This window comes from Fusarium poae, chromosome 1 (assembly GCF_019609905.1).
Source record: "Fusarium poae strain DAOMC 252244 chromosome 1, whole genome shotgun sequence".
Lineage (NCBI taxonomy): Eukaryota > Fungi > Ascomycota > Sordariomycetes > Hypocreales > Nectriaceae > Fusarium > Fusarium poae.
This window is the reverse complement of record NC_058399.1, coordinates 1145823-1258921: the sequence shown is the minus strand read 5'-3', so window position 1 is coordinate 1258921 and position 113099 is coordinate 1145823. Positions and strand designations below refer to the sequence as shown.

The 113099-nt window shown below is 46.4% G+C and overlaps 34 protein-coding genes across 34 annotated transcripts; 14 read left to right on the top strand and 20 right to left on the bottom strand.

Moving 5' to 3' along the window:
- Positions 1-1938: 1938 nt before the first annotated feature.
- FPOAC1_000434 (uncharacterized protein) lies at positions 1939-3457 on the top strand (the record flags this gene model as incomplete). Its single annotated transcript, XM_044845049.1, has 2 exons — positions 1939-2897; positions 2950-3457. 2 exons carry the CDS (start codon positions 1939-1941, stop codon positions 3455-3457), a joined length of 1467 nt encoding a protein of 488 aa, XP_044710965.1.
- Positions 3458-3771: 314 nt separating this feature from the next.
- FPOAC1_000433 (uncharacterized protein) lies at positions 3772-5952 on the bottom strand (the record flags this gene model as incomplete). The annotated part of the gene is made up of 9 exons (XM_044845048.1): positions 3772-4095; positions 4147-4369; positions 4425-4525; positions 4580-4682; positions 4740-4905; positions 5034-5103; positions 5149-5193; positions 5246-5819; positions 5894-5952. 9 exons carry the CDS (start codon positions 5950-5952, stop codon positions 3772-3774), a joined length of 1665 nt encoding a protein of 554 aa, XP_044710964.1.
- A 696-nt stretch (positions 5953-6648) lies between these two features.
- FPOAC1_000432 (uncharacterized protein) lies at positions 6649-7923 on the top strand (the record flags this gene model as incomplete). Its single annotated transcript, XM_044845047.1, has 3 exons — positions 6649-7222; positions 7272-7742; positions 7802-7923. The coding sequence occupies 3 exons, from the start codon at positions 6649-6651 to the stop codon at positions 7921-7923; spliced, it is 1167 nt and encodes a 388-aa protein (XP_044710963.1).
- A 344-nt stretch (positions 7924-8267) lies between these two features.
- Positions 8268-9977, bottom strand: FPOAC1_000431 (uncharacterized protein; the record flags this gene model as incomplete). The annotated part of the gene is made up of 2 exons (XM_044845046.1): positions 8268-9842; positions 9894-9977. The coding sequence occupies 2 exons, from the start codon at positions 9975-9977 to the stop codon at positions 8268-8270; spliced, it is 1659 nt and encodes a 552-aa protein (XP_044710962.1).
- A 1142-nt stretch (positions 9978-11119) lies between these two features.
- Positions 11120-12145, bottom strand: FPOAC1_000430 (uncharacterized protein; the record flags this gene model as incomplete). The annotated part of the gene is made up of 1 exon (XM_044845045.1): positions 11120-12145. The coding sequence occupies one exon, from the start codon at positions 12143-12145 to the stop codon at positions 11120-11122; it is 1026 nt and encodes a 341-aa protein (XP_044710961.1).
- A 3431-nt stretch (positions 12146-15576) lies between these two features.
- Positions 15577-16219, bottom strand: FPOAC1_000429 (uncharacterized protein; the record flags this gene model as incomplete). The annotated part of the gene is made up of 3 exons (XM_044845044.1): positions 15577-15639; positions 15693-15774; positions 15867-16219. 3 exons carry the CDS (start codon positions 16217-16219, stop codon positions 15577-15579), a joined length of 498 nt encoding a protein of 165 aa, XP_044710960.1.
- A 631-nt stretch (positions 16220-16850) lies between these two features.
- On the bottom strand, positions 16851-20927 carry FPOAC1_000428 (uncharacterized protein; the record flags this gene model as incomplete). Its single annotated transcript, XM_044845043.1, has 2 exons — positions 16851-17395; positions 17447-20927. 2 exons carry the CDS (start codon positions 20925-20927, stop codon positions 16851-16853), a joined length of 4026 nt encoding a protein of 1341 aa, XP_044710959.1.
- An 8054-nt stretch (positions 20928-28981) lies between these two features.
- Positions 28982-30078, top strand: FPOAC1_000427 (uncharacterized protein; the record flags this gene model as incomplete). Its single annotated transcript, XM_044845042.1, has 4 exons — positions 28982-29036; positions 29097-29290; positions 29345-29409; positions 29469-30078. 4 exons carry the CDS (start codon positions 28982-28984, stop codon positions 30076-30078), a joined length of 924 nt encoding a protein of 307 aa, XP_044710958.1.
- A 9290-nt stretch (positions 30079-39368) lies between these two features.
- On the top strand, positions 39369-40843 carry FPOAC1_000426 (uncharacterized protein; the record flags this gene model as incomplete). The annotated part of the gene is made up of 2 exons (XM_044845041.1): positions 39369-39996; positions 40050-40843. The coding sequence occupies 2 exons, from the start codon at positions 39369-39371 to the stop codon at positions 40841-40843; spliced, it is 1422 nt and encodes a 473-aa protein (XP_044710957.1).
- Positions 40844-41094: 251 nt separating this feature from the next.
- Positions 41095-43070, bottom strand: FPOAC1_000425 (uncharacterized protein; the record flags this gene model as incomplete). The annotated part of the gene is made up of 5 exons (XM_044845040.1): positions 41095-41165; positions 41220-41387; positions 41438-42770; positions 42824-42924; positions 43025-43070. 5 exons carry the CDS (start codon positions 43068-43070, stop codon positions 41095-41097), a joined length of 1719 nt encoding a protein of 572 aa, XP_044710956.1.
- A 4196-nt stretch (positions 43071-47266) lies between these two features.
- Positions 47267-49977, top strand: FPOAC1_000424 (uncharacterized protein; the record flags this gene model as incomplete). Its single annotated transcript, XM_044845039.1, has 7 exons — positions 47267-47356; positions 47630-47742; positions 47868-48729; positions 48780-48835; positions 48891-48965; positions 49013-49209; positions 49265-49977. 7 exons carry the CDS (start codon positions 47267-47269, stop codon positions 49975-49977), a joined length of 2106 nt encoding a protein of 701 aa, XP_044710955.1.
- Positions 49978-51716: 1739 nt separating this feature from the next.
- On the bottom strand, positions 51717-54617 carry FPOAC1_000423 (uncharacterized protein; the record flags this gene model as incomplete). The annotated part of the gene is made up of 4 exons (XM_044845038.1): positions 51717-52224; positions 52276-53846; positions 53893-54459; positions 54519-54617. 4 exons carry the CDS (start codon positions 54615-54617, stop codon positions 51717-51719), a joined length of 2745 nt encoding a protein of 914 aa, XP_044710954.1.
- Positions 54618-55741: 1124 nt separating this feature from the next.
- On the bottom strand, positions 55742-56839 carry FPOAC1_000422 (uncharacterized protein; the record flags this gene model as incomplete). Its single annotated transcript, XM_044845037.1, has 1 exon — positions 55742-56839. One exon carries the CDS (start codon positions 56837-56839, stop codon positions 55742-55744), a length of 1098 nt encoding a protein of 365 aa, XP_044710953.1.
- A 1500-nt stretch (positions 56840-58339) lies between these two features.
- Positions 58340-60721, bottom strand: FPOAC1_000421 (uncharacterized protein; the record flags this gene model as incomplete). Its single annotated transcript, XM_044845036.1, has 5 exons — positions 58340-58464; positions 58528-59927; positions 59988-60115; positions 60165-60330; positions 60387-60721. 5 exons carry the CDS (start codon positions 60719-60721, stop codon positions 58340-58342), a joined length of 2154 nt encoding a protein of 717 aa, XP_044710952.1.
- A 606-nt stretch (positions 60722-61327) lies between these two features.
- On the top strand, positions 61328-61660 carry FPOAC1_000420 (uncharacterized protein; the record flags this gene model as incomplete). The annotated part of the gene is made up of 3 exons (XM_044845035.1): positions 61328-61338; positions 61402-61526; positions 61575-61660. The coding sequence occupies 3 exons, from the start codon at positions 61328-61330 to the stop codon at positions 61658-61660; spliced, it is 222 nt and encodes a 73-aa protein (XP_044710951.1).
- Positions 61661-62163: 503 nt separating this feature from the next.
- On the bottom strand, positions 62164-64251 carry FPOAC1_000419 (uncharacterized protein; the record flags this gene model as incomplete). Its single annotated transcript, XM_044845034.1, has 4 exons — positions 62164-62568; positions 62622-63105; positions 63152-63221; positions 63273-64251. 4 exons carry the CDS (start codon positions 64249-64251, stop codon positions 62164-62166), a joined length of 1938 nt encoding a protein of 645 aa, XP_044710950.1.
- A 712-nt stretch (positions 64252-64963) lies between these two features.
- On the top strand, positions 64964-66807 carry NOP12 (Nucleolar protein 12; the record flags this gene model as incomplete). Its single annotated transcript, XM_044845033.1, has 4 exons — positions 64964-64974; positions 65035-65101; positions 65152-66261; positions 66322-66807. 4 exons carry the CDS (start codon positions 64964-64966, stop codon positions 66805-66807), a joined length of 1674 nt encoding a protein of 557 aa, XP_044710949.1.
- A 772-nt stretch (positions 66808-67579) lies between these two features.
- Positions 67580-69289, bottom strand: TUB1_1 (alpha-tubulin; the record flags this gene model as incomplete). The annotated part of the gene is made up of 5 exons (XM_044845032.1): positions 67580-68055; positions 68107-68610; positions 68665-68975; positions 69029-69087; positions 69278-69289. The coding sequence occupies 5 exons, from the start codon at positions 69287-69289 to the stop codon at positions 67580-67582; spliced, it is 1362 nt and encodes a 453-aa protein (XP_044710948.1).
- A 1538-nt stretch (positions 69290-70827) lies between these two features.
- Positions 70828-71939, bottom strand: FPOAC1_000416 (uncharacterized protein; the record flags this gene model as incomplete). Its single annotated transcript, XM_044845031.1, has 2 exons — positions 70828-71485; positions 71536-71939. 2 exons carry the CDS (start codon positions 71937-71939, stop codon positions 70828-70830), a joined length of 1062 nt encoding a protein of 353 aa, XP_044710947.1.
- Positions 71940-74254: 2315 nt separating this feature from the next.
- On the top strand, positions 74255-75061 carry RPS15 (ribosomal protein S15; the record flags this gene model as incomplete). Its single annotated transcript, XM_044845030.1, has 4 exons — positions 74255-74269; positions 74457-74533; positions 74645-74941; positions 74992-75061. 4 exons carry the CDS (start codon positions 74255-74257, stop codon positions 75059-75061), a joined length of 459 nt encoding a protein of 152 aa, XP_044710946.1.
- A 268-nt stretch (positions 75062-75329) lies between these two features.
- FPOAC1_000414 (uncharacterized protein) lies at positions 75330-76091 on the bottom strand (the record flags this gene model as incomplete). Its single annotated transcript, XM_044845029.1, has 1 exon — positions 75330-76091. The coding sequence occupies one exon, from the start codon at positions 76089-76091 to the stop codon at positions 75330-75332; it is 762 nt and encodes a 253-aa protein (XP_044710945.1).
- A 523-nt stretch (positions 76092-76614) lies between these two features.
- On the bottom strand, positions 76615-77300 carry FPOAC1_000413 (uncharacterized protein; the record flags this gene model as incomplete). The annotated part of the gene is made up of 3 exons (XM_044845028.1): positions 76615-76753; positions 76840-77078; positions 77181-77300. The coding sequence occupies 3 exons, from the start codon at positions 77298-77300 to the stop codon at positions 76615-76617; spliced, it is 498 nt and encodes a 165-aa protein (XP_044710944.1).
- A 1712-nt stretch (positions 77301-79012) lies between these two features.
- Positions 79013-79294, bottom strand: FPOAC1_000412 (uncharacterized protein; the record flags this gene model as incomplete). The annotated part of the gene is made up of 2 exons (XM_044845027.1): positions 79013-79150; positions 79202-79294. 2 exons carry the CDS (start codon positions 79292-79294, stop codon positions 79013-79015), a joined length of 231 nt encoding a protein of 76 aa, XP_044710943.1.
- A 2283-nt stretch (positions 79295-81577) lies between these two features.
- FPOAC1_000411 (uncharacterized protein) lies at positions 81578-81910 on the top strand (the record flags this gene model as incomplete). The annotated part of the gene is made up of 1 exon (XM_044845026.1): positions 81578-81910. The coding sequence occupies one exon, from the start codon at positions 81578-81580 to the stop codon at positions 81908-81910; it is 333 nt and encodes a 110-aa protein (XP_044710942.1).
- A 1679-nt stretch (positions 81911-83589) lies between these two features.
- On the top strand, positions 83590-84684 carry FPOAC1_000410 (uncharacterized protein; the record flags this gene model as incomplete). The annotated part of the gene is made up of 1 exon (XM_044845025.1): positions 83590-84684. One exon carries the CDS (start codon positions 83590-83592, stop codon positions 84682-84684), a length of 1095 nt encoding a protein of 364 aa, XP_044710941.1.
- Positions 84685-88661: 3977 nt separating this feature from the next.
- Positions 88662-90079, top strand: FPOAC1_000409 (uncharacterized protein; the record flags this gene model as incomplete). The annotated part of the gene is made up of 3 exons (XM_044845024.1): positions 88662-88929; positions 89044-89209; positions 89269-90079. The coding sequence occupies 3 exons, from the start codon at positions 88662-88664 to the stop codon at positions 90077-90079; spliced, it is 1245 nt and encodes a 414-aa protein (XP_044710940.1).
- Positions 90080-90400: 321 nt separating this feature from the next.
- Positions 90401-92014, bottom strand: FPOAC1_000408 (uncharacterized protein; the record flags this gene model as incomplete). Its single annotated transcript, XM_044845023.1, has 1 exon — positions 90401-92014. The coding sequence occupies one exon, from the start codon at positions 92012-92014 to the stop codon at positions 90401-90403; it is 1614 nt and encodes a 537-aa protein (XP_044710939.1).
- A 525-nt stretch (positions 92015-92539) lies between these two features.
- Positions 92540-93246, top strand: FPOAC1_000407 (uncharacterized protein; the record flags this gene model as incomplete). The annotated part of the gene is made up of 2 exons (XM_044845022.1): positions 92540-92620; positions 92680-93246. 2 exons carry the CDS (start codon positions 92540-92542, stop codon positions 93244-93246), a joined length of 648 nt encoding a protein of 215 aa, XP_044710938.1.
- A 641-nt stretch (positions 93247-93887) lies between these two features.
- Positions 93888-95828, top strand: FPOAC1_000406 (uncharacterized protein; the record flags this gene model as incomplete). The annotated part of the gene is made up of 5 exons (XM_044845021.1): positions 93888-93940; positions 94067-94164; positions 94217-94420; positions 94473-95486; positions 95536-95828. The coding sequence occupies 5 exons, from the start codon at positions 93888-93890 to the stop codon at positions 95826-95828; spliced, it is 1662 nt and encodes a 553-aa protein (XP_044710937.1).
- Positions 95829-96359: 531 nt separating this feature from the next.
- Positions 96360-98257, bottom strand: FPOAC1_000405 (uncharacterized protein; the record flags this gene model as incomplete). Its single annotated transcript, XM_044845020.1, has 10 exons — positions 96360-96433; positions 96482-96643; positions 96695-96822; positions 96870-96981; positions 97039-97265; positions 97317-97391; positions 97444-97514; positions 97565-97638; positions 97684-97760; positions 97821-98257. The coding sequence occupies 10 exons, from the start codon at positions 98255-98257 to the stop codon at positions 96360-96362; spliced, it is 1437 nt and encodes a 478-aa protein (XP_044710936.1).
- A 2169-nt stretch (positions 98258-100426) lies between these two features.
- On the bottom strand, positions 100427-102294 carry NHP6 (Non-histone chromosomal protein 6; the record flags this gene model as incomplete). Its single annotated transcript, XM_044845019.1, has 5 exons — positions 100427-100456; positions 100509-100726; positions 100841-100913; positions 101117-101162; positions 102230-102294. The coding sequence occupies 5 exons, from the start codon at positions 102292-102294 to the stop codon at positions 100427-100429; spliced, it is 432 nt and encodes a 143-aa protein (XP_044710935.1).
- Positions 102295-105581: 3287 nt separating this feature from the next.
- Positions 105582-106379, bottom strand: FPOAC1_000403 (uncharacterized protein; the record flags this gene model as incomplete). The annotated part of the gene is made up of 3 exons (XM_044845018.1): positions 105582-105957; positions 106005-106170; positions 106220-106379. The coding sequence occupies 3 exons, from the start codon at positions 106377-106379 to the stop codon at positions 105582-105584; spliced, it is 702 nt and encodes a 233-aa protein (XP_044710934.1).
- Positions 106380-106755: 376 nt separating this feature from the next.
- ATG11 (oligomeric, coiled-coil, peripheral membrane protein) lies at positions 106756-111195 on the top strand (the record flags this gene model as incomplete). Its single annotated transcript, XM_044845017.1, has 4 exons — positions 106756-106823; positions 106879-106990; positions 107037-111008; positions 111067-111195. 4 exons carry the CDS (start codon positions 106756-106758, stop codon positions 111193-111195), a joined length of 4281 nt encoding a protein of 1426 aa, XP_044710933.1.
- A 424-nt stretch (positions 111196-111619) lies between these two features.
- On the bottom strand, positions 111620-112471 carry FPOAC1_000401 (uncharacterized protein; the record flags this gene model as incomplete). Its single annotated transcript, XM_044845016.1, has 1 exon — positions 111620-112471. The coding sequence occupies one exon, from the start codon at positions 112469-112471 to the stop codon at positions 111620-111622; it is 852 nt and encodes a 283-aa protein (XP_044710932.1).
- Positions 112472-113099: the final 628 nt, after the last annotated feature.

The following is a 113099-nucleotide window of genomic DNA, read 5'->3' as shown; positions in this document are numbered from 1 at the left end:
AATGCGCCGGTTTTCTTTTTTATAATGCTTGTCCCGCCTACGAGAGCATCCTTCACTATTATGTACTGTACTGCATTCTACCCAGGCGATTGCTCACTTCATCCACCAATGGCATCAGCCACTAAAATCTCATTTCATCTTGGCCTCAAAGTTCAATAATATTGAGAGTCTGAGTCTATTCAGAGCACCACATGCGAGCTGGTCAATAACCTATCACATATCGGGGAAAGGAGTGACGGTTATTTCCAAGATAGCATCAACCAATTAAATCTTAACGCCATAACCGTAGTCGCTCAAACGCTTTAGAAGGGTCCAGTCGATCTCCAATCCACCACCAGCTGAACCGTAGCGTTGAAGACAAGTCACACTAGCCAACTGCCAATCTGGGTTTATAGGGGTTGCAAGATTATACTCAGCTAATTAGTTATTCTACGCCACATGAAGCTATTCTCGTCGGATTGAACAACCGTTTGGGAGCATTTCGCTGGCACGATTTCAATAATCATGCAGACAGACCTGACTGGCATCACGATGCCGAGACACCCTTCCTCCCTTTGGCCGATCGCCGTTTTCGAAATTACTTCGATTTTTGTAGGCGCTTTGACAATTACTCGGCCACTAATTCCTGCCAAAAGAGAAGAAACTTGGAACGGATGGAATGACCTTGCAGCTGACTAACACTGAATGACGGGGATCTTGATGAGACAGCTGTCTTAGATATCATGTCGGTCACGGAATGTCTTGATTCCTCTGGCATGGATTAACAAAGAGGTTACGAAACTGACACACAAGGGAGACAGGCCTGGGAATAAGCAACAAGTCCCAAACTATTAGTCTCGGCTGCGACAATTGATTCTTTTCCCGAATGATGAAGCCAGAATAACCCACTATTGCAAGACCAACAGCAACTCCCTACATTACTCGGATTAATGATTTAGAAAGGAGAAATTACAGCGCCATCGTCGATTCTCTCGGTAGGCGGTGCGGCACGCGATCAATAGCCTGAACGGAGCTGAAATTGCCTTTATCGTCTGAAAGGTTTTGAAACCCTTGACCGCCATTGTTGACAAGTTGTTGGTTCTATTAATCTATTTGCACCGACTCAGCTGCCTATACAGTCACTAGTAGCTGCAGGTAAACTGCACTCTTTGACCTTTGTCAAGTACCTTAGTCAAAGGGGGTTCGGCTGTTGATTCAGCGTGGCTAGAAAAAACACAATACACCGACATGTCGCAGAGTGAACGCCGTGGCTGGACTACCGGACGCCTCAAGTCCGCGTCTCAGATTTTATTATAGCGAAAGCTTGTCTCTTTGATGCTTTCAAGTTCAATCACCCTAGAACTCAAAAAGGGGGGGTACAATTCTCCAGCGCTTCAGTAGTCTGCACCTCCCCAAAGTTCATCCATCTCATCCATCAATCATAAAGCATTCTGCGCATGAATGCTTCAATGACATCAACTGCCGAAATGGCGACAATTGTCTGATTGGATTTCCCCGGAGATGAGGGCACTGAACTGGGACACTCTACCCAATAAAGTCCCCTCCATTTCCCCAAACTATGGTAGTTTCCGGATCTTCAGGAGTGGCTTTTTGAGCTCTGGCCAATAACGACGTGTCACTATCACAAATCAATTAATGGATGGTATTGAAGTCGTTGGCTTCCATATTATGAAGGGGACAATTTTGGCAATCTTAATTTTATATGCAATGTTACTGTGCTGTAGTTTTATGCGCCCGTCTGTTTTGCAATAAGATCCACTATTCTCTAGCACCGCTCCACCGTTGTGATTCATTATGCTCATTGGATAACGTCTCTCAGCCTCGTACCCCACCTTCGCGCTTTCGCTGTCCCCTCAGCGCGCCGAACTCTCAGCCTCGTCCAGACTACCTCTCAAGGTTTAGTATTATCAAAGGAACCCGGAATATTCCCTTATTACGATGGCCTCTGATGACGAGCTTCTTGGTGACTCACCTCGGGTTAAGCGCCACAAATCAAGTAGCGACTCGTCCCCCCAACGCGACGGCGAGAATGGCGATGTAGATCAGTCTGCGACAAGGAAGCTATCGATACGAGAGAACCGCAGAAACAGTAGGACTGCCAGTCCAAGTCCTGGCCAAGATGGCGTTGAAGAAAGTCGTTACGAAAGTCGACGCACATCGCGGTCAAGATCACGGTTGAGGTCGCAGTCTACATCTAGCAAGCGATCCGACTCTCGAATGCGCTCGCGATCACAATCTCGAATAACATCACGAACAAGATCACTCCGCTCCTCACGATCACGCTCTCGCTCACAATCATCTTTTCGCCACGCTCCAATAGACTCCCTTTTCCCACCGGAAGCCGAATCTACCCCCTCTCAAGAACCCTTCAAACCCAATTACAAAGCCCGTCTTGTTCTTCGAGGCCATTCCAAACCCGTTTCACAAGTTCGGATATCACCAAATGGGCGCTTTATCGCATCTGCATCGGCGGACGCTACTGTGAAGATCTGGGATGCCACGACAGGCGAGCACATGGACACTCTCGTCGGGCATATGGCTGGAGTAAGCTGCCTTGCTTGGACACCTGATAGTAACACCATCGCAAGCGGCTCCGATGACAAGGCTATTCGACTGTGGGATCGAGTTACGGGCCGACCAAAAACTACGACACGAAAGAGTGTAGCTGGTCAGCAGATGGCACCTCTGAAGGGTCATCACAACTATATCCATTGCCTGGCGTTCTCGCCAAAGGGCAATATTCTTGCCAGTGGCTCCTACGATGAAGCTGTCTTCTTGTGGGATGTGCGTGCTGGCAGGCTCATGCGCAGCTTGCCCGCGCACAGCGATCCTGTCAGTGGGATCGATTTCAGTAGAGACGGAACGCTGGTCGTGAGTTGCTCGACAGACGGCTTGATGTACGGGCCCCTTAACTTGATCTACTGATGCGTTTACTGACACAATATCTAGTCGTATATGGGACACATCAACCGGTCAATGTCTACGGACCCTCGTTCATGAAGACAATCCAGCCGTTGCCAACGTTTGTTTTGCCCCCAATGGCCGCTTCGTTTTGGCTTTTAACTTAGATAATTGCATTCGCTTATGGGATTATGTTTCTGGTACTGTTAAGAAAACATACCAAGGTCACATCAATGATAAGTTTGCCGTCGGAGGCTGCTTTGGAGTATTGGATGGGGCTCCCTTTATTGTTTCTGCTAGCGAGGATGGCAGTATCGTCATGTGGGACGTTGTATCAAAGACGGTGCTGCAACGGGTCGAAGGCCACAAGGGTGTCTGTTTTTGGGTGGATGTCCACGGTGAGACAATGGTGACCGCAGGACAGGATTGCACGGTAAAAGTGTATCGACACATCAGAGATGCTCCCAAGGTCAATGGCGAGGCGATCAAGGTGAAGAAGGAACTACAGTCTGAAGCACCTGAAGCACAGGAGGATGTGGTAATGGAAGATGCATAGATCGGCACCGTATTAATAGCGAGCACGTTCTATATTCCAACGAAGCCTGAGATTAATGGCAAGGTTGACGTTCAAGTCAATAACTATAAACATAAACGCTACCTTTAGATTGATCAATTTTTTGGGTGTCCAAATCCCATCTATGAAATTTTCCATCTATCCCCCCGCCCCCTAACCATGTAACCAAAACAAAAATGAGCCAAATTAACTCGCTATCTTCATCTCCCCGTATGGAGGAAAACCCCAAATGTTCCCGTGAGTCCCCATCCTTGCCTCTCAATTGTCAGTACTATCTGAGACAGCTTCCAACGAAACTAGACTTCAACGTTGTTGGCACCAACGCGTTGGCCCTCAAAATAAACCGTGAATTCCGCGGTTCCGTCTTTACAAGTCATTTCGACCTCGTATTCAAGCCTATGAGAGACTTTCCCAAGGGAGTCGGTGTATGTTGGGAGCAACCCGACGTTTATGGTGCGTGTCCATTGAATCACACACAGCTGCTGAACAGTTCCGTCACGTACGTTGGGCGGAGGGTACTTAGAGCAAGCGAAGATGATCTGATGGACACGACCAGTGTTTTCAGAACATAGTTGCCCAAATTTGCGTCGAACCAGACCCTCCGTAAGCATATTGTCTCCCTACAAAAGTCAACGTCACAAGTCGTGGAGTTGGTGTATGGCATTGCGAACCTTGTACACGAACCATTGCATATAGCCGGGAACCCGCCACATCTGACTGTCGTTTGACCAGAACTTTTCGGATTCAAGATGCTCGTCTGGACGAAATGGGATGTCTGTCAATACCCCGTAGCTTCTTCGGGCAACTCGGGAGCCAATCTCTACTCCAAGACTTGCTGAAAGCCTGTGGCTAGTGATGCCACGCATGACGGCACCGCGACAAATTGCCGTCCAGCTATGCCACAGTCAGTCACACGCTCACTCCTGTATCATGAGTACAGATCACTTACGGTTTGTCTTCTGGGGATTGTAGCACCGTCGCCTTGAATTTATCCTGAAGTCTGTTGAAAAGGAAGGAATTACGACCGAGTCCACCAACCAGGATAATGTACTATGCATGTTAACGCAAGAACTATCATATATCCGATTCTGTGAGAGTACTTACCTTGGCTGGCTTGCCGTATTTCGATTGAATAGCACCGTTTTGACGACGAACAAGTGCCTCGATCTTACTAATAATGGGATCAAAAACAGTGAAGATATCATCCCTAAGTAATCAGGTCATCATCCAGTCAAGAAACTAGGTGGTGTTAAACATGACTCACGAACTAAGCTGAAGTATCTTTCGTCGCCTTCTGTCAGAAATTGAACCGCTGCTGCTGACAGGCAACTCAACTAGCCAAGTCCTGCGGTTGTCGTTCAAGAACTGTTTCTTGATATTGTGCTCCCATTTATCATTCAGAAACACATTCTGATCTGCAAGACTTACACCTGCCCATAAGTTTGGAGTGGTTTTGCGTTTGATGAGGTTCACGAACATCTCATCAAGAAAAATCCCTCCACATAGATCACCTTAGACTCTTAGCTGCTGCAGTGCCATATATAAATCAGAAACTTACCGTCGCCTTTGACGCATTCTTGAACCACAACCGGTTCGGTGGACTTAACCACATAGCTGCATAGATCCTTCTGTTGCATTAGGATTTTTCGAATATGGACTCGGCCATAACTTACCACTGTGCCGCCTCCAGCATCACATATGATCACAGTGTCCTCCGCCTGCAGCATTGTAAGTAAACGTTTTCCAATGTCCCAGTTTTTGAAACCATACCTCCATAGTTAATATTTTCGAAAGATCCCTCATGGTAGCCAGCGCTGCCGCTTCCGGCTCGGAGATAAAGCAAACTATAGTGTCGCCGCAGGGTCTAGGATCGAGAATGCCGGAAGCTTTGGCAGCCTGCTTCATACGTTGCTGTGCGTAGGGAGGCCAGATGGCGGGGTGTGTAACCACTACGTGGAATCTCGACTTCTTCAGTAGTTGAGGCCCAATGCAGCTAGTAATGGAATCAATTGCGTGGTTCCAGATCTTGCGCAAGAAGCACGCAATAACTTCGATGGGATCCTTCTTCATGGTCTTCAAGAGCTCTCTGGCGTATTGAAGGTGAGAAGAACTGCCCACATGAGCAGAGATGTACTCTTCATCGAGAATCAGAAGCTTGAACCACTTCAGAGCATCATTCTCGGCAGGTATAGAATAACCCCAAAAAGGGTCTCTGTCGCCGCTGTAAAACAATTGGGTTGGTGCCTTTATGTTTTCTGAGCAATGACTGAACTCTGCGTTCCAGTTCCTGACAACATTGATATCTTGGGGGTCCTTTGAATAAGTCCAAGCTATTCCCGAATATCTAGCAGATTTGCTTCGTGAGTAAAAGTGTTCCTCAGGACAATACAGGCATCACAACATGAAGTGAAAACTTACGTGGTCCCAAAATCAAGACCAATGATGATAAAATCACCGATGGATTCGTCAGTCGCCATTTTGCTGTTCTGTTATATTATAAACTCAGGAAAGCGTTGGCTTATTGAAAGTGGCAGATGAATGGGGGTTGTGTTGTGTTGTTAAATGGCCAGTAGGTGTATCATGTGATGTTGTCTGTTCAGTATTGACGACAAGAAGAGAAACCAGAGAGACGGTTGAACTAAGAAAGGTTTTAAGGGAGAATTTGAGGGCAAGTGTTGGCCAGAATGATTTTGCCTGCACTTACGCTTGCAGCCAGCCACAAACCAAAGGACAAAGAAAGGAGCAAGCCCAACTTCTTTCATGACACTTTATGCATTAGCTTGCACATAGTGCTAGCATACTATTTCCTCAAAGAATATTTAATCTTCCTTTATCCTCCGTTTTATTTCCTCTTTCTTCTTTCCTTTCCTTTCCTTTCTCACCGCTCCTTTTGTGTCCTTTATAAGGGGGCATGACTGTTTATCAGCAACACCTGAGACTCCATCATCATAGCCTTTCATCCCTGTCTTCGTCATCTCTCAGAAATACTTGCACTTCAAGAAGTACCACGTTGAGATAAAGCGCAGCCTAAAGGGTCAACTATCTATACTGATAGTCATCCATTCGGTGCGTTGACTTCCATTCCACTCATCAGATCGTGTCCGTCCATTCTCAGGCATTGACTTACTGTGACCCAAGACACTGCCCTTTCGTCCAGCGATCAACTAGTGAGCATGAAAACTCGTTCGCAGAAGCTGGAGTCGGATCCAACTCCTCGTGCCAAAGTTGAATCGTCCAACCTCAATGCACAGGTTAAAAGCCTCAGAAAACAGCTGAAATCAGAAGAGAGTCAGCACAAAGACCTCAAAATCGATTACGAAAAGCTGGCCGAGAAGTACTATATTCAAAAGGCGGAACTCCAGGATGTATACAAAAAACTTCGAAATTCTAGCCAGGAGGAAATTCGACTGCGCCTACTTCTGAATGGTGGTGGCTTCGGCAACGAGACCTTGTTAGTTGACGCCGAGTTCAAGAGAATATGGAAAAGCCTTACTTGCGAAATTATGGACTTGGCTCTTAAACTGAATGGTACTTGGTCAAGACAATCGCTCGACGACAAAGTCACGGAACGGCTACGACGTGTTTCCAAAGATTATCAGAAACACTACCAAGATCCAGATTTTTGCATTTCCATCATGCAAGGCTACCTATGGGTTCTTATTCAAGATATTGTATTTGATACCAAACAAAAGATTTGGGGCGGACCTGGCGTAACAACGCTTAAAGATACGAGAGAAAGACTTATCGGTCAGTACCATGTTATCTCTTCACAGAATTACCCTGATCAATGTTTTAGCACATATTGGAGAAATCGAAGGCAAGTCAGAGACTGAGCCGTCTGTTCCTCAAATCGCAGGATGGTTATCTCGAGGTTACCCAATAATGGGCAAGCTCTATGGCAACGACAGCATTGACGTCGAGCGTGTGGTGGACTTCGAGACCAAACGCCTGCGACCTTTTATGGCGGATCATCAATCCAAAACTGACAGGACTGATGACATGGTCTCGAAAGATCTAAAGCGCATCATTGACTTTGCTATTGAGCTCGATCAAGGGATGGTAGGTTCCAGGGCAGTCTACGAGGTTTACTGGGGGGACCGATCACAAGAGCCAGGTAGCTTAGGGCGATGGAACCCAGAAGCCATGGAAGTTGACGCCTGGAATCATACTATATCCTCAAAGAGCCTTGTCCTATTCCGCATCTCGCCTGCTCTTTACAAATTTGGCTCAAATGACGGTCGCGGATATGATTCATATCTAGTTATAGGTAAGGGCCTTGTAGTTTGCGATTAGCGCGGTATGATCAGTTACTCGTTGCGGTTGAAGAAGAACTTATTCGGAAGTATGCTGTACAGGAAAAGAACTTGGGTGATGGCGAGGAGCAAACGGGAATCGTCACAACAAGTTCTAGTGTTAGCACCGCTGTGGAGTTTTTGATATTGGGATAAGTTGAGGTACAGATTGTCTGACAGGTGTCTTTGCAATTCGCTCGTGTAGTTAACTCAATAAATATGTCACTGCGACCATGAAACAAATTCATAAAGACCTTGATACTGTTGACTAGAATAAACAGAAAAGAATTACACAGTAAAGACCCTTCGTGATACTCCTCCTCTCTTCATTAGCAGTAGTACTCCACCGTCATATGTTCTACCATTCCATGTATGCATCTATATCACACTATCCCGAAACCACAATTAGGTATTAACCAGAACCCTCAAACTCCGAATTCAAAAAGAGAAATGCTGTCCGTATAAAGGAGCTATGTCGTCAAAGCGATGTCGTTAGTGGCTTAAGCGCCGAGTCCGAGACCCAACCTGATAGCCGCAGCCAGTCCGCCTTGTCGCGGTTGCTCGTATCTCAATGCCTCAGGGGTGGGGGTGGGACTGGTTGTGGCAGTCTCGACGCTCGTCTCGGTGATCGTGGTTTCCGATGTCTCAGTGGTGGAGATGAAGACCTCTGTGGTCGAAGGAGTGGGGATCACTGGCGGTACCTGAGAGCTGGCGACAGTAAAGGAAGTGGTCTCAACAGAAGGCGTCTCGGTCTCTGAGGTGGTGGCGCTATCTGTGGTTGAAATGATAATGGGATCCTCAGAGGTTGTGGGGATCACTGGAGGAATGGTCGAGTTGGTGTGAATAGAGATGGTGGAGTACTCAGAAGACTCACTGCTGATGACAGGAGGGTTGTAGACTGGTGGTGTGTAGATGGGGTCGACACCAGCGCTGGTCGAGAGCGAAGCCGAAGTCTCACTGGAGGAAGAGCCTGTGAGAGTTGGGATGATGGGCTCAATGGTTGAAGAGTTGCCGGGGATGGCAGGGACTGAGTACACAGGCTTGGTGTAGACTGGCGGGGTGTAGAGTGCATCTTCGGTGGTCGCAGAGATGACTGGGGGCTCAACAGTAGAAGAGTTACCGGGGATCACAGGACCAGGGTAAGCTGGCTTTGTGTAAACAGGAGGCGTGTAGATGGGGGTCTCGGCAGGCTTCGTGTAAACAGGGACGTCGATGGTCGAAGAATTACCAGGGATGATAGGCTCAGAGTAGACCGGCTTGGTGTACACAGGAGGGTCGACAACAGAGGAGTTGCTGGGTAGAACAGGCTCGGTGTAAACAGGAGGAGTAACGACTGAAGTATTACCAGGCAAAACAGGCTTCGTATAGACTGGGGCTGAGTAAACAGGTGTATCCACGGGCTTGGTGTACACAGGTACAGTTCCGTTACCAGAAGCAAGAGAAGAGTAAGCGGGCTTGGTGTATACGGGAGGAACGTATGCTGATAGTGTACCAGTCGAGTTACCATAAGTAGGATCCGAGTACACAGGCTTAGTGTTGGCCGGTTTGGTATAAACTGGGGGAGAAACCTGACCATCAGGAGCGCTGTAGACTGCGCTTTGTCCAGGGGTCTGGTAAGTGGGCGAGGCATGCTGATCGATAGTCGCGGTGAATGAGTATCCAATGGTCGAGTTCATGTGAGGATAGTCATTGCCTGTCTTGGTTTGAGAAGGCGCCGCATATGTTGAGTTGACAGGGTGGTAAGGAGAAGCTGTGTTCTCACTACCGTATGGAAGAGTCGAAGCGTACTTGGTAGGAGGCACAAGGACAGTGTTGCTGATAGTCACAGTCTTGGTGCAGTCTTTGCAGATTTCTGTGGTGTAGTAAGATCCATTGGAAGAAGCAGTGACGGTAACTGTGACATCGACAGTTCTGGTAGTGACAAAAACATAGTCAGTGGGGCATTGGGTGGTTGGCTCAAGAGTTGTCGAGCTGATGACGGGAGTGGTCGTGTTCTTGGGAGGCGTATAGCTGACGATAGGAGTGTACTTGGGAGGAGCATAGTCATTGACAGATCGAGCAACTTGAGGTTGAGCCTGAAAGTATGTTAGTATTCGTTTACTTATAAGTGAGATGAGAATACATACTCGACGGAACCAAGAACCGCGAGGAGCAGCTTCAGCAACCGTGCCAAGAAGGCCAACGGCGCCAACAACTGAAGTCAGAAGCATCTTGTAAAGTAGAGAGGAAGAGGATGAGATCTGAGGAGAGTAATCAGCCAAAAGCTAATGAAGCTGTAAGTGAGAGTAGGACAAGAGATGTTGAGTCTGGTGGTGAGAGGATCATTTCTGGGACGAATCTCATCGTCTTTAAGTACGACTTCATCTTGATCAAAGGGTTCTCCTCAAGGAGTCGAATATAAGCACAAGGGTGGTGGAATATTGAAAATTGGTTGATTATACGAAAAGGGCACGACGTTATATTGAAAGAGGGATGGTTGTATGAGAAAACCTAACAAGACGAATACAAACAAGGGCGACGGCTTTACTTGTGGGGGGCACTTTATCGACTCAAGGGAGTTTTTGGCGCCAACCACAAGGCTTGGTCTTCAGTAGCACAATAGGGAGCAAAGGGCGGAAGAAGCAATTAATTGTCTACAGCGAGGGAACAAAAGACAAATAGTGGAATTTTTAATTCCGATCGGATCTAAGGATGGACTGACCAGCAGTACTAGATGTTCCTGTCAACCAATCGATCAACAGGTAGAAACAAGGTACAGTATAAGTGAAAATGTTTTATTGTTTATACATACTCAAACATGCCCTTGATTTAATTGATGTGGGTGTTCCTCAAAGTCCGATTACTTTAAATCAAGGGCAACAAGCTACTAATTGGATATTAGTTGCAAGTACCTAACCTCAGGGTGGCTCGTCATACAGCACGGCTTTGTGTCCATGTAGCCAGTCGTATAATGAAACCCATCCCCTACGAGTAACATCAAAAAGAGTCCATACAGTTCATCCAACCATGAGGTACAAATCTGTTTCCATTCACAGCCAAATCAAGTGTGGTCTGTGGGTATAATGCCTGCCTATCTGTCTGTGTCTGTGTCTGTGTCTGTGTCTGCGCGTGTTTGTCCTGCCTGTCGAATCATCCATAGTGTGCAGGAATGGGTATCAAGAGGGCCACGCAATCGCAATCGTGCCCTTTGTAAAAGATAACAAGAAACCAACAAAAACCATATGCTTATGCCGCCAAGAATAATCAGTAAACCGTATCAAGTATCGTCCCGTGCCAGCTTGAGCTACGCATGCTGTAAGCCGACCGTTTTTGAGATAAACCATATCTCAACTGACCGTCCACCTCCAACCAATCAATCCTCCCAGATGGTCTCGAGATCAATATCCCCTCGACGCTCGGCACCGCACACACTCCAGCGCTTTCGCTTATCTCTAGAGCCGAAACCCATTGTGCGTCCTCGCATCTGCCCATCTTTCCCTTTCAGGTCTGTGGAATCATTTCCTTCAGCAGCATCTGCATCAGCCTTGAGCTGGGCAATCCTTTCAGCTTCCAGCGCCGCTTCTTCAGCGTCAGGCGTGTCAGGAATGGTTTCCAAACTTGAGATACTGGGACTTCGGGATCTGGTTGATGTTGGTGTGGAGGGTACAGAGGAGTAGGTGGTTCCATAGCTCCCTGAAAGGGCGTCGTAGCTCCGGTAAGAAGATGAGGACGAGATTGAAGATGAAGGAGTCGAGGGAAAGGTTCCCAGGGAGCCAGTGCTCGAAGATGTGAAGGACCGCAGAGGGGAAGATGGTCGTCGAAGTCGCGCGGGAGTACTTGTGGAAATTCCCATAATTGGAGAAGTGCTTCGTCTCTCGTGCCTCTGTTCGGGCTCAAGAACCGAAGTTCGGATTGGCGAAATAGGTGGGAAAGACTCATCAGCGGGCTTTCGTGGAATTCGCACTCTACTAGGTGATCCAACTGGACTTCCAGGGCGGTGCTGGGGTAAGAACAGAATATGGCCTGAGCCGTTGACGCCTGGCATGGATTGAGTGCGGGACATTGGGGGCGCGAGACTCGTTGTAGAACGAGATCTGGTGTGAGCTCCCGACAGCGGAGAAGTGGTGCGCGGTCGATAGGGAATGAATGGCGAGGAGGACCAAGATGGTGAAGAAGCAGGCGAAGTCGGGCTAGGGTCGGTACTTCGTCTCAGGTTTGGCGGCTTCCGGGGCAGGTCGATGCTGAGGTTGGAAATGGCGTTGGGGTTTTGCAGTCGCAGTGATGGCACGACTGGTGAAGCGGCGGGTGACGCAGAAACAGAGATGGAAGCGGAAACAGGAGCAGGGGTAGGAGCAGGACGGAACTCCTCCATACGCTCTGTCTCAGGAACTGGTTCCATTTTGAGATGAGATTGGTAATCGGTGGATGGAAACAGAAACGTGATACGATGTACGGCAATACAGTACGGCACGGCACGACACGGGTGACAAGAATTTTGAGTAAGAGCCAAGCCGGTGTCGTTAGGACATCAACGGTGGCATGTGCAATTGTGTCGGCTTGAAGCTTGATCGCGTCTTGGCCGACGAGCAATGGCGTCGATTTGGGGGTTTATTCGTCGAGGCAGAAATGATCGTCAGCGGCGGTCCTACGGGGAGCTCTCTTTGTCGGCGGCTGCAAGTCGGCGCTCTTTTTGGATTGGCAGGCGGCGCAGCACAAGTAAAAGGGCGTCAAGGGGCGAGCGATCACAGTGACGAGAGAGTGGGATTGGATTGAGTTCGATTCAACTTCAGCGCGACAGAAAGGCGGGGGTGGATCAATCTTTTTGGAGGAACCCGAGGTGTAAAGGGCGCTTTTCTGTTTGTTTTTCGAGCCTGGTGGAGAGGCTATACTTTTTGCAGTGCAGTGTGCTGCAGCTGTAGCTGTAGCTGTAGCTGTAGCTCGAGAGGTCGAGAGGAGAGTGGAAGAGAGAGAAAGGCGGCGAAGGGGACCTTGTACTCGTTTCTCCTCTTGGGAGGTGACACTAAATCAGGCGACGTGAAAGAAGAGTAGGTGAAGCGGAGAGAAATCAAGAGGATTTGGAAGAGGATAAAGATGAGGAAACAGAAAAGCGTTTGAAGGAGAAGATGAAAGTGATTTGAGATTGTTTTGAGAGTGAGAGTGAGAGTGAGGGAGAGTGACAAGTGACACTGGGCGCGTGTTTGAATTCTAACTAATCCCATCCAATGTGATAGACGGTCAGTCATGGAGTGCAGGGTCTGCCAAGGTACCTCCGCTAGTGGAGGGGCTAGGTTAGGTACCTAGGTAGGCTGCTAGGTACTAAGGTACCTTAGGTCTGGAGGAACGTGCAGTCCATGCCCACTAGGGATCTGTTTAGCGGGCACTCCAGTGGGTGATGGGTGTCCAGGGTATTTGACGGTCAAGAATGGTTGACAGTTTAATAAGATGGAAGGATAGTAATATCAGAGGAAATAGACTGGGGGGAAATGGTTACTTGAATATCATCAACCTTGAATATTCTTCTTTCTATTTTTTTTTTAGTTTGGTAATAAATCCTGCAACGCTTTCTGGCATTATCGCTCCCGTTAACGTTACTTACAAGGGTAGCTAATCTAAAACAAAGCAGCTTCGCCAACGCCACCGTCTTCTTTTTGCATACCTGACACTCATAACTCCCCAGTAGCGTCCAGTTAATTCAAAGAACTATTTAAATCACAACGACAACGACAACAAGCCATAATTAGAAGAATGATTCGAGACTATAGCATTCAAGTCATGTCAGGTCATGTCATGTCATGTACTGTAATGCAACGCGGCGCGGGGTAGGGCGCATTACTTTCATCGTCAAGCCTCTCTCTCTTGTCCTCTACTCGCTCCCTTCAAGTGTCACATCACATTCCGTTTCCACATCAACAAACAGACACAAACACAAACACAAACACAAACACTTAATAAGCACGCATTTGAATTTAACCCAACCATTCGGATTCACTTGAGTATCTATCCGAACTTGTCACTTAATTACCTCAAACCTCGGGCAGTCCCTTGGGAAACGGTCGACAAGATACACACCATCGCAATGAGACGATCCCAAAGATCGTCCCAAAACCAACCTCGACCGCCCTTCCAGAACGTGACACTACCTAAACTGAACAATCTTAGCTGTAAATTCCCTAATCCGGTAGCCCGCCGCTTGACCGTTCGACCGCTGAAACCGTTCAGCCACTCACCGCGTTTGCATTCGACTCGACTCTTCTCTCTCCAGTGTACATGCGAATAGACGCCTCTGCCTCTCGGAACCATTCACTTGAGGTGCCGGGTGAGTTTCAGGGGCCTCGTCGTGGGCCCTTTTACGGGGGAACCGAGGGCCCGGGCCAACAGGCACAGTAGCTTCGCTTCTGCTTGGCTTCTGCGGATCAGAATCCGGGAGGCCTGTTGAGCATAGAAGCAAGACAAATAAGTGGAACAGGTAGGAACAATAAAGTCCCTCAAATGGCTCAGAGACGACAGCAGCATAAACATCAACGTGGACCATGCATAGTCTGTTCCATCAGTTGCCTGTCGTACTGTACCTGGGAGGCTTAGATAGAGTTGCGCCAATCCCAGAATTGTTCATGCATGCATTATGTATTTATGCGTGGCAAAACTCCATTTTCCTTTCCTTTCATAGGTTTCATTTGCCTGTCATTTCACTGCGCTTAGCTCGTCCGTCGTCCAGCCACGTTCTGAATCGTGAAGCCAATAGCCACTCAATTTGACGTGACAAGTTTCTTGAGTCAGTCAAGCCCGATGACCAGTAACCAACCAACTACTCATACAAAGTATCCGTACAGACGCCTGGACCTGGCTACGTACTGTGATGCCTTGATCCTGGTGAGACCCTTGCGCAGGGATGCATGCTTGAGGGCTGAAGAAAGCGCAAACAGACACTTGAGCTCATTGGATATACCACCATAATAGTATGGGCGCTATCTCTAGATGAGTGATTTGCCCTGGTCGAAATGACGTCGAGTCTTTGAAGATGTTCTTAAGGCCAAGGACCAATACCCATTATGCATATACAGACTGGGAGGGATCAAGACTCGACCTGATCAACACCAATACTCTATCACATGAGTAGTTGATCACGCGATGTCTTTGCTAATCCCTCGCTGAAACAACTGAGATCCTGAACCCCAGATTTCTCACATGTCTGTCTGTATCCAACCTTGGGGGACCTGACGCTACTGCACGACAGTTCCATATTTAGTTCCCGCCAACTCAAAACTCCGACGCCATCGCATCAGCTCTTTGTTAGAACACCGCGTGTTTTCAGCTCTCTATTCGTCATGGTGTTTCCAGATTGAGAAGCTATATCTTCGTATAATAACGCCGAACACGTAAACGGAGGCCTCTAGTAGCAAACACAAGCACAAGCAACACTATGTATCACTCAACATACACTTGTCGGCCCATTTGTCAGCGATAGAACTTGATACGCAAGACTGAGCCTCTCTTCAGGGGAATTTTATTAAGGACATGCTCGCTTATATGCAGGAATTCACATGGATGTAAGCGACAAGCTAAGAGGTAGTCATGTGCAGAGCTGGATCACATGCGTATTGATTTGTTCACAATTCAACTGCGCGTATTGATCAAAACGTCTGAATTCGCTGAGCTGTAACTACTGTGTCTCATATCTGTTCGTCTCTCATGTCCAAACTTCACAACCGCCCTCAACGCCATAAACCCGATACAACAACCAGGAGAAGCACATATGCAGTCCAATCTATCCAACATCGATTTCACAAACTTATCCAAATGCATAATGCATAATGAATCATAGTACCTCAACTATTCAGTCCTTGAAGCTCCAGGAGGCGGGAGCTGGTCAGGTCCAAAAGACATAGGTAAAAGCTGCAAACAGTTAAACCACGAATCCGAGTATCAGAAAAGCATCATGAACTAACCTGTCCCAACTTTGCAACTACAAAGTCCTCATTCTTGTCAAACATGATAATAGGTGTATCCAACTTGCAAAACTCTCGAATACTATATCGCCAGATACGCACAAGCGACTTCGTTAGCCAAACAGCACATTATCTTCAGTCACTTCTTTCACCAGCCAAGTATCATGAACTCACAACTGTCTGCACATTCCACAAGGGCTTGCAGGAGGCGCAATATCCGTAGCTACAGCGATGGCTCGGAACCCACGATGACCGCCTGTCACAGCCGTGCCGAGAGCCACACGCTCTGCACAGGTTCCAACAGGGTACGACGCATTCTCGACGTTTGCACCGCTTGTGAGCTTGCCCTCGCTTGAAAGAACTGTAGCTCCAACGCGGAACTGGCTGTATGGGCAGTAAGCGGTTGCCTTGGCTGCTGTAGCACGGGTACGGAGTTCCGAGAACTCTTCCGGCGTGATGCCGTGTGCTTTGCAAACCTCTGCCGTTTTGGCGGTGTCGCCTCTGGTGATTGTCTCTGGAGTTTCCATTGGTAAGAAGAAAGAGGATGAAGAAAAGGGGAAAGGGGGAAAGAGAAGAAAGGGAAAGGAAGGAAAGAGAGCGTGTGATGGAGAGTGAGTGATGCTTATATGTAGGTATTCTGTCCCGTGTCCCGTAACGCGGGCGGGCGGGCCCTTATCGTTCATGTCTCCGCATCGGGCGTCTCCGTAATGCGGGGCTGGGCGCCGAAATGACGGACCTTCGGCAGTTTCCTACCAGCTAAACATGGTAATGAATATTCACTGTTGTTGTTGTTGTCTATCTGATCGTACTCACGAATAGCTTCCAGGTTTTAGTATGTAGGTATTATCAGATGCTGACACGCATCTATTCATGTTCATATTTCATTGTTACTATATGCATGCATATGTTGCCTTTCCCCTCCAAATTGTAGCCAGCCATTCTCATTACAAATATAAGCACGTAAGACAGAGCAGCATAAAACTCCAAACTCATCGCTCATGCCTACTGTCTACCTAGCGAGTTGTTGTAGACTGGTGCTTGAACGAACCCGACAATTCCCATCCTCCTCTTCTTTCATCTAGATACTTAACTTTACTTCTCTTGCATAATATTGATTCCAAATAATGCTTCCCCTCGTCAAGCTTTGATTCAAGACATCTAGTAAAAACCATCGGATCCTCCAAGCCTGCTCGATATTGAACCGACAGTAGGTGTCGACTGTGCCGAGCTGCTTGTGTCGCTTGGTGTCGCGGGCTCAACAACCTGACTTCGAATAGATGTAATCCAGTCATGCTGCAGCAGTTCAACAGCTGATGATCGATTTCGGGGGTCTCTCGTGAAACATCTCTTCAAAAAGTCGAGTCCTTGAGGGCTGAGTTGATCCGGGGGCGGCAGCTGGGGTGGGTTTCCTTGAGCAATGTTGTACATGATTGCCCACTCGTTGTCCAGTTGCGCCCAAGGCCTCCTGCCCGTAGCCATTTCTAAAATGACACAGCCCAAGGACCAGATGTCGACAGCTCCAGGCTTACCAGGATTCTCGCCCTTGATCACCTCAGGTGACATGTACATCGGCGTTCCTGTCATGGATCGGTTCGGCATGGACGCCTGAACATCTCCAGCAAGTGTGCGCCCTTGTCGAGCAATCACCTTGGCGGCGCCAAAGTCCACATACTTGATGATTCCGTTGTGGTCGAGTAAAATATCTGTGTCAATTAGTACCAGGAACTCTAGTCAACTTGAAATGCACCACTTACTTTCGGGCTTGATGTCTCGGTGGGCAATGCCACTTTCGTGCAGGTAGACAAGACCCTCGAGAAGTTGGAGCGCGTACACCATGATGACTTGCTCGTCCTCGATTCGGCCATGTTCCAAAAGACTGGCCAACGACCCTCCCGAGCAGAACTCCATAAAAATGTATACTCGATCCCGATGGACTTCGATACCATAATAAGAGACGACGTTGGGGTGATCCAACACTTCCAGAACACCCATCTCCTCCCTGATCTGTTCGGCGACCTGAGGTATCAACTTGGGGTCTTGAAGTCGAATTTCCTTGACGGCCATCAGGTGACCAGTGTCGAGGTTCATAGCAGCGTAGACGTTGCCAAATGTGCCGCCTCCAACGAATTGGCCTTGTTGCCAGCGCATTGTGACATTGGTTGCCGAAGACGAAAGATATGCCAACGACCGGTCAACCTCGTTATTACCTTCCAGTACTCTTCCAACTCCTTGTCGTTCAGCAATCTTCTCGCATCGATATTCGTCCACCCTTGAGAGCTCCTCCATGCGCTGTTCTGTAACGCATCGAGAGGCCTCCTCATCGTTCATCATTCGGTTCTTGTCGAGCTTTCGGAACTGTCCAACCAGTGCCTCGATCCGCTCCTTTTCGGCCTGGGCGGCCAAATTTGACCTGGCTCCCATGATGTCAAAGTGGGAGATGAGGAGAGACATACATCCGGCAACTTTCGAACGAAGCTTGGCATACTCGTCTTCGCCGAGCGCTAGGATGTGGCGTCCTCGTGTCATGCCCATAGCCAATTCGAGCGCGAGTACAGCCCAGCGGAACGTCTTTCGATCTGATGCGATACAGTCATCGCAGATGAAGCTGACCCAGTCAAGGGCAAGCTTTGTCAACTTGAGGTTGTTCATTTGCCGTCTGTTGCTATCCATGTAAAGCAGCGAGCGCTGTCCGAATTCTGTGGCGAAAACGAAGCATGTTTGGATGAGTTCCTGGCAATCTTTGCCTCTGGCTTGTTTTCTGATAATCTCCACGCTGTCCATGAAATTGTTGGAAAGCTTGTAGGCCACCCGCCTGATCTCTGTCAACCTTGAATTGACCTTCTGTATGTTGGATCGCGCTTCCTGGACGAGATCAACATGCATATCGACATTTTCAATGAAAGCTCTTCGCGCATTGTGTAGGGTCTGGGGGCTGGAAGCACAGAGTCGAATGTGGCCACGCTTCAAATCAATGTTCAAATCACGAAGTGGTACTTCGATCGTTTCACCAAACCAGTTAAGCGGATCCTCCGGTCGAAGTATAAGAAGATACTGTTCTCCGAGCTCATCGGGAAATTGATCTTTGGACGTGATAGCCATCATAGCCTGGATATCCTCAAGTCGCTCACGTAACTCCGGGGACGCAACCACATAGATATTATCCTGTTCGAGAAGACGTGTGTCCACTTGGAAGTGGCCGGAAGCAACTAACTGATCATAGAACTTTTGCATGGTTTCGGGTGGGAATGAAATGCTGTAGTCCGAGGCGTGCTCGTAATTGTCGTTCAACATTCGAGTGAATCGCTGAAGCATTCGCTGACGAACGCGCACAGAATCAAGACAGGCCTTGTAACGCTTACTCATTTCAGTTGCGGTCTCCTTTGGTTTCGCCTGCAGTTCTTTCTCAAAAGTCTGGCTAAGTCTGTGCAGCGCCTTGAACGTCAGCGAACTGAACTGCTCTGCGACCTCGATGTGGCCACGCTGCAAGTGACTACCAATCTCGTTGGCGAAGTCCCACTCCTGAAACAAAAGTTCGGCTTCTTTGAAAGTGTTTTTGTTTCCGCTCAGCTTCCAGTTTAGCATTTTGAAGTAGTACTTCAACGCTTCCAGCACAACTTGATCGAAAGATTCATCGATACAAGGCGGCAAATCCCAACCTGGTTCGGGGTTCGCAATGGAAGTACACTCAATCTTGATTCGTATAGCAAACTTGAGTAGTAGCTGGAACTGAGAGATCATCTGGTCTTGCATCAAAGGATTTTGCTGGGCAGACTCCTTAACTCTCCTAGCATAAGCGAGACGCATCCGGGTGATCTCTTCGATGAGGCGTGAGGGGAAACTGATGAGAGTGAGAAGCTCCTCGAGGTAGGGTGGAAGATGGCGCTTGCGAAAGGCCTCAGAATTCCTGATAAGAGTGTCCTTCGCCTTGCTGATAACAGTGGATATAGGTGCAAGCATTCCCTTCTCTAGGTTTCCATTGTCGTCATTGTAAAGTGACTGGAGACCGTCTTCCTTCATCAGTCGATCAAGAAATGACGTTTCGTCGTTGTTGATACCGTTCACAGCGGGCGATCGCTGCTTGGTGCGTGTAAAATCGAGGTCTTCGTTCCCAACCCATTTCTTCAAAATGTTCAGTTCGGTGTTGATCATTTCGTTGGTGTTATACCACGAGATAATGGCATCATGTGACTCTTTGAACGCAGAAGAATCTGCTGCCTTGTGCTCCGCTGCGAGTGCAGCCCAAGAGGGATACAGATTCTCACACATCTGGATCTTAGCCACCATGTCTTTAACCTGTTCGTACGGTGGTTTTCCGGCCTCGCTCTCGCCCTTTATTTGAAAGTTTATGATTTCATCAATAGTGCGGTCGAGCGTAGATCGAGATTCCTCCAACATACGTCTTTGGACTGGAATATGCCTTCCACAAACTTTGGAGCGGATACCTAGCCACAGTTCGGTCTTGTGAGCGCTTTTCCCAGCCTGCTGGTCTGCTGATCCAATCAACCGTTTCTTTTCTTGCCGCACTACATCTCCGGTAAGAACAGCCTCCAGCATGCCGTGCCACTCAAGCCGTTCGCGGTTTTCTGGGTCTTTCAGATCCTCATCTGTGGGTTGGAGAGTATCGTTGCCATAGAACATAATAGTCTCCTGGTCGAAACGGTCGTCATACGGGCCCTCCGATGAAGGGGTCTCCCCTTCCGAGTCTGAATCATTTCCATTCAAGTTGGAGTACGACGTAAAATATCCTCCGCTATAATCTTGTCGGAGTTTCTGCACATATGCTCGCTCTTGGGCACGAAACCTGCTTTCGTTCCGTGGACGTGTTTTAGACGACGATCGGATAGACTCTGTGAAAGATGGTGTGGCTTGTGGGTGAGCTGGCTTTCTTGACGTGGCAGGATTATATGTGTTGGATGGTGTCCGGGCAGGCCCCAACGGTCGCTGCGGCCAGGAGCCGTTTGGCGTGTAGGCAGCGCCATCGTCACCAACAGTCGTACTTCGCTGAGCTTTGGAGGCACCGTTAATGACCGTTCCAGTAGCCAACGAAGTTAGAGATCCTGTATGGCCCGTTGACTCGTATCGTATCAGATTGCCGAGTTCGTCGTGTCTTTCTGTCGCATGGGGATCGCCGTTGGATTCGATGGGAGTTTCAATCCGATGGCTCCGGGCCTTATCCGGACGGCCATCGTCTTCATTGCCTTGAAAACGAACCGCACGAGGTGATGACTCGGTCATCCTAACGGCTGTGACTGGGCTGGCACCCAGGTGGAGTTGGTATTGTTAGAGCCCCTCAACGCCGCGTCGTCTCGTTGGTAAGAAGAAGGTCGATCGGGGGCAATGAAACCAGCATCTAGCGGTTGTCGTGCTGGTCGAGATGTAGTCGAAAATTTTATGATGGGTCGAAGATAGGCATGGAGAGGAGACTGAGCTTGAGGAGCTCCTGTTGCATGTAGATCGAGATGAATCGCATGGAGGAGTGGCAACAGTGAAGCGCGTGCAAATCCACAGCCAATCATAGCGCACTAATCGGCTCGGTGGCGTAGCTAGCTGTGTCTTGGTGTGGCTGCAGCTAGATGGCGTGGCTGTGCATATGATCGATATCGGATACCAGGAAGCTACATTGAATCGCCAAATCATCGAGCTGTAAATTCATTCCTACATTTGCATAAGCTGCCGATATTGCTTCCAATGCTTATATAGACTCCCACCATATGAGACATCTTTCTTGGTCTCGTCTCGTCCTGATGCTTTTGATCATTCTTTGGCAAATAGTGTTTACTTCTGAACTTTGACGTTCAAGATATTGATGAAATACTTGGCAAGAAACCCTTGTCGAATGCAAAATTAAATGACCAAGACGCAAGGGATATAATCATGATTTAGCCGTGGAATTTGTAATTGTACCAGTTAGGCAGCATTCAAATCGGTTGTGTCAGTCTCACCTCATCTTCACACATTCACAACCATCTCGCACAACTTACCCTGTACGGAAAATCGTCGACTACCAACGCACATACAGCTTGCCGAAATTATTCAACAGAGCTTTCAATGCTAAGCCCATATACGGTCACTGCTGTGGACGAGCGTGACGTCCGAAGCCCAAGCGTTTATGTCATCTGCCGCGCTTTGCTACGGCGGGCATGACCCTGATGACGGCCCGGAGATGTCCCCGAGGTGCTTAGACCAAAATTACTCGCAATTATGCGATTCATGCATACCTGCTGAAGAGATTATAATGAAGAGGTATAGTCTGTGCCCGCGTCAACCTGACATATGCAAAGATGGTCAAGCCACAAGCATAAACTCTGAGCCAAGGGGGGGGCCGGATCAGCCCTGATCCGGCACAAGTTTATACAGTCTGCCAAAGTAACTCCAACAATCCTACTACGTACCCTCACCCTGCGACAGACCAGGCTCAGAGCCACTAACACCCATGGTGAAACTCTGGGATAACGCTCTGACCGCCTCCTTAACAAGACCTAGAAGGGGAATCAGTACCTGAGTACATACGACACTAACAGATGGTGGCTAGGAGGTTACGTTTGACTGATCTTGCCGTTTTCACACTCTGATCGGCAAGATCTGGTTCATATCGGTTATAGAATGACAACTTCGACTCGCCTAATCTCAGCCTCGATTAGCCTGACTTCGGAGAACCAAAGGCCTTGGTATATTGCAGGAATTGTAGGAATCGTCTGACTCGTTTTCATAGACGCATCAAGATTACCGCGGCTGTGTGCAAGATACCGCGTGCCGTGTTGACCAATAAGAAGTCACGCGAATGCAGCAAAAGCCGGACTGTATCCAGCCCTGACATGCCGGCACGGAGCCGCCTTGGGAAGCTAGATTTTACCAGCAGGCAACATTGTCGTTGGATAACGAACGCTAGTTTTCTCGTTTGGCTTAATACCTTAGTACACAAAATCGATACCATCAGACATATCACACTTCCACGTTTCCACAGGGTTCACACGTCAGATTGTTAGGCTTGTGGTAATCAAAGTTGTGGCCCAAGAATATAACCCAATTGAGGGTAGGCGCTAGAATTTCAGTATGTTCGCCATCAACTGGTCGATGAAATTTGTTAAATGATCGGCATCGATACATCGTGTTTAATAATCATGTGGATTGACAGGAGTCTCCGCGGTAGTCAGATATAACATTATGTGAATCCGGTATATGTTGATCAATAACGTTTCGAATATCCGCAGGAGATCCTTGCAGCGACGGTTGCGCAGTTGTCGTCAAATAATTACACAAAGATGCCATCAGAGATATCATGCCGGGAAAAACGCACCCTGATCAGATCAACATCGGTATTTATGCAGCTTGGCAGCATTAGTGCACATTCCCTACGCATGCACATTGGGAATATGAATCGTTGTTGCTTTGACCAATGCAGCCAGGTTGGTTGGTCATTGCTCTACGCCGCTGCCATGCTCAGAGACCTTTAAGCAAGCCACGTTGCCGTCAAGGCAAAAGGCACGTCGAAGAATTCTGTCCTGCTAGAAGATTTCGTTATCACCGCCTTTTGTGGTTAGCCTGCCCGGTAGCTTATTTGACAAGTTCAAAACCTTCAAGTCAGCCTGAGCGGTTGTGCCAACATAACCGGCTGGACGGACGCGTGTGCAACAAGCGGTGTCCGGTTAGCAGTAGTTAGCATAAAACATAAAACCCTTTCATCTAAATTCTAAAACCGTTATATGTACCCTTTGTTCTGAGGCTTTGGAAAACGCAACGTGGTTGATGGAGTATTGGAGTTGCGCAGTCTCGTATCGTAGTCAGGCTCTTAGACGACTCAGCTGAAAAGCTTCCTTCCATGTGAAACCAGCAGCCGAGCCTTGGCATCGCGTGGGGCTAGAAACCAAGATCCTTACTAGGGCTGACCAGGATGCACGAAATGAGAACGCTCCTGTAGGTACCCGACGGTTGGTCTTGCTAGACTAGTTGTCGCAACTTGGTGGGGAGCAAACTTTCCACCCCGGATTCGACCTGACTGCCAAGGATTGAATGCCTGCTTCATGATACGTTTGAGGTTTGGCTATGCTGCGTTGGGGAACTCGCCGAATGCCTCGAACTATCTGAACCAATGGCAATATTCTGTCTCCCAGGTCTCTCAGCTGTTGTTGATGGGCCGGGATACGGGGTGAATTATTGATCGCCGTGCTCGGATCATAACTTGACACCAACCAACACCAACGGATGTCAAACATCATGAGGCGGGATATTGTGGGTTGCATGACAGACAAGGCGAGCGAGCTGGATTCTGGGCCGAAACGTCTTGCACAAAGCTCCGTGCAGCATACCCTGATTGCAATGGGACGATCTACTATCAAGGTAGTCAGATGAATATGCGACGGACGGGAAGCGGGAGAGGAGTAAAAGTGGAAAGTGGGAGGTGGGAACGAGTATTGAATACCATCATTAGGTAAAGTTAGAATATTCCTAAAAGCAGGGAATATCCTAACAGACACAGACAATTACTAATGAAGTTGAGATGAAAAGAAAGACACCGCAGCTGAACTGGTCTGGTACGGGAAGCCGCAATGCTCAGCCATGATGGGATTCACTAACGTCAGCTGCTCCTACCCTAGCAGTAGGTAGTTAGATGGTCCCGTCGTTGCTCCTTACTAGGTACATAGTAGACTATACACCTCGAACTACGGATACAGAAAGGAAAGGAAGGAACACAGGGAATTATCGAACGATGGCATCCTGCGACAACAGGATTATCCATCCGTCATCAAACCACCATTCCTATTCATCTACGTACCAGACATTAAGCCTTGTACATAGGACGATCGTTTGACAACTGGATCCTTGGCCTCCATTAGTGTATGCAGAGAAAGTCGCCATCACGCCCTGCACAAACGAATGGATAACATGGTGCTGTACAAAAAATGGCTGGAGGTAAAGTTCCGTAGCTTTCAACAAAACAATTACTGATTTTATGTCTTGTGTCAAGGAGTCAGCCATAGCTACAATGTCAACCGTTTGTTTACGATTGAGCCTATCCCGACACATCGGTACGCACGTCAAACGCGCCAAAATGCTCAACAAGGGCTGTTTCGTGGCGTTGATCCTAGCACTCACCGTTGAAAGGGAATTAGGGAGAAGGTGACATCGCAATCTGTTAGCGATGAATCTGCACCCACCCTACAAAGTTTGACCAATATTTGCCGTTTGCGCCAACGGACCGCCGCCCATGGAGCCATCAATCATCCAATCCATAGACACTGCACTGTCTTTGGTAACCTTGCACCGGTACTGCCGGTACCTAGTGCAGAGGTACACATTTTTTTTTGGTCAAACTGATCATCGAAAACGGATCGTCGGCTACTCGCATTTATTTTCTTTTTCTGAATCTACAGCAGTGAGGCTGATGGTCAATTTGGGGTAGGATGTCAGTAGCAAGACCAACAACAGAGACATCAGCCCTTCAATCAACTAGTGGCAGACACGATGGCCCAATCGCATTATGGATTTTTCTTGAGGATTCAACTAAAATTTAATCTTCTCCTGATGGCGTGTGCCCGAGCGCCTCCCGAATCGTCCTTTTTCTTCGACTTGCATTGTTAGAACATCGCCCCTCACCAAGTCTCTGTTGACCCATCTTCTGAAGCACCCATTTACTGCCGCTCTCTTTCCATGTAACAGTAACAGGGGTGCCTCGGCTCCTCGTACCGACATTACAAGCTGGCAGCGTAACCTGATGGTCTTGCTAGGGTTTGCTGGAAACAGACGAAAGAGCAAGGGCTAGCTATGTTACTGCGTCCCGTCGTCGTTCGAAGTCCAGGATGAGACCGTTAGACATGCGACACCCCACTAGCTAAGAGTAAGTTGAGAGTACACTCCACCCGCTGTCACACAGACCTGGACCTGGCTTGAAGCCGGCATGACAGATCAAACCCTGGACCAAGCAAAATATCTCTACTACTAACCCTTACGTTTGCTCTCTTAATCCCCGACCCGCTGGAGCAAAGACCTCCGAAGCAGAAACAAGCATGTCAAGGTCCCCGTCGACGTAGTGTCTTTGGGATCCTTGACTCTCGTACCGGTCCCCATCTATAACCACCGCTGAGATCGCCCTCAAAAAAAATGAATCGATGCCTCTCTCTCCCTGGATTATCTTGCGCATTCCCTTCTCATTACCCAAAGCTAGTAGATTGAGCTTTTGCCTCATCTGTGATCCCACCCACACAGAATTCAAGCCTATAATAAACACTGTCACTCCCCCAACGCTCTCTGTATCTCCTGTCTAACGCACCATTTGACTTTTACAACGCACCGAGCTATCTATCAGAAGCGCTCAACATACATTACAGCAGATCTTGAGTTTGGTTAGCCGTTGCCGTTCTGAGGCTCGAGTCTGTACCCACAAAGCTCGCTCTTCACTTTCACAGAGTCATCTGTTGCCGAAAAAAATAAAATAAAAACAAAATTGGGGTAAGTTGTTTCCGTATCTGTAGAGAGTCGTGTTTATCAGAGAGCGTGAAGCTAACTGTTCTATGGATTGACTTCCAAATCAGCTATCATGTGCGACTTTACCAAAAACTACTACATATACATGTCATGTACCGATCCCGGAACGCATTTCTGTAAGACCTCGATCGACGGAAGCCGCGAGCACGCTTGCTCAAAGGGACCCCATGAACGCTATATTGTGCTTCCTGAAAACTGCCCGCTTTGTTGTGGATGAAGTGGACAACATGCTGGAAGAGTTTACATGATCAGAGACAAAGCACACCCTGCCAGCGAGAACCCCATCATGTCAACTAGCGAAGAGCCTCAAATCCCACGTTGGTGTAGAACCGGGCCCACGCAGCATGTTTGAGGCGGCAAGAACACTTTGGTTGCAACCCCAAGCCCTCGTAAACGGGCAAGTGATTCGGGTTCGAGGGTAATGATCCATGGCTTCAGCCTCCTGGAAGGCTCTGCAAGAAGGGAAATAGGAAATGACCAGGCGATAGCGGGACAAAGACAGGGAACGCATATTTAAACGATGAAAGATAATCAGGAGACACAGAAGAAGACGAAACGAAGTCAACCCTTAATAGTCCAGTTTGAAAATTGAAACTACTACTGTATTCCGCGGTCATTTCCGCTGACATGTTAATATTCCATATTCATCTTGTAAGATTCAATTACGAGAAACTGAATACAGAAGTCGAGAACCGAGATATAACATGATGAGGACTGCACTGACTGACACGGTTATGGAACTTGAGCGAGCTGGATCACTTAGACAGTATTGAAATTAATAGATCGTACGTATGATATGACAGAAAGTGTTGGAAATCACCCTGATGGGCCTTTGACCTAGCCTAGAACCGAATGATTCTCAAGGCTAGCGGCGTTGTGAGTACGGCGAGAGGTGAGGCGTATATCAGCGGGGAGACTCAGTGGCCTTTGGCCCGGATTACAGACCAACCACGATAATACACGCATTTACAAAATGTCAATGGTTGTGGTTATCATACAAAGGAACAAGGATGAACCTGGTGTTCTTGCTGACCGAATGGGTGCGTTGGGGTTGATCTCTAGTGACCAATGTCATGTTGGTGATTGAGGCGTGCCTTGATTAGTCGACCTGCTTCATACTATCTCAGGTAGGCAAAACGTGCCTTAGTAGGCTGGGGCTTCTGGAATGGCAAGCCACTAACGATGGATCGAGACCTTCAACACCCCCACCAAGCAATGCCCTCTGAAACAAAAGATAGGGTATGTATGGACATGCAATGGGGATCAAGATCAAACCGAGAAGAGCTATCCAGTGGAAAACGGGGCTTGACCGGGGATAAAATGGTCCAGACTGCGGGGTGTGAGGAGGGGGAATAAGCATAAGCGCGCCCCTAGATACGATGCCGCGCGGGATGAGCCTTTTGGTAAGGCGGACTGTGATAGCCAATGGCTCCCTGATACCAAGGAGAAGAGAGAGACAACAGGGCTTGTTTTGCAGCTGAAGAAGGGATACGGAGAAAAAAAGAAAAGAGAGGGAAAAAAGAAAGGAAAATTAGGCGAGATCTGTTCGGTATCGAAACCCGGTTGGCTGGGGGGAATATCAGTTCATACGCGCTTAAACTTGAGGCGAAGACGCCACTGTAGGAATGAATGCCCGATGCCCAACGTCTGGGTACAGGGCTACCTGCATGATATGTGACAAACATGATGAGATGAGGGTGATGATGACAAAACCAGGCACCGACCTTTTTGCTGAAACGGGTTGCGGATTAACTACCTAGTGTTGGATGTGTGATTGTCTATGCGTATTTACCTGGTCCAAGACTCGTCAACTATTCTGTATTGAGAAAGTCTTGCGTGAAGGAAGCATTCTAGGCCGGCTAATGCATCAGCAATAGCCCTGTCGTTGTATTAGTGTATGAGGGGCCAAGCCGTGTCCCAATGCGATAACACGGAACGTACCGATTCTCGTTTCATTAAGATCCGGGAATATTCAAGGTGATGGATGGATCATGATGTGGAGACTGCAGATAAAGATAAGCTTGACACTACCAGGTATGTGGATATGTATGTAGTCCGTGGAGAACTTTGACAGAGTCTAATATCTCACAGAGACATATCTGTATATCCGTATATACTTGGGTCTTACTATAAACGTTGCCGGCCGTGAATGCAGGTACAGGGGGAGAGGCACGGCTCGTTACCAAGAAACCTGTAAGAGTAATCTAAGACAATTCAACTTTGCACAGACCGGAACAGAAATATCTCACGTGAATAGACGCTACCCGAGTTTAGTATTACCAACTAAGCACAATATCCTGCTCATTTCCACATATGTTTGTATAAGTCAAGTCGCCGAGGCATACCCAACAGGGACATGACGAGCGAGAGCCTATTAATAGCAAAGATGCATTGCCTGCAGCTATGTAGACTTGGTAAATTCTGACCCAGGAGTTCGTATCTGGTCATAACTAACTTTGATATATCCATGCTGTTATCGTCAAGTCTACGTTATGGTCTGCAGTCCAGGCCTTGAACTCGGCCGAGAATACGGTCAAAGAGCGGAGTTTGACCCCGGATTCCACAAGGAACTTGGATCCACTTAAAACCGAGGCATGTAACAACACACGCGAAACCTCCGACGGACCTTTCGGCTATTGATCCACCATTCTTTCTCCTGACAACTCAACCATCAAATACATCACTTCCCCGGATTTTTTATATATACCAAATCTATATCAATTTCAGCTCATCTTCTTGAACACGATTTCATTCAACTTCTACCCTATACTACACCCTCACTACATCTGTAATTAAGTCGGATTGCAATGTCTTTTCCCGAGTCCGAGTATCTCAGTCCTGTCTGGAAGGACGGCATCTTCAGTCAGCCCCTCCCAGAGAATTCCCACTGGAACTAAAACGCTAACGCATGTAAACGTCTAGATGGACGTGTTGTCTTTGTCACCGGCGGCGCAGGAAGCATCTGCAGCATGCAAACACGAGCACTAGTTCGTCTCGGTGCGAATGCATGCATCGTTGGTAGAAGCGTCGACAAGACTGAGAATGCCGCAAAGGAGATTGCATCTGTTAGAGAGGGAGCCAAAGTGATAGGAATCGGAGGCTGTGATGTCCGTAAGGTATGACGCGTGCATTCTTTCAACGCTGATTATGCTGATGCTGACTCGTTCCAGGTCGATAGTCTTCAGGCTGCTGCTGAGCGATGCGCGAAAGAGCTCGGGGGGATTGACTTTGTCATGTAAGGCCTCGCCGTCTGTGAGATATAACTCGATTGAGTTTACTAATGCTTGTTGGTAGTGCCGGTGCGGCTGGCAATTTCGTCGCCCCCATAGAAGGACTGAGCTCCAACGCCTTCAAGTCAGTAATGGATATTGATGTACTAGGAACCTTCAACACAGTCAAAGCCACCATGCCCTATCTACTGCGCAGCTCTAACCCTCGCATCATCTATGTCTCTGCCACATTCCACTACACAGGCATGCCACTCCAGGCACACGTCTCTGCCGCCAAAGCATCCGTGGACTCTATCATGGCCTCTGTCGCTCTCGAGTACGGACCAAGAGGTGTTCAGAGCAACGTCATCGCCCCTGGAGGCATTGAAGGCACCGAAGGTCTGGCGCGACTAGGAAGTGACGCAGAGAGTGAAAAGAAGAGATATGCCAAGAGCGTTCCAATGGGTCGAGCGGGCACCGTACGGGATATCGCAGATGCGACAGTGTTCCTGTTCAGCGAAGCCGGAAGCTATGTTAGCGGACAAGTCCTGGCCGTGGACGGCGCTGCGTGGAGGCGCCAAGGAGCCCTGGGTGTTGGAACCGAGGCTGGTATGGAGTATCCGGATTATCTTCTCAAGGGAGAGTTTTCGCAGAACTTGCGAGATCCTCGAAAGACAGCCAAGGCAAAGCTATGATGTTTGTTAGTCATTGTGGAGAATCGATAGAAAGGTGGTCATGATAGACGCTTCGATTTTTAAGAGGGCTGGTATCTTATCATCAAGTTGTAGAATCGGAGGTGACGGAGATGTGCGTTCTGGGTCGATAGATAAACATCCGAATGGAGGACCCGCTTTGTGATGATATCCCCGGGGAGAATACGGAAGATAATAGAAGTGTTTAACAAAGGGGTTATATTAGGAACAAACTGGTACACGAGAAAGAAATTGAACAGTTGAGCCACGAGTTAATAGAATATAAATATTTATCACTTTTTACCTCCACAAAGTATTGACCTGTGTTATCTGGCAGCGCAAAAGAATCCGACAATGGCCAATGACCGATATAAAAACAGGGATAAGACGGCACAATCGACCTGTTAATATGTTATGGTGGTGGTCTTTATTTAACGCTAGGGCGTCTGCAATAGCGGCAAAGGGCGCTTACTATAGATATCCTAGCTAGAACTAATATATAATTTCTAATATAAATAGATCTATTAAAGTAAATATAAAATAAAGGCTTAAATATATAAAGAAGATATATATAAGAATTAAGGAATAAGCTAGATTAAATATTAATATTTATTATACTATAGGCCTATTAGCTTAATATATTAATTAATATTAATATAAAGCTAATTTATTTTAATATATATATTATTTTAAATTAAATATAAAATATAAATAAGTAAAATAAAAATAAAATAAATTAAAAAAATTAATATCTATAGATATTAATAAAAATAGGCCTTAATTAAAAATATTAAAGATATAAGTATAATATTATAACTTTATTTAAAAAGTAAAACTTTTAGGCTAGATTTATTTAATTAAATAGTAATTAATATAAAAAGAATATAATAAAATTAAGCTAAAGTATATAGATAAAAAGAAAGTCTTTATAGTTTAATATTATTAATATTTATAATTTTAATTTTTAAAGAAAATATATATTTATTAATATAAATTCTTATTTTATATTAATATATAAGACTTTATATATTACTTTATAAAGAAATTATTTTTAATAATTATCTTTATATATATTTTTATTATAGTCTTAAGTTATATAATAATTAAGTAAAAGTAAAAGGTAAATAAATACTTAAAGAAAATAAATCTTTTAATATTAAAATATATATAATAAGGATTTAAGCTATTTATATTAATATTTAATTATAATATTATTATATTTAAATTACTTATAATAATAAGTAAAATTACTATAGTTATTATAAACTATAAGTAAATAGTATAAAGTATACTTATTAAAGGCTAGTTCTTTAATAGGTTTAATTATAATAAGTAAATTATATATTATATATAATTTATATTTTTTTACTATTTACTATTTTATTAATATAGCTTAATATTTTTTTTATATTTTATATTTATAAAATATATATATAGAGGTTAAGGCTTACTTAATAAGAGGTTTTATTTTAATACTTTACTTAATAAGTTTATTAGCTAGTTTATTACCTAAGACTTTTATATACTTAAGATATTAATAAATATATATTTATAAATTCTTATTTATTAGGCTCTAGATCTTAATAATCTCTTTATATAAAGAAAATAATACCTTACTATATATTAAAATAATTATAGCTTAATTATCTAGGTATATTATAATATTAATAATATTATTATTTTATAGTTTAAAAGTAATTTAAAGTCTTTTTAAAATACTTATAGCCTTAATATTATATACTTTTATATTTTATAATAATTAAATAACCTTAGCTTAAGGGAATAGCCTATAGTATATAATATATCTATATTTAGTCTTATAATATTTATTAATAGTAAATTATAATTTATTAAAATAAATAATAATTTAAGTATAAATATAATTAAATATTTAAATATTAAAAATAATAATTTTATTTTTTTTATTTAAATAAAAAGAAAAAAAAAATAAAATCTTTTTATAAAAACTAAGTATATAAAGTTTAAGATAAAAGTTATATATATAAGTAGTATAATAGGCTTAACTCTATTTTTATATATTAATATATATTTATTTTTAATTCTCTTAATAAAAGAATAGTTTATATTTAATATACTTAGCCTTAGAACTATTTTATCTTATTATTAATTAAGTATTTACTTAATTAATAATATATTAATTTCTCTAGCTAAAATACTAATTAGAGTTATTTTTTATATAAGAATATATATATAGAAAGTAGTATTTAAGGTAATTTATATATAATTAAGCTTTCTCTTAATATTAAAGCTAGTTTTAAGCTATTATAAACTTATTCTTTTCTAGCCTAGCTTTATAAAGCTTTAGTATTATAATTTATATTTAAAAGTAAGTTTTAATAAAAATACTATAATAATAGCTTTATAGACTATAATAAAAAGAATACTTTATATTACTTTATAAAGCCTTTAAATATAATTAATAACCTATTTTATTAATTTAATTTTATATTTAATATATATTATAAAAATAAGTTTATAATTAAAATAAATCTCTAGCTATTTTATAATATTCTTTAAATAAATAATATATATCTTATATATTATTATATAATTAAAGTTAGGCTTAATATTTATTTATATTAAGTAAAATATTTTAATTTTCTCTAGAGAATATAAAATACTATTATTTAGCCCCTAGGAAATAGATTTATTAAGGAGTTTTTATATACTTTTAATAGTTTCTTTTAATATATTTTTAATAATTAAAATAGCCTAATTATTAATATAGTTATATTAATTATTAATTAGCTTATTAATTAGTTTTTTATATAATAAATATAAAATTAATAAGATAAATAAGCCTTATAAAAGTAAACTATTTAAGAATAAAGTAAAAGTAATAATATAAGTTTTATACTTTATATAGGCTTTTTAATTTCTTATAAAAAAGTTAATTTAATTAATTATATATTAAGGCTAGCCTTATTTTTAAAGTCTCTTAATTAAGATATAGTAAATAATAGTATTAAAGGTATTTTATATATTAAAGATAACTAGGGTATAAACTTTCTTTTTTATAAAGACTTTTTTAATATTATAGGCTAAGGCTATTATAATATCTATTAATAAGTACTTATTAAAAGTATTTACTATATTAAAGATTAAAACTTATTAAAAGATTATTATTTTTATTATTTTATAAGTAAATAGGTAATAGACTCCTTTAATAATAATAAATAAAAAAGAGATTAATCTTTATTTTTTAATAATAAAGCTATTTTATTTTACCTTAAGAATTATAATAATTTTAGCTAGTTTAAATTCCTTAGGCTTATAGTTAAGTTTAATATAAATATATATAATACTATAGAAAGCTAGCTTAATAGTATTTTAAATTATTTTAATTATCTTTATTATTATTTTATTAATACTAAGAATAATATTATTTATTATTAAGGCTTATTAAATTTCTTTATTAATAATTAAATTATCTTAAAGAAATAGTTTCCTAGGGATAATAAGGAATTTATTTAATAGATTACTTATATATAAAGATTATTTTAATAATTTAATATAGAGAAATTATATTTTAATATTAAGCTTTAAAATAATTTTATTATTATTTCTTTAAAGAGAAAGGCTAATAAATTAAGATTTAAGGGATTTTTACTTAAATACTTAATATAAGTCTTTATTAAATTTAATATTATTAATAAGATAAATAAAGTAATTATTTTTAATTTTATATATTACTTAAATAAATATATTATAAATATTCTTTTTATTTTATATATTAAAGTAAGTACTTTAATATACTATAAGCTAATAAAAGTAAGCTTTATTTACTTCTTTAATTTATTAACTTATAGTCTTTTTATTTATTTAATATAAGGTTTTAATTAATTCTTTAGCTATAAAGAAGATTAATATAAGGTCTTAATAAGCTTATTATAGCTTTACTTTTATTTAAGGGTAAGTATTTATTAAGTAAATATTTATTATAATTTATTTAATAAAGTTTAATAGTTTTATTTTTAAAATATTATACTTAAGGGAATAAAAGTAAGGCTATTAAGTAAAAGAGATAATTATAGAGATTATTTTATAATTTAATATAGTATAAAGTTTATATATAACTTAAGATTATATACTTAAGGTATTAAATATTACTAGGTTAATTATATTACTTTAGTATATTAATTCCTTAGGCTTATTTAATAAAATAAGATTAATTAAATTAAGCTAATTAATAACTCTAGTCCTTATTAAGTCCTCTATATAGCCTAGCTCTTATAATTAATAATAGGTATTAAAGTCTCTTATAATTATTATATATATATAGATATTAAAGTTTTTAAGGATTTATAATACCTTATAATTACCTTAAGGTTAATATATATTAATAATAATTTAATTAAATATATATAAAGTAATTATATTATAATATAGTTTAATAAAAAGGTTAAAAGTTTTATAATTTTTAATAAGATCTTTTTATATATATATAATAGCCTATAGGCAATTAAAGTCTTTTTATTATTATTATATAGAGAAGTAAAAAAAGTAAATAAGATATTATTTTATTTTAAAAGAGCTATCTTTAATATAAAATAGTTTTTAAATAAGAATAATATTTATTTTAATTTAATTAATAAGATTAAAAGTAATTATCTAGGCTAGGCTAGATTTACTTATATTAATAAATATAATATATAATTTAAATTATTTATTTAGTTTTAAACTTTTATTTATATTAATAAGAAAAGCTATTTATATTTTATATAAGTAATAAAGAGTCTTATTTAATATTAATTATAATAGCTAATATATTTATTTAATACTTAATTTCCTTAAGGGTATTATTCTTAAGTATATCTTTATTAGTAGTTATTATTATAATAATAGCTAAGGTTATATTAAAGTCTATAATATTCTTATTTATTATATATAAGGTATCTTTAAAAAGATAGCTTTAAGTAGCCCTAGTTTATATAGTTTTATCTTTAGTAAGATAAGTAATTTTATTCTTTATAAAATAAGGCTAAAGAGAATAGTTTAATAAGTTATTAATATAAAGGCTATAATAAACTAGGTATTTATAATTAATTATAATATAGCTATTATTATAATTATATTTTTTATTATAGTCTTAATAAAAGATCTTATAATAGAAATTTAAATTATATTAATTTTAGTATTTCTAGTATTATATAGGTTTAAATTTACTAGTAAATTTAATTATAAGCTTATTATTAAAAATATAAAAAGGTTTAATATAAATTAAATCCTTAAAATTAATATATTAAAATTAATATATAAGATTAATCTTAAACTTAAGGCTAACCTTAATTATATAAAGTTATAAGCTAATAATTTAAAAGACTTTCTTTATTATAACTTTTTTAAAGATTTTAATATTATTAATAAAATATATATTTCTATTAGTTTATAATTATAATAATATCTTAAGTATATTATAAATTTATATTATATACTAGGTTTTAAAGGTATTAAGGTAATCTATAGTAAAGTATTAATATAGCTTAATACTATTTTTAAATAAAGCTTTTTTTACCTCTTTATTCTATATAGTAATAATAAAGTTAAAAGTAATTTTAATAATATAGCTAATTTTATATTTCTTAAAAGTATTAATATTTATAATAATAAACTTAAATCCTTTAAATCTAAGTTTTTAAGTAAAAGAGTTTATAAAGTATTAAAAGAATAATTAATTATTATTTTTAAAAGTAATAAGAATTTAATTTTATATTTATCTTTAGCTATTTTAAGCTTATTTAATAAAGTATTAATTTAAATCTAATTAAATTATTAAAGTAATTAACTTAATAAATAAAGCTTATTAAATCTTAAAAGCCTTATAGGCTATTAAGATAATAAAGATAAAAGGCTTTAAAGAAAAAATATTAAGCTTATATTTTATTATTTTCTCTCTAGAGATATTTTATTATATATTTATTAAGCTAGATTTAAAGGTATAAAGTAAAACTAAAAGGATAATAAAAATAAAGGCTTTAATTTATATTTATAGTATTATTATTAAGATATTTAAAGTAAATTATTAAGATTTAAAGGCTTTAAAAGTAAAAATATTTTATATAAAGCTAATTACTAAGGTTTATTAAATCTTTTTTCTTTTTAAATATAATTTTTAAAGTATATTATTAAAGATTTAAATAATAATATTAAAAAGGTATTTAATAGCTAGAAATTAATATAATTTAATAACTATTTAAATAAAAAAGTTTTTAATATAAATTAAAAATAATTTATAAAATATAATATAAAAATCTTTATTAAAAATAAGTTAACGTACATGATAAGCGGGTGCAACAGACAAGCGAGTGCAACAAAAAATCCCGCAATTTACATCTTCTCAACTTAATCAATTAATTTTTAACCACCAAATATGCCAGACCCAAATATTGAGGCTAGGATTCTTCTTGCACTTCGTGCCCTTCAAAATGACCCAAAATTAAGTCTCCGACGCGCCGCAGGCATCTACCAGGTCCGTTATTGGACTTTATATCGCCGACAGAAGGGTATCCTTTCTACGCGTGATTCTATCCCAAAATCACGCAAACTATCTGATCTAGAAGAACAGATCATAGTTCAGTTCATTCTCGATCTGGATTCGCGAGGGTTTCCCCCGCGACTGCGTTGTGTTGAGGAGATGGCTAACCGATTGCTCGCCGACCGCGAGACGCCGCCTGTCGGCAAGCGCTGGGCCTCTAACTTCGTCAAGCGACACAAAGACCTCAAGACGCATTTCCCCCGTAAATATGACTACCAGAGAGCCAAATGTGAAGATCCGACCATTATTCGCAACTGGTTTAGGCTTGTAGCAAATGTAATTGCGAAGTATGGCATCCGACCTGATGAAATCTACAACTTTGACGAGACTGGCTTTATGATGGGCGTTATTGCGAGCGGAATGGTCGTCACAGGTGCTGAAAGGCGTGGAAGACCAAAATCAGTGCAGCCTGGAAACCGGGAATGGATTATAGTTATTCAGGCGATCAATGCCGAGGGCCAAGCGATCCCGCCGTTCATCATAGGTGCGGGCCAATATCACCTCGCCCACTGGTACCGAGAAAGCAACCTCCCGGGCGATTGGGCTATTGCGACGAGTCCTAATGGCTGGACAGATAACGAGATAGTCCTCGAGTGGCTAAAGCACTTCGACCGGTGTACTACCAAGCAATCAAAGAATCGCTATCGTCTCCTGATCCTCGACGGACACCAAAGTCACCACTCGGTTGACTTTGAGAGATATTGCAAGGCAAATAAAATCATCACGCTTTGTATACCGCCTTATTCGTCTCATCTGCTGCAGCCTCTTGATGTTGGGTGCTTTGGCCTGCTTAAGAAGGCTTATGGGCGAGAAATCGAGCATTTGATCAGATGCTCTGTAACCCATATTTCCAAAACCGAGTTCTTGCTGGCTTTTTATACCGCCTACTAGGCCACAATGACAGAGAAAAATATTAAAGCAGCCTTTAGAGGAGCCGGACTTGCTCCTTTCGACCCAGAAAGTGTAATCTCGAAGCTCGATGTGCAGCTGCGGACTCCAACGCCTGTGGAGGAGGTAGTTAGCCCCTCGACCCCTTGGGTCTCAAAGACCCCAAAGACTATCCTTGAAGCCGACTCTCAGCTTGAATATCTTGAAAAGAGAATCAAAAGGCATAAAAGTAGCTCTCCAGAGTCAATTCTAGAAGCATTGAGGTCTTCTTCCAAGGGAACAAAGATAGTTATGCATAAGGTTGCCTTATTAGAGGCCAGGGTCCAAGATCTTGAACAGGCAAATAAGATACTAAGCCGGCGGCGGAGGGCAAAAAGAACCCGGCTACAGAAAGGAGGGGTGATGACAGTAGAGGAAGGAAGGCAAGTAATTGATCAAACGGATGTTGATGCGCAGGCGGTGGCTGGACCATCGAGAAGTGGTGGTCAAGGAGGGCCTCCGCGAATGAAGGAAAGGCGCTGTGGAGCGTGCGGCAAGACAGGACATAATGCAAGGACCTGTCAGATACTTGTCGCTATGTCTATGGAAGAATATAGCGATTAATTTTACTTAATTAATAGTCTGTTGTGTTTTTATTGCTATTTCTATCTGAGATGTTGTGATGTTGTGTTGCACTCGCTTGTCTGTTGCACCCGCTTATCATGTACGTTAATTTAAAGTATATAGAAATAAATATAAAAAAAAAAGAAAAAAAAAAAAGAAAAATAATAATTATATTTCTTAAAATAATAATAAAAATAAAATTATTTAAAGCTTAAAAAAAAATAAAAAGATTATCTATATAAAAGTATTTTTTTTAAGTAAAATTATTTTAATATTAAATACTTTTAATAAAAATAATAAATATATTTAATTTATTTATAAAAATAAATATCTATTTAATATTTTCTTATTATTTTATAAGTAATAAGCTAGAGATATTAAGGCCTATAATATCTAGCCTTTAGCTAAATATAATAATAAATATAATTATTAGTATTATTAAGGTTTTTATATATATATAGCATAGGGCATTAATAGCCCTACTTAGGAAAAATTTTTAAAGGAGAGAGTGTCGACCTGTCAATAGAGCCGCGACCCGACTGATATCCAATTAAATCTGTCTCCGATGGCCGTTGTATGTTCCTCTTCTCCTCTTCAAAAGTGCCTGAATAAAGTCAATTGGTCAATTCGTGGCTCCCATCTGATTACTGTACTACATATCTGGTTGGGAGCCGGGGAGCTTGCATTAGTCTGCCGCTCAAGGAGGGGTAGCTACACAAGCTGTCGAAGCTTGACCTCGACTAGGTAGGAATTGGAAGTTGGATGTCGAGAACTTCTACTTTGCTTGGTAGGCCTGTCACGGAGAGTTTGTGTCAAGTTGTTGTAGTTGAAGTGAGATGATGAATCGAAACAAAAGGATATACCCAGTTGGACGGAATACCATAGTCACAACAACATACGACTGTCGTGTTAGACAGAGCTGCTGCCAGACAAATAATCTCTTAGATAAAGAAATCAATTATGAACTGACTCAATATTAGCTCACTCTTAGGTATTCCAAAAACTGTATGCATATCCATAACCTTGCAGTGGTTTACCCGCTCAACGCCGAATAACCCGAGGCGGGGAACTGCCCGGCCCATATATAACATTATTAGTATGTAAAACAATCTGGGTAATGATAAGACGGTTACCTTGAGAATATTTATACTCGCTTCTTTCCCAATCTCTTCATCACGCCCTTGTCAGCGTTGGCTTATACTCAACCAAGCGTGAATAGCTTCACCAGTATCCACATCTAGCCAAGATGCACGCCAAGCTGCCATCCCTCCTCTTACTCTCCTCTCTTCCCTCTCTCACTCTCGCCGAAGATGTTTTAGGTCTGTACATTTTCCACCGTCACGGAGACCGTACTGCCAAGGCTTGGAAGCCCGTCAACTTCACTGCTCTCGGAGCCGACGAGGTCCACTCCTCCGGATCCTGGTACCGCGACACTTATGTGAGCCAAGATGCGCCCCGAAAGATCTCCGGCCTCAGTTCAGAGTCCGTGGTTTTGTCTCAACTGGATGTTACTTCACCCGTGGACGCTGTCCTCCAAAACTCAGCTCTCGTCTTTCTCCAGGGCCTTTACCCTCCCACCCAGCATACCGAGACTCTCGCCAATGGATCCAAAATTGAGGCTCCTCTGAGCGGATACCAGTACATCCCAATTGCTTCTGTTGAGACTGCTGCCAGCGATAAACACTCCGAGAGCAACGCTTGGCTCCAGGGCAACAGTGGTTGCACCAACGCTGAGGCCAGCTCAAATGCATACCTCTCTTCTTCCGAGTATGATCAGACCTACAAGGACACCGAAGATTTCTATCAGAGCCTTCTTCCCGTAATCGAAAAGACATACGGCAAGGATGAAGCCAACTTTCGAAATGCCTACACGAGTACGTTGATGTTCATGAAAATCTATCTATTTATGCACTGCTAACAAACCCAGTCTTTGATCTTATCAACGTTGCACGCATCCACAACTCCAGCATTCCCTCTGACGATCTTCTCAAGGAGCCCATTTTGGACAAGCTCTACAACCTCGCTTCTATTCATGAGTGGAACCTCGCCTACAACAGCAGCGAGCCTGTCCGTGCCATTGCTGGCTCCGTTCTCGGTGGCCAGATCATCGAGGCTCTTGAGCCCCTCGCCGAGGGCAAGAAAGCGCCCAAGGTGAACATCCAATTTGGCGCCTACGGTGCCTTCATGGCTTTCTTCGGCCTGGCTGGTCTCGACAAAGCCAGCTCTGATTTCATGGGTATCGTTGACTACGCTTCATCCATGGCTTTTGAGCTCGTCACAAACGCTACCAACCCTACCGCCGACGACGTCAGTGTCCGCTTTTACTTCGCCAACGGCACCGCTTCTGAGAACGCCCCCAAGCTGTTCCCTCTATTTGGAGATGACTCTACCACTATCTCCTGGAAGGACTTCAAGGCTGGCATGTCCGAGTTTGCTATCGAGGACACCAAGCACTGGTGCAAGCTCTGTGGGAATACTGACGGCACTTGCGCCAGCAACAGCTCCGATGACGACGATGACTCAGCTTCTTCCAGTTCTAACTCTGGTGGCTCAAGTGACGGCGTTTCTAAGCCTGTTGCCGGCGTGATTGGAGCTCTTATCACGTTGGTGGCCATTTTTGGTATCCAAGCAGCCGTTCTCCTATTTGGCGGCTTGCGCCTTGTTAAGAAGTCGACTCTTGTTCCTGCTGATGCTTCGGCACCTACTATGTCCAAGGCTTAAGGGAAGGACGGAATATTGGATAAGGAAGGAAATGTGTCCCATAATGATGTTATGATATATATATACCGATATATGATGGTTGCGTAAAAAATGGTCAATGATGTTCTGGGAGAACAACCTCATCTGTCATGGCTGGAGATGCTGAAAAGGAGATGGCTCAAATAAACAGTCCACCAAAGTAATTAACTATTAAATATTGCAAATAAAATGTCCAAAGTTTCCAACGCAAGAATCTGTTCCAAGGCATTTATTTACCTGAGACCGGTCATAGCAAGTAAATCGTGGCGATAGTAATAGGCTCGTACCCGCTTACCATATATGTCTGGAGGGCGTTAGTGAATAGTCATATCATGTATTGGAACAAGAGACCACTTACACATGGGTATGCTTAGTAGGCATACGCCCACTTGGATCGAGGCAATCGATATCATTGTCCGTTCGATTCCACCGTTGTTGATCCAATTGTAGGCAAAGAACGTCAGCATAAAGCTGAAGAAGTTTTTGAATATGATCATGATCGTGAAGCCTTCGATAGTCAAGTCGCCTGGCAACAGGTTAGCTAACAGCAATTAAATGCTTGCCAGAACAACATACGGTAAGCGTCAACAATGTACAAGGAACTGGCTACAGCGCCAATAACCATCCCTGCGACCTCAAAGCCGAAAAATATCAAAGGCACTTGGTACGGATATTTCTTCTCTATCACACCGGGAGCTGTCAGAGCAAATCCGTATAAACCGATGCCACCGATGATCATCATTGGTATGACAAGGAGAATACGGAACTCGGGCTCATATATGCCTTTGTTGAGCTTAGTCAAATACTTCACACTCGTATCGGCAAGAAGACCTGCCAGCACGAAACCCAAGACAGCACCGATGAAAGGACCTGTGTAAGTGTAGCCAGCATCAACTTCACCCCAGTAGTAGGGAGGACCGATGAAAATAGCGGCCACAATGACTCCAATGAAGACGGTCCAACCAATCATGGTACCCTGGATAAGGCAGCCCCAGATGAATGCTGGGTGGGTCAGGAGAGGAAATGGCCGTAGCAGAAGCACCCAATACCGTTCGTCCGTTTTCCGACCGTCAAACAGCGAGATTGATTGAAGAAACGTCTTCTTAGGAGTGGCGGAATTACCAATAGGCTGGAGAGCGTTCGACCTGGGAAAGAGTGTAAAGCCTGACGCGTGTTGGTCGAGTTCTTGGGCCGTTGCTTCCCCGGATTCTCGTTGCGGCGGCGGGGTTTGACGTTTGTCTTTTGTCGTCAATTCTATTCCAAGTTCGCCAGTGGTATCAGTATTCAGGCTTGCTTCCCGTCGATATGCGGTCTCGGGGCACAAAAAGAAGACCGCCGGCAGGGTAGCGGCAAGAAAGATTGCCACGAAGTAGAACGTCCATTCCCATCCCATTTCATGAGTGATCTTGCCCACCAAAATAGGCGTGAAGAACGCACCGCCAAAAACAGCCAGGTTGGTAAAAGCCATGCGTACTCCTCGCTGGTGAACAAAGTAGAGGTCACCAACAGCCGCATTGAGAAAACTCTCATATGGCGCACATCCTACACCTTGCACGATTCTGGCACCAATAAAACTCCCATAGTTTGTCCCGACAGCTCCAGCCCATGCGCTCGAGGCGATAAGAATAAGTATACCAACGAGGAACAAGTGTCGCTTTCCCCAGATGCGACCGGACGGGACGAAGAAAATGGCACCAGCACCACACCCAAGCAAAAAGTATCCCGTCAAAAGCGCGACCTTGGTAAAGTCTTTGGCGAATAGAAGAGAAATTGTGATGGTATTGGCGGCGAGGATAGGGCCAAGCGCAGTAGCCAGGATGCCGGCGAAGCAAAGGAGGAAGGTTATCAAGTCGCGTCGCAAAAGTGACCAGTTCAGCGGATCGTTTGGATCATCGGAAGGTTGAGGGATCTGGGATTGGTGTTAGCTTGTGCGCAACAGGTACAGGAACCACTGAAACGTACTAGAATGATGGTTTCTTCTCCTATTCTGGCACGCTTGAGATTTCCATGCTGCTCATCAGCTGCCTGGGGTTGCGACGGGTCGTCAAAGTATCGTGTCGTACCTAGGGGTAGATGGCAAGTTAACTCATCGTGTCCAGAATTGACATCGACGTTGGGGGGTTGATGCCCCGCATCGTCAATGATATGATGGCAAATACATACCAGGAACATGCTCGATGTCCTTGGCCTCGAGAATGCCCAGGGGCATCTTGAACTCGAACCACCGATCTGGGACTGTGGACCGTGGAATACTGTAGTAATGTGGAGCGGCGAATATCACGTCATGGAGTCGCACACGACTCGTCTGTAGTATTGGTAATAGTACTGTAAGTGACCTTTGGAATCAATAGGCCTATCCGATAGGTTTAGTCTCAGGTGGTGGCTTTTCAGAACGATATTGTCAAGTCGTCAACTTTTTACGTAGTAGTTAGAGATGATCAGTGTGAGCACCAGAAGTGGATGGTGGATGTGAGATTCGCCCAGTAAATATGGGGTGGAGATGGTCCGAGGGTTCCGCTTGTTTCTCCAATTGCCGTGATTAAATGACTGGGGTACAGGGCCAGTCCAGTGAAATATACCTACAAAGTTGGAGAGACTGCAGATCAGAGAGTAATTCTTCCAAGATTTCCATCGCTCTCCATGCCTCATTGCCCCCTCATTTGCTGTCCACACATATTGGCGAACAGGTGACATGCACTGTATGTACACTAATCTTAATTGTTAATCGCAAACACAGTGCCATTGAACTGTGATAGTGTGGAAACAACGGACGATCAGGCTGATCTGCTTCTGCTGCACGCCAATGTTATTCCGTTATGGATAATTAGACGTGGATAGAATCTTCGGTTATAACGACGTGAGACCTACACAGTACGTGGGTTTGATCCAATGGAATGGTTGAGCGGCTTGGTCCTCAATGGCACACCTGAGAAGCAATCATTAGTAATAGGTATCTGGTCCAGTAGGAACTTCTCCTTTGATTGCAATCTTTCCTGGAACCTAGGTAGGTATCACTTAGGCTGCCCAGTACTACCTTGGGAGGGAGGTAGGCATGGTATGTATCGTAGTAGTTCATCCAGGGAGACTTCCAATAAGCAATATCTTGTGAGACAGAAGGTGGCTCAAGCTCCCAAGTTCAATGGACGTTGGTTTATCGGCAAGGCAAGAGCTCCTGTGGGTCTTCACGGGAGAGGAAGGCACTTGCCGTACGTTTAAAGCAGGAACAGACCAGGATGTAGGTATTGTACCTTCTTTGCCCACTAACTTAGGTACATGGTGCTATTGCCAAGAGGCATTGGTCACTTCCCAAAATGAGCGACCTTCCGATTTAAGTACAGGATACAAGTAACAAGGCATGGTTTTCGAATCTCTCGGAATCCAAAACAATTGCGAATACGGCTATCACAAATCCTCCTATTCTGACTACAGTCTACTCTCTTCATCAACTTCCATCTTTCGTGCCGAGGCAAGGCATTGCTTGTTATGCATTGCAGGGGGCATAGCCCTTGTCTCGGGCAGTCCACAGGCGGCCCCGAGGATCATCCCTTGTCGGATTCTGACATCCGTCGCTTATTCGGAGAAATCCCCAGCCATGTCTCGATCGTTCCGGCACGATCCCAGCTTAGTGGCACTCTACTCGCCAGAAGCCATGTCAAGGGTGCAAACACAAGCCTCTATGCACGCTGGCCGGTTGTCTCACGGTCTCCGTGCTTGCATCTTGATACTCTGCCACCATGGAGGACGAATATTACAACGCTTTTTGTTTGATACCAAGTCAAGATCAACAAACATATCGGCATGTCCTTTTTCAGCGCCATGTGCGTTGTCTAATACGACATATCATTGTCACTTGATTTTCCAACCTCGGCTCTGGATAGCTTTCTTTACCGCCATCCGCTTACTATTATGGGAACCCCCTGATAATGATAAACGAACGATACCTGTATGGATGGTGGTATCACTAACTCTACTCCCAACAAGCTTTTGGTCGTATATTTGTGAGACCGTCTGTCTCTTTGTGTGTGTAGTGGGGGGTCAACCGTGAGGATCTCTGTTCTTAAAATAAGAAGAGCTTGTTTCTTTTCATTCAAAGATCAACAGGCTGAGGCTGGCTGCCGGGGCTCTAGCAAGACTTCGTCAAGACAGTCTACAAATCAATTGTTGACATCTTCTGTTGGATCGATGATCCGCCGGAACTAATGATGCTCGCTGGTGATACCTTCCTTGCCCAGCTGAGCACCACTCGGCACTTTATTACAAATACTCTATACAACATCATGGTTGGCTTGAGGTTTATCCCGAGCTCCTATCCCCTGCATATTACGGCTATCGTTTGGCTCAACCGAATATTACAAGTCTTTTCTTCTGTCGTTTCAGCAGATGTAAACCTGTCGATCATAGCCATTTCGGGCGTTGCAGGACTCAGCCTTATTGCAAAGGAAGAGATGCTTAGAAAAGAATGTGCTCAGAATGCTCTCAAACCCAGAGACTGAAAACAGTGGAAAATTGCTAGAACTACGACACGAATAATTAACATGTTGCTCAATGAAAGCGATAGGCTTTTCTCCAATTCGACAGCCTCTCCCGCCATCGGGTTTGGAGAATGCCCATCAATAGCAGATGCCATTTGCGGATGGTTCAGCTAATTGGCATCATCCCAACGGCCTCTGGTTATCGGGGTTGTGCCACAGTGTCACATATGCACATAAGGTTCTGCCATCATAGGGGTGGGTAGTGGCGGTCGCATTGCCATTTGTCACATGGATCATCTGCAGCACGAGGGTGTTGTGTGCCAGATCGGAGCTGTAGCGAGCCCATAGGCAGGGGAAATTTTTAAGGTATGCATTCATCGGCTCAACGCGACACAAAATGACGGCGCTATGGTAGACCCTGTACCCAGCGTCATGAACGGACATGGCTACAGGGAAATGAGAAACTCATTTGCTGGTCGCTTGCCTTACTTATTTCCCTACGACCTGGTACGCTAGACCATGTGGGAACCGAGAAGGTCGATCGCAAATCATCTCGTCCAGTCACAATTGGCAGCGCAATTGCCAAAGGGATGGAATCGAGGGCCAAGCACGAATCTCCTAGCCCCCACAAGATATCTCCCAGTGGAGTGGTCCAGCTCCAGACAGCCGGTGCAGATTATGGACGATCACGTACCAAGAACCTGGCCGTGGCGGCAACAGCAGTATGGCACCGAACGATATGAAGCCAAGTTAAACCGTGCACCTAAGAAGATGGGAGCTTCTAACGTCGTTCGCCGTAGGCTTGATCGATTTAGGTGCTTGGTGGATGCGCTCGCGCGTATCGATCGGGTGTGGGTGGGCTCTAGATCTGGAAGGCTGTCATGAGGGAACCACGGTCGGAGAGAGAAGCTCGACCCCCGGCCTGTTGTGAGATCCAGTAATGACGTCCAACGGCATGCATGCAAACCCATGGTCGTTAGTGACGATGCATACGGTACAGTCGCACCCTCATGGTGCGTAGCCAAGCTCATGGCACGGTGTGGTGCAATTAGCGGTGCTGTCTCAAAACGTGTACGGTACGGTACAGTACCGCACCAGCTGTGTGGTGCTAAACTCATCATAACCATAATGAGACGGGACAAAACGTTGGATTATCTTGATACCCTCCATTTCCCTTGCCTCATGCCGTCCAATGGCTATCGGAACGGGCCCTTTTTTTCGTCTGCAATGACGGATTTGCGACCGCTTCTAGCACTGGAACCTGACGAGCTTTGATTTCACTAAAGTCTTGTATTGTTTGCTACCCTCGTCTCTTGTCGGAGCCGGGCTTCGCTCCGGTTCGACTTCTGTTCACATCCTGCCAGTCCCATTTTACGAATCTTTTCTCCGCGCCCTTGCTCCTCCCGTGCACTTGAAAAACTCTCTCCTAAAAGATGTCTTCTCGGGTTCTGACTATAAGGCGGCCTCTTTAGCCTCCTGTCATTGTTAAATTCTCGATGTCCCCTACACCCTTGATTGAGTCAACTAGCCTTCACTCTCACAACAGAAACACTAGCAACGCAACCACACAACGTCCCTTCGTCCCAGAGACCGTCATCACGTACCCATTTAAACCCCAGTCTTCTCGTGGACATCCGCCTAGACTTGGTTGTGCGTGCGGGCGTGCATGCTCTTGTTGTCCTGCCCCCCAATAATTTATTTCCACCCGCGCCCGGGAGCTTCACAGAACCGTCGCAACATAGTTCAGCCCCGACCAAAGCCACCAAGGAGCTCAACGCTCTGCCAACTTCTGCTTCAAAGCATCGTACTCAATGGAGCTAAACGGTTACAATCGGAAGTTTAACTCATCTTAACCAGCTTATTAGAGCTGTGATACTTCCATTCCCGTTTATCACACTCATATGTGAGCATCGGCCTGGAACAGCCTCCAACTATGGACCTAGGACCATCCTCGTCCAGCACCGTCTCACCTGGACCTGGGCCGCAGACGAACCGAAAGGAGCGCGGCGCTATTGCTGCTCAGGTACGACATTCCCTCCATCATATTCTGTCTCTCTGCAAGGTTTCTATAAACCCTTTTCTCGAACACGTCGTTTTTCGCTCCTCCCAACTCCACCTGTTGTTTGGCTGCAGTCTTGTTATACTTAGACGCCGATCCCTGTGTTAACCCTGCCATATGCTCTGGAGAAATGCCCTCGCACTGAGCTCCTTTATTCTTTTACTTTGTTCTCTGTCTTGTTGCTTTCTTGGATTGAGCAAGCACCTGTCTTTGAAACGAATTGACTGACATGCTCAGGCTTGCGAAACGTGCCGCAATCGAAAACAGAGATGTGATGAACGAAGGCCTAAGTGTGGTACATGTCAACGATTCAAACTCGAATGCCGATACAGAGAACCTCAACCTACAAAGTATGTTTGCATAAAAGTCAGAGGAAGTGGCAAGGATACCGCGCCTGGCCTTTATATGGCGATACCGTCGTTGTTCCTTTGGCCGCCGAATAACTCGATTACAAAACGCTAAACTCCGCCCATAGGAAGGATAAAACTCTTGTCGAGATCCTAGATCGACTCAAAAGCGTTGAAAGTAAGATTGACCACATAGGATTGCGGGAGACCACCACCCCTACTATTTTCAACACTTCCCAACCCTCTGGTGTCTATCCCAACACGCCGCTGTTAGTAGATCCCGAATCGCAAGACTCTCTCCCAGGGACATCTATTCCCGCTACGAGTCCCACGCCCAGCCGCGATAAAGGGGGCTACCGGTATGATTCCTCGGTATCCAAGGTGTCGGAATGGCTTGTCGTGCGCCATATGTTCGAAAGCCTCGGGCAGAAGCCTCCCTCGCCAGTAGGTGAAATACCCACGCTTCCGCGGGGCCTACGCGAGTCTGCTGTTGCCTTGCCACTCGATGGACTTCAGCCAGTTGGGATATCAAGCAACAGTACACTACAATTACCTCTGCACTTTTCGGCTTCCGCATCATCTCTTGACCACAGCCCCCCCAGTGTGGACTGGGAGACGGTACAAAGACTGAGTAAAGGCTATTTTGATGTCATCAATACTTTCTATCCTATAATGGACAGGCAATGGTTCAACTCACATAACCTGGGCTCGATTATTAGCAACGGCTTCCACGAAGGGATAATACCAAGTCTTGTACTCCTTGTTCTTGCTCTGGGGGAGGTGGCCCTCACCACATCCGAAGTATCTATCTCAGCGTACAAACAGCGGCCATCCGGGATCAAGGGGGGTACTATCGACAGACCACCTGGCCTTTCCTATTTCAACGAGGCACGTAAGAGAATGGGGTTTGCTCTAAGCGAGGTCAGCCTGGAGAATGTGCAGATGTTCGCGCTTGCTGCCATATACTACTCAAGCTGCGGACAGGCTCTTGTTAGTATAATCATGGAAACCCTTGGCCTTTAATCTAACAACCGTTTTAGGAATGTTGGAGGATGACTGTCTCTGCTTCCTCAGCCTGTCAGGCCTTGATTGTAAAGTAATAAGATATTCCATTTACTGTCAAGTATATGTCATCTGACCTCGATTCACAGCAAACCCACCGAGCTCCACGGTCTTCGATCAGATCTAGTAAAAAGGATATTTTGGCACTGTTCAATCATGGAGACGTGAGTACTAACTCTCTACTTCAAGTTACTCACTGACAAGGCAAAAGTTGCTTTCACATGGAATTCGGTTTACCTTTGACTGGACTAGACAAGTTGGAAGAGACAATCGGTCTTCCTGACTTCAATGGGCCTATTACTGACGAGGACTACATCGCTGACCAAGCGACACATTTCCAGGAGCATTTTGCATCTCAGATTGTGCTTCGTAGGCTTTCTGCCAACTTGCATTCTGTCCTCAACAAGAGTAGGCTCAATAGCATCTAACTCCCTTGGCCCAGTATTTGGCTAATCTGTCTCAGCGTTCGGCCCAGATGTATCTATGTCCTTTCCAGGGTTTGGGCACTTCAATGGTGCCTCGAGTCCCGGCAGCGCGACTGTTATGAAGCAGCTCGATGCGCAACTTGATCAGTGGAGAGGCATGCTACCCAGCCATTTGAGATGGCAAGACAATCAGGATATGGCGTTTTCAGATCCTTCACAGGGTGCTTTTAATAATGTTTATGCTGGGCAGTCTCTGCCTAGTAGTTATATGTTTACGCCAGACCTTGACACGCAACCAACAACGTATCCATTTGCAGCCGACATACATGTTGCACTCCTTCGGACACGATACAGCTACAACAAATACCTCATATATCGCCCCTGCGTCTACAAAGTCCTTCACCACCCAGATAGTGTGACACAGGAAGATGCCGAGGGTGCGGCCGAATGTCTCAAGGCGTCACTCAAATGGCCCATCGCCCTATCGCCCACCTGCACCAACAAGCGACTTATACCAACGGCTTTCTTCTGGTCTCAAAACATTTTTGGAGTTCTGGTGCTGTTGCACCTTTCGCAACAGCACCCAATTATGCTACGCATTCGTTCGTCGCTCTGCGGGCAGCGCTTCGACGTTGAAGCCTCGCAGACTGTTACGACGTACTTGGATTGGCTACGCGATATGAAAAAGATAGACTCGACAGCGAACTGGTGCTGGAATATCATTCGCCTAGTCTATCGGCTGGACGATTAAACGACAAAAATACAGGCTCACTGGTAAATAGTGACAACATGGAGCGGGGCTGCATTAGACTTTGCGGATCAGGTCACCAAGCGAAGCATCAGTTGTTTCTTTGCAGCCGGGGAAATGGGTGGTATACTCATGTTGGTTAGTGTGATATTGTAATAGTTAGAGTTAGATAACGGAGAAGCTCATGGGATACGTGTTGATCACGTTTTTGGAGAAGAGATAGAGAGGATTAGTATTTAATACCCAAGGCGGACAAACGCCTCTTTTGATTTGATTTTCCTGGCTTCACTACACGTTACCTCGGCTGCTATGCGGGCTCGTTGGATTGGCACTGTTCTAATTGTTACCAAGTGAGCCATGCTCCAGAAGTTGATATAACTCACTCGTTCCCTCGACAAGATTATGCGGTCCCTTGTAACTACCATCCCATTGACAAGCTCCCTGATTAAAACTTCAACTTTGTTATGGAAGGATTGCCAAGTATTCCACATTTCTCAGCTACAGCGTGTGATCAGCGGGCTTCTGGATATCTACAGACATGGCCGGCTTAGGCTGAAAGCAGATCTCAGTGACAGGGTATAACAAGGTATGGATAAGGGCATACACAATTATGACGTGATTTATTGTCACGAGGTTACTTTAGCTTTAGATCTAACTCTAGATATCAAGGTAGTCTGTTCTAGACGTGCTCTCTTCCGGATTTGTAGAAGCGCTCACGGATAAGGATAACGGTCATAATATCGTAACTAAAAGTCATCAATGCCCTCAACAGGCAAGACGCCAGCACTACGCCTGCTTTAGTTATATGGCAAGTGAAGAGACAAAAAATCTATGACAGACACATTGGCTGTGAGAAATCATCATGGGATACCGCTGTTTGTTCTGCCTAAATGCGTTTACCCAATCAATCGAGCTACATCATTTTTACAAGATCAGTTCGCATCGATCGCCAAGCTCACTTCTGTACCTTTTTCAGCTCCCATCTCGCACTAGTCTAATCTATCTAGCTTTCCCGTTCAAGACTTGCGCCGATTGCTGCAAATACGAACTCATCGTTCGTTCTTACTCATGTGGGAACGAATCCCCTGCCTAGTCTTTTTTTCCAAAACTATTCTTTCCAGGCACTTTTGGCGCAGTGAAAAAAAAACCCTTCTTTATCCTTATTTTTACACAGAAGCGGGAACACGGAACGGGCCGAGCAGGGGTCCCGCCAACCGTTGTTGGCTTTGGCGTTGGACGCGCTTTTCCTTCTGAGGATTTGCGTCAATCTGGCTAGTGACCTTGGGCTTTTAGTAAAACCGTATTGCGTTGGTTAACATTTATTGAGTGTAGCTTTGTATTGCAGTAATACGGCGATCTAGAATTGCGTCTAATAAATAGACCAATCCTCAGAGGGCCCCAGGAAAAAAAAAACACTCTATTATCACGAATCGAAATGAGCTCGATCTTCTCTGTCCTCGTATGTTTAATTTCTCCGCTACCGCATAAACGCGCGGAAGTAAAGTTCCGGCAATCGACATGACACTATGTATACGCTCGGTTAGATCGTCCGAGATCGATAGCAGCGTAATAGATTAAACTATACTGGAGGGACTGTACGATGCTAACCAGACAAGGTAGTGGCCAAACTCTAACATTTATTTTCTTTACATCATCTGTTGTGTTTTCACGATTTTCAAAGTCCAACACTGACTTCGCCCTCCATCCACCCGTTCTAGATCTGACAATTCTCAATCTTAACTTCACCAGTAAGAATAGTTCTTCGCCCGCTTTCTTGAATCCTCGACAGCATCGAAAAACGGCTGGTCAGTTCGAGTCCCGTGCCCATTCGCATTCGAGTTTCCGACGGTGTCCATGTGACGCACCATCCGAATTGCGGGTTCGCATATGGCTCTGAATGCACCATGACGCTCTAGACTGTCCGAGGACCAACTAGTTTTCTCGCCAAGTTCAAGTCCGACATTCTCCTGCAGCTCATGCTCAGCTCTGACCGATGAGATCGTAGCCTCAAACCACTGGCCGACCCGCCCACTCCCGGGCACAGCCACTGGAACAAGTTGACCTCTGTACTGTTTCTTGGTTGCATTGGGGAATCGCTCAACCACGCGAACCATGGTAGTTGTAAGGTAACTTGGCCCCTTGGCCCCGTTTCGATACTTCGCTTCGTGATGGACTCTGACTCGATCGACACCCCATTTTGTGGCATCTTTTGGTTCAACATGGATGACAATTTCTCCTATTTCGTTTGTCCTTAGAGGTTAGTATTTTCTGCCGACTGGGCACGTGTGTTTCAGGACTTACTTGATGTCCAGAGACTGGACCAGAGATGCAGCGAATTTCTGAAAGTCCTCGGTGACTTGCGCCATGTCCCTGTGTAAAACACTGAGCTTAACATCCCATGCATGTTGTGTGCAGTGAATGAAAGCCTGAGACATCTCTCGTGACAAAGGAAGGCACTCGTGAGTGAATGTATCTGCATCAACGTTCACAACAAGCTGTTTTTGGGGGTATATTCCGTTTTCTTCGGTGCAGACAAACTCGTAAAACACCCGGTTCTCGGTCAATATCCATGATGCTCTCCCGCCTGTGATCTGTGAAATCAAATTGGCTTCTGTGGAGCTAGTTGTAAGAATCGGATAGAACTCCACATAGGGATTGTTGTCGTTCAACCATTTAGCTTTGGCACCAATAGACTCGAAGGGTCCATTAGGAGAGGGGTTCAAGTAGACTTCCGCCGGGGGGATGCCTTTGATACAAACCCTACCGAACTTGGCCTGTACACTGACTCTGCCTGGAACTGCCTGAAAAATCTCTAGCAAGTCATGCAACTTTTTCTCTGCGTCGAAACTGACTTCGACAGACCCTTCGTTATCCAGTGTTATCTCGGGTACATCCATTCCGGGCACGACTTTGACTCGCACGTTCTGCCCAAAGTCTGTATCCTTCTTCTCTTTGGTTGCGGCATTCTTCCTTGAGGCAATATCAGCCCATGAACTTTCAGGGGCCGCTTTCTGGTTCATCGTGTTGAAGAAACGTTTTAGCTCGTCGATTTGTTTACCGAAAACAACCTCAGAATCGTTGACCTGAGGACCCGGTATGAGGACTGGAGTATCGATAGGCCCATCGAACATATCCATCAAATTCTGTTCGGTTTGCTGTCTGGGACCCTCTTCTGATCGAGATGAGTCTTGTAACTCAATCAACTGAGGATGCTTGATAGCGGACGTCGGAAAAGGTGCAACATCTTCTTCATCATCATCCACCTCGTTTGGAGCTTCAGGGGGTTCGTCGGGTTCAATATCACCCAGCCACATAGCCACAGACTCGCGATGTTGGAGTAGAGATTCGAGCTCCTCTTTGCCTTTTTGAGCTGCCCGTGTATTCTTTTGAGCTTTGGGCTTTCGTCTAGAAGGATGAGCCGAGGAATTATTGTCGACAGCTTCTTTGACAGTATTTGGAGCACAACGTGCCTCCACGGCGGCGAGTTGTTTCCTGCTTATTCCGGGCTGCTCCGTCTGGAAGCACTGCAGAGGCCGCTTCTGATCCTTGACAGCTGTTGTGCCAGACCGCTTGTTGCCGTAGGTGTACCCTTCGAAAGGATGAAAGTCTGTTTGCTTACGCCCAAAAGCCCTAGGCTCAGCAGTTGGGTACGTCGTGCTATCCGGGATTGGTAAACCTTTATTGTTGGCGACTCCGATTCTTAGTGTCACTGCGCCTGCAATGCGCTTGTACTCGTCTTCCAGGTTGGAGCACTCAGGATCAACATATGTCATCTTTGACAGGCCAATATGCGTTGTCCAGACATAGCACACCCTCACTGGCTCTTTCTTCTCGGTATAAATGAGATGTGAGGTTGTGGCTGAAGGGGAATCCTGGGACTGTCAGAGACTTGTAACCTGGAATGGTGATAACAATTACCATGAGGCTCGCAAATGTGCTGAGCTTTCTCGTTGCAGCATCCAGTGCACTCGGACCCTGGTCAGTGCCAATATAGCATAGTGAACCCTGGAGATTGTGGGATATTCGGCAATTTGTCAGTTCTCCCAACGTTTCAATGCCTGAGGGGCCAAGTAAGGCTGGTAATAGAGGCTCGAATTTGGAGAGAAGTCGGGAGATAGTAACTCCTTCCAACCCTTCTGGGCCTCGCCAAGTTCTCTTGTGAGGTAGATGCTTGATATGGTCGGGGTACTTGAAAGGATCGTACTGTTCAATGATATCTGCTGAAATGTGCTGGAGCGACGGGTAAGGAATAACATGAGGTTTCTCTGTCAGCACTTGAATGTCAGGCCGATATTTAAAATCAGTACAGTTATCTTCGTCCTGGTCTTCGTCCTGGTCTTCGCCTTCATTTACCAAGCCGACCTCAGTTTCGAGTAGTTGGTCCAGGCGCTTGTGCATCCAACAAGTAATCGCAGATCGGTCATGAACAGCGGAAATGAACTTAAACCAGGAGTTCTCGGGCTCATACAGGACTTCGATGATGCTCTGAGAAGTTGAAATAACATATGAGCAATGATCCTGAGAACTTTCTTCTCATCACGTACCTCTCCCAATTCATTTGTGACATCTGTGATAACGGATGATACACCAACAGGAAGTAACGGGGGGTTGCAAGAGACATAGAACTCAGAAAAGCTTTCCATGATTGCGAACTCTAGAGTGTGAAATGGTTAGAAGGGGAGCAATATCATTGTGGTGGGTGATTTGTGCAGGTGAAAGGTTGGAGAAGAGGCGATGGAGAGGAAAAAAGAAAAGAAGAGGAGGGCTGGTTTAGATGGAAGGGTGAGGAAGAAAGGCAGGTAGGCAGGTGCACCTTCCCGTTAGCACCTGATGCTGGGCGGCAAGCAGCAGCTTTGGCACTGACAAAGGCAAGTGGCAGTGCCAATCCGCGTGCCTTCCTTTATGCCTGAATTAGGGGAAGAGTCAGTCAGTGAGTGAATCACTGATGGGCAGGTACCCCGATAGATTGAGATTTTGCGTCAATTCCATGTAAAGTGATAGCACCCCAGGTCTCAGGGGAAAAGTGCAGGCCAGGTGTGATATTGTGTTCGGGGATGTATCAGAATGTCACTAGTACCTACAGTACTAAGATACCAAAAGTCCAAGTGATATATATGATAGTAAAGGATACAGAATATGGATCTGACTTTAATGTTACAATTTGTGATTGTATTATGTATGTGATATATTAAATGTAGAAACCAAGATGAGCTACCCGACGTTCTGTCCTCCCAACTGGCTACAATAGGAACAATTTGTAAGAGACATTCTTTCTTCTCTTTCTATTTCCTGTATTTTGTCTTTTATTAACATAACGATGCTGAGTTTCTATGTCCTTTGAATGTGGCTTCCTCTCTTGATGGTGGAGATACCAAGACTCGATCCGAGTGAAAAAAAGCATGCCCAACACCAGTAACACCCACAAACCCGCCAATTCCCATGGTTCAGACCAGTAACTAAAAATGTATCACACAGACGTGATTTAAATCCAGTGTAGATTTCCAGTCCATCTGTTTGTGAAGAAAAGAATAAGAAAAGCATGCGGGGAATGGTATCGAAGCGACGGCGGTTCATCAAGTGTTCGTAGGCATAAAAGTTGTGAAGCTATCAAGGAGCTTCAGTATGGATAGACTGGAGTCCAGCCAGTCGAGAGATGAGGTAGAATTATAGATGTGGTTGGATTACACTTCTTCTGGCAAAGGTTACTGAGGTGAGTTGCAGACACCGTTTGCTGGTCCGATGGATGGTGAAAAGTGTGGTAAGGCACTCACTGTGCGCCTCTAACGTTCTTCTTAACGTTGAGTGCCCATTTGAGCTTATCAAGTGTTTCTTTGGATGCTAGTAGTAGGGCTTCTTGCTCGTCTTCTCTCAATCTGGCGTTGGTCTTGATGTCTTTGAGGTCTTGCTCTTGCGTCTTCTTGTATTCTTCGAATTTGCGGGCGATCTCCTCTTTTTCGTGTCGTAACTGCTTGATGTTGCTGTCCTGTTGGTCGCAGAGATCCCTTAATGTTTCTATTTTGTCGTCGTCTGCTCGTCGTTCTGCATTGAGGTGATCTATTTCTGATTTCATCTTGGTAACCGCTCTCTTGACCTCTTCGCCTTGGTCTTGCCAATGAGAAGAAATGGCGTTGTAGCGGCCCTCCATCAACTGCGCATAACTAGTTGCTTCTTCGACTTGAACCGTTGCGTCTTTTGTCGTCTTTGTCATTTCATCCCTCCAGCTCTTTTCACGCAGCAGAGCTTCTGTGGCTTTTTTCTTTTCAAGCTCGACGGTTGCTTGTAGAGTCTCGACCTGGCGTTCCTTCCGAGCGAGAAGTGTCTTTGTAACGTTGGCCTCCAGCAATCGACTTTCGTAATCGCTGACCATTCGTTCGAGCTTGTCCTCTAGTAACTTGGCGGCTTGCTTAGCCTCGTCGGCTTTTAGGCGTTCGATCTTGATGTCGCGCTTCAAGGCCTCGTTATCACTGACGAGCTTGTTTATAACTCGGCCAGTTTTTCCCAGGCCGGCTTTGCCTATTGTCGAGTCCCATTGGCCATCTACAGCTTCGGCGCCTTCTGACATGATGGGTGTCTCTGAATCCGGTGTGGGTTCTATTACGCGCGCTGCACTGGTACTCCAACGCGATGGTGTGGTGTTTGCGTTATTGAGATCGTGTTTGGGTTTAACGGGGGTATGTGTGTGGTCGTTGAGATCAGGATTGGAGTGAGAATGGGACACTCCGCTGGTGCTACTGTTTACACTGCTGGAGAAAGTGCTATGTTTGCTTTCAGGACTGGATTCGGAGCCGTCAAAGCTGCGGACACTTCGAATTGTGCTTGACCTGGCGACAGCCGGTTTGTAGGTGGCAGGACTCCGGCTTTTCATGCTGTTGATGGAGCCGGTAGAGACGGGAGTTAAGGTCTTTTCCTTGTCAGATGAAGGAGCATGTGGATCTGTCAAATCGGCTGCAAGTGTGGCTGCGGCTGATGGTAAATAGGTTGATATTAGCGTTGTTGAATATAGTAGTAGTTTTAACAAAGTGAAAGAAAGAAAGGAGAGAAAAGGAAAAAGGTCGGTATCTAGTAGAGTGAGACAGAATACGAGGCTGAAATGAGAAACTCCAGCCAAGCCTTAAAAGACGATACGCGTAGGGGACGAGAAGATGGGATGAGAACGCAGTTGCGCCCCGGCTGAAGATGTGGGGAGCTGTTTCAAAGTGGAGGCCAGGATATTCATTGAAAGCATAAGACAGATAGAAAAAAGGATGCTAATTAATTTTAAGTGCTAATCCATACATACCGGTGACTGCGTCTTTGTGAATTGAGAATTCCTTTTGGAAGAGGCGGTTTCGCATTGCAAATGACTAGATAGCAAATGAAGAACTGTTAAAGGTGATGTGTCTATGTCTCGGGTTGCTTGGGCAATGAATGCTGCAGAAATACAAGGGATGTGGCCTGGCAGAGGTACAGCAAAGCAAATACAAGCAAAAAGTAAGGCAAAACAAAATGAGGCAAAGATTACACTGCAGATTTAGGACTCAGAATTCTGCAAACACAGACAAGTGATGCACACTAAAGGATTTAGTGTAGGTAATCAAGAAAAAGCGACCCTGTTCTTCTTTTCGTCTTTGTTTTGGTTTTCAAGGGAGGGATGACTTGACTTATTTCTAATTACCTCCACTTGATATAAGGAGTACGTACCTGTCATCTCCCGACTGGCTCCCGTCTGGTCCCCATTTATTAGACCGTTACAGTACCGTTGAGATGGAGGGACGGAATACGGAGATGCAGAGTGTTGGATCGGCCTGAACTGTAACCAATACACATTGATCCCGCCGATATTTTGGGGATGATCAGCGTCACTAAGTAAATAAACAAACAAACCAGAGGAACAAAGAGATGTATTGCGACAGCCTAGTAAACGTCATGGTCAAGGGACATGGACAGTCTGTGTGGTGGCACAGCAACTAATTAGTTACGAGCTACCCTGCTGCTAGCTAACTTGAACATGGCACAAAACATCCAACACCGAAGACTGGGTGTTTCCATGAAGTTTTCAATTCTGTGACGCCCATAGCTTCTCTTCTCAAGACCCACGGGCCAACAATGAAACAACAGGCCTAATTCGAGTGCATGGGCTTTTAATTGGTTTCATGCAAAACGCATTCCAACCATGTTAATTATTGTAGATACCTACATCAAGGTATCAACAAGTCAGAGAAACCAACATTGTATTTGGGGTAACGTATTGAATGGTGTCATAAACTGTCCTGCACCTTCATGAGGTGGCAGTAATGCTTGGTATTCATCTAATCACTACCATTGACCTTAACCCTACTTATCTACCCTTTAACGCCTTGAAATGCATCATAGAACAGTCATTTCCTCAAGCGGTAATAGCGGTTGATGCAGACTGCCCTGGACCATTACCTGCACCATTTTGTGCAGCTTCCATAAAAGACGGGCGATACTTGGACAGATATTTGCCTGCTACAGGTCTTGCTTCCTCGACTAAATCCATTGCATTAGTAATCACGACAAGACAATCAATATTCATTATTGTTCGTAACTTACATTCGGTCCAAATATCTTGCACTGTGTCCAATGCAATCTCTTTTGCAGGTGGTCGCATCATGATCAAGTACAATAGACTTGTCAGAGCCAACTGGACAACACTAGGGTCTCGACACATGTGCTTCACCCGTGATAGTACGTTCTTGTTCAAATCAGGTATCTCGCTCAAGAAACGTGTCAGCACCTTGTCTTGGGGGTGAAGGTATGGCAGGAAGCCATCAATCAGCCGTAGACAGCACTTCTCGTAGTATAGGGGCCGGTCGCCACCCTTCTTCTGTTGTAGCTTATCGTTGTACCACTCCTCACAGAGCCAAGAGACCGCTACGTCGATATGTTTGCGGAAGTCCTCCATCACGTAAGAATACAGGACGTCGCGAATGTTACTGCTGAGGGAGTGGTGTGCTAATGAGCCGTCTTCATCCTTGATAGTCGTCTCTTCCAAACCAGCCACGGAGCGAGTCGCCAGTCGGGCCAGAATTGTCATCCATGAGTCCCTGTTGCCAGAGCTAGCTGCCAATCTGCTAAAGCCAGCCTTGCTCTTCTTTGCTGGTTCTTCCATAGTTTTCATCATTTCAATGACTCGGGTCACCGTACCGTTACCTGCTGTCAATGCCGCTTCTGGTGTCAGGGCACTGGGCTGGTGCAGGTGGAATGACTTTAATGCGAGGCCGTCGTCCAATAATGGTGATTCGTGAGTCGGCGAGCTATCCAGTTTGTTGAGGATCTGCTCTGTGTCCTCCGCTTGATAGAAGTCGGGTTCGTATTCATCGTCATCTTCTTCCACGCCCAGCGGGGCTGTGTTGGGGTTCAACTCAGGTGCTGGAGCACTGTTAAGGGCATCGAGGCGGCCACGGACGCCATCAACTGCCTGGGACAGTATCTGGGAATCAAGCCTCGCCAATGTTGTGACAGCAATCCTACTGACCAAGGGCGCGGGAACTTGCGAAACATCAAAGCTCTGAAGAGCACTGTTGCTGATCAGGGTGAAAATGTCGGCCAGACTATGCGGGCCTGGACCCAGCGGGGGTATCTGGACTTGCGCTTGAGACAGCCGTGGCCGTTTGGCCTCGTACTCATCTTGAGGTGGCGGTTCAAGAGGGCGCTTGTGTCCAGAATTATCAAAAATATCGGCCATGGTGCGCATCGTAAGTTCTACGCGCTGCTGTATTCTGGGAACCATAGGGTTGTGAGGATCTCGTTTTACAAGGTGAATCAACAGCATGCGAGTTGTCTTCTCCATCGACCTGATCATGACCCGGCTCTTTGGTGTAAGCGGGGAGTTGGCAAGCTTGAGGGGGTTGAAAGCTAGGAGGGCATTGATGATTCGATTTGATGTAGCTGGGCGCGCTCTTATGATGATGGACATGCAGTTCAAGGTCGCATCTACAATCAAAGCGTCACTGCAGTTTCATTAGAGGTTAGCTACATAGATATGGGGCAGTCGCGATCAACCATCTTACCTGCTTTCTTGCAGGGCACCCAGCATTCGGTCAAGGAGCCCCGATGCCTCGGCCTCTAAATTCCTAGGATCGAGGGACTGGTGGCCTTGTGGGACTTTATCCAGGGAGACATCAAGTGTACCACCATACTGATAGTTGCGTTAGCGACATCACGTAGAAAGTTTACAAAACCCATACTCTTAATTCGGAACCGGTGGTAGCAGTCTGCGCAAGAACCACACGTTGCGCAAACTTGATGCAGCAAATTCTCACAGTGGGACCAGCATTATCCCATATTCTCAAAACCCTCTGCTTGACAGTCACCATTCTTTCCCAAGTGATTGTGTCGTAACCGTTATTAATGCTGTATGATCATGTTAGTCTTGAAACCACATAATTCGGATACCAGTATCACCATACATCCATCGCATAGCCAAGGGATAAATACTGGCAACGCATTGAATCACATTGCGCAGGACTTGAGGGTCCTCTCGTTCATTCTCAAGAAGGGATTCCAATGTTGGTAAAACATAAGGCTGCATTGTCTCTTTCTCTCCATTCGGTAAAGCTGGCGTCGCGAAAGCTTCAGCGAGGAATTCAGCACCCCATCTCCGCAGCTCGAGTGGTGCGCTAGGTCCGATAATGGGTAATATTCCTTTGACGACACTGGGGTAGTATTTGACGTCTCCCAAAACCAGTTTTCGTGCATCGTCGAGCTGTCGAATCTGGTCCGACACAGAAAGTGTTGCTGCCATGGTGAATAATTATTGATTCTCGAATCGCGGGTCTAAGAATCGACGGGTGGTAAGCTCGGGAGCTCTAGAAAAGGGCGATGGAAATGTGTTGTCGTGGATGAAGTTTGCCAACTGCTTTTGGACCGTGGTCGCGCGACTATGCTGAGCTTTCTTGTATGCGGTTGAGCATGCTTCGCATCAAAAGCTCAAAATCGACATTCGCAATTAGCAGTATACTTCGTTTCGAATTACGCGTTGCTGCAGCGTTTAGCACTATTGTCGTCGTTACCAGCCTTTGTCTGCTTAAAATGTTACTGAAAGATTGGCGACGCGGAAAGAACATTAGACGTGGAAATGGTCCAGACCCTTGTAACTTTGAGCTCCACAGAGAACCTGGAACTAGGGGAGGTGCAGGTGGTGCAGTAGGCATGTAGACGTCACGGTAGCTGTGCTGGGCCGACGATTAGCCGCAAACATTCTTCCCACCTACGGAACAATCATTCGCCAGTAGGTCAGATATTGATAGTGAGACCATCTTTTGCTACACGCCAGCAATTGACAGTCAATTTATTCGGTCCACAGTTCAGTATCAAGCCAGTGAAGTCTATCACAGCCAAGACCTTCAAAATGGTTAAAAGGTGTGTTCATCCCGACACCAAAGCTCTCCATAGCGCAATGGACTGATCATGACTCCGATACAGCCCGCACTCAACTTACTATGATCCCCGCCTGCGACAGGGCGCTGCGCTCGTTCGAGCTCGAAGACCCTATCTTTTCAAGAATGCGGTCACTGGCCTTGGTCTCCTGGGTGTGGTTGGGAGCATCTGTACAGTCCCCTTCAACAAAATTACATTCGTCTACTAACGCATCTCAGATTGGTATACCCTCAACGCCGTTGGCCAAGACAATTTCGAAGATGTGAAGGTCCCCGATGCGCCCAAGCCCGCCGCTTCCAAGTAAAAGGCTATCTTGTGATTAGACTACGTGTACGATCAATACCAAGCGTTGGAATTTATGATATTTGCAAGTTATATGACAAGCAACAGGCAGGCGTCGCTACTCATGAAGCCTGTTGCGCAAAACGCCTACCAAAACTCCGATCGCCCTATGTGCAACATGCTCGCCAACTAGTCTGTGCAGTGCATATGAGTACATGGGGTCCTTGTACAATAACATTCTCAAACAGAGGGCACTGTCCGCTGTAAAGTCGATGCCTTTCCTCCGACCACTCTAGGTCAACAATAATGGTATTTGATTCAAGCGAGCGCAAGCTCTATTCGCCTCCCAAGTTCAAGCCAAAAAAGAAACAGGGTAAAAAAAAAGTAGATCGATCCATCAGTACCTGAACCGAGCATTTCCCAAGGGTATCACAAAAGTCCGAGTACAATAGCAATATGCTCCATCATGTTATCAACCAAGTCCCATCGACGGGGTATGTTCAACCATAAGTCTGTAAACGCCATCTATGTCGCCGCCGTCTTTACACTGCGACCGACGCCTGGAAGATTGCCCCCCTTCTTCACCTGGTATGCTGGGCTGGGCATGGTTCGCGTCAACTCTGGTGATTCTGACAATCGTGTTGAAAGTGATGGAGACTGCTGTGTGACTTGAGCAGTCGCATTCAACGTTGACTTGATATCGACAGGAGGAGGACCGTGTATCTGCTGCACACCACGGCTAGCCGCATCATCTGGTCGCCCCTCTCCTGGAGCAGTGGTAGGATACATCTTGTGAATTAGATGATTTGGATTAGCCCATGGGGTCTCCCGGAGAAATTGTTCGCCTGCCGGGCCGAGGCGGTCGAATGGTTGAGAATAATATTCTTCACGTCGTTGACTTGTTGGCTTGTGTCGCGACCGTTTTGCTCGCTTGTGATGGTCAGCTCAGCAGGCTCGTAGAGCTTTCGCCGACGTCGACTTACCTCAATAGCAGCTAAGTCGTCCTCAAGCTCTAACGGTGTCGCTCCAGTCATTTCAGGGCCAGCAGGGAATCCTTCGTATTTCGCGATAGTGGCCAGGGCAGAGACCTCGGTATTATATGCAATAGCGTTTCGAACTCGCTGCGCAGGGTCCTTGGGATAAAGAAGGCCGCAGTCTTGCAAGCTGTGCGCGCTTCGTCTCGCGGTTTGGATGTCGTACCATTCTTGATTAAGAGACTCCAGGGTCCTTTCTCTCTTTTCCCGGACCGCTTGGTAATATTGGCCCCATACCTGGGCACGCTGTGCTACAGACCGGTTTTCATGGGCTTTGATGCGGTACCCGTGTTCGTTGTGAATTTCACGCAGCTTTTGCTCCAACCTATCATCTAAACACTGCTTCATGTTGAGATACTCAGGGTGTGTTGGCACATCTGCGAGGAGAGACTGCTCTTCTTCTTCAAGCCTTTGCAACCGGTCCTTGTAGAGCCTGGAAAGATGTTAGCATGTACAAGCTTATTTGCTGTCCCACATACCTGTCGCGAAAGACACCAAACATTTCTTCAATAACTGTCCAGTCCTTGAACGCAGCGTGTTTACGCTCCACTATAGTTGGGTGAGCGATATGATCCAAAGAATGGGCAATTGTCTTCTTACGTTCTTCGTCGTGCGCAGTCACCGAGTCAACCTCTTCGTCAGCGTCTGGATCGATGTCTTCGCCCGGATTATCGACGTCTGTCCCTCTACCGCTGTCACGCGCACCATCATGACTTCCGCTATCAGTGTCGAGATCCGGATCAGCAGCAGCCGCCGCCTTTCGCTTGGACCCACGCGTGTTCTTCTTGGCTACACGTGATATGCGTTCTGTCAGATCGGTTTCACGACTGGCAGGCTTTTTTCGTGGAGATACATCGATATCTTCAACGGGCGTGTGTGTGCCACTGCTCCCATTCGCAGGTGTGGCCGTATCTTCGTGGAGGTCGGTTTCTTCGAGATTCTGTATGGCATCTGCGTCATGCGCATTCACTGAACTTGTCCGCTTTCTAAGCGGCTGTTCTGTTTCTGATGGCTCGGCGGCAGGCGTGCGCTTTCGCTTGCGCTCTTGGCTGTCACTTTTATGTCCTTCTTCCAACTCTTCGTCATGACTCGTCGCAAGTTTTGTCGGAGAGTCCCCGCCGACTGTGGGCGAGCCCGTCGAGGCATCATCGTCATCAATGGCAGATTCGTCATCGTCGAGGTTGTGTAGGTTGGCAGTTCTGCGTAGTTTGCTGGGTGTGTGTTCGTAGACCTGACCCTCATTAAACTGGTCTACTACGACGTCTCTTTGTCTCTGATGCCGAGGGGTATCGTAGAGCCTCTCAGTCTCAGCTTCTGTGATGTTGCCATCAGAGGGAACGTCAGAGTTGGCGTCGGAAAGGACGCTGTCAGAGTCAGAAGCGGCTTGGGGTTTCTTTCTAGGGCTTCGCCTAAGGCTCTCTTCTTCGTCGTGGTCTAAATGCATATGCTCGATCTCATCGTCGTTGTCATCTTTAGTGTCAACCTCGCTGAGGGGGCTGGAGACGTTGCTATCCTCATGGTCGGCAACTCCAAGCGCCGGGGAGGAGAGAGGCGGAGGGGCCGAGGCAGAAGCAGCCATCGCTGCAAGGGAACGCGATTATGTGTTATGGGTCGACCGAGGGAGAAGATGATATGTTTGCTTGATCTGTTGAGTAGACCGGGAAGCTTTGGTCGGTCGGAAGGTCGTGGAAACGCGCCCGTGGTGAAGAGTGAGGGACGGTCAACGGACAATCGAAGACAAAGTATCTTGTCGAATTGAGTTGAAGGGGTGAAGGCGAGCTAGAAAAGAAGTGATTGAGTTGATCTTTGTGCAGCATGGAAAATACAAAAGATAGAAGTACTTGAGAAAGCTAAAGATTCCTCGTACTGACAGTTTGTGGTGTTGAGTGGAGGGGATACTGAGGAAGAGAGGAATGGGTACGGTGCCGGTTTGCGCTGGCTGCCCTGGTGTCTGCTTCTGCCTCTACTGTTCTGGACTACCCGGCCTTTGGGCGGGCTTCCACCAAAGCGGGTGCTGAGAATGACGGGCCCGCCTGTTGCAAAAAGGCGGTCGTTGACGGCAGAAGCGCTCATGGCGCTGCCTCGGGTCCACTGTCAAGGCCATGAGACCTTATCCATTGGTTTATGGCTGCTGAGCCAATGGCGACAACCAAGGAAATCTGTAGGTGGGGCCGCCCGACTGAACTCTGGACTTTTTTCTGACTGCCCATGTCTTTTTCCTGTCGCAGAGCCAAAGATTGTACCAGAGTCAACAGCTTTGCCGATTCCGTCCAAACACAAAATTTGACACAATGGCGAAAGGGTGAGTACATTCGCGATCTTTACTCTTGTAAGATAACCAAATGAAACTGACTCCAACCAGTTCAAAAGGTCTAAGAGCCTCTTCTAAGGCAGTAGACCCCACCCTTGATGCTCTTTTTGCATCCAGTGTAAGTATTGCGACGCATTTTCTGGCCAATTCAATGCTCATCCTTCCTAGGCTGGCCCTGTCCAAGCTCCCGCCAAGTCAAAATACTCGACCCTGTTAGACCAAAAGGTTCGAGAACCTGCCAAGCCCAAAGTGCAGCTTGAGGAAGACGACGAGGTTCTTTCCGAGATCAGCGAGGAACTAAGCTTCGAAGAAGATGGCCCTTCTGATGAGGACGAGGACGAAGATGAGCAAGAGGAAGAAAGCGGAGACGAACAAGAGGAGGAGGAGAGTGAGGGTGCAGACGAGCCCATGAAGGATGCGCCGGTCGAGCTTGACGACATCATTGATGCGACAGAAGACAAGTCAAACAAGGAGCGAAAACGAAAGCGCAAGAAGGACAATGACGATCTGGAGGGCAAATACCTTGACAAAATGGCTGCAGAGGAAGAGGCTGAGCGTGCCGGTAAACGACAGAAGAACGACGCTCTGACCAAGACTGACAAAAAGACGACTGCCGATGAGGAAGATGCTGGTAACGAAAGCGATATTCCTGTCCATGAGACACTCGCCAAGGACAGCAAAGCATCGGACTTGGACAAGGCGGCCCGAACAGTTTTCCTCGCCAATGTGTCCACCGAAGCAATCAGCTCCAAGTCCGCCAAGAAGACGTTGATGGCTCATCTCTCATCCGTCTTGGAAAAGGATGCCACTCCTCCGCAAACCATCGAGTCACTGCGCTTCCGTTCTGTTGCGTTTGCTGGCGGCTCTCTGCCCAAGCGCGCAGCTTATATCACAAAGAGCTTGATGGATTCCACAACCAAATCAGCCAACGCATACGTCGTGTACTCGACCACCGCGGCAGCCCGTGCGGCCGCCACAAAGCTCAACGGTACCCAAGTGCTCGACCGTCATCTCAGAGTTGACAGTGTTGCTCACCCCAGTCCCACTGATCATCGCCGATGTGTGTTTGTTGGTAACCTGGGATTCGTTGATGACGAGACTGTCTTGAACACCAACGCCGAGGGAGAAACTACAGAGAAGAAGAGAAACAAGATCCCCTCTGATATTGAGGAAGGTCTTTGGCGAACTTTCAGCACTCAGGGCAAGGTGGAGAATGTCCGGGTTGTTCGGGATTCCAAGACTCGTGTAGGCAAGGGTTTTGCCTATGTTCAGTTTTATGTAAGTCCACGATTTCATCACTCACTATTGAGGAGTCAAACCGCTAACCTCACTCGGTAGGACGGCAACGACGTTGAGGCTGCCCTACTCCTTGATGGCAAGAAGTTCCCTCCCATGTTGCCACGTAAGTTGCGAGTAACTCGTGCCAAGGATCCTCGCAAGACAATTCTCGCCCAAGAGCGAGCAAGGGGCAAGTACATTGTAAACAACGGTGGCCCCAAGAGTACAAAATACAAGCACAAGGCCACACCTGAGGAGCAGTCCATGGCCGGCCGCACAAGCAAGCTTCTTGGCCGTTCGGCCGCCGTGCAGCAACGCCACAAGAAGCGCCCCTCAGCACATGGTGAGAGCCAGGAGGCTGAGAAGCCGGTCCCAGAGATTAAGGGCCCAGAGCAGTTTGTTTTCGAGGGTCGCCGTGCTTCAGCAAGAGATGGCTTACCCAAGGAACTCAAGCAGAAACAAAAGGGCAAGGGTAAGGGTAAGAAGTCGGGCAAACCTCAGAACCATGGCTCAAAGAGAGCGGCCGAGTGGAAGAAGAAGAACTGATTAATTTTGACGAGCGCTGCATAAGTTGTTGAGGCTGATAGAAGATATGGGAGTGAGGCGTATGGGCTATTTTTTCTAGTGAGAGTAGTAGAGCAGGAGGGTTGGTTGATAAACGTTAGGTCTCCACGCCCGGAAAAGTTACGAGTGATTTTTTGCCTTGACTGGCCTTGTCTCTACCGCTTAAAAAGAGATGGGGGTAACTCATTTGATTCATGATAGAAAATGGTTCATGTAGTTGCACAAACATAATTCATTTACTTGGATATAGCCGAACTACTTCATTTCTTATCAAATGCTGCTGATTTACTAATTTAAATATGTTCTAACTACGATTATGTCAACTGATTGCACACATCTGTCATTTCATTGCTTACATGTAAGACAATTAACATACCATATCGACACATTTACAACGTTAGTACATATGTTTTCTACTTTGTTTGAATGAGAAAGGATATATCATCAATTTTTCGTGCCTGCTTTGCAAATAAATGCGCCAAATTTGCATCGAGGGATAGTCTCATCTATTAGGACCTGACTCCAACATACAAGACCATTTACTAACGGGGTACCCTGAGCCATTGGCGCGTTGGCGGCCAGCACACGCTTTACCCCCCATATGTGTGCCGCCCAAAAAATCGGGAATCTTAAACAACTTCCTCCACAACTCTTGTCTGTATGCTTCGCGGGCGTGAGCCCTGTCCGAGCTATCGCTAAAACATGCCATCAAAGAAGTCGAAAGAGATTACACAATGTCACATTATGCGACTGTCTAGTACTCGAGTTCCTCCTCGGGCTCGAAGGAGTCGGCAGCAACCTCTTCATAATCCTTCTCCAGAGCAGCGAGATCCTCTCGGGCCTCAGTGAACTCTCCTTCCTCCATACCCTCACCAACGTACCAGTGGACGAAGGCACGCTTGCTGTGCATGAGGTCGAACTTGTAGTCAAGACGCGACCAGGCCTCAGCGATGGCGGTGGTGTTGGAAAGCATGGAGACGGATCGCTTGACGGGAGCAAGACCACCAGCCTCAGCAGGGGCAGGGACAGCCATGGGCTTCTGGTAGTTGATTCCGAGCTTGAAACCAGTGGGGCACCACTCAACAAGGTTGAATGAGGCCTTGGCTTTGAGGGAAGCGATGGCGGCGTTGCAGTCGCGAGGAACAACATCACCGCGGTACAGAAGAGCGACAGCCATGTACTTGCCGTTTCGAGGGTCACAGACGACCATCTGGTTGTTGGGCTCAAAGCCTAAACAAGGTTAGTATCGGTAACGGGCCGGTAATCATGCGCATAACTTACACTGGAAGGTAAGCTCCTGAACCTTGAAGCTCTCGTGCTCGCTCTTGTTGGCAGAAATAACAGGAGCGTAGCTGATGAGAGGGTAGTGGATTCGGGGGTAGGGGACCAGGTTGGTCTGGAACTCGTTGAGATCGACGTTGAGGGCACCGTCGAATCGGAGAGACGAGGTGATGGAGCTGACAACCTGGGCGATGAGACGGTTCAGGTGCTCGTATGAGGGTCGAGGAATATCGAGGTTGCGACGGCAGATATCGTAGACAGCCTCGTTATCAACAAGGAAAGTACAGTCGGAGTTCTCAATGGTGCTGTGAGTAGACAGGACAGCATTGTAAGGCTCAACAACGGCAGTCGATGTTCGGGGAGCAGGGTAGACAGCGAACTCGAGCTTGGACTTCTTGCCGTACTCGGTGGAGAGACGCTCGAGGAGGAGAGCACCGAAACCAGAACCGGTACCACCACCGAAAGAGTGGAAGATCAGGAAACCCTGAAGAGACTGGCAGTTATCTGGATTGTGAATTAGCTGCTGGACAATATCAATTGTACAATACCAAGACTCACCGGCGACACGACGGATGCGGTCCATGACCTCGTCAGCCTTCTCCTTGCCGATGGTGTAGTGACCACGAGCATAGTTGTTGGCGGCATCCTCCTTTCCACTGACCAACAGCTCGGGGTGGAAAAGGTTGCGGTATTCGCCTGTTCGGATCTCATCGATAGGCGAGGGGTCGAGATCGACGAACAGAGATCGAGGAACATACTTTCCGCTGTTGGTCTCGGTAAAGAAGGTCTCGAAAGAACCAGGGTCACCAATATCGGGAGCGTTGGGGTCAGGTCGACCGTCGGGGCCGAGACCGTGCTCGAGAAGGTAGCTATTCAGAACGCCGGTCAGCTTAATTCGACAGCAGAGAAGAAGACAACGTACAGCTCCCAAGCAGAGTTACCGAGCTGGGTACCGGCCTGACCCAGGTGGAGGTGAAGAATCTGGACAACAAAAAATCAGCATCGCGAGCTCAAATGAAGCCGCCACAGCTTAGACAGCTCAGGACACCAAGTGGAACATACCCCCAACGCCTCTCGAGCAGAGCAAAACCAGAGCAGCAAGATGCAATTGGGAAGCAATGTAGAGCAGCGCGGGGGGTTAAGGTTCGCGACGGAACTTGAAAAAACATACCTCGCCCTTCATCTTGTATAAATGAAGCTTAAAAAGCTAAGACGAGAGTTTGAAGTTTGGGGGGAAGAAGTATGGGGAGAGAAATAACTACGCGCGCAGCGCTTGAAGGGGTAAGGGGAAGAAGGGGCCTGAGGTGGTGATGGTTTTCGGGGTGGGTGGTTTGGAGGTTCCCAAATCTGTGGGTGCCGCCGTGCCACTGGACATTCAATTGGTGGCGGGGTTCGTCAACATGGGAACTGAACCAAACACAAAAAAGCTATCAGAAAGATACAAGTGATGCAGGCGAATTTTGGCCTACGAGCCGAGTACCTGAGATGCCTCTCACCGCCAATTGACAGGGAACAGCCTGGGGACCCCTGCTCGATAGTGGAAGAACTGCACTTGCAAGGGGCACTCTAGCACACTTCAGGTGGGATCTGTTCACTCAGGTCGGAATGCAAGCTGTACATACGGATACCAGCTTAGTAGCTTGATATGGAGCTTGAGTGCTACATATCAGGGAACACTTATCACAATCCTACCAAATTGCATTCATCTAGGTCGAGTTTTACCAAGGTACTCTGAATAGTAGATAGGTGCTGATACTAACACTCTCCGGCAGCCGAGATAGCTACTAGGCTGCAGCTACTTTGTTAGCCATGCACTAACTTGGTGTTCCATTGAACAACAAATCAGACATTTGTTAGTTTGCTTTGACAATTGGGTTCCAGACAAGTGATCACTCTCCTGCTTGCTCCATGGATGGTTCTCACAATAGGTAAGTAGTTGGTTAATCTCTCTGCCTAGTAGGTAGCGCTGGACGTAACATAGGGTTTTACCAATCTATCACCAAAAGGGCAATGAGTGAAATGATAGTCTACTATGCACCTATGTAACCAACCATTCTATCACGTTTTTTTAACAATATGTCTCCTTTAACTAGACTCTGGGCCTGCCTTTACCTAGTCGTAGATACTATGTCTTGGGCGCTTTGTTACTCGGACGTCTATAGCGATTTCGCATTAGACTTCGAGGGATACCCATATCAACTCGGACGTCTATGAAGATCGTTGATCTACCATCCCTGCCATCATCGAGACTCCGTGCGCTGTTCGGGAATAAGATATCCAGTATCCGTAGAATTTCCCAATTGGCTTGCTTTAATTCTGTTGCCTGGATATACGGATGCCTGGTGTATCAGTTGCACAGGCAGACAGATCAAGGTAGTAAACATTCTCCAATCTTTGGTTAGAGAATCTTGATTATGATGTTTAACTGTTTCAGACTACAGCCCTACAGAACATTACAGGTTGCAATGATGTTCTATATCTAGATACCTAAAAGTAAGAGCCTGAGATGGTAATGTTTCCTTGTGTATCACTGCCGCCGTACTCCGAAAACCTGAGAGATGTCCCCTCCTGTAAAATTATTTGTATAAAGAAAAAAGCTCAGCAATTGCTAGAGCTGTGCAAAGTGGTATCATAGGTATAGTAGGCCGTTTCCCGTCCAAGTCGTGATCTTTCGCTATCTTTTCTTTCCCGCCCTTGACCATTCGCACTTGAGTTTTGAGTTTAGTTGTTTCGGTTGTCTGTTTGGTTCTGTATATCAGCCTGTTCTAGCTGTTGCAGACGACGCTGAATTGCTTCCTTCTGAATCTGTAGCGCTCGGATCTCCTCGTCTCGCGTCGTTGTATCCTCGCTTAGACGACTATCGTTCTCTGTCATACTGTTCGAGTCTGTAGCCGCATACGCAGGTGGAGGAGGCTCTGTATTTCCGCGACCCCTGTTTCGTTGATCGGCAGCAGCGTAGAAGTCATCGCCTGCCGCTGAAGAACTATGGCGCATGTTGCCCACTGCATTAAGCTCGTGTGGTTTTCTCTTTTCTGTCCGGGCTCGCTCTCGATGAATGAGCCAGAAGGCTACTCCTCCAACAGCTAGCAGTACAAAAATTGCAACGCCAACACCAATGCCAATTCGCTCGCCCAAAGACAGAGTGTCGTTATGGTGGTCAACGCCTGGAATATCGTCCTCGTCTTTGAGTCCTAGAGCATCCTTGTCTCTATCCTTGAAAAGGGCCCGGATAGTGTAGACAGCAATCGTTGCGCTGTATAAAGTAGTGGCGGATTCGGAATGGGCATCGTAGGTCTGCGCTGTTTGGTTGAAAGTGTAAGGGACAGCTATCACGGAAGAAGTCGATCGTTTACACAGGCTGCCTTCCAAAGTATAATGCCTAGCAAAATTAGAACGAGAGCTCATGATGCATTGGTTCTGGCAACTTACGATGAGCAGCAGATGGCTGTAGTCGTCTCGTCGTCCCGGTTTGCGCTAGGTTCGATACGTAGAGTTACAGTAGTCCATCCATGCGGACAAGTACCCGGACTATAAACACCCGTAAGGCCATTCTCGAACATAGCATCCGGATAACACGATAGTGACTTTGCTCCAGCAATCGGCTGAAGGTCTAGCATGGCCTCGAGACCTCCCATCCCAGACATTGACAAGTGGTTTGCGTCATAAGTCCATGTACAATCGGGAGGGCCAGTCCAGGGAGTTGTCATGGGTGGAAACGTCCAGTCGCTGGCGAGGTCGTCATCATCGGTTGGCTTTGGTTCGATTACAAGTGTTGTCGGGTGAGGTGTAGGTTTGGACAGAGACATGGCCGATGAAGGCGCGGCGGATGGCATGGGTGAAGACCCAGATACCGTGGACTCATCATCCTCAGTTGACGAAGACATGTCGTCCGTCTGTTACAACTATGTTTGCAAACTCGCGAGTAGCTCGAGTACTAAGGCCGACTCGACCGCAAGCCGCACCACCAGTGCTTCGCTTGCCGTCAACTCGGCAATTCAGGGACAACCTTTAACGTCTTGTCCATCCAAACATACAACCACTATTATTGGCGAGCAAAAAGATATATGTTGAACTTGAGTTGACGCGTAAAACAGGATCGGAAATGCGACTCGACTATAGTGAAGGCGTTGTCAATGTAAAAGACGGCGTCTGTAATGGTACTCGAAGGCCATTCGGTCGAGCGTCTGTCTAGAAAGGGAATGAGGTGATGGGGATATATAGCAAGCAGAAAGACAAGACAAGTAGAGGTGACAAATGAACGAAAAGAAAGGAAAGCTACCCAAGAAATGACGAGAGTCAGCCAAGCAAACAGCAGCACAGGTCCATCCATACCATGCCAGCGAGCGAGCGAGAAGTACGGGTACAGTAGCGTTGGTGTTCCCCCTTCTGAGGTCTTTGAAGGCTTGGCGAAATCTTATCACGGGTGGGTGCCGAGAAATGCCAAGGCCCGAATACATCAAACCTCTGTCCACGTTGACCGCTGAGAGTCTGGGCATTTTACCCTTCTTCTTGTCTGGTCGGTAGTTCTCTCTAGCTACAGCATAGCCAAGAGTAGTCGTTCCTCTGAACTGACCGACATGGGCCGTCATAAGACAAAAAAGACAAGGCCATGACTGTCAATGCGGCCAATATGCCCAGCAAGCGGCGCGAGCCAATGCCCATGACAGTGGGCACATCCAGCCAAAGCCGAGCCTTCTGGCCCCAGTGCCACGGTCTTGGCTGATGAGTATCGGATTTCTGGGCTCTGACGCGGGAAATGAGGGCCGCCTATTATTGTGCCGAACACGCCGGCTTGGAAGTCTTGGGTAGTCTTGGAATCCTGCACGCGAAGTCATGACATAAAGTACCGGTCCAATTCTGTGAAATTGTTAAAAAGGCAGCAGATTCCGTCTTGGCCACGAATCACCAGTCAGGTTCTTTTTCTCCCTCCGTCTTATTCCCACCCAAAACTTACTTTTGTATCATTCAAGCCAAGAAGAGATTGACTGATTCCTTCAAACCCGAGTCAAACAAAGTCAATGCACATTCAATGCCCAGTAAACTTGAAGCTCTTGGCGTACCACTGCCAATGTAGGACGAAGCAGACAAATATGTGACAATGTACGATATTGACAATCGCCATGTGGGAGAAGATGAAGCAAGTGGTTGGGCTTCTCGCTTCTTTGTCCCAATCAACACTGAACTTGATGTTCGGAAAGAGATGCAAAGGGGAAGAGGTTGTCGGAAGCGCGGTTGGTTGCTGTTGGGACATGTCATGGTCAGTGACGGGCACGCTCTGCCGATAAGGTTACAGTAGCACACGCCAGTGGGCACTTTATATGGTTAGACACTTGAAGATCCGGCATTGTAGTCTTGATCAATGTCTTTCGGCAATTGATGCTGTTTATCTGAACGATTTTAAACTACAGCGTGAACGAGTTCTTTGAGAGCAGTAATTGAAAACCCAAACAGCTGTTGTCTCGACTCTATAGTGTCTCAACACTCGTGCCCGGGAATCCAATTTGCAATTATCGTGAAATGTTTCCAGTTGGAGTATTTTGTAAGACGTCTATCTAGCAACACACTATCAATTTTCAAAAATAAACAGCAGAAATTTGGATTAAAAGCCTTGTGAACACCATACTGAGTACTAAGCTACCAGGTACCTAGTAAGCACTCTTCTCCAAGCTCAGCGTCATGACTAGCAGAAAGCCCGGCTATCGGCACACTTCTAGTCACCTTATAGAGAGTCATCTTGTAAGTATAAAATAGACATTAATAAACAACAAACTATAATAAAATGTAGATATTTGCGCAAGTAAACTGATTAAGAGTTGGTGTGTCAGAAGAACTAACCACTGAAAGCATAAGAGACGAAATTAGTAGACCAGTTTATGCCACATAGACTATACTTCTTATGCTATTTATTTTTGTAGTCTAAAGGTCAACTTTTCTGCTACCCACAGCCACATTCCCACTAAATCTCGGAGCCACGGCCCTTCCCTCTCCGGCCTCTCCCTGTGGCACAGTTAAGGGCATGTTAACCCTACCGAGTTCAAAATCGTGCCCACCTAAGCGATTCAACCACCGCCTTCAAAGTCGACTCCATCCCGGCCCATCCATATTCGCTCTCCGACCAGCGAATTTCAATCAACACAACACCGCGACAATGGCTGACGAATACGTACGTGTGAACCCTCGATATATTCCCTTCCCAACCCCTTTGAAAACCACCCCCATGAGCAGAGAAAAAGAACGACACCTCGACACCCGCCCGCGAAAAGAAAGCAAAAAAAAGAATGATGATGGATCGATCACAAATGGGAAACACGATGAAGAGAAGAGAGTGACTAACCTGTATCCTTGGATAGGACGCCGAGCAGGCTGCCGAGCTCAAGAGAAAGAGAGCGTTCCGAAAGTTCTCCTACCGAGGAATCGACCTTGACCAGTATGTTGCTGCCAAACGAACCCCGCGCCTCGATGATGGAAGATGAAATTACGAGGACGCAATCCGAGCGAACAAACCCATGCTGATGTGTTACTTCTTTCCTCTCCACAGGCTCCTCGACCTCTCCTCCGACCAGCTTCGCGATGTTGTCCACGCTCGTGCCCGCCGCAGGATCAACCGTGGTCTGAAGCGCCGCCCCATGGGTCTCATCAAGAAGCTTCGCAAGGCCAAGCAGGAGGCTCAACCTAACGAGAAGCCCGACCTCGTCAAGACCCACCTCCGAGACATGATTGTCGTCCCCGAGATGATCGGTAGCGTCATCGGCATCTACTCCGGCAAGGAGTTCAACCAGGTCGAGATCAAGCCTGAGATGGTTGGTCACTACTTGGCTGAGTTCTCTATCTCATAGTACGTGGCTTCCCGTTTGACCATACTCCTCATGACTGACCCCTTTACAGCAAGCCCGTCAAGCACGGTAGACCCGGTATCGGTGCCACGCACTCTTCTCGTTTCATTCCCCTCAAGTAAGAAGGTTGCGGTCTTGGGTGGTTTCTGCATTCACGGACATTTTGGGCGAAAAGGACTGGTTCTGGTAGATGGATTGTTAAAACATCTATCAAAATTACTGATGACAATGGGTACCATGATAGTACAATAAAGGAGCATTGTCCGCTTGATGACTACCTTCAACTATCGCTCATGTTTGAAAAAGATATGGTGACGCTCCTGAGCCCTGGTGGCTCCCTGATGTGAATGCCTCGCCCAACCACACTCGTAGACATTCATCCGTATGATGTCACTCCTCGCGGTTTCTGCGTAGCCATCTGCTAAGCTTGTTCTTCGATCTTTCGAGGAATGATGTCTTTTTCGGTCCGTTCTCCTTGGTACAAACTGCACAACCATAGGACAGATTTTTCTTGCCATAATGGATGAATATCTCCTCGCCTGCCTTGACGGGTCTATTCAGAGTTACGCTGATGCAATTGGGCTGCTGGTTATCAACACACCAAGATGCTTGGGCGCATTTGCCACAAGCATGGTTGATATAACAGGCTGTTCTGTAAAAACAACACCTTCTGCCTTCTGGATCCTTGAAGCCGTATTCCTTCCTGAAATTCTCGAGGATTCTAACAAGATCCCTATCGATACTCATGCTCGACAACACCCTTTCAGTCGGTATTGCTCGCAGGGTTCTAAACATCTGTTTCAGTTGGTCGCGCTTGCGATGAGACAAAGTGTTCCACTTTGGTTGCAACGAAAGAGGATGTCCGGAAAGTACTGGTTCCTCTTCATGAATGATCTTGTAGCCTCTTGGTAGTTCTCGAGTTGCGAACAAGCCATAACCGCGGCCGATGAGCGTTGGGCGAATTTCAATGTCATTGAGACCTTCCTGCGCTGCTGGAACTTCCTCTTGATACGGCTGGGGAGGCAGAGGAGGCGAGGAAGGAAACCGAAAGTGACGTATCCGATTTAATGCAATTTTTAGGGCTGCCCGCGCCTTTGCTCTACGTCCTTGTGCCGTTGTAGCTAATGCGTCTCTTGAATCTCCCTCTGCCATTACTTCCTATGCCGTCGGGGGCTGCGGATGAGGCACATCTGAATTTGACGTCTTGTGTGAGCGTAGAGACAATCGCCAGGGGGCACGATCTGTTGAAAGAGTCAGTGCCGCAAACCGAAGTTGGAAATGTGTTACCTCTGAACCGCATGCATAGATAGGCCCGGGTACGCCTCGCAGTCCTTTCACGTTGTTCTTTTATCATCTTGGCACGGTAAGAATTGTGTGTAGAATATCTGTGGATGTAAAAGTATTGTATGATAGCGAGTGTCGTAAAAGAATGACGTGTTTCAAATGATTGTTGGAATAAGATGGATAATGTTGCGACTATGAAGGAGGAAAACCATTAGCTCTAGGAGCGGGAAATATATATCCATTAGGGGACAGCATTCCCAAAACGAGAAGGAGTGGTGCAGGTTAGAACAGTAAACACTTCGGCAAGCACAGTTTACTGAATTGAGCAGGTGCACTTGGTAACTCAATGAAAAATGAATTCAAGAATCGATTCACGTCTAGTATACATCCCTTATTCCTGCTTCTGTGCCAGCTTGGCTGCTTTTCGCTCCTCCTCCTTGAGGTGCTGTTGTCGGTAGTGCTCAACAACGTAGTCCATATTGGCAAGATGACCAGCAATGTGGTTTCGGCTAGCATATGAGGAGATTGCCCTGTTCTTCTGATTAGCAATTGATCTTGCTGGGGCGTTGCTGCCGCCTTGAAAGGTTCCAGAATATTGGCAGGTGGGATGACGAACTCGGGATATGCAACATCGACAAATCGGTGCTTGTTGCCGCCGTTCTCGAAAAGGTTTCGGTCGTATGCAGCCTGCTCCATGGCCTTGGTATGAAGAGCGTTGATTTCCTCCCAGTCCTTGCTGCGCGAAGTATACTTGTTGATGAAGTTGAGAATTGAAGATTGCTCGCCCTCGGCGGGAACAAACTGGTAAATGAGAATGGAGCCGAAGAAACCGCTGACAGCGAGGAGAGATCCGGTCTGTATACTAGCATCAGTTTCTGTTTCTTTTATTTGACTTCACCCATCGGCCTTGTTGAGCGGCGCGATGCCGATGATGTAGTATGTTTTGACTCGACGTACGCTGAACGACTCGTTGACTTCGGCGGCCTTGTGGTGGGCGTGGGCATCAGAGGCGTAGGTTCGTGCTGTTCGCTGCAGCTGTCGAGCCACGAAGGCTGCCCTTTGTCGTGCGACGAACATGTTGGGCGAATTAGGCAGCGTTCAATTGAGCAATCGGTCGTGAGGGTCTCGTGAGAAGAAGCCGCACCCAAATCAACCAGGTGAGGTCGTCGCCAGTCCGCGGGTGTTTACGTAAGGCACTTGTGATTGTGGGCCAATTAGATAGCATATGTTTACCATTCATCTCTCCACCTGGAAGTTCACTTAAGAGCAGAGACAGGCAGGGTGTCAGGAAAATTGTCTAGTAGAACTATGGGAGACAGAATTAGTAGGTTACTTCATGCTTGACAGGTTTTTAGACTTCTTATTTTTACACTCTAAGTCCCAGGTGGCTATTTTTCTACTACCTACTGAGCAGGTTTGTGATAGAAGAATTGACTTCTAAGCTTTGGGCTGCAAGGATAAATAGTACAATTAATCCTCTTAATATGAACAATTAATCCTCTTAATATGAACTTGTTCAATAATTTGATTGTTTCATTCTTGCAAAAAAAGGTTCTGACTACCTGAAAATATAACGTAGGATTTCGGTTTTTACATATCATTGCTTCTGGGTCATTGCTGTTACGCTCACATCCCAGGTATTTAGATTCCCAGTGAGCCATCCATAGATAACATTGGATTTCAACCTTGAAAGATCATTCTAATAGTATTTCATACCTATTACGATACCGTGTTTTTAATGCACTGCCGCTCGTTCAGCCTGCGCAGAGAATCAAGGGAACGTTCATATTCTGCTAATACAATTTTGTGCTGCGGTGGTGGCAGACGCATCAGTGTAAGGTGTGAAACGCACTCAAGCTCGATTAAGAGGGATGATATGACACCATGACCCATTAGATTTGACTGTTCCAGTCGAAATAATACCAAAAATTAGCTAGAGGGTCACTTATATTTTTCTTTCAATACACGAAAGGAATACTGGTTATCAACGTCTTGATTATGAGGCTTGGATCATGTCCACTGACTGATCACTGCTTACCCGGGAGTGCGTCCTTCTGCAGCTCTGCCAACTATAACAACCTGGAACATATCTAGCTCCCATAAACAGCATAGTAATACAAGAGATCCCTATCCGAGAGAAAAGGATATTAGTCTCGATGTTTTTGATGATGTACCTGAGTAGATCTATTCCCAGTGGTTAACCACTGTAGCGGGTAACAGGAAAGACGGCTTCCTAGCTATAGGATACAAAAATCAATGGCCTAACATCATACATATGTAAGTAACATAAGGTGACCTGCTAATTTCGTTCCTATGCCTCAAGCGGACAACTTTTCTAATACCAGATACCCTAAGGCCACTGACCAACGTTGATCACCAATGCATCACAATTACCAGCATCTCATTACGAAAACAGAAGCATGATGGTGGTCCTTTCCTTTGACAATAACAAAAGCTAATATGCAAGGAACTCGAATCGTTAGATGCCTTGTTTCCAGCAGAGTTTTTCGTCAGAAGTGGCTGAAGCTACTACAAGGTTCAGAAGATCAACGTGGCTAACCCAAACTGTACTGGATGCGCCTCATCGGGGCTTTTTGTAGCGACGGGACGGTGCAACATCCAGGGCAATTCGAGCCATTGCATCCGGAATGGCGTTGCCATGGTTTGTTTCGTGGAAAATAGAGAGTTCAGCGCTGACGAGTACTAAACCGCAACAGCCCAACAAAAGAGTTTATGCCACACGTAACCGGAGCTGCAGCACCTACTCAATGCAGAGTCCAACTCATGAGCTATAGAGGTATACACGCCTGGATCAGGAGGAGGTTATCGTGGACTTTCACGCCCTGAACTCTATGGAGCCAGCGAAGCACCCACAAGAACTTGGGATATCTCACCGTGCCCGCAGTGGAGGCCTTAAGCTTCCCCATCTGTCCAAATTAAGCTCGTTAATTCACATTGCGACCTCAGAGGGGACCAACCTCGGAAAGAAGTCTATGCAAAGGGCTGGTCTGGAACTCTGGAAGGATGACGAAGGAGGTAACGAAGATTGCGGCGCCTTGACCAAATGACATTCTGTTGCTTTGGCGTCATGCAGGACCAAATCACAGCAGAGTGCAGTATCGGAGATGACCAGTCTAACCAATATTTGATCCATACCGGTAAGGCTTGGTTCAGGTCGATGCTTTTCCTGATGACGGCTGGGGAAGCCTCTTGAGGTATCAACAGAGTGGACATCAGGTATAGCAATCAGCTGAGAGACATGCTCTTTTGTGAAACAGGATCGTGGTACGAATTACATGATGGGCGGCGATATTGGGCGGGTGATTTACGTCGCAATGAGAACATTATAGGTAAGCAGAAGCAGTGCTGATGGACTTTGGCCGAATGGCTAGAAGATTCATGTACAGACAAGACGAGACAGAGATACAAATATGCAGACCAAAAGGGACTTTCCCCTGTCCCACGTCGACTCTACATCATCCCGTGTGTTTGACAGGCAGCAAGGCACAAACATCCCGGCAGCAAACCACAGTGCTCAAGACGCCTTTTTCCTTGCATTACATAGCCATGATAAGACGGGCACTGTGCTGATATCGATCGTTATCTGTTCAAAGTTCATCATGATGAGCCATGACGCGGAAAAGCTTGATGGAGTTTCCCATGGTCAGGCCATTACTGATAAGAAGCATATGAATTTCCATGTGATATTGAGAAACAATGCACATAACACAGGTGGTATTCTGTTTCTGGTCTGGTTTGGTTATGCGCGCAAGAGGCAAAAACTCCAATTCCCATCGCGAAACAAAATGCCAAGGTTTAGAGAGCGCGCCAAGTTGAATTATCCATGTAAAGCCCCGCGACAAGAAACCCCAGGAATGGGTTGAAAAGAGGAGAAAGGATACGAACTGCCCAGTAGTTTCACGCCTTGTCTATCACAGTTTTTCTTCTTCTTCCTTTTGTCTCATCAAGTATTAATAAAGAAGGAGAAAGTAATGGAATAGCCGCTGATATCCTTTCGTCCATGTCCTCCCTTGTAAAAGTGCCTCACAGTGATTGCACATCCTTGCAGTAGTTTCAGAGCCAAGGTTACCTCGGTGGTCGTACTTTGGCAATCCATTAGTCAAAGCCCTGGAAGCCCCAGAGATTTTATTCTTTCTCAGGGTGTTCGCAGACGGTTCAATGCGGGGAAGCTCTTTTTTTTCTGGTCACGGATGCATCGTGTCTAGTGATTAATTGGGTAAAAGACGACACACGTTTTCAGAGAAAGCAAAAAGTCTCGGCTTTGATGGAACTTCATGTTGGCCAAGCTGACTATTTTTCTTCTATCTGAGCCACTCCCTTGTCAGCACAGTGTTTTTGAGGCCCGACCTCTTTTTCTATTCGGTTCTTGCTATCCATTTGTAGGCAGGTGTCTACATGCTTTGCTGCGCTGGCCCTTTATCAAACATCACACACCCATTCATTTACTCACTGATTCTCCATTGCAACGACTATTCTCTTGTTTGATAGGAGCAATTGGTTTGTGTTTCCCCAATTTGTTCCGAATATTTCCTTTGAATAAATAAAAAACGGTCATATGATGGCGTGCTGTAGTCACACACGCACATACACACACACTCTCTAACTACTACTCCCACAGACTGTGTCTCTCTCACACTTTCAGATTCATACTGTACACTCACTCATTCGCCGTCCGGATGCTAGCTACCTACCTACCTACCTACCTACCTGATCCTCTCCCTGTTTAAAGGAAAAGCCTAACTTTGTTATTTCTACCGGCTATCATCATCTACCACTCCCTCCCTACGCGCGTCATTAAACAGTCACTTGCCGTCTTTTAAACGCCAAAGATACATAATCTGACACGACATTTGCCAAAGGCTTAAAAGGGACCGAGAACCCCCTAAGAAGCTTGTCGATTTCTTCTTGTTTGTTTGGTTGGATAAACTCGATCACATTTTGGACATACATTTTATCTACATACCTCTTCCACCTATAACCTATCCATGCCTGAGATACGTCCAAGCCTCCCTCAGCAATATCAACAACTGCGCCCCGACCCGCTTACGTTGTCAATACACAGCGAGGCCTCATTACAATTGTTTTACAAAAGTCAATAACCAGGCTCTTGAACATTTCAGCACTCTTCTCTTTGGCTTCCAGGCTTCACTACTATACATATCACGTCCTACCCACCTCTTTACTATATCTCTCCAACACCTCCATACATCTACTCTATCACATATATCTATCCCTCTTATACTGTATAGCTCTATACCGTGCTACCCTCTCTTACACATTATCACTTTCATACCCTCGCACAAACTCACTGTACAACCACAACCTCTATCAATATGTGCCATACCGTAATTGCCCAGCGGATGTGCAAGGATTGCCGCCACAGCCTAGGCGAGACGGTCATCGATTTCACACGCTGTGCTCGTAAATGCTCGAGCCCTTTCTACTGCCTTACCCCTGAGCCTCAGATGGAGCTGTGTAACCTTTGTGTCACAACGTCGACACTGTCTACACCGGTACTCGCACAGCATGCTCTTGAGGACACAACCACTGCAGCGGCAGCAGCAGTAGCCGCCGCATCGGCCGGCACGAGACTTTACAATCACTCGATTGGAAAGACAGTGACCTATCCAGGACCTGGAGTAGTGCGCCACACTGCGGCCCACTAGAAGTTCGCGAGAAACCATGACGATATGGTTTACGATTATCGACATTAAGGGCGTCCATTTGTGTAAGATTTTGAAAGAGGGAAATTGAAACGACGAAACGAAATTTGACCAAAAAAAAGGTGTGTTTGGGAAACGACAGGTATGATACGGGCAACCGACAAAGGGTCAAGGGCGCATTCGGACAGCATTCATCAATGCTTTGCTTTTACTTTGCTTTACTTCATTTCATTTCATTTTCGTATCACTTTTCCATTCCATGTAGTGTCACTCAGACACGAAACCCCGGTGAGGACCACTCTACTGGAATGAGGGAACCACAGGCCTGGTCAATGGTACCAAGAACTGGGGGTCAGTAGGGTTCTTTTCTTTTCTTTCAAGATGACATACTTACAATCGTTGATAACAACAAATTGAACATATACCCGAAAAGAAAAGCAAAAAAGATAAACTGTGATAGGTAAATTCCCTCTGTAAAACCAGACCAATTCGCCTGATAAAACGCCCCGTTCTGTGGTTGAGCGGGCGGATGTCCGGCTGGTGTTCCGCTCCCGTCCCGCTAATTAAAGCACCTATCGAAAGCAAGATAGGCCACTAAGATAGGGCAAATCAAGTCAGCGACCCCAGACATTGTATGCATGTCCATACCTCAGCTCCAATTTCCCCGAGTACAGAGACAACTTCTCTTCACATCCAAGTCGCGCAAGCCCAGCTATATTTGGTGACCAAGATGCATGTATATGTGCGCCCCAAACACAATTTGAAACACTCGAATTAGCAGTGACGCTTGGTTTCCTTTCTTTTCTTTTCTCTTCTCTTCTCTTCTCTTAGCTGACCTAAAGAGACGCACACCGTGTAGCAGCTGCCACTACTTGTTCACTGACTGAATCACAAACAGTCACAATCTCACTCAACTACAACCATTCACAATTTTGCGATTCATTTCAACACAAGCCGCTGTTGCACCAAAGGAAGCAGCACATGGGCTATTGTCCTCATGACTCGGACAAGAAAGAACTTGGTTCAGGTAGCAAGGGGGGAGGTTACCTGAGATGTGAATTATTGCATTTCAGAGTCAAGTCAAGCCAGGTCAGGTCGAGAGTATGAACCAAATAAGATGGATGCATCCCCGTCCGCACCTACCCAGACAAACGATCGAGGTTGCCCGTCCTGCATCGTCAAGGACTTGCCCGATTGATTGACACACTCACCGGGGCGACAATTTAAAAAAAAAAGGCAGCGGCCACCCGAGGCTGCGGTTCACGGACCAGACCCGATTGCAGGTGTCATCCTTCCATGGGTACTCGCTCATCTTCATTCATCCATGCAAGCGCAAACGGAATTTTTTTTCTTCACAACTGCCTACCTCACAAGTCGCGACGCCTTCGCAACGCAACGTAAAGCTTGCGCCTTCTTCTTCTCTAACCTTTTGTGTCATCCCCTGGGTCCTTCTATCATTTGGGTTCCTGCCATCTATCCGTCCGGTCCATTGTTTAAACTCATTCTTCAAGCCTCTCGCCATGGCTTCAGAAAAGTTAGCACATACATCGCTTCCGGTGACATCTTCGTCGAGACCAAAACCATCACTACACTGTGAACATATCTACCGGAATCATTCCCCGAATTCATCAGTTACCCACTCATCAGCTATCAATCCAACCACTACCAACCCAGCAGCTATCATGGGTTCATTATACACACCTATCTCCTACGCCAATAAATATGAATGGAGCCTGCCTAACAATGTCCGTCGCCTATACATCGATGGCATTGACGAGCTCGTGGGTCTCGTGCCAGAGCATTTCGCTCAAACCATGAAATGGCACCCCAAGTTCTTCTCTCTCCCACCTCCTGCTTTCGAAGGCTGCTCTCATCGCATAATACTTATTCGTACCGATTTCCTACCGTTCGAGGGTGGTCTACCTCTTAACTGCGGAGATCTTGTAAAATGCTGCGAGCTTGCTCTCGAAAAGCTCGCCCTCGACAATGGAGACTTTCCCTCATTGGCCAACTGGGAAGCCACCAGTTGTGACGGGCGAGAATTTTCGCCAGTGCACATGTTTACCCATGGTTTACGAGCTATGCGCATTCCAACGCCCCTGAGAGGGTTTCTCGGGATACTGACGGTTGGGGTACACCTCAACGTCTACAGCAGAGACCGTACGACCAACGAGTACCGCATCTGGGTCGCAAAACGCGCCGTTGGTCGCAAGTACAGCTACTCCGGGATGCTGGACCAGATCGTTGCGGGAGGCGTGGATGTGGAAGACCGAATCAGGCACTGGATGGCTCCGTTGAAGACACTGACTCGTGAGGCTAAGGAGGAGACGGGCCTCGAAGTCGAGCAGAATCAAAATGTGTTTGCGCCTGGCACTGACACAGAGCCAAGGAGAGAAATTGGCAGGGTTGTCAGAGCTTCATGGGTCAGTTTTTTCGACAGAAAAGATCGAAATGCAGGCGAACACGACGAAGGTCAGCTTGAACCTGGTGTTAGAATCATATATGACCTCGAACTCATGAACGACTTTTGTCCACAAGAAAACGAGGATAGCATCGAGAAGATCATGCCTATGGATGTGTCGCAGGTGAAGGAGAGCCTGTTGGTGGATGGCAAATGGAAGCCAAACTGCGGGCTTGTGATGCTGGACTTCTTGGTGCGCCACCGGCTTGCTGATGTGCAAAACGATAGTCATTTCACCTCTATCATGAGAGACTTGCGTCCAGACTTACCCTTTAAATTTGCAGATCGATGGAACGAGTGCAGAATGGGGCGGTAGCATTATCGCATTGGTTGTATGTAGGTATACAGGTGGCAGAAACTCGGTCTTGGGACGCAGAACGTAAATCGCCAAAGAGTCTGAAATAACTAATTCTCTTATCTCTTATCTCATTCCCATTCCCGTCTCATCTTTCTCTTTCTTGTCATCAAAATGTGTAACTTGCAGCAAATGAAGCCGCAAGCTCGGAAATTCAACGATAATGCAACAGTGGTCTTTTTTTTTAATACCCTGAGGACTGGCAATGAGATGCACAACGGTTGGGAAGATGGGTCAGAAATCGACAACCGCGAGAGAAGAGCTATAGTTAGGAATAAGATCTTACTTGATGCACGAGACATGAGTGAAGAAGTTGCCTCTGAGGTTTTTCTCATGGCGCTGCTTTGTACATTGTGTAGTGATAGAACGTCTGGTGGTAGGGTTGGTAAAGCATCTCAATGATAAGAATTATTGCCTGCTCGCTCGCTTGTTTGTGTGGTCCTTGGCTGTAAGTGATGGTTTGGAGACTTGAAGAAACACTTGTTCCTTCAAACATTGTCTGAATTGTCGGGAGAGCCATCTTGATTCGACGACGATGCAATGTATGGTATTGCTGGCATAATGAGCTTAGTCGTTGGCAGTTGCCGAGTTGCGAACAAGCCATGACCGTGGTCGGTCAACATTGGGCGTTCAACGCTAGAAGCTTGGAACACCGAAAAGATATAACCCAAGAGCAAGCCTCAGGAGACATAAAGTGGATTGTGTTATCTGAAATCTCGCTGTTGGTGTTGAGGAACATCGGGAAGAAGTCAACCAACCTGACCATCCATCCACTTACAAGACCGGTCAGGGGATAAATAAACTAATTTCTAAGCTCATATCCACTTGATTCCCCCCGCTCGGCAAGACAAAACTGGACCCAGTCGATTTATTAAGGGTCCTGGAGTGTTGAGTGCCTAGGGGGGGAAACAAAACTTCGGACGTCAGACGCCCAAATTCGCCCTAGCAGCGTCCGACGTCTTATTTCCCCCCGAGGAGTGCCTACCTACCTGTACATAGTAGAAGAGAAGACGGGTAATGGAGCAGTCGCAGTGTACATAACTCAGCCTTGAATTAATATCTTGACTAGGTACCTAGTCCAGTCATAGCTGAGTTGATTATCTCGTGAACTATCGACAAGGCGTTTTTCTTCCTTTCTTTTTAGTCTGTGTCCCACCGCTTTGCTTAAGATGAAATTTAGTGTCGAGTAGCTGGGGTCATTTTTTGGTGGCTTGCTGCTGGTGACAAGCCAAGACTTCAAGGCTGAATCGTAACGGCCAACTAGAGATGCAGCAGATGAATACCGAAGATTGACTACCGTGTTCTAGGCTGTGACTGTCATTGAATTGTGTTCTATTTACAGAATTCAGATGATTTCAGTAGCCATCATCAATTTTACAGAGTGCAGGGTAAATAATTTCTCAACTTTACTTCTGCCTGCCGTATAAACCGAATATTTCCGCACTAGATAAACATATTCTGCCCGGCTACTTAGAGGATCCAGAGATCTTCGCTCCTGATTCTCATTTGTATCCACCCATCGACAATCTTATCCCATCTCAACTACAGCACTATCGGACCACTGCTGCTTGCGATCCCATGTACAGGTACCATCCAGATTCGCCTATTACCTCGCTCCCTTGTCACCGATGAGAACCCTCGCAGAGACCGTTTGCCCAATAATGGAGACGCTAGCCTGCCCAAGTTTCTAGTGGCACGAGGTGACACCATCACAAGGCTAGTTCCTGTCGAGCGCTACGATCCATGCCAACAAATTTCCTCTAACTTACAGCGAGCAGAAACGGCAGCCATAATCCAGCTAAATTGAAACCCGTCGCGAGCTATTTCTCAGTGTCAGATTTTAGCAGCAACCAGCCTTCCTCAATGCTCTTAGGCGGTTGAGTCTGAATCTTTGCCTTTGAGGACAGACGATCTGCCACTCGCCGAGTTGGTCGATCGAGTACAAAGGTCTCAGGAATCCAACGGCCCACACGCAAGAAAATGGAGTGCTTCCATCTTTTTGCAAGCGGTGAATACAGTACTGGAGTCAAAATACCATTCATCAAGACTACAAGAGAGAACAATGCGGACCACCTCTCTACAGCAATTCGTTAGTTAAACCCGTGATTAAGTACAGTACAGCACCACCTTTCGCCAACTAACCATCAAGCTTAAGTTGGTCCCCACGCCTTGATGTTGCCGGAACCACGTCCCTCTCTGGCCACCTGTGCGAGGACCAGTCACAAGCTCAGCGTATCCGGCACCGGCGATCTGTGTCGTAAAGCCAAACAAAATTACGGAAACGCGGGAGACTACACTAGACATGGCGAGCTCAATACTGGGTGCCTGGTATTAGCTGCATTACAAACCATTGCACAGTCCACCGTCAAGTACCATGTTTGCTGGTCAAGAAGGCCATCATTTACAACATGTTCTGTACACCAAACAATTCCTGTTATGTTCGATCAAGGGAAATGCTTTTGTTGATGCCGATTTCCTACGTTCCTGGGTTGTGGAACAGCCGTGCGGAAAAAGGAGTGGCTTGAGCCACGAACATCCAACTGTTCTTGACCTGACGATCTGGAGGAGAACGAAGTCCACTGGACTGTAAACGCTGATCATGAGGGAGCTTTGAGAATGTACTTCCCAACCATACTGAGCTGTCCCCTGTCCCCTCCTCTGAAGAATATTGCATTGTGCAGTACAGGACGCCACTATGAGCTGGTTCGAGAATGCAGCCTCATGCACCTCCCAGAAACGATACAGACCATCTCAACAGCGCACTGCAACGTAACCGTGGAAAAATTCAAGGAATAGCATTGCTTTGGCCATGGCACAGCCTTGACAAAATACAGCCTAGCAACTATCCTGTTTCCCGCCTTCTGCATATCACTGGTGCGTTCGATATTGTCTCAAGCCTAGAGACAAGCAAAGAGGGGCAGCTCACCCAAGCCCAACCTAGGAAGGCTGGAGGTCCGTTTGACAACGGATGAGAAATGCAGGACAGCTTGCTATGCGTAGTACCGGTACAAGCGAGCCCAAGCACTTTGCTGCGGAGTTATCGTTAGATAGCTCCACCACCAAAGATTGTCGGTCACACTTCATTCGATCCGTAGACGAGATCTTGTCGGACTTACACAGCGACGGGACGTTTTATCACACAAACCGCCCCGATCAAGTCTGACAGCTATGCCTCTGTTGCCTCAGATGCTCCGCTAGTTCTAGTCATGGAATTGTCAAAAATAACTAGCAAAGCTCTAGAGAATAAGTTTCTCTGTTACTGCCAAAAGTTGAGTTGTTTCTTTGGGGGCTGAGTCTGCAAAAGGCTGGATGTTAGCCAGCAGACCATTCCTTGTCGACTCTCTCAAACCGAGCAGGGGTATATTCAGCTCGACGCACTAGAGATTCCTGATGCCAATGAGAGTCATTCAATGGCGCCACTAGCTCAAGATCGTGCTGGAGCGGACAGGGGCTGTGAATTTGGAGCATTCAGAAAGCAGAGAAAGGTCCCCTTGTGGCCATTGATCTCGTTTAGCGTCCTCTGGGGTCCCCTGCGGTACTGAACGCTACTTGTAGCACTTCCTGTGTAGGTCGAGATGGCCTGTCAGCCTCCTCGGACCCGAAAACGCCAAAAGTGCTGCCCAGACACAAGAGAGAGTCAAAACCCCCATCGACCCCTGTGTTGGCATTGCCTTTCTCTTCTTAAACTACTTCTTTTCGTTGTTCTATCAGTGTTCATTCTGGCTTCTGCTTAGAAACAAGTCGGAATAGCTTCACTTATATCGAGGGGTACAGACCCACTTACACCAGGAGATACCTATACAACGAACCTCATCCTCGCCCCCAGAACAGTACCGATCCGCCACTGCCGAAAGGAAGAACGAAGCGGTGGGATTTGAATACATAAAACACCTTGAAGTCGGCATCGATTCGAAATAACCACACGATATCGAACGACGATGCATCGCTCCGCTGTTCTACTTGCCCTCGGGGCTCTCAGCTCGCCAGCCGCCGCGGGTTGGCTCAAGTCAGACCAAGAAGTGTCATGGGAACCTCCTCGTCAAACAGGCATTTATGGCCCTGAGGCTGGCGAACAAGCTAATATCGCCTTGGGATGGAGTCCTGTCCCAACAGAGGCCCCCCAGCTTGCTGGTGCCATGGACTTGAAGTTTGCTATGGGAAAGAGAGACCTAGCGCCCATGACCTGTGGTTTCGGTAAAGCAGGAAGTGAGTTGAACCCTGTTCTGACAGAGCGCATCAGCGGTCACCAAAACACCTGATGAAAGAAGTTGTGAACTCTACTTGCAAAGGATTGATTTGCTGACAGCATGATCTTGATAGATTCCTTCACATGTATTTCCAGCGTCGCCACTTGCAGTTATTCTAACGGTTGGATTGGATGCTGTGAAACTGGCCGGGCTTGCAAGTCAGTGAAGACATCTTGCGTTCCTTACACCGAATCTGCTTCTGTGTGTGCTTTCCTCGAGGACTTTCACACTCTTTGCTGGTATGTTCCTTAAAAAACTCCCTACTGATGAAATCGATTTGTTCCTAAACTCATATCAGTGATGCGACTGCCAAGTACTGCCACACCTGGGTCGGTACCACATCTGGCGACCCCTACACGATACTTGCCTGTGATTCCACCTCGGGTAGCTCTGCACTTCTATTCTCCGACCCTTTAGCTACCGGTGATTCGAGCACTACTGAAAGCGATGCATCGACGACGAAAGATGCATCTGCGACCGCAGAAGACGCATCTACCACAGTAACCCAAACTTCCGCGTCAGCGACAGAAACTGATAAGAAAGACGACGACAAGGGCACTCCCGTCGGCGCTATTGCCGGTGGCGTTGTTGGCGGCGTCGCTGCTCTTGCTCTGGTCGGTTTGGCTGCTTTCCTGCTTTTCCGTCGTCGCAAGAAGAACGCCGCAGCTGCAACAGCAGCAGCAGGTGGCAGCCCGCAAAACCCTCCTGCGATGGCCCAGCACCCTCAGAGCCCAGGAGGTTACGTTCCTTCTTCGCCTTCGAACGCTACCTATCCTTCAGGCGTGCCTTCAAACTTCCAAGGTTACCAACAGCCATATGATCCTTCATTGGCTGCTCCATACGGACAACCCCAAGGCTATCAGCAACCTGGCTACGGCGGCTACTCTCCTCAGCCTCAGGGGTACGCCCAGCCATTCGGCCAGCAAGGTCAATATCCTGCTCAGTATGGCGCTGGAGGTTATGGAGTACCTTCGTCCACTTCCCCTCCTCCAGGACAATTCACACCCAGCCCGGGTCCTAACAAGGATGGCCACGAAACTCCCCAAGCTCAAGAGTTGCCCGCTGTTCAACCACTTGGAAACGAGGGTAACCGCGCTGAGCTTAGCTAGAAGTCTTGATTGACATGACGGGAGTAAAAGGAGTTTCAATTTCTGGATGAGTGGGGATTTCAAGGCAAAGACTATTTGGATATACAGGTGGATTTTCAAGGCGATTCAACAACTGCATGGCTAATCGATTGCATGAACTTTTGTTTTACTTTATATGGCAGACCTAATTGGGTTATTTCACTGATGAATTCAAAATATGATAATGCCTCGATCTATACCTGCTAAATGAACTAATTCGTGACGTTAACATTACTTATTCTTATCAACTTGTCCAATCATACAGACCCGTGAAATGCATGGCCATCATAGCCAAGATAATGCTCATGCATGCCCTTTCAGCTCCAATTGCTTTCCAAGAGCCTTGTCCCACCATTCTTCCCAGTCAAGGACCTTTCGGCCGAGTCTCGCTTCCTCAGCTGCGAAGACCATGGCGTGGCTTCGCAAAACTTCATCGAGAGTGCATCCAATAAACTCATCCTGCGCACGAGGAGCTTCCCAGCCATGATTCTTGACACGATCACACGCCATGACAAACTGACGTGTCAGGCCCAAGTCTCCTCCACCATGGCCAAGGTCTTCGACACGAGGACGATAAGTCTTTGTTTCGCCCGTGTTGAAGTCGTCAACCACGATGCGTCGCGAGTCGGCGTAGACTTCGCCATGTTCTCCGTAAAAGTGGGAGTATCGCTCGCAGATCTTGGTCGTTTGGGCAACCATGTGTAGAGTCGCTGTCTTTGCTGGCTGAGTTGATTCAGGCCAGGTAATTGTGACAAACTGGTCGTCGCAGACGTTGTTATCTGCCTCAAAGACGCAACGGCCGAACCAGTTCCGGGACTGCACCTCGGACTTGGGTGTCGACTCGTCATAGTCTTCCTCGAGGGCTTTCATAACTAGCTCCTCTTTTTTCTCGTGAGATGGGTAATCCTCTATGTCATGGACGACGATACTGACGGGCCATCTTGTGTTGCCGGACTGAAGCCCTTTGAGCTTGGGGCCGAGGTAGATGTTCTTTGCTGAGAATTTGCAGCCTTCGTCTCCAAGGGGGCACTTTGTGCAGTTTGTTGCGGATCCTGCTGCCTTGGGTTTTCTACTCTTCTTGAACAGATGAAGGCCACCGGATGAAGACACTGTCGCAGGAATGTGTGGTTCTCCCTGTCCAGACTTTTCCGGAGAGCAGAGTAGCCAGAGTAACAAGTCGATGTCATGACAACTCTTTGTTAGCAGCGACGGGGCAGTGGTGCTCTCATTACGCCAGTTTCCCCTAACGTACGAATGAGAGAAGTGCCAGTAGCCCACAGGTTCCGTGTGAACTACACTTGATATATCGCCAATAACACGATCCTTGACGAGGAGCTTGCGCAGCATGATGTTGTGAGGGCTATAACGCAGTACGTGACCTATAGAGAAGACTTTTGAGGGTTGGGAAGGCCGCATGGCTTTGTACATGTCGACACAATCTTGAAGAGAGCAGGCGAGAGGCTTCTCACACATGATGTGTAATTCAAGCGGTGCGAGACCAACGATAACCTCACGATGCATCTCGTCAAGAACACAAACAAAAACACCGTCAACACCTTCTGGGACATTTTCATCTCCCGCAGCGACTCTCCTTCGGCGATCTTGCTCGTATGTGAGAAAGTCTCGCCAGTCGTGAAACGATTGGCCTTCATTTGGGGAGCCATTACCCCAGATGTGATCCCGGCCAAGGGACTCACGCTTGAACTTGAGAGGTTCAGCAACAGCGGCGACTACACCGTTGGAGACGCTGTCAATGGCAGCGGCATAGTTTTGTCCTCGAGATCCTGCACCTATTATGAGGAAACGAGGTGGTGTCTCGGACATTTTTGGCTTGGGAGGCGGCTGGGGCTGTGAGTTTGAGCCTCCAAATTGGTCTGTTGAGAGCTTTGACAAGAGGTTGTTTACTAATGTCGACATGATGGTAGTATTGAGATTGTATAGGTAGTGTATTCGATTCAATGCGACGTTGGATATTATACGAGTTAAGAGAGGCAAGTTAAATATCTTTGTTGGGGGGTCCAGTTGAGTAGAACGTCTGATGCCAGACACTCCAAGACACTACTTTAGAGTAGGTAGCTAGGCAGCGAGAACATACAACCAGGCAACGATAGATCTGAAATGCAAGAGATATAATGCCGTAGAACGTAGCATTCAGTTGTTGTTGTTGCAATGATTTTCGTATATCGTGTTGTAGAAGTTGAGATGGTGGCCAATAAGGTAGAACGTATTAATATATACAACGTCCCAGCGCATTGATTCACTACCTGTACGTGTGTGTACTAACTAAAGTGAACTGCAGTTGGGTGGTTCCAATCTTTCACCCCACTAAATAATTACTAAACTGACTTTAGTGAAGATATGCTTTCTCTGATGGCTTCATGAGAAAAGCCAACAGCTCTTTGGCTTGAACGTTACATTGCAACCATCCAAAATTCTGCAACAATGTCTACAGCTACAGAAAGCCAGGCTGATACCCAGCCAAAGAGTGCTACCGATGATCCTCTTGTATGGATCGACTGCGAGGTGGGTATGCCGTGTTACGTGGTATAATGAACGGTTTTAAGCTCACATATGCCTTACAGATGACTGGTCTCGACCAGGACAATGATGAAATCATAGAGATTTACTGCATTATTACAACAGGAAACCTTGAGATTCTCGACGAAGAAGGCTTTCACGCCATCATCCACTTCCCCCAGTCTCGTCTTGACCAGATGGACGAATGGTGCACAAAGACACACGAAGAATCCGGTCTCACCGCCGCTGTCCTTGAGTCGACGACTACTCCAGAGCAAGCTGCCGATGCCCTTTACGAGTACATCACGCGGTTCATCCCTGAGCGCAAGCGTGGTCTCCTCGCAGGCAACAGCGTTCACTGCGATAGAGCATTCCTGAGGCGAGAGCCCTACAAGCGTGTGATGAGACACCTGCACCACCGAATTCTGGATGTCAGCTCTATCAAGGAGGCTGCGAGACGTTGGGCGGCCAAGAGGATTGTGAACAAGGTTCCTAACAAGAAGGGACTACACAAGGCGAGGGATGATATCCTAGAGAGTATCGAGGAGGCGAAGTACTACAGGGAGGTCATCTTTAGACCGACATTTGATGTTGTGCCTGCTAAGAACAAGCCTAACAAGGGGAAGCAATAGCTTTAAATTTTTATTATGATTTGAGAAGTGGGTTATGAAATACTACTATATGAGATGGGATGTCTTCATTAAGACAGGTCCAAGTGTCATGATTGAGCTACTTACCTTATTAGCTGCTCATAAATTAATAGCTCTATGCTGTAAGCTTTAGCTCCAACTCTCCATAGGTACCTAAGCTTGTGCTGTCTTTTCCATGCCAATATTTCGGTCATGTAGCCACTACGGGTACCTAATTCAGGTGGACACATTGGACGTCATATCCACCAGCTTCCATCATGAGCTCTACCTCTTTCATATTTACGTGAGAATGTTGTATCTCAACGAAATGATCAACACTGTAAGCACTGTACTTTACCTGTAGTATTCGCATATAAACACAGTATCAATTGTGCTGCCCCTCCATTAGCTTGAGTGATATCATCTCGTTTACCCCACCAGAGAGCTCCCTCCTCCCTGTAGCTCCCCTCTTTTTGTCTCAGTCCCTGTCCCCATCCCCATCCCCATCCCCATCTCGTCTCGACATCCTCTACCGCTACATTCGCTTCTCTTTTCACCTCCTTTTCTCTTTCTTCAACAAATCTTCCCAAAGAAAGTTCATAATATCCTCCCCTATTCGTTTTACTCTACCATATCAAACAACCATGGGCGTTCAAACTGTTGAGTTCAAGCCCTTCCAGGACCAGAAGCCCGGAACGTAAGTCTAGTCTTGTCTTTCCACCTTGAACCTGGATGATCTTCCTGCTGTGCTCCCCCACTGTCCCGGAAGCTACCGAGCAACTCCTTGTCCATTGAAGCTCTACTGACTGACATACATCAACAGTTCTGGTCTTCGAAAGAAGGTCACCGTCTTTCAGCAGCCTCACTACAGCGAGTCCTTCATCACCAGCATTCTGCTGTCCATCCCTGAGGGTGTTGAGGGTATGCAGCTACTCTTCAGTAAAACAAGGAACATGATCTAACCCAATCGTAGGTTCCAACCTCGTCATTGGTGGTGATGGCCGTTACTACAACCCTGAGGCTATCCAGCTCATTGCCAAGATTGGCGCCGCATACGGAGTCAAGAAGCTCATTATCGGCCAGAACGGTATCCTTTCTACTCCCGCTGCCAGCCATGTCATCCGTATCCGCAAGGCTACTGGAGGTATCCTCCTGACTGCCAGCCACAACCCTGGTGGTGAGTTTAACTATATACCTCCGGACTTATAACACAATCTAACCACCAACAGGCCCCAAGAACGACTTCGGTATCAAGTATAACCTCGCCAACGGTGGCCCTGCCCCCGAGTCCGTTACCAACAAGATTTACGAGTTCTCCAAGACTTTGACCTCATACAAGATTGCCGACATTCCCGATGTCGACATCACCACTGTTGGTACTCAGACCTACGGCGACCTCGAGGTCGAGGTTATCGACAGCACTGCCGACTACGTTGCCATGCTCAAGGACATCTTCGACTTTGACCTTATCAAGAAGTTCTTCTCCACCCACCCCGACTTCAAGGTCCTTTTTGACGGTCTTCACGGTGTCACTGGTCCCTACGGAAAGGCCATCTTCGAGCAGGAGCTTGGACTGAGCAACTCCACCCAGAACTGTATCCCTAGCCCCGATTTCAACGGTGGCCACCCCGATCCTAACCTTACCTACGCTCACTCCCTGGTCGAGGTTGTTGACAAGAACAACATTCCCTTCGGTGCTGCTTCTGACGGTGATGGTGACCGAAACATGATTTACGGCGCCAACGCTTTCGTCTCTCCTGGTGACTCCCTCGCCATCATCGCCCACTACGCCCACCTCATCCCTTACTTCAAGAAGAACGGTGTCAACGGTCTCGCTCGATCTATGCCCACCAGCGGCGCCGTTGACCTTGTCGCCAAGGCACAAGGTCTCGACTGCTACGAGGTGCCCACCGGCTGGAAGTTCTTCTGCGCTCTCTTCGATGCTAAGAAGCTCTCCATCTGCGGTGAGGAGAGTTTCGGTACTGGCAGTGACCACATCCGCGAGAAGGATGGTCTGTGGGCCGTTATCGCTTGGCTCAACATCATCGCTGGTGTTGGTGTCCAGAACCCCGAGGTCACCCCCTCGATCAAGGAGATCCAGAAGGAGTTCTGGACCAAGTACGGACGTACTTTCTTCACCCGTTACGACTACGAGGATGTCGACTCAGAGGGCGCCAACAAGGTTGTCGGTGAGCTAGAGAAGCTTGTTGCTGACTCCAACTTCGTTGGCAGCACCATCGAGGGTGCGTATTTTTAATATCTACTACAAGAACAGGAGCTAACTTATTCCAGGTCGCAAGGTCACCAAGGCTGGCAACTTCTCATACACTGACCTCGACGGATCTGTCGCCTCCAAGCAGGGTCTGTACGCCGGTTTCTCCTCCGGAAGCCGTATCGTTGTCCGACTCTCTGGCACTGGCTCATCCGGAGCTACCATCCGCCTGTACATTGAGCAACACACCAGCGACCCCTCAAAGTACGAGCTCGACGCTCAAGACTTCCTGAAGGAGGAGGTCAAGTTTGCCACTGAGCTCCTCAAGTTCAAGGAGCATGTCGGCCGTGACGAGCCCGATGTCAAGACCTAAACAAGTAACATAATAGGTGGTGTTTGGACCAATAACTGAAGAGATGGATGCAAGCATAGGATAATTCTGAGGTTGTTATTGCGTACAACAATATTAAAGAAATTGAGCGTTCTTGAAACTACCAACCAACTAACCCAATTGGTGAAAAGATGATGTATTTTGAGAAGCAAGAGCAGGCACAGTAGTAATAGTAGTATGAGTTTAGTGCCGCAGTATAAAACATTCTTAATATCGTTATGTTCAAGACGCGAGACGAGTCCACCAACTGACCATAATGGCAAACGAGCCATGCTAAATATCTTACATTCTGTTTCCTGTCACTCGGGATTTATTACCAAAATTGAAAATGAAAATCGTTATTCGTGAATCATCAAGCCGTTATTTCTCTCGTGGGACGCCGTCGCTGGAAAAGCATAAACCGGGTTCAAAGGGCTACGAATAATGGAAAAAGGATGGTGTAGAATAGTTGGCATGGGCCCGAGGTCGTAATGTTAGTTTATGCCCGAAACGCGGAGAGATTATCTTTAGTCGTCAGGCCGTTGTATCGGTCGTCGTGCTCTCGTCCGTGAACGTGGGAGCAAATATATCTCTGAAACGTTTGGCCGCTGTGTATGTAAGCCTCTGCATCATAGTCAATGGGATGAACGACTGACCTTCTTCACTAACAAACTTGATTTCAAAGGCTCCAGAACGGTTGATCCGCTGGTTCTGTTGTCGATATTCCTGACAAAAGACATAGAGATGAATGTCGGATAAGCGAACTCTGGTTTTGCTCACTCTCTTAATCCATCTCGTCGAAGTAGACTGATGCGTGACTGGAGACTCTCTTTAGTAATATGTTGTGTAAAGCTAAAGTTTTGACGTACTGAATGCTGTCCAGACAGGACACTGTCGTAGATCGCCTTCCCAGACTGCAGCGTGAAGACGGAGGCCCTTGGAGACAACGTCTTCATAGACGATAAGAGAATGCATAAAATGGTCATCCACAATTCGGCTAATTAACTAAGCATAAATCGGCGAAGTGATGGATTTGGAACTTACGCTTGAAACAACTTGCGTTCACCCCAGAGACTGAGGTCTTCGTTTGCCATTCGAAGGGTGAGGTTGTCGCGAGTCTTGAATGACAGAAAGCAACAATACACCAACACCATTTCTAAAAACATCAGCATTTCGGTACACCAAACGTAGGTCTCAAGGATATTCGACCCACCTTCCCATGTCAGGAAGCAAAGGCTGGCCCATTTCTTGGTGCATTGGTCGTTGGCACTCCATTGCCAGAACTGAAGACAACTCCCGTTACGCTCAACAACAAGCTCATGCGCCCCACGAAGCGAGAACCAAGGCGTACCCATGTGGAACGTCCGTAGAAGAAAGTAGGGGCATTGATCCTGTGCAGTTTCATACACCACCAAAGTTATTTGGCGCTCGTTGAAGGATCTGTTTCTGTCAGTCTGAGGCCAACACTCATCAACTGCATTTTGGTCTTACCGCATAAAGAGAATTTTCGCATCGCTGGGCATCTTGATTTTATCCCAAGGCAGTAGTGGCCCCCACGCCTTTGAACTAAGAACTGTTAGGGATCTATGGGCAGTGAGATGATGTATGGAATACTCACGGCTGCTGATGTTTGAGTGCAGTTCGAGATGGTAGCGGTAGAGAAAAGATCTTTTCAGACCAATGTATGTTCTATTGACTCTGTGAGAAGCCATGTTCGAAATTATGTTGAATTGACTTACCGCTATGGTGCTCGAATCATCGTCTAGCACAGAGTCAAGTTGAGAAGTAGAGTTTAGACGAATAGGAGGAGGAGCTGTTGTTCGTTAGCTCTGCATTGAACTGGAGACGATATTCTCACGAATGTTTCGGGCTTCTCTAAGCTCCATTAGCTGAACCCGGGTGGTTTCCATGGTGTTGAAGTCAAAACTCAGCGATCTACGCAATGGCTATTAGTTCCAATCCTAGAGGTGACCTTGAAATGTCTGTCTGGCTAACCTTGTCAACAACTCTCGCAATAAAGTCAGGAAACGATTGTAAAGGATGAACCGTTGGGGAAGCGAGAGACCTCCAGCTTCATCAGTCATGGAATGATACATCTTTCGCCAACGATTCTCTCTGGTCTGTGTCCGGTCTTCGTAAAAGGCAGTGATGTCCCGCAGCGATTTCGATAGACAAGGAAGGAGAATCTCAAGATAATCGAGCACAATGGGAACACGGGAGAAATGGACCTTGCAGTGCTCGGGCAGTTCAAAAAGCAATTGGCTAGAGGCTCTCATCTCTTCAATAAGCATCATGAGATGAGCGTGGTTGCCATCGGGTAAGGCATTGTGAAGTCCCAGCAACTGAAGTGCAACAAGATCGGCCCTTTCTGCCTCCAAGCAACAGCCCTGAAGTAAATGAATCTCAAGTTGATCACCAAGAACCATCTCCATCATGAGAGATAGAATGCGTATACGAGTGGGCGTCTCTGTTTCATCACAAAACGAGAGAGACCACGATTGGCCCTGCTATGGTGTTGATTCTGCCTTATCCTTCCACCCCGCCAACAACAGTCGTGTCAGTGGAAATGGTCGATCGAGCCAACGTATACGGTGAAGTGTGCGGAGTAATGGATAGTACTGGTGGAGGTATTCTGAACTAATGATATTGAGAAAAGTGTAGATAACCGACGATGATGGTCAATTGTGAGATCTTGAATCAGATGAGAGACCAGGAATAGACTCAAGATTTGAGAAGAGATCCCTGGTTAATAATGGAAGAAGAGGGGACGACGGGTATGCAAGCCGTCAATAACGTGTGATCCGATCCGGACAATTGTTCAACACCATAAACAGGTGTACTGGCACCAGTCTAGCCATACACACGACCTTCCCTGACGTGGTTGGTGCACGGTTCTCGCTCTGAGCCCAGAGTGAGCCCATCAGGTCGATGCACGTAATGTCCGAGGCTCTTGGGATCCATCGTCCTGTCGTCGCCTCAACTAAAGCCAGGCCTCAAGTCCGGGGGTCTTGGTCCACCTGATGGTCAGATGCCGCTCGCATTGTACATAAGTCTGCAGAATCAAGACTATCAACTTGGGTTTCATTGAGACGATTACACCAACGAGAAGAGATGATTGTGCTTAGCGAGCGCGGCATTGGGTGTGTGTCTGTCAAGTTGAGATTTGTGCGCCAGCTTGAATCAACTTCTCAGGCGTTGCCACGATAGCAAGCGTACTGGGACATGACGCCAGGCGAATGCATGGGAAGATATTCGGGGGGCATCAATTGAACTGGATCAGGATAGAGATGGGTGGGCACTCGCACCAGTCAAAGACGACTATTCCCAGAGAAGAGCAGCTGTACAGCTCTGTCCAGTGATAGTCGAGATGCGACGTGTTGCTACGTCGGCGACCCTTGCCATGCATCCGCGGGATGTGGACTTCGTGTGGGGAAACCTGACGATACTGGAGATTGTGAGAAGGTGAAGACACAAGTAGCTTCGAAACGACGTTCGTGCTGGGGTATACCGTAATTATTTCCCTCCTCGTCCTGGTCAGACCTAAGTGAGCATGGCATGACCCTTTCAGTGTTTCTTGTACTCCACCTCAATGGCCGTAGGGGATGAGGCTCGGCAGGACAGGATATCCTTGATACCAATCTTGGACAGTTTGCACCATGTTGTACGTTCTCTTATTTGCAAACATTTCGTACATGCGTAGATGTATATATTGTCCCATCGTCTTCCTGTTGGGGCAAGCATCGCAACTTGCCTTGCTGATCCGCACACTGTGGGTGGCAGTAACAATGGCTTTGGTGTATTTGACTGACAACGGACAAGTACCGTAAGAGTTGGGTGATAAGAGAATTATGGGTGAGGCTTTCAGCTTGGTTGGATCGGCCTTTCCCCTCGCCTTCCATCCTTGACAATAGTTACTTATCAGGCAAGAATGACTGGGGAGATACCATCTTGCCTTCGTTAATGGATTGATTGATTGATTGATTCGATTTTGATCAAGCTGCTAAGTACATGCATTAGTAATTAAAACGTCTTTTTATTAGGTAGGTATACATAAATCAAATATGGAAAAGTTCTTCATATATACTCTGCTTCTTTACTAGCCACCATCAGCCACTTTGATCAAACAGGGAGAGCTCGCGCCTCAAGCAGTTTCAAGCCTCCTCGTCATTTCAAGTGTAAGCTTCCTGCTGGTGATTAGAGAGCTGTTAAGTCTTATGGGTTAAATGTGGTAGATAACGTTTATGTTTTTGCAGTTTTGATTATTTGGGTCCGAGTTCCCTAATTGTACACATTGCGTTTCCTCGTCCCAAGATCCTCGAGTCCGAGATCTGGTTCTCATGGCCAAGGACACTCGAAATAGAAGCCATGCTGAATCGACCGTCCTCTAGATTATAAACATCTGGACGGCCTTAACCCGTGAAAATTCCTGATAAAAAACAAGGCACTCTTCCTGTGCCATCATACAACACCGCCCAGACCGAAATACAAAGAAGATGGACTTCCTGGCCAGAATCTGCAACACGGCACTGGTGTTGGGACTAATCCGAATCAGATTTCACCTTCTGCGAGCGACGCTTGGGTTTGACTTCGGAGACTTCTTTCTAGGAAGACTCTTCCTCCTCCTGGTCGGCCTTATATGTTGTTAGTATACCTCTGCTTGAATGTTTCACCATGTCAACTTACGTTGTAAGCCTGCTTCTCATCCTCGTATCGCTTCTTGTCGGCAGCGGCCTTGGCCTCGTAAGGAGCACGCTGCTTCTCGTTGAGAGCCTTCCATCGCTCACCGAGGAGCTTGCCGACCTGACCGAAAGAGATACCAGGGTTCTCCTCACGGACGTTCTCACGCTGCTCGTTGGCGAAGAACATGTAGGCGGAGAGACCACGCTTGGGGGCGTTGGGGTCTATTACAGTTAGCCATGTTCGTTACTTCTGAGAAGATCGCGACGTGTGCGATGCAAAGACACAATACAGAGGGTGATTGCAGACATAATCGCATGGAAAATGATTTGACTTACCCTTCTTGGCACGCTTGGTGGTTCTAGCACCACGCTTTCCGGAGGCAGCAGCCTTAGGCATTTTGAATGTGTTCTGCGAATAATTGTGAGTAAGAGGTCGAAATGCGAAATGCGGTGCCAGCAACGATGGAGGGGTAGCTCAAGCTAGCTTGAAGCTGAGCTGGGAGCGATATGAAAGAGGGCAAAGTGGCGTGGCGCAAAAGCGATTGCGCTTTCCAACGCGTGAAAATACGCGTAAATTGATAGAAAAAAGGTGTATGGAGGTCTTGCGCATACCTGAGGGATGGATTTGAAGAAAAGAGGTTGGTGGTGTTGATGTAGTCTGTAATGCGATTCTGTTAGCCAAAGTGTTAAGCTATTGCGTGACCAGTGATATATGGGTGATGATGCGATAAACAGGACGATGCAGCTTGAACTTGCGATGGGCGTTTTCACGGTGATCAATAAATGAAAACAGTTAAAAAGCTCAAGGCGTGAACGGGCGCAAAGTTTGAATGCAAGAAAAAAAGTTGTGGTTCTTGAAGTATAAGATGAGATGTTACTCACCACAAAGAATTATCGAGGCGTGTTGAGTATAGAGAGACGAATTTGGGTGGGAGAATTGTATGGGAGAAAAGAGAGTGAAAGGGAATGTATGGGGAGGGCCAAGGCAGCCTTTTTACTATGGGGGAGTGATTGTGCGTGGGGAGGGAACGCGGCCTGCCCAGCTACCAGACTTGGACTGTTATGCAATGGGCTGGGCTGGGCTGGTAGGCTGGACTTGGGACTTGGGTGAACTTGCCTTCTTGGTGCCCCCCTTCCCTTTTTTTTCTCTCTCCTTCTCCTTACCCTTCCTAAGAAAATTGGGTGCGGGTGCGGTGCGGTGCGTATTGCTCTGCGGTGCGTGTGCTTGGAGCTGCACTTGCACTAGTACTGTCGCAGCAGTCTTGGGTTTGAAAGATGTATCCGTAACCCGTACCTGTACCGCACCTGCCTGGGGCCAATTTCTACCTTTGGGCCTGCTACTAGGGGAAACGACCAGGACTCCGTCCAAGCCCCGTCATCCAAGCTCCTCAGGAGCACCTGTCTCTGACCACTCACCAGCGTGTAAGCGGGTGGTTCTGTTTCTATTGTTGTATGGTACTGTACGGGTACAAGCCGCACGCAGCCCGCCGCGCCGAGGTACAGTACAAAGGTTTTGTACCGCAACACAGACGCCGTTATTCGCACAGTATACTTACGCTCTAGGAGGCAGTCGCAAGCCCCTCTGCCTTTGATTATGGTACCTCTCTTACTCTAATCACTCCTAATTAAATCACACCCATCCAACCAGCCTCTCTGTATGTACTGACTTGACGAGCACTCTCTATGCCGTATTATACTGTCATATCCGTTATCCGTTCCTCTTACCCAGTCAACGGGCTCAATCCAGCGGATTTACTGTGTGAAACAGTGACTTTTTTGCCCTTGGTCATTATTCCCCTGCTTGTTCATGTCTCTGATTATCTCTTGTCGAGCTTGACTAGATGTTTCTTTTTTGGCTTCACATCGTCTCCTCTTTCTTCCTACTCTGCTACCGTACCTAGTCCCCTCCTGTCCATGTCCATGCCCATCCACCTCTCCACCTCCACCTCTGAGGCCGCTATGCTTCATCAATCAATCTCGGACTTGTAGTCGCGCTCACCTCACTTCACCATTACCATTACGCTCCGCTACTGACACCCTCCTCCCTGCCCCGTCTCTTTCCTAGGTTTGTTACTTGTGCCACACCAATTTGATGCCAACCGCGTACAACACCAACGCTTCCTACTCAATACGGATATCGATCCCTCAAACCCAGTTTACCAGAGCATCAGAAACTGTCCACGTAATTATTATTATTATCAATGCATAAAGACTTTCCAACTAATACGATGTGTAGTACACTGCAATCGTTTTCTCTATTCATTTCTTCTTTCGCCTATTATGGCGGGCTGTTGAAGGGCGTTGGATTCTATTGATGTAATGTCGAGCTTTCGTGAGAGATGATTCGCTGAAAAGGCAACTAGCACTTCCGCAACGCACGCAAACTTGCCACGGCCAGATCAAAGACTAGGTACTATACTGAAGAGCAGCTGCTACAATGATCGGACCTTTCGGATCGCTATTAAAATACGGTCTCTCAGTCAGATCTCAATTGGCTACTTGTCTTGAAAAAAAGTACAACTAAACTAGAATTTGCTTGTTCTGGCGCATCTAGCATCACACGTTTCAACAGCGAGCACAACTTGTGGTCGGAAAAGGGTCCAATTATCGATCCACGAGCATCGACTGAGAACACCAACGACCAGGCAACCGAATGCAATGTCCCGTTTCCGGGTTCGTCTCTATTAATTCACAACTCGTTCGCTATCCGGGCTTGGGAGGGATTGTCCTCCAAAACCCCAGCGCTAACTATCCTACCTGTGCCTAAGACAATCTCGGGCTGTGTTTTACTTCACTATCCCTCACCCCTGCCATACAAACTCCGACTGATGCACCATTCAAGCGTGCATCACGCTCAATTCGGCACTAATTTGTTACCTTGAGACAATGGTATCACTTGCGCAACTCTGATTGTCAAGAATGACATTGATATAGCTGGAAACTAACTCGTTCACCATGGTTGCCAGGCGACCTGCTCTGACTATTCTCAATAGCTTCTTGGTTTGTTCATTTCTCATATTCAGTCACCAGGCGTTTCTTAACCAACGCCAGGCCTATCATCAGTTCTAGACCACTTTTCACTAGGTATTGACGGGTGCAATGATATGCGGCGGAGTGCAGTACTTTAGCCGTGCGTGATCATCAAGTACCGTCATACGAAAATCGTACGTACAGGTACCTGCTTATGCGTATCCTCGCAAGACCAACTGTTTAACCCCTCGCATTCATTCATCCCTTTGTGCTTCTGTTTGCTACTCTTCTACCTCGACCGAACGTAAGGAGTCAATATTCCGATGCCCTCCTTCCTATCCCGCATCTCACCTTCACAGTCCTCTACTAGCATAGATGCTTGGTATGCACCAGTTAAGATCTGACTACAAGGTACACCTTAGTTGGTTGTTTGAGTCTAGGCCCGGGCAAAGTTACCGCCGCCTTCCATCATGCTACTCACTCGAGTGCAAAGGCACAATGGGGTCCTAGCTTTGGCAGAGGCAAGCAAGACTGGTGCTGTGCACCCGTGTATCACCGCGATGCTTTCTCAACTGTCTTGCAGATGAGTAAAAATTTGTACTAGCATTGTTCATAAGCGCATCATTGAGCAGCGATCAGTGCTGATACCATACATCCAGGTCATGGATACCTCTGGTAAGCCCATACCAAGCAGGAAAAGACAGGTCAAAGCAAGTGAAAGTCACAATGATGGGGGCAAAAGGTACATGGTGACGCATACTCCATTTGCGGACATGGCGGGTACCACGAGTCGCGCGAGAAGCCCTGTTGGTGTAAATGGAGACGGTCGACAGCGCCTAGTCGCAGGCAGAGAGACCAGACAGGGCAGGCAAGCAAAAGCGCCCGGTGATGGCGGCTTTGCCGAGCATGTCTGGTCGCGCCGGACCAAAACAATGTGCAAAGACACGCCGTAAGTGGCCCTCGAGAAAGGTACCAGTAGAGACTTGCAGCGGGTACGCGACACACCTGTCTTTAGGTGGTCATGTAGTCCTCCTGGCACCTGATACTGTGCTGTACCTCGACGCCGAGCCGACTCTGGGCTCACGCCAGAGCTCAGAACAGGGAGCTGAGCGGTCCCCCGCCCAAGCCAATTCTCTCTGTTCCCCTCCACTCGCTCTTCTTCCTGCCACCTGGTTTTCACGTTATTTATGCTTTTGACTTAGTAATCTTATCTAGGCCTCTCTCTGCTTTTTCTAACACAAAATCATTACGCATTGCGATATTCGCTCCAAAGGTACCTAAGTACTTCTGAGCATACGCGACTAACAAATTTATTTGTTTTTATTTTTTGCCTTGATATAATTGTTTCTTTAAAAATATGGTCAATTTCCTTTTTATCATGTAAAACTTATGATGTTACTTTATCCTTTTTCTTCCTTTTTCCTCAGGCGAAAATTGTCCAGGGCAAGGTTTGTATTTTGAATAGCTGCCCAATACGAGTCTTCTACACAACAGTAGGTAGTCAATAAACGCGCCCCTTTTTCAAGTGCCGATCTGGACCAGAACAAGGCAAATTCAAAAAGAAAATCGAAAAATAGCCGCAAAATTTTTAAAGCACTATTATTATGCTCTATCCTGTTATCTCTGGTTTTCCATCTCGAAATTGCCAAGAGATATCACGTGTATATCCCGACAGAATGATGGTCATAGCTCCTTATTTTACTAAACCCTATCGGGATGCTCTGGTGATTGCAATCATGATTCGGTTGTTCGTGAATTGTTGGAGCTTGAGACGAGGATGAAGGCTAGAGAGGCTCGAGACCTGGCACCTGCATGCATGCTCTCCCAGGGACAGCCGCAAAGGTGCATGGTTAGTTGCAAAACCTAGCTCGTGAGTGTAGGGAGTCTTGCTTGCTTTCTCTCAAAGACACCCATCGTCTCCACGTCGGGAGATCTTGCAAGCCCGTCCTGGTCAAGACGGTACGTATCCTTCCCGACGGGACGGGACGGGTGTTGAGTTTCGTGCCGTGTGGTAGGATCATCGACAAGGAGATGATAATCTCATAGTGAAGCGTAGGTAGACAACTGGTAGTTGGTTGTTCCGGTACATCGAAAACGGTGTGTGCAATCATTCATCAGTCTCAGGATCGAGTACAACATCTCGCAGTTCATCGTCTTGGACCCAGTCAACGCCGCTGCCGACTATTATACCTCCGGCCACACCTTTCATGACCCGCCATTTCTGCTTGCTGGCCTTGACCTCGGCTTCGAGCCTCTCTTGTTCTTTCATCATCTTCGAATTATTGGGTGAGACTCTCTTCTTGAGTTTTGCTTGATCCGCCAACTCAAATAGCTCAGCTGCCAGTGTGACATTTTGTCGAGATTTCTGCAGTGTATCGCCTTGCACCTTTGTCAACGCCTTCCATACCTCGTTCGTCTGAGAGGCCTGCGTTGCGACTAAGACTGATACTTCATCTCTGCGCTCAATGTATGGCAGAAGTTCACTGATAAATGTTAGTAAATGACCAGTCTGCCACGACAAAGAACATACCGCTCGATGGGTGCTGTTTCTGTATTGCTGTGAACGGCTTTGAGTATAGGATTGGCTGTCATAACGGCTTCCGTCACATCGTTTCTGAGAACATATTGTGCCCTGGTCTCTAGAAGTTCTGATTGTGCTTTTTGTGTTTCTTCGTCGGTGAATGTTGCAGTATCATCTGAGAACAGTAAGAAGGTGTGGTAGGATTGCTATGAATGAAAACAAACCTGACTGGTGCGATTGTTGGGCATTTATGATAGCAATTTCCAGTCGGAGTTCTTGTATTCGATCGTAGAGTGCGAGAATCTTCTCTTCATCTTCTGAGAGAGGCAAATGAGACGATTCTATGTGACCATCCAACATGGGAGTATCACCTCCGTCCTCCATTGTGATTCTGATTCCAATGTCGGTAATTCTCTACTCTGGTGACTTCTTTGATATAAATGCCCTGGCCTACTACAAACGCGTTGCACTTCCTGGTGGTCGTTGTTTGTGGCTGTGATGTGTGGCGGTCAACGTGTGGCGCCCCACGAATGAAAAAGTGGCCGTCACAAGGCACCGGTCACGCTAACACCAGGCTCTCATCATGCCCAGATAGTATTCTGTGGATCCTTCGTCACGCGAAGATACCTATAAACCCGGTCATTCAACATCATTCCGACATTTTAGTTTTGGTAGACTCAACCATACATCTACTGAAGTCATCCCTTCTCTCTTGTAGGTCGCAAACTGCGGCATTGTTTCCAACAGGAGATGTCTACGGATGGCTCTCCAGGTTTTGATAGCCCATACGGGCCTGCGGCTGGAAGTCGATACCGCACAGTTCTCCATGTAAGCCTTATCGGTACCGTTCCGATACCATGATAGATGGCTAACTTGAATCCAGCCTCGATGATCTCAAAACATGGGTTTCCAAGAAAACCTCAATCCCTCCACAGCATATTGTCGCCTTGAATCCTCATGGACGAACGGTCAAGATTGCAAACTTACATACAGAGGTTTGATACCCAACCAGGGTACGCAACGTCGCTAACGGTATCCCAGAAAGAGATCTTTGTTTACGATATCCGAATAAGCTCTCCGGGTAATGCGAACCTCATCATCCCAATACCATCGCCGAAACGCTACACCGTTCCGAATGCGCCGAACACTATCGATGATGTCCAGTCAATAACATCATGGCAAGAACTATACAAGGACCGCCGGAACTGGGCGATGCATCTTGTGGAAGATTGCGGACAAATGAACTCGACTACCCTGGCACGATACAGTGAAATAGATGTTATTATCAAGTGTCTGGACGCTGCTGTTGCGAACCTTGAAATTAGCATCAAACAAATCGAGCCCAAGTATAACGACCTCAAGAAATGGGTAGCACCCGCACTGGAAGAGCATGCCAACCTTGTTGAGAGATGGGAGCAGTATTTAGATCTCGCCAAGAGCACACCAGTTTCACCCTCCATGGTCAAATTTATGACTCGACGGGAAATCAACAAGGCCAAACCGACCCTGGAGGATCTCATCGAATTGGACACAGCGAAGAAGGCAGGGAAGCTGGCACCGACCGCTCACCGAAGGTTCAGCGATAAGGCAAACCAGCTCGGCAATACAGCATCTCAGATGTATGAGAGCTTGGAGTCGCTGATCACTAATTTCGAGAATCTGATGAGCCGCTCTGCTCTCAGCCATAGTACAGATACGGCACAGCTTCTTGAGGATATCGAGGCGGTGGTGAAGCAGATGGATTCCGATTATCGAGCAGCACTAGGGTATGGCAATACACAACGAGATGTGGCGCAAGCTTCCAAGACGGCTTCGGTGCATACCGAGCATCTGGTGCCAACATTAAAGAAGCGAGTGGAAGAGATGGAAGAGCTACTCCATTATGGAATCAACGCGCGCAACTCCATCGCCTCGGAGTCGGCAAAATTCATGCGCCATGTCACCGAGATCACGTCCCTGCACAGCAACGTCAAAAGTCAGATCAACGTGCTGAACCAGTCCGAGGACGATATGACGACATTCGATTACCTTCGCCTTATCCACCAACTTCCTTACATGTATGCAGCTTTTGTCGCAGAAGCAGTCCGACGCCGCGAGTGGGTTGATAAAGTCAAGACGGACTCTTCTACGTTGGCAAATGAAATGGCCTTGTTTCAGGATGAAGAAGCCAAAAGGCGGCGCAAATGGCAGAAAATGATTGGTAGCATGTACGGTCCAGATTTGGACACGAATGTCATGGGTCTCGAGGTCAACTTGCTCGGAGAAGACACACCTTGGCCGGCCCTGACTAAAGAGGACCTGACGGATTTTATCCAGATACTGCAAGAGCAGCCTGTTGATCAGAACGTTTTGGACGACATAGTAAAGATTGTACAAGAGCTTGATAACCCAACAAAGCAGCAGTCCAAACGACTCAAGGCGTTCAAGAATGGGAGCATACATGAGGCTGCACTCGGCAGGAGTGGACTGATGATCCGGGGGGATGATGATCTACTACAATCGCTACAGGAAGACAAGGGGAAATTGGAGAATAAGCTCAAGACAGCCGAAAGTCGAGTCCGTCGTTTAGAAGACTTACTTCATCGACAGAGCCAAGCCAGTCGCCCTGGAAGCCTTTTCCAACCACAAGGACGCGAGAGAGTAAACTCTGGGTCCTCTGTCAGATCGAGCCGCTTTGACGACCGCAGACGATCTTCCGAAGGCATCGATCCTTTGATGCGACGTATCACTCAACTCGAAAACGAATTGCGAGAAGAGAAACAACGATCAGCCAATCTACAACTGGAGCTAACGACGCAAACAAGTAACCACGAAAACGTCAAAGGTCAGCACGAAGACTTGAAGGCCCAGCATGAAGATTTGAAAGGTCAGATGGCAGAAATTAACACTACCAAACAAGATCTTCTCGAGAACATGGAGGCCCTCGAGCGCGAATTCGTCGAAGAGCGTAAGAATCTGGAGATCGAAATCAAGACGCTCAAGGCTCGCTTGGAGGATACCGAAGACGAAATCGACCAATTCGATCAATCAAGGCAGCACGAGAAAGCCGGCTTGGTTGTACGAGTGGAAGAATTGGAGACCGAGCTGGAACAAGTCAACAAACAGCGGCAAGACGATGCACTCAAAGCGCAAGGGCAGGTCGACTTTCTCCGTAAGGAAACCAGAATTCAAAGAGAGCAGCAAGAGGCCCTCGAGCAGCAAATGCAGTCCGCACAAGAAGAGGCCCAGAACGTCTCGAGAAAGCTAAGTGTTGCCGAGGAGGCTTTAGATGATCACTGGCAAGCTTTGACAAGACTTTTCACTGAGCTTTCGCCCGGCACTACTATCCCAGACAACTTTGTAGACCTTTCTGATCTACTGCTCACGCAAGCTGGAACCCTGGTCGAGAAGTCTCGAAACTCGGAAGCAGATATTGAGTTGCTGAAGACCCAGGTTGAGCACTTCTCTTCAACCATCTCAGAACTTAGAGAGCAGATCTCCGAGAAAGATACCAAGCTTTCCGAGGATGAGATGGCCACAATCCATCTTCGCGAAAATCTTGCTGAGGAACAAGCAAAGGTGTCAGCTCTTGAACAAGAACTTGCTGATGGTAGGGAGCAACTCACAGAGTTGCGTGCTAAGCTCAGCGATGGCGAAACCGGCCCTGAAGCTTTGCAGACAAGACTAGAGGATGAGGAGAAGAAGGTCATGACTTTGACTGAAGAGGTGGCCTCCAAGCAATCTCACGTTGGCAGCCTAGAAGAAGAGCTTCGGATGTTCCAGGAGAAGGTCGAATCTCTCCAGGGCAAATTATCGCACATGAGCAGCCACTACGAACACCGGGACGAGAAGACAAAGGATCTAACACAACGCCTCTACTCTCAGAACGATCGCATGTGCCGATTACTAGAACGTGTGGGATACGCTGTTGCCAGGAAAGATGGAGAGATGACTGTCACCAAAATACCACGCGCCGAGAGAAATGCCCAGAACCTCACTGATTCTACCGACCCCAGCGCATCTATTCGCAAATCCGGAACCCTTAGCCGTGTTTTGGGTGACAGTGCCGACTTGGAACTACTCTATTGGCTTAACAACTCCGACATGCAGGTCGAAGATGAGAAATACGAAGCTTTCATGAACAACCTAGGCAAATTCGACATGGAGCTCTTTTCCGAAACTGTTTACCGCAGAATTAAGGAAGTGGAACACATGGCTCGCAAATGGCAGAAGGAAGCCCGCTCTTATAGGGAGAGAGCACATATCCTGCAGAAAGACTCGCACGAGAAGATTGCCTTCAGGCACTTCAGGGAGGGAGATTTGGCCTTGTTTCTTCCGACTCGTAACCAGCAAGCCGGTGCATGGGCTGCTTTCAACGTTGGTTTCCCGCATTATTTCCTCCGCGAGCAAGATGCCCATCGTTTACGGCATCGCGAATGGCTTGTTGCACGTATTTCGCGAATTCAAGAACGAGTTGTCGACCTTTCTAAGAGCCTTCAACCGAGCAGTGAGACGGAATCAATCAATGATGAGGAGAACGACAATCCATTCCAGCTGTCGGATGGTTTACGTTGGTATTTGATCGATGCTTTGGAGGACAAGCCTGGCGCGCCCTCGACCCCTGGAATGGGCAAGTCAACTGTCGCGGCTAATACCGTGGAGGCAACAGCCAACATTCACACTCACACTGCGGGTGGAAAGGGTAAGAGCCGGGAAAGCGTTACAAGTATTGAAGGTATTAACAAGACACTGTCCAAGAGTCTTGAGAGTAGGCGCAGCAGTACCAACTCCAAGAAAGCCCTGCCGTTCCAACTCGGTGGCACGACTCTATTGAAGAATAGTGCTTTGGCCAGCGAAACGAATTCACTCCGAGCGCATAACGCCGACACGCCCTCCGGCACAAGTCCAACGCAGGGAGGGCATCTCACGTCTACCATCGCCAGCCTGGGACAGAAGAACCAGCGAGTGGAGGGCCCTATCAGACAGCCTTCGGACGAGTCATCGACCCAAGGCGGCGGTGCCAAAGCGGACGAGGTACGAAACGTCGACGCCCTTTTTGGACCCTGATTACGGGTTGCTGATGGTATATTAGCAGCCCCAAAGCAACGTACCAAGAGAAGATTCAGTCGAGAGCCCGACAAAAAGATCGGTTATATGGGATTCTTTGTGGAGTGTTGACTACAATTATGAGAGCGGAAGCAGAAGGTGGTTGGGTGGTTAACTTTGTGCGTCTACTATTCTGATAGATTTATTTGTCTCTGCCCAGTAATCAGCTTCCCTTGGGGAAACGATGGGCTTTCTTATGTTTGGCGCATCGGCGGTGTCTACAAGACTGGGCGATAGATTGGAGGAGTGTTCTGGTTGTTTAACAGCGGTTAGGAAACGGGAGATTGAGGGATTATAAATCAAGGGGGAGTAGCGTTGGGTTAAGATTTCGGTTAACGAGACAAACTTCAATTTACATTTTTAGAGTCACGTCAATAACATGTTAGGGGACTTGATGCTTTTGGTACTTCGTATATTCAGCTAGAAAGAGGAAAAAAACCGAAATCTTACATGTCGTCCATGACAATTCGTTTGCCACTCTGGTGGTTGAAATGTCTTGGTTGGCAAAGACCATCATTCGGCTTATCATAGATGAAGCTTCAGAGATCAGCCAAGGGGATCCCACCGATGAGATGAAGCTTACCGCCTGGCTGTAGACAAGTCATTAGCAAAGCGACCATGTCGGGTTGCTCGAAGGTTCCTTTGCAAAAATCGGAAACAACGAGTGTCTTGAGCTTCAGGGACTTGCCCATGTTGGCAAGCAGACACCTGAATTTCTCGAGCTGTTTGTGGTGCCAGCTTCTTGTGTTGAAGTCAAAACAGAGGCTCTCGAGTCCACTGAAAAGGGACCAGTCCTGATTGAGGAGAGCAATATCGTCGTCCTTCTTTCGCTCTTCTAGAACGATGCGGGAGTACTGTTGCCTACCTCTACCGGGTGTCCACCGTGTGAAAGAATTATTCGTGTCCTCAAAAACCAGCGGGACCAAATTGTCAAAACGTGATTCCCATGAGGAAGAACAAATCATGACATGTTTGAGACGCTGACACTCGAGCACGTCGGTCGGAAACGGTCGCTTCTCACAAGCACCAGAATTCGGGTTTTTGTCTAGACCGCTATAGATCGCATCGGGGATTGAAAGCATTGGCATAAGGTTCTTGTCAAGTACGGGGATATGTTGGCACAAGAATTTGAACTCGTCAAACGGCATATCCTCGTTAGCGATACGAAAACAGAGGGATTTCACGCTGTTCCTGAGATGGGGATCGAGAGAACGCTCATAGACATTGAGCTGATTCCTGAGGCGATTTGCTTGGAGATCCTGCTCCCAGGTCTTGTCGAAGGTGTCCTTGATATCAATCTCACCATCGGCGACAGGGCGATTGAATATACACTCGTGATGGAAGGGGTAGCTCCTGGGACCTTGAGCACCCGCGCCTTGTGTGTAGACCATTGTATCGTAGTCGCCCTTTCTCCCGCAGAGAGACCTACCTTTGGTGAGAATGTATACCCAGCATTGTTCCTTCTGGGTAGTCTCTTTCAAGATTTTGAAAAGAATCTCAGGTGCGAGAGCAAACAGCCGATTAGGCTCTGGGATAGTTGCTGAAGAACTCATGGTGACGATGTTTGTGAATTTTCTAGAAAGATGGTTGGTTATTGTAAAACTCGTTGTTTGGGTAAGTTTTCCAGGTTGTGTTTGTATTGGAAAAGTTCTGATTCTCTCAATAGAGCGATTTCTATATTTATATTTTGTCAATGGCTGTTCAATGTTCTCAAACTTGTGATGTTAGTGATTATCATTATAGTGTTCTTCAAGACTTGTTCCACGATTTCTGTCTTGTTCATCTTATCTCGGTTGTTGAGAAGGCATGATTGCAGATAATTAATTGGCTTGTTCTGATTGATATATTCATATGAGATTTGTTCGTGGTTTCCCAGTAACACCCACGTTCGACGTGTAAGTCAAGATATCACTAACGTCAGCTCTTTCATGGTCTATACTTAGTATTTAGCCATAATAAAACAAGACCTAAAGCTTGTAACAGTGTAGGTAAAGTGCGGTGTTCTAAAGAAATGTTTAT